Genomic DNA, 111,946 nt, shown 5'->3' on the forward strand with positions numbered 1-111,946 from the left:
GTTTTAAATGCTATTGATATTTTCTCAAAAGGAAATAGAAATATCAGTAAATCCATCACGGCAACACCTGTCCATCCAAAATATGTATATTTAGAGCATTATTATTGAACGTCCCAATTTTTTACCTTTAACGGGTGATAATAGTCGTAACGGATTCGGTATTCAAAATTTCGCTAGTTTCTTCGCAATACTGGCGGGGATATTTGTTAGAGATAGCGCTTCAGGTGTCTGAACCCTGTAAGCATTGTTAGTGTTATGTAAGACGTCCTCACTGACCCAAAGGTCTCACGACTTTATTTTGCGCTACGGACCACATCAAAATATTATTATTAAAAGGTGGAATCGCTGAACACCAAGCGTGCAGTGCAAAATAAAACCACTAAATGAATGACTTCATATTTCTCGGTGAACATTGAGTCTCTTTGTCTTTGTCTTGGCGTCGGGGTCGAACCAGCTAGGTACAAACATCCTGAATGACTGGTTACTTCAAGGGTTTCCAGGAAGTACATGGGACACTACACAGCGAGGCAGTGAACATTACAAAACGAGGCTAACACAGGGATATGAGACTGCCAATCACAGTGCCGTGAGCTGAACATTACATAGTAATGAGACCTAAGACAAATGGCCCAGTCAATGAGTGGGTTGTAAGCGGATCTCTTACGACCAAACACGCCAATCACTCTGACCGGTACATATGTCTCGCACTTTTCTTATGAAACAGGACGACTTAAAAACTCTTGTCTCATTTCCTCCCAAACAGATATAAAGGAGTGGCAGCCGCCAATTTCATCATAACTTCCCTGATGGTTACTTTTGCCTGTTCGGAAAACTACACTATATCTGGTTCACATGGATGGCTACCGAGTCCGAAAAACTCTCATGGATACCAACGGGATGCAGTCTGGAATATTGAAGTCCCCATGGGATCACGAGTTGCCTTGGACTTTGTGGAATTCGACCTAGAAGCGTCGGTCTTTCTTCACCATAATTTTGGCTCATCAGTGAAAGTAAGGAGAAGGGAATCGCTAAGCAATTAGTGACATTTATTTCATCGGTTTGAAATTGCTACAATATAATTAATGCCCGTTGCATAATATCCCCGCATACAGCAAGGTTTTCAATGACAATTGCATTTCATCGCATACATAAATCTCATATGAGCAACTGTTCATTCCCAAGTAAAAAATCCATCCACAACGAACTCAAGGATAAATTTGATGCCTTCTTCTCTTAGAGTATAGGCGTTGACTTTTGAACTTGACAAAATATGGTATAAAAAAACTAATTTCAAAATCTGTTTTATCCTAGATATATGAAGATGGCATAGAACTTGGTACTTTCTATGGAAGACGTGAATCACGCAATGGTCCAAAGAACATAATTAGGTCTTCAAGCAACCACTTGAAAGTACATTTCATACCGAACAATAAACGACAGAATGTTGACTTCAAGGCTTACTACTATGCAGAAGGTAACAAACTCAAAATTACTCGACTATTTGAAGATTACGAAAAAATATTAAGTTAGACTGAGTCTCTATAATGTCACATTTTCACCAACCTTATGAAATGTAAATCATTTGCATATTCATGGTTTGTGAAAAATAACTGTATAGCATACGAGCCAGAATGCTGACGAGCTCAAGGGAATAATCTATTTCAGCAATAAAACCACACAGCATCCGGGTCGACACCAACTTTGGTACAATTAGTATGGCATGAATCCCTAGGCAGGTGCTATATGAAGCAAATTGTACCCAAATTAAGTGTATACCCAGCTGCGAAGGGGGTTATTGCTGTTATATTTAACATTTTCTCTAGGGCGTTAAAGGTAACGTCGGTTTCTCCGTAGTGCAGGCACCAACAACAAGGGAAAGCACACGAAAATCTTGAGCGACCGTCGCGCAACGAAATTAAGTACCCAAAGCGATGCAGACGACCAAAATGACATTATATAGCTGATTTGGCGAAACGCAAGCCAAATTTCTCAAAGGCAATTTTGAAAGTTTTTTTTTTACGTTATACTACTTTTGCAATATACTCCGCAGTTACTTATTAATTAGTTGTAAGAGCGATTTTCAGCTATCTAACGCTCTTTCTCTCCTCAATAAACTTCTATGTTAATTGAGGGGCTCATTTTGGTTCTTCTAAAAAGGATTTCTTTTAACCCGTGTCAGTTATCATCTAATCAGAACGTTGTATTGGCGTGACTGACATGCTGATATTGTATGATAGAACTTTTAAATGTTATCATATTTGTACTTCTGGGGACAGAAATGAACGACACTTCCCGGCCAAATATTTAATTAATATAACATATTCACAGATGCTTTATTGGTGTAGGTTTAACAGACTGATTCAAATTTTAATATATTCTGACCTTCAGATATTGATGAATGTCTAGACCAAAATGGTGGTTGTGAACATCTATGTCACAATGTTTATGGTGGTTTTTACTGTCATGTTTTCCTGGGTACAGACTGGATTCAGATGGTCATACTTGTACAGGTTTGTATCGTAAGGTACTTCATTTTGCAGAATGTCCATCACTCAAACACTCACACTTCCATGTAATACATAACTTGTGTAAGAGCGAAGAGGACAGGAAAAAAACCCGCACTTCACTTTCTATAGCTCATTAAACGGAAGCGTTTTTGTTCGATAAGACTAATCTGTTACCACCATATCGTGCAATTCCTTACTATTGTCGTACTAACTTTCTGTGTAACTTAAGCTATTCGTACTGGGATTGCGGGATGCCCATGCCCGACCGACTCCCTATCCCGACTGTCCACATGCAGCGAGCAATACAGTAAGCGAATCAATCCGTTGCGTTGACTGGTGAAAGAGCCGTCATTATTTACGGCCTTGGGGGGGGGGTCGGAGAAATGTGAGGTGGTCACTCAAAAAATGAAAGCTACAAGCGGATTGCTCAAAATGAGGACAGAAAGAGGGAGCTACTCAATTTTAGATGCAAAACGAATTGGAACACCTCTCAGATTGCACCATTTCACACATCAGTTTCTCAAAATTTTCGATGCGAGAGGGGGAATACCCCCTCGGGCTCCCCTCTGGGTGTTCTTACAGTTGTACTTAGCAAAGATACAAATTAAAAAACCCTCTCACATTGCACCAGACTGCATCATTGCACACATCAATTTCTCATTTTCCTACACGCGTTGATAGATCATTTTACTCATGGAAAAAGAATGTAAACAGGGAAATAAAACACAGGTCGAGATTTGGTTGTTTGACGTCATCGGATACGACTGTTATTCGAGGAGCCGTAGCACTGTAAGCTGAATTTCAAAGGAGCACATGTCGTTATTACACCTGACAATAAAATCATCACGCAAATTTCTTTAAGCTACTAGGTTCAGTTCAGTGTTAACTGCAGCTTAATGGTATCATTTTGTCTGTGAGTAACATTGAGTCTGGACAACTGATATTGATGGTGGGCGAAGAGCGACTTAGAACGCTCGGTCGATTTTTTTCAATTTATCAACATTGATTACAATTTGTTGACCAATGGAAATGTTATTCGATTCGTTTGAGTAGCCGGTTGCTCATCACACAACTTTAGACACAAAGTAAGATACATCCAATACTGACACTTTTCTTAAGATTAACAACATACCTTATTAAGGTAATATGCACCTCGAAAGTGAAAGACTTAAACTTTTGCTCAAACTTTCCTCAGTGAAACTTTCAACCATTCTCTTACCGAAACAAGAATAAAAATCAGGGGTCACCGTGCAAACTTTGGTACTAGAGAGACAAATAACTTGCGATTTCTCGATATTTGAAATTCAAAATGGCCGCCATCCCTGTGTTAACTCTATTGGAAAAAATAAAATTTTCGATTTTCGAAAAACTAAGACAGTGAAAACTTTTCTTTCGCCAAGAGCTTCAAAATGAGTACCCACAAGTGGTAGGTCAGAAGAAAATTGATAAAATTTGAAGGCCCGAATATCTGTCCCGAGGTGCGTTCTACCTTAAAAAGATTGTGAATAATAAGCACATAATGTCTTGATAATGTTAACTGAACTACAATTGTATAGGATCTATCAATGTTTATTCACGTTGCATCTTTAGATTTTGAAATGAACCTCCCGCCACCACAAGTGTTCGTTGTTGTGTCCCGACGCTCATGTTCTCTTTCCAAGTTCTCAGTAATGTTTTGCTTTATGAATCATTAATATGCAGTATCTTGTTTTTGTCTCCAGTCAAACCAAGGACTACTTTGCTGACTGAAAGTTCAGGTGAACTAGATACAAAGGCCCTTCGTAGCAACCGATATCACCATCACGATTGGACCATTGTTGCTGAATCAGGGCATGTTATTGCCCTAAATTTCAATGCCTTCCACATCATTGATTGGTCTGCCTGTTACCTTTTATTTGTGAAGGTAAGAACAAAAACACCTTGCTTAAAATTCTATTCAGAATATTAAAATATCCTTTGACGTAACAGTTTACACTACAGATGAATGTAGTGTTTAATATGAAAGAGCTAAACGAATGCTACTTGTTTAAATTTCACGTATTATTAAAAAAAACAACATCCAGAGTATGACAACTTCTTCTTTTGACATGTCTACATCCTCTTCTCAAATACATAAACACGTAAATTAATCTCTAAAATTAACTCAGCATGTTCACTAACGTACTTTACTCGGGGAAATATGTCATATATAGCTCATTGAAACCTCATTCTAGGAACGTGACATAAAAATAAACAAAACCAGTATTGAGTATGTAGCAGATAACAGTATCCTTTCTGGAGATTATTAAAACCCTGACGATCATCAAAGGAAGGGTCGTCATGAACTAATGATATGAGGGTATTTATCATCAGGAAGACATTTGACACATGCTAATATGTTTTTCGTGTCAATGTATTTATTTTGGACAGAAACTATGATTTTTACTGCATGTTACGATTATATCATTTCTAAATCATATTGTTCAATGATATGTTGCAAAAGTATCAATGAATCATTATGTTGAAACATGCGATATGATGGTTTATCGTTATGATAACATTTGAATTTATATGGTTTTTACTTTACCGTTATCCTCAATCATCAGATTTACACTGGTAATGAAGAATTTGGACCTTTCTGCGGAGATGGAGATGGAAACTTATCAAACCTTCCAGCAATGATTCACTCAACAAGTAACATCATGACCGTTCGATATGTCGACAATAGTTATTCCACAGAAGGGCTTGTACAGGCAAGATACAGTTCCACAGGTAAATGAACGTTATAGATTTGATATCTTGTCAGCTATCCGCAATCTTTCAGTCAATAATACAATAACTCATTCATCTTTTTCAAGATTACGTAAATGTAAAAGTATCACATTGAATTTTGATACATTGTCTTTCTCAGACGCCTTTATCTTTCACATTCAGATGGGGTTTTTTTCCAATAAGCTCAAACGAGAGAATGCTTTATTTTCCTTTTCCAAATATGATCTATTTTACAATCTCACAAGCACTTATAAAAATGATTGCAACAATAGATAAATGTTTTAATCGCTATATGCCTTTCTTCTCATTTAAAAAATGAAGTTAAAACAAGTTTAACATTATGATGGGTACTGAAGACATGAATACGATAGTATGATCATTACTATATACTTGTGTAACGCCTATATTAACACAAATATGAGCGAAGTGGTTGGGTAAATCTTAGGGCACTTGGGAGAGTCAAGTCTTAGCAAGTATGAACTGTGATGACATTCTCCTGAACAGGTATCAAGCCAAAGTTACAACTACATTAATATCATAAAAGGGGCAAGTAAGAGGAAAAACAAAAATATAGGACAATTTTTCAAGACACAAAAAGGTTTTATACAGTAGTCATGTATTTTCAGACCCTTCTTCAGCACCGAGATGCAGATCTCTGCAGGCACCTGTGAACGGTCGTATTATCGGACGTAATTCTACTTACGATCGATCAGTTTGTTTGGTTCAAGTGTGATAATGGATATTACATGGATGGGTCGATGACTAGACTGTGCAACGAAGACGGGACATGGACTGGCGTACAACCGCACTGCTATCGTAAGTAGACGTTTACAGTTTAAATACGACCCATATCCATTTTCTTAATTCATGTAAGATAATTGTTCTGAGTTATACCTTATTGTTGATGAAAAATGATATGCGTAGTATGTTTTAGGAATACAACATAAAACCTCATTCACTTCCGACCAATAAACACCAAGCAGACTTGCAAAATCTAAAATCATGAGAGGATGGTTACCTTCATTTCAACAAATGTGTTCGTGCTAAAGTGAGTTGCATGAAACCATTTTCCGTTGAGAGTTCAATGCTTCTACAAGGGGTTCACACTTTAAACAAAACTGAAGACTAACAAACATTATTATACCGTCCTAATTTTCTGGAATGTTTAAAACAATTTTCATCTAGTTAAAGATAGTTGGTCGGTCGGTCGGTCGGTCGGTCCAACTCGGCCTACTAGGTGGTTTGTTCCTATTGATTTAGTTCAAATTCAAACTCTTCAAATCTATTTGCCCCAGTTACTGGTCATGCGTGTTTAAAGTGAAATACTCTTCAGCATTCAATTTTCTACAAGTTATGTTGCTAGTGTCCTTATCGCTGATGCAATTAATTTTGCGTACTATCAGACAGTTTAACTATATTGTGTGTACGTAAGAAACGTCACAAATATTTTTATCTTCATGAAATTCACTAAAATTCACTTATCATCATGTCTAAAGGTACATATCATAGACATTGACGTCTTTGATGCACTGACCAACTGCAGTAGCATAGTTTACGTGTAAAGTAAGTTGGTTACATTAACACAGATAAAATATATGCTTCTCCATTACGTCGCAAAGAAACTTGCTTAACAACCATCCCTACTGCAGTTCACTTCAAAACATATATCTAGCCATCCTCAAGAAATCGTTGACCTTCAACAGATTTAGTATTTCTCGATAGTAAAATATTCCTCATTTACGACAATGCGCTACATTGTTCTAGCTAGCCTGGTGTGTATTGATGGAGGCCGGCAGAGTAGTGTCAAAACCAAGAATATTGCTTTCACTTTTTGCACTTTAAAGTGAAAAAAGGATACCTTGAATAACTATAGCTTTCTTTTTCTTCCACAAAGGGTCATAAATAATGGTCACCGTTACAAAAGATTCCGAAACAAAAAAAAACTGAATCTTTGAAATACATAGTCATTATACTTGAATAACCTTTTATCTTCTGATAAACTAAAATGTTCTTTGAGTTTTAGACTGACAAATATCTGCCACGGAAATATCCGTTGTGTAACCGGATATATATGATTTTCTGTTTCCAGCTCCACATAGAGTGATGAATGAACGCAAGGGAGTTATCCATCTTCCACCATATGTAGACAGTTTAGCATTGGGTGACGATATGGAATGGGCAATCTTGGCAGAGATTGGGTCCGTCATCCGCCTTGAATTTGATCGCTTTGCAGTCGGTAAATTACGGACCAATCAGAACTGTACTACGAGCTTGCAGGTATGGACGACAATGATCAAAAAATAGTGTCTGTGTTCACATTACACTCATAACATATAAATGTCCGATGACAATACTCTGATTGTCAGAATCGATGGGTCACGGCATTATTACCACGTACATATGCGAAGATTTTCATTCTATTAAACATTTAGAAATCATAAAAAAATTATCTTCAGTATTGAACCCACATTGACAAGCTTTGATTGTTGTAACTCAAGTGTATAAATTCGTCAAAACGTAAATTATCACAAGTCGTATTTCAATAAATGCCATTAATACAGACTTCCGGTCAATCCAAATCACGGCCAAACGAACGCTATATTCGAAACAAAGGTCCCTGAAAAAACTGTTCTTAGGAGGGGGGCATAGGCTATAGTCAAAGCCATCTCCCGAAGCCATGCAATCTAATTTTAAAGGACCTTCAGGCCAGAAAATAATGGGGTTCTTTCCCATCCTAAGTTTTATTTTTGTTTTATGTCTTACATATGTTATATTTTGTGTTACACTTCTTAATTGTTATCATAGTATTTTCAAGAGAACACTCACACCAGTTTACCGAGGAAAGCTTTATGGCGAGCATTCGAAACACAATATTTTTGCTTGTGGCTAAAGAATTGTCGTGGATTTTCTTTCAATAATATTTGTACCGTTTTCGGCTGGACTTCTGACACCGAGATCTAAGGTTGACCTCGTTTATTATTGTAATCAAGGAAACAAAATGCCAGTTTTGTGTATTTTCATCTCTCTCTCTCTCTCTCTCTCTCTCTCTCTCTCTCTCTCTCTCTCTCTCTCTCTCTCTCTCGGTATTTCAAACTTAAAGTCCTATCTCACATTTTGGTTCATCTGTCACATTAAAATTTGTTTCTCCTTGCTCTACTTGGCAGATTGCGGCAGGAACGCGTGTTGTCGATTATTTGTGTGGAAACGATAGCATCAACAACTTACCAGCAGCAATTCAGTCCTCTGGTAACGTCATGAAGTTAAAGTACGCGACACAATGGCCACGACCAAGACCAAATAACTTCATCGTAAGGTATTACGTTCAGGGTATGCTTAAACGGGAATATCTTCATTACCAATACATCTTTTCGTATGAAAATATTTAATCTTCGCTTCCCATTATATTGCATATTAATGTTAGACAGGTGTAAACCTGTGATATTCTTTGATCTCAAGACCAGAGGCAAGAGTGGATAAATTGCACGGTCATTGGTTATTTTGCAAGGCAATAAAAACTGTTCTTACCCATCCGTGAATTAATTTCATTGCTATATCTTCTAGATATACGTTTAACACCATCAAAAGCAGTAAGCATAGTATGTATGCTTAGTACTTTCTGTTATACAGTAAACTGCTTTATTTACATATTTTATTTCTTTATACACTGATCAATACATTGGTTTGTGTTGGCAATACGGAAAATAGACATACAGTCAAAATTGCGGAGTTTCCAACACTGTCAGTCGTAGTTATTATCTAGGCGTAAAAGCAGTCAATAACGAAGAAATCAACTCGCAACTCGGCCAAGAGTTTTAACATATTCGGGGGAGAATTCACGATTAGTCACAACACCGCCACACATCAAGCTGGCTGTTCAAAACCCATATTTTGCTAGCCTCGTTTGTGCAGATCTGGTGTTGTTGTGTTTACTTCGTCTACTCCTTCTGAACAATGTTTCAACTCTCGCAGAGTTGAACTTGTTGTGATCGACTGATATTACCGCCAAACGATAATTACACCTGACGGAGTTGGCAACTTCTCAATTAAGACAGTTTGTCGAGTTCAAGTATTGCTAACGGTGCAACGCAAACTTTATATCGAATGGAGTTTATTGATCTGTATCTGATTCAAATATTTCAGACGTACGTTGCTATCGTTTATAAAGTTATCCTAAAAAGACCGATTAATGTATACATGTGCACTATTGTTTGATACTTTCTACAATTTAAGCCTTCGTTCATGATTGGCAATATTCAGTTATGGAAACCATTTTACCGTCAATCACATAGTATGTCACTCGTAAAAATAATTGTCAATAATTCGGTAAGCTCTACCTTATATGATCTTACAGTCCAACTATCCTACTTCATATAGTCTAGGGAGTTATTTGTATTCTGTCAATCTGCCAACGCTTTATTATTTTCGGTTCATTTTGTCAGTATGTCAGTACTTTATTATTTTCATTTATTCCAAGAAGGAATAATCAAAACAAACATATCAAAACACGACCGTGATAATACCATGGGAAACTTACATAACTAAAGCTAATTAGTCTTTGGTATGAAAAGTGAACGCTTCTGTAATCATTATATACCGTTGGAAGTATTGATAGATACGAAGTATCTTCACTCTGGATATTTCTTCATTTTTCTGCTATGGCACTGCATTTCTTGTCCGCTATTTGATGACAAATGAAATAGCTGTCACGGACACAAACATTGTGTTGAAAAGATGTGTTCTCGCTATTGTATCAGGCTTTATGGAAGGAACGTGAACCTTATTAAAACACTGATAAAACTATTGTTAGATATGCCAACAATTTTACCTTGTGGTAAAACACGGTGACCTCATTTGAGTTTAGCTCAAATTGGCTACTAACTTTCCAGGTCATAATATTTGTTTTTCTTTACTCGACACGAATATGAAGACAGTGGAATAACCCCAACAATGTGAATCGACTTTCTTTGAATTTTGCAAAATTGGTTAAAATGTAGTAGATGAGATTCACTGTTAACCACGACAGTTCCCCCAACAGAACAACATTGTTTTTGTTGAAACCACGAAATTCATATTACATCATATCTGTGAGATAATTTGCAATCAATATTTTCGTACACTCTGACAATAATCCGAAGAATGAAAACACAAGAGTGTAACGCCTGCGTATTCCTTTGGAATCCAGTGAATAATTTGCGGAAACGAACACGAAGCTGGTTTCATCACTGTCGATTCCGAAAGTAATTAGGGTCGGTCGCGACGTTACAGTGTTTGCGCCGTTGAGATTCAATCGAATTTTGTCCTCGAAAAGTAACGTAACTTCTTCTGAGGTAAATTTCTAGGTCCATTCTATCTCTGACATCGTGTATAACTTTACGGAAGGTACGTGTAACCGAGAGATTATTAGCATCTTGCGTCGGCTGCTGCGTACTCGTGACGCGACAGACAACTAGAAATGATAGAGAAGTTGCCCACGGCGTATTGATATCATTTAAAAGTAGTTTGACATTTTAATTGCATTTCTAGTGGAGCAAACTTGACTAGCGAAAAGCTATTTTTGGACCCCAGAATTGCCATTTCAGTGTTGTGCTGTGTAGTTCGGATAATTATAAGTAATTTATGTATTTTATTTTGCTTCAATGGCAATAAATATGAATGAATGAATGAATAAATGAAAAAAATGAATCGTTATGGAAAACTTCTCGCATTGATTCCTCCAAATTGTAACGAATACTTGATTTTTAAATGTGATAAATGGATAGGAGGGAAATGGCAAAGAGGTTTGCTAAAAAGTCAGTGTTTTAGCAAATCTTGAAAAGCACGTGTTATAACATTTGACAACTTCTTTCAGTCTGTGGTACACCTATCGTAACACCAAGATCGATATCTCCTTATCGCATATTCGGTGGACGACGCGTCGTACGAGGTTCGTGGCCATGGATGGCTCTCTTGTCAGTTCACTCTGTAGGCCACGGCGTCGAGAATGCAATCTGTGGCGGATCTCTACTGAACGAAGAATGGGTTGTTACAGCAGCACACTGTGTCGTAAATCCGGAGACAAAATCAAAGACATTTGGACACATTCTACCTCTTGCGTCATTTAATGTTACTCTGGGTCTTCACAGACGTTCACGTCAGCGTGATTATTTACAATACGTAAGTTAACCATAGTGATACCATTCTTCTGCAATTTTAAGGACTGCATGACATAAATTGAGTGTGAAATAACTCATCCATCTTTTCTTGTAATTATTTACAAATTTATATCGTGCAAATTCGATTGTAAGAAAAGCATGGACTTTCTTTGCATAAAAGGTAATGTGACGCTTTTGCAGCTTCTGTTAAATTATTTCCCGCCATCATGCATTTTGAAATTCACAAGTTGCTTCAACCACCTGCACACTCGATTTCATTCACTCTGTGTAAAAGAATTCTCTCCGAAAACTATTGCATGCCTCTGTAACACTGCTCAAATACATCGGAGAAGGTCACCGTATCAGCATATCCTTTCGACATATTCCGTCTTTATCATGCGATTACTTCATCCAAGCCATGTAATATTATTTGTCTTTGACAGAGGAATGTTGTAGAAATTGTCCCTTCGCCAAATAATGACCCCAAGACTTTGGAAGCAGATTTAGCACTCTTGAGGTTGGATACCCCAGTAGAATTTACCAAGTTCATACGACCAATCTGTCTGCCACTGAAAGATACGGACATTGGTGTAGAGAACGAGAGGGGTTAACCGTGGTCCTAGGCTGGGGAATCAGGCAAAACCAAAAGTCATCTGACGTCCTAAGGGAGACTTATGTACCAATAGTGAGTCAGCAAACATGTGTGGACGCATATGACCCGTTTTTTGTGGTGACTGATAACATGTTTGTGCCGGATACCACAGAGGTAAACAATGTTGGTGTTACAACTTCAGTCTGAAAAATCAATACAATTACAGTGACAGTGATAGCCGGTTAGTGAATGATGAAATTAGCTACATGTTATCTAACTTTTGTATTTGTTGTAAAGCTGCCAGTACTTGGACTTACTTGAATAATTCCAATTCTCCGGGTTAGAATGACCTCTGGGGTGCTTTTTCATAACCTTCGACTAATAGTCCGTGGGCTGGAGGGGCCCACCGTGCACCCCCCCCCCACATCCCTACTTCTTGGGTATTTTTTTGTTCTTTAGGACCTGCTGAACAAGAAAAAAGATGTTAACATTGGATATTTTGGGATGCACTACCTATCTGGGCTGGTTTTTGATTTGCATGTACCGCAAAAAATGGCGAAAAATGGGTAGGGGTAAGGGGTACTATATCCTCCCCTACATTGAGTAAACTAGCATGAAATAGCACAAACTATACATTTTTGGAAAGCTGAGATTCTGCCCTTTATGAGAAACACCAACTTTAGCAAAATTAATTTGTGTACATAGAATAGGACGACTTTAAAATGAATTTTTTTGACAATTTTGAAATTTTTTACCCAAAATACCATGTAACAATTGTGATTTACTTGTTATTAAGCAAAATTTTGACAGCTTTTTGTGTTTGAATTATTTATTCCCACATATTAAACAAGAAAAAAAGTGTTAACATTAGATATTTAACTATACACTACTTCTCTTGAGTCAATTTTGAATTGCGTGTATCTGTATGGGGTGTGCAAAAGCTAGGGGTAGGGGTACAACATTCTTTCCTTGATGAAGTAAACTGGCTTGAAATGCCATATACCTTATAGTTTAGAAAGCTTACATACTGTTCTTTCTAAAATGCATAAAGTTTTAGTGAAAAAATATGACGTCATAGAATTGGATAACTTTAAATCGATTTTTTCTGGTAATTCAGTATTTTTAACGGGAAGAAAATACGATAACTATTGTTTCCTCCTTATGAAGCAAATCAAACACATTTATGGATGTTATTTACTAATTGCAATGTGCTGAAGAAGAAAAATGTCAAAATTGGGTATTTACCATGCATTATTGTCTCTACTCACTAAAATAGCAAGTTTTGCTACATTGGTATATTGTGAATGGGCATTTTATTGTTATGCAATGAACTAATGCACAGCCTTAAAAAGAAGACTCGAAAACGTGCACACATAGTCACATTGCCATTTTCTCCTTCAAGTAAATAGATTATGACGACTGTCTATTGTTATAATTTAATTTTTAAATATTTTCCATAAAATAATTTTGTTTAAGGCGTATTTGGAAAATTGTCTATGCCTCCTTGTCTTACTTTATATACAGCAAGCATTACTAACAATCTATTAGGCCGAGGCTAGAGGGGCGTCTACGTGCACCTCCCCCTCACCCCACAGGATAACAAACCTGTAATTTTCAGAAGCCTTGGGATCCCTAGAATAAGAAATGGGATTTTAACAGACAAAGTATAGGGACTCAATAGCTGTTACGGTCATGTTTTGAAGGGTACCACAAAATCACGATTTTGTGACCCACGTGGATTTTTGTCGAACCTGTCTTCTTGTACGTGATCTGCTGAGCTTTCTGTTTAACATGACCTAGGTTATGGGGTATCATTAGAAAGATGATTTATTCTTCTTGAAAATGGTATATAGCAATATGCAATATCTTCTATAGTTTTCATGAAATAGGGCCATAATTTACCCCATACCCCAAAGTTTTATGTCACAAATTACTGTCAAAACTAATCTAAATTCCACCAATTATTTACTATACATAATACAAAAGGCAATACTGTGTATAAACTTTGTGTTATTTGCTACAGGTACATGTTAGAAACTTGGAATAAACTTTAACAGAAAAAATATTGGGATCCTGTAGCTGTAACAGTCATATTTTGAAGGGTACCGAAAAATCACAGTATTACTGACTCGCATTCGTTTTTGTTAAACCTGTCTTCTTGTAAGTCTTCTGCTGAGCTTATTTTGAACATAACGAGACCAATGGGGTACCATTAGAAAGTTAATTTACTCTTCTTTAAAATGATATGTTGCAATATGCAATATCTTCTATAGTTTTCATGAAATAAGATCAAAACTTACCCCATACTCCAACGTTTTATGTCGCAAATTACCATCAAAACTAATCTCAAATTCTACCAATTATTTTCCTAGACACATTACAAAATGCAGTTCTTTGTATAAAATATATTTTATTTGGTACAGGGACATGTCAAAAATATGAGTTAGACTTTTAAGAGACAAAATATTGGTATTGAATGACTGTTACTGGCATGTTTTGAAGGGTACCGTGAAGTCAGAGTATTACCGACTCGCATATGTTTTTGTTAAATGTGTCGTCTTGTAAGTTTTCTGCTGAGCTTACTTTTTACCATAGTCTAGATTATGGGCTGCCATTGGAAAGACAATTTATTTGGCTTTAAAATGACATATTGTAATATGCAATATCTTCTATAGTTTTTATGAAATAGGACCAAACCTTACCCCATACCCCAAAGTTTTATGTCACAAATTACTGTCAAAACTAATCTTAAATTCTACCAATTGTTTACCTAGACATTATTCAAAGGGCAATGCTTTGTATCAAATTTGTTTTATTTGATACAGGTAAATGTTAGTAACTTTAAATAAACTTTTAACAGAATAATATCCAGATGCTCTAGCTGTAACAGTCAATATTTTGAATGGTACTGCAAAATCACAGTACTGCCAACTCGCATACATTTTTGTTAAACCTGTCTTCTTGTAAGTCTTCTACTGAGCTTACTTTTTAACATAATATAATAAGTTGGGCATCATTAGAAAGGTAATTTACTCTTCTTTAAAATAATATATTGCAATATGCAATATCTTTTATAGTTATCATGAAATAGGACCACAACTTACCCCATACCCCAAAGTTTTATATTCCAAATTACCGTCAAAACTAATCTCAAATTCTGACAAAAATTGACCGGGACATAATATAAAGGGCAATGATTTGTATTAAATTTAGTATATTTGCTTTAGGTTCATGTTAGAAACTTGAAACGAACTTTTAACAGAAAAAATATTGTGATGCTGTAGCTGTAACAGTCATATTTTGAAGGCTACCACAAACTCACAGTATTGCCAACTCGCATACGTTTGGTTAAAGCTGTCTTATTATAAGTCATCTGCTGAGCCTATTTTTCAACATAACCCGGCCATTGAGGTATCGTTAGAAAGGTAATTTTTTCTTCTTTGATATGACATATTGTAATATATAATATCTTCTTAAGTATTCAGGAAATAAGACCAAAACTTACCCAACACCCCTAAGTTTATATTGCAAATTACTATCACTACTAATCTCAAATTCTACCAAACTTTTACCTAGACATACTACAAAAGGCAATGATTTGTATGAAATCTGTTTTATTTGCTACAGAGACATGTTACAAATATTAGATAGACTTTTAACAGACAAAATATTGGGAATGAATGGTTGTTGCTGTCATGTTTTGAAGGGTACTGTAAAGTCTCAGTCTTGCCCACTCGTATGTGTTTTTGTTAAATGTGTCATCTTGTAAGTCATCTGCTGAGCTTACTTTTTACTCTAACCTATCTTATAGGCTATTGTTGGAAAGAAAATTTATTTTGCCTTAAAGTGACATATTGTAATATGAAATATCTTTAATAGTTTCCATGAAATAGGACCAGACTTACCCCATATCCCAAATTCGCAAACTTCAAAGTTTTCGAACAGATGTAGTTTGCAAATAAAACCAAGGGCTGGGGTAAGTTTTTTGCCATTTCATTACAACTTCAGATGATAATGCACTTTATCATATGCTAAAATAAAGAGTGATAAAAGCTTTGTAATAATACCGTATAATCTGCGTTACGGTTAAAATAAAGGTTGGCAGATAAATTTCATGGAAACTTGTTTAATAAAATTTCACGGGTTTCAGCAACATATATCCTGCTATCCTTCAAACTATGATGCTAACAGCTATTAAATCACAATAATTATCCTGTTAATGGTATCTTTCATTGTTGGAAATGTCTCTGTAACAAATAAAATAGGTTTCATACAAAATTTGTCTTTTTTTATAAAATTTATCGAAATTAAATGCTAGTTTTGACAGTAATATACAACATAAAACTTTGGGGTATGGGTAAGGTTTGGTCCTATTTCATAAAAACTATAGAAGATATTGCATATTACAATATGTCATTTTAAAGCCAAATAAATTGTCTTTCCAATGGCAGCCCATAATCTAGACTATGGTAAAAAGTAAGCTCAGCAGAAAACTTACAAGACGACACATTTAACAAAAACATATGCGAGTCGGTAATACTCTGACTTCACGGTACCCTTCAAAACATGCCAGTAACAGTCATTCAATACCAATATTTTGTCTCTTAAAAGTCTAACTCATATTTTTGACATGTCCCTGTACCAAATAAATATATTTTATACAAAGAACTGCATTTTGTAATGTGTCTAGGAAAATAATTGGTAGAATTTGAGATTAGTTTTGATGGTATTTGCGACATAAAACGTTGGAGTATGGGGTAAGTTTTGATCTTATTTCATGAAAACTATAGAAGATATTGCATATTGCAACATATCATTTTAAAGAAGAGTAAATTAACTTTCTAATGGTACCCCATTGGTCTCGTTATGTTCAAAATAAGCTCAGCAGAAGACTTACAAGAAGACAGGTTTAACAAAAACGAATGCGAGTCAGTAATACTGTGATTTTTCGGTACCCTTCAAAATATGACTGTTACAGCTACAGGATCCCAATATTTTTTCTGTTAAAAGTTTATTCCAAGTTTCTAACATGTACCTGTAGCAAATAACACAAAGTTTATACACAGTATTGCCTTTTGTATTATGTATAGGTAAATAATTGGTGGAATTTAGATTAGTTTTGACAGTAATTTGTGACATAAAACTTTGGGGTATGGGGTAAATTATGGCCCTATTTCATGAAAACTATAGAAGATATTGCATATTGCTATATACCATTTTCAAGAAGAATAAATCATCTTTCTAATGATACCCCATAACCTAGGTCATGTTAAACAGAAAGCTCAGCAGATCACGTACAAGAAGACAGGTTCGACAAAAATCCACGTGGGTCACAAAATCGTGATTTTGTGGTACCCTTCAAAACATGACCGTAACAGCTATTGAGTCCCTATATTTTGTCTGTTAAAATCCCATTTCTTATTCTAGGGATCCCAAGGCTTCTGAAAATTACAGTTTGTTATCCTGTGGGGTGAGTGGGAGGTGCACGTAGACGCCCCCTCTAGCCTCGGCCTAACAGATTGTTAGTAATGCTTGCTGTATATAAAGTAAGACAAGGAGGCATAGACAATTTTCCAAATCGCCTTAAACAAAATTATTTTATAGAAAAATATTTAAAAATTAAATTATAACAATAGACAGTCGTCAATAATCTATTTACTTGAAGGAGAAAATGGCAATGTGACTATGTGTGCACGTTTTCGAGTCTTCTTTTTAAGGCTGTGCATTAGTTCATTGCATAACAATAAAATGCCCATTCACAATATACCAATGTAGCAAAACTTGCTATTTTAGTGAGTAGAGACAATAATGCATGGTAAATACCCAATTTTGACATTTTTCTTCTTCAGCACATTGCAATTAGTAAATAACATCCATAAATGTGTTTGATTTGCTTCATAAGGAGGAAACAATAGTTATCGTATTTTCTTCCCGTTAAAAATACTGAATTACCAGAAAAAATCGATTTAAAGTTATCCAATTCTATGACGTCATATTTTTTCACTAAAACTTTATGCATTTTAGAAAGACCAGTATGTAAGATTTCTAAAACTATAAGGTATATGGCATTTCAAGCCAGTTTACTTCATCAAGGAAAGAATGTTGTACCCCTACCCCTAGCTTTTGCACACCCCATACAGATACACGCAATTCAAAATTGACTCAAGAGAAGTAGTGTATAGTTAAATATCTAATGTTAACACTTTTTTTCTTGTTTAATATGTGGGAATAAATAATTCAAACACAAAAAGCTGTCAAAATTTTGCTTAATAACAAGTAAATCACAATTGTTACATGGTATTTTGGGTAAAAAATTTCAAAATTGTCAAAAAAATTCATTTTAAAGTCGTCCTATTCTATGTACACAAATTAATTTTGCTAAAGTTGGTGTTTCTCATAAACGGCAGAATCTCAGCTTTCCAAAATGTATAGTTTTGTGCTATTTCATGCTAGTTTACTCAATGTAGGGGAGGATATAGTACCCCTTACCCCTACCCATTTTTCGCCATTTTTTGCGGTACATGCAAATCAAAAACAGCCCAGATAGGTAGTGCATCCCAAAATATCCAATGTTAACATCTTTTTTCTTGTTCAGCAGGTCCTAAAGAACAAAAAAATACCCAAGAAGTAGGGATGTGGGGGGGTGCACGGTGGCCCCTCCAGCCCACGGACTATAAGACCCAGATTTTGACACAGATCTCACTTCTTTTGGTGTGATCAAACTTCTTACTTCTACTTGTGTGTGCAAACTTTAGGGATCTTTAAGGATCAACAAAATGAAGAGAATGATTGGCTTTCAAATGAGAGACATGATGACCCTTTGACCACCAAGAATAAGCCGTCTATTCATCAGATACAATAGTGGAACCTGGAAGAACAAATATATAATTAAACAGAGAGTAGGAATAGATATAACGATGATTCCGAACATCCAAAGTCTTTCACGATCAGACGATGTCGACTGCGGCTGTATTTGGACTTTCTGAACTTTGATTCACATAGATATTTTTACTGGTACATTCATTGATTCATAAATTTCCACAATACAGCCGGTCGACCAATCTGTTCTGGGGCATGGTCGCAAAGATAAGGGATACATGTCTCGACAAATACTGAAGAAATCAATAACAGAGTTTGTTCTAATATACAGGTGTGATTTTTAGTGTCTAAAAAGTGGTATAGCCACAAAATGATGACGTTAAATCACCGTACACAATAAACAGTGCTATAATTACAAGGCGTATGTGTTTGTGTACGGCGATTTGACGTCATCAGTTTGTGGCTATACCACTTGTAAAATGGTGCCAGGTTTATATCTGATTGGTCCAACCAATATTCCGAGATGTTGCACATTAGCCCTGACAAAATGTGCTTGCACAATCATTTCGAGTATGTGACATAGTGATGTGACATAAATGTACAGCATTAGCTACTGGTATTGCTACTGTTGATATAACCATATAGCTGCAACCTCCCATCTGTATCTCGATTTACGAACATCAAGACTAATTACAGGCACATTTCTGCGAATAGATATTGTTATCTCCGTAGCTCACATACGTTTGTTAAAAAGTGTAGGTGACATACATGTATGAGATCGACGCCCGAGGTAGAACATAATTTGATATCCAACATAGATTATTTACTTTTTTTCAAATCATATTCTTGCCTTACAATACCGTTGTACCGTTTTCAGCGTAGTCAATCACACGAGGGCAGCTCAAACGACACTTATGATTAATCATTTTTATCTCTTTTATGATTAAGTGACATCAGAGATTATCATATTCGTTATTCATAATTTTCCAGGTGGTTTCGATTCCTGCGATGGTGACAGTGGTGGCCCACTGATGCTTCAGGATAAACAAAGTCAAAGATATTACTTGTACGGAATCATCTCTTGGGGGCGTCCTGGACAGTGTGCAGCTCGTGATTCTTATGGCGTGTACGTTAATGTTAGTAACTTCACGCCATGGATTAAACAAATCACAAACATACAGCCATGAGAAAAAATATCCAGCGACAAAATATAATCATGGCTTCAGGATAGAGTCTTAGAAATCATTTGCTAATAGGCTATTTTACACACACTCTGTACTTCATACTGACTCCCGTATAAGAAGACGATATATCTTTTCAATTAGTGATTATGCAAGCTCAGCCAGTATTCCTATATGTTCTTTCGATACAATGTACCAATATACTGCTTTCCGTAAAGTTGTAATCAGTGTGAGTTTATTGCAGGTGTTTCACGTCACTGTATTTTCCCGTCTGCTCTGCTCCGTTTCCTTTCAGATTTCATAAATTATTAATGCCAAAAATCATATTTTCGATGATTTGTTATCATTTTTAAAGCAAATTCTTTTATTGCTGTAATTGTTTTCTTTTAAGAATGTAGGATAATGTGTGTTATTTACTCATATGCAACAATTCGTAAGTTAACAATGTTCCATAGTTGATATTATGCCTACCTTATCCGTAGCGAAGCACTTTTTAAAATAAATATTACTTGGTCGAACATTTCTGTCACCTTGACGTTGAATTTCATTCACTCCGTCTACACTATCTCTGTTTCTTCGAGAAAATGTCATACTTTCGGATCATCTGTGGATATTGCAATACACGAAACATTTCAATGGGTTCTTTATGTTCATTTCCTGTTTTCCAGCACGTCGGGATAGAATTTCACATACTGTAGTTCGAGAACGTTCTCCGCACTATATCACATAATTACCATAATATTACTCATTTACATCAGAGGAGGTCAGAGCTTATCTTTTTGACATCTTCCTTACATACAATGAATTCATCTTGAAAATTTCATTTTATTTGACTTCATCAGAGGAATGTTGTGGAGATCATCCGTTCCCGAAATAAAGTTCTCGAGACATTTGAAGTAGATATAGCACTCTTGAGGTTGAACACCCCCGTAGCATATAAAAGTACATACGGCCAGTCTGCCTTCCGCTGAACGAAATAGACGTTGGTGCAACAGGCAAAACAGATTTGGCAGTGGTCGTAGGATGGGGGAAGATCTCAAATGGAAGGCCGTCGGATGTGTTAACGAAGACTTACGTACCGATAGTAAGTCAGCAAAAATGTGTTGAAGCACAAGAACGTTCTTCCATGGTAACCGATAAAATATGTTCTACGCCGGGTACCAAACAGGTAAACTACATTTTTCACACAAATTGTCCATGACATATTATATTACAATGTACTTTGCTTTTTTAGAAAAAAGAACGCTGAGGTCATCGAATCGTTTTTATTGACTGGTATGGTAGTATCAGTTGCAACTATTTATGAACCTGGGAATTCGGAAACGGCCATTGTCTAAGTTCAGAGTCTGAAAAATTGACGAATTGATATGCGATGCAAAAAAAAACCGCCAGGAAAATATCTTACCTAAATGTGAAATAGATCTATGATAATTATGTGATATGTTGAAGGTTACAAATTACCTATCTTTACCTTGGCCGTGTTTTATCATGTTTCATAATCACTTCTGAGCAACATGCGTATGTCTTTGCTCTTAGAGATGTAATTAATATGGCATCACATTATACCTTATCATAAACCCATACATGATTTCAATCAAAAACTGATATCTATGATAAACGATGAAGAGTCCACACTAATGATATTCAGATTCCTGCCGTACCCAAAATACTAGCAGTTTTCAACATATTTACAAAGTATAGCTACATTTCTTTGCAAGAGAACTTTTGAGAGGAATTGTGGTAATGTAAAGGTAAGGATGCGATCAAGGAATAGTTACACCTTTATCATGTAATATTAGTACTATTGTTTTGAAAATTGTCCATTCTTAGCTGTGAATGATTTTGTCCTATTTAAACAAGTGACGATACCGCATCCCAACGTCTGAAGACAAAATACTTACAAGCACTTGACACACTGGTGTGACATGGCATTTGCTATTCTCATTGCTATTTTCATTAACTGCATAGTTGCAACCTCTCTTCTGCTCCTCAAATACAAGTACTTTTAAGCGAGTAGATACGTTTCCTCCTCTTGCCCTACAAATATTTGTCAAAGCAGTGTCAGTGACCTATAATGTCCCTAATACTTGTCAACACGCAAGGCACAAGAAATTGTGCATTCAAAATTGACGTTTTCCTTTCGTTTATTTCAAATCTTGGCCATCGGTTTGCGATAAATGCAACTTCATCCCTTACCGTACTATGAGTTGTAATTTTGGATTTCGGCAAACACGAGACGAACTCAAACAATATCATGCTTAAAGAGACAGGGCAGGTTATCTTTAATAGTGATTGCCTAACAAACGTCGTACAATGCTAGAGTATTGGCTCAAATTTCTCAAAGATAACACCGTCTATTTCTTATAAATGGATGTTACATACTGGCGGCTGTTGTCTCTTCTTCCCCAATTTTCAACAAACATACTTCAATATACATGGTTCTTTGCAAACAATTAAATAAAAAGCTCATCATATAATCCCCTATTCATGTGTACACCATGCGTGATGAGACACTTTCAGATAGCGTCAATATCAATATCATTTTTGCTCACGTGTTCACACTTGGGCTAATGTCATAATGATGCCTGTCTGTCTGTCCGTGTGTGTGTGCGCGCGTGTGTGTGTGTATGTGTGTGTGTGTCTGTCTGTCTGTCTGTCTGTCTGTCTGTCTGTCTGTCTGTCTGTTTACACGATAACTCAAAAACGCCTGAACAGATTCAAGTCAGATTTGGTACACAGGTACCATATACTACTTGCAAGAACTGATTAGATTTTGGTTAGTGTGGCTTGCATATTAATGAAGTTATGCAATATAATTTTTCCCGTACAATGGTTTCCCTATGGAGACGGTAATGACAGTGTAGACATATATCAAGAAATACTGCACAAAATTTCATGGAAGTTTTTACAGATGAAAATCTCAGAACATTATGATGATACTGTGTGTGTCATGTCACTTATCTGCTCATTTCCATATTCAATGAATTTCTGTTATAAGTGACATAACTCTGAAATTCCTGCACCAAAATTGATGATACGTGCAACAAATATTGATCTGATATATATCTAATTATACTGAGAAGAATTTGGCAGTGCCAAGTTAATAAAGAGCTCATTCGCACATCTTATGAAGTTTTATAATTAATCATATAACTTCCATATAACTGCACCAAATTTAATGAATTCTGCTGCAGATACTGATCTGACTGATATCTAACTGTGGTGTAAAGCACTTAGCAGTGTCAAGTTAATTAAGGGTTCATTTGCATATTCAATGAACTTTGTAATTAGGTATAAAACTCTAAACTTACGCACCAAGTAAGTGAATCTGGAACAGATATTGATTTGATAATATATAATTGTCCAAAAGCATTTGGCAGTGTCAAGTTAACAAGTAGCTCATTTGCATATTTTATGAAGTTTTGTGATTAATCATATAACTCCAAAATAACTGCACCAAATGTGATTCTGACGCACATACTTATCTGACAGATATCTAATTGTGCTCTAAAGAATTTAGTTATATGGAGTTAATTAAAGATTCATTTGCATATTTAATGAACTTTGCAATTAGTGATATTACTCCAAAATTACAGCATTACATTTGATGAAACTTGATGCAGATATTGATCTTATAAATATTTTATTGTACTGAGAAGCATTGGGCGTTTTTAAATTAATAATTAGCTCATTCGCATATGAAATAAAATTTTGTAATTAGAGACTAACTCTGAGAGTACTGTGCGAAAGTTGATGAAACCTGCTACATATAATGATATAACAGATATCTGATTGTTCTTATTACACGCCTCTCACGGATGTCGATTATATTGGTATGAATTGGGTTTATTGACAGGAATATTGAAAAGCATAATACAATAATCCTCGTTAGAGATAGTTACTCTGGCAGTAGACCGTATACACGTCTAGTCTTATCAGAAGTATGTCTTCCACTCCGCGTCGTGTGCTCAATTGAACTACTGTCAGAATATATAATGTCTGTTTTTGTTCTTCTGTTTTGGTCAGTGATTATCCTGAGATCTGCAAATGTTGCGTAACATCTCCTTGCTCGTTGTTTTGTTACATTGTAAACCTTCTAGCAATTGACGAAGTGAATAATAACAAGCAGTTCACAAAATCAGCTGTCAGTGTCTTCTGTAGGGTTCTTATACTTCCACTACCACTTACAACCCATGTTTTCGTCTGGTTTGTGCATTCCAGTGTCACACATCGGCGGCAGCGGCATCCAGAGTATTAAACTTTGGCGTGTTTTTAGTATTTAGACATTAAAAATTGGGCACAATATGCGGTTTTGTGCAGTGTTGGGTCGATGAAAAGGGCTGTTAACTGAATAGATATAGAATTGAAATATGTTGAGAAGTGACATCTACGCCTCGGCTTTATCATCTAGACGCGTGCGCCACTTGAGCTAATTGAGATAGCTTGCAAATACCTCTGTAGATGTGGCCCCAACCTTCGCTTGCCACGTATCCACATGCATTCCATGGTGTGAGTGGGGCCGAAGGTTTGAGAATAAACAAAATAAAGAGAATGATTGATAGTCAAATGAGAGGACTGGTGAGAATTGGGCCACAAAGAATAAGTCGTCAATTAATCAGCAATAACAGTGTAACCTGGACGATAAAGCCATAAATAAAGATAATTAAAGTTTTTCGCATCACGCAGGTGAAAAAAATTGCATGTTTCCAAAATAATCTAGCCGTGCTATTTCCTTCAATTTTACCAAACGATGGAAATGGCCAAAAGTAACAGACCCTGTACTTAATTTTGTCAGAAACCATGCAAGGTGGGGAACAGCTGAATAACGCCCATCAGTAACCAAATATCAGTAACATGGAATTGTCTCAACCTTTGATACGAGCAACAAAGTTATAAATAGAGATTGGTTTTGGTAATCAGCTCGACGGAATTACAATCATGTTGACAGACCAGTGTGCTGACAACGGGAAGTTTACTGAAGGGCGATAAATCAGGGAGCCATTGACGTTTCGTTCAAAGTCCATTCTTTGTGTGTCGTATCACAGACAAATAGAAAAACAGACAAGCAACGCGGCATGGCTTTTGTTCCATGGTCGTCTCGGTAGACTGTGGCCTTTTCATATTAAAATGAGCTTTACAGGTGTTAGATTTTTTTGAGACCTTTGTTCATGGTTGATAATTGCACGAGATTATGCAAAAAGTACGACGAGATGGCATCGTGCTGCCAGCGTGTAGCAACCATACTTACTTTGTAAGCTCTCAGGGCAGAAACACTGCTTCACGCCATCAAAACATAACACGCCCGCAGTTTCATAGACACATCCTTCAATGACCAACTTTTAATAGACGATATGAATGACCGTAAACCATTGAGTAAAACCAGACAGTATCGATAGAATATTTTCAAAGTTGGTTGAAAACACACTCATTGTATATTCATAAAAATGTGAGAGGAATTTTTAAATGGTAAAACTCACTTTTCCGAAGCTCAAAAATTTCCCGTTTTCGCCAGCATGCCGATTCCACTCAGCACCACATGACAACAATAACACAAACTTTGCAGAACATACTTTCGCTTAAAAATTGGCGAAAATCCGGAGACTACCGAAAGGTGCATGGTCGGCAGTCTGCGGAAAAGCGAGACGAGACCTATCTGAGGCAAGGCGAACATGGATGACTTACGTAACCGCTTCACGCCTTGAACAATACACGTTGCCAGTCTGTTTCAATTTGTCTGTGGTCGTGTGCCTGTTCTTTCTACGACTTGTTCCGTCTACATTCTCACGCAAATTCAACAGAATTTTCTCGGCCTGAACTATACATATAGTTTGCATCGCCATATTAGCCGAGCATTCGATTTGCAAGTTTTTTTATGAGCTTGTCTTGCACGGATCTCATAAGGCGATGAAAAGCTGCTGTCGACAACAATGGCGTTTACCTGTATAAGGTAAGTGCTCGGATACTTCTGCAAATACCCGCATAGACACCAAGTGAATAAACTACAGCAGTGCACAAAATCGGCTATCAATGTCTTATGTTGGGTCCATATACTGCCACTAGCACTTGCAACTCCTGTCTTCGTCTGGTTTGTGCATTCCCAGTGACCCCACTGAACAATACACCGACCAACTCCAGAAAAATCAAACGCTGGAAGAGAAAGGGCTGGAATTCTAACAAGACAGCTGCACAACTCCTACCTCCTGTACCAAAACCCGGTCATTTCTACGGACTTCCCAATGTGCACAAGAAAGACATCCCACTTTGTCCCATAAACCCAGAATGTTAAGCTCTTACTAACAACTCGCAACATTCGTCGACTACGACCTCCAGCCTATATTGTCAAATCCCTACCGTCATATGTACAGGACACTAACCACTGTCTTCAAGAGATCGATCAAGTCCCCGACTATGCTCTTCCCGTCACCATGGATGTCAAATCGCCATATACCAACATACCATATGAATTAGGTCTCAACGCTGTTGTGGTTTTGTCACAACATCTAATATAGACAATCCGGAACTTCTCATAGAGATGTTAGATTTCATTCTCAACCACAGCTGCTTTGTTTTCCATGATACCTTTACTTACAGAAACATGGTACAGCCATGGGATGAAAGGTCGCACCGTCCTACGCAAACCTTGCCATGGGTAAGATCGAAAAATCTATTTTACATGGTCATGATTTTAAACCCCAGAGGTGGAAAAGATTCATAGATGATGTTCGTTTCATCTGGATACATGGACTGACCAAACTACACTATTTCCTCCAATTCTGTCATCAAATCCACCACAATCAAATTCACTATGGAATATAGTTCACCCAGCCAGCCCTTTTTAGACACTCTCATGACAATTCAAGACAACCAAATTTCCACCTCCATCTACAGCAAACCCACTGATCGCCACACCTACCTGTGTTCACCTCTTGTCACCCAAAACATACGTTTAGATTTTTCTCATGGAGCCAAACCCTTCTCTATCGCCGAAAATACGCTCCAACGAAACCCACTTTGACCATGCCACTAAACAAATGAAAGAACGTTTTGTCAACCGTGGTTACAATGCTAATGAGATTGATAAACAAATTAATATAGTGAAAGCAATTGACAGAAAAGAATAACTCTTAAATCCACCAACGCCGATAAACGTAAAAAGAGAATACCTGTTGTTGTTACTTTCAATCCCAGTCTACCCAAAATCTCCAAATTTCCTACCAAACACTGGAGAATAATTGCACATGATAAAGAAATCGCCAAAGCCATAACCGATGTTCCATTCACTGCCTATAAACAACCACCAAATATCAGGAAATCTCTCGTATGGGCTAGACTCAAAAGACCCTCAAACTCCGTTAATCCTGGTTCAACAAAATGCTGTTGTGAATGCAACCAATGTAAATTTGTCGCCGAAACCAACACAATTACCAGCACAAATAATTGAGAAAGTTCACAATATTATCGGTAACATCACTCGTAACACACGCAACCTAATATATGTTATCACCTGCCGAAAATGTCTTCAACAATATGTTGCATTTATGAGCATGTTTACACTATTTTCAATAGAAAATTCACTCCGATCTCCGAACACTTCAACAAACTCGGCCACAACCTTAATTATTTTCAAGTAAGTGGCATTTGTGAAATGCATTCTGTTAGCACCCAACTTAGAAGAAAACATGAACTTTCCTACATTACTCTAAATTACTACACTTGAAACGCTATCACCCATTGGAATCAACCGAAAAGAAGGGTGATTTCTCTTCTACTTTTCTTTAAGCCCCCCCCTGTTCTCCAGTTAGGGGGTCTTGTTGCTTCGTCTCTTTAACATGTACCTAAGAGTTCCCCTGACAATGACATTTCATTCTCCATCCAGAGCTCACACGATCTAGGTTGCAGAGTCCCTTCTCCATTTTACCTAGTTAGACTTTCACATTCTCATTTTTATTCCCATATTTTACATCATTCCGGTTATTTTACTCTGAGTATTGTAGTTTTTAATCGCCCTGTGAAGTTTTTGTTAGGTTTTGTCATGATTTTACTTTTCTATAGTCGTTCCACTTTCCTTTGACACGTTCTATTTTATGCGCTTTTATCTATTAGTTTTTACCCTTAGGAAGGCAATCTGTGCATTGCCGAAACGTCGGTTTTATAAATAAAGATCGTTTGAAGATTGAAGAAATTGGTCGAGTACGCCTTTCATTTTTCCACACCATTCCCAGTGTTACACGTCAGTGACGGCTGCCTCCTGAGTAGCAAACTTGGACATGTCGTCAGAAATTAGACCGTTCCAAAATTGGGCACAATATGCTGTTATGTACGGTGTTGGGTCGATGAAGACGGCTGTTAACTCAATGGACAAAGATATGTTGAAAAGTGACATTCACGCCTCGGCTTTATCGCCCAAACGTGTCCGCCAGATAAACTACTGAAGATAACTTGCAAATAGCTCTGAAGATGTGGCCCCTACTCTTCGCTTGCCACGTATCCACATGCATTGCATGGTGCTGGTGGGGGCGATGGTTTGAGAATAAACAAAATGAAGAGAATGATTAATAGTTAAAAGAGAGAACTTATGAGAATAGGAAAACAAAAAATAAGCCGTCCTTTAATTAGAAATTACAGTGACCTTGACAATAAATCCATAAATCAGGGTAATTAACCCTTTGAGCGCCAAAGTCATTTTTGTTGCCCTTACAAAATATACCTTAGTCAATTTTTGTCAGAGTTTTGCCAAAATTTTGATAAAAATGTAATGAAATGTTATGTTAGTTTGGCCAAAATTATCTAAAAAATTACAAAAAAATTCATAAAAATGATTGCATTAAAATTTGGGTGGGAAAAATACAGCACTCAAAGGGTTAAAGGTTTCGCATTATGCAGGTGAAGAAAATGCATGTTTCCAATATAATATAATCGAGTGCTATTTCCTTCATGATGTCATCAAACAATGGAAATGACCAAAAGTAACAGACCCTGTACTAAAATTTGTCAGAAACGTTGCAAGTTATGGAACAGCTGAATAATGCGCGTCAGTAACACCGCAACAGTTTCAACCTTTGGTACAAGCAACAAGTCATAAATAGAGGTTGGTTTCGGTAATCAACTCGACGGAATTACAATCATGTTTACAAACCATTGTGCTGACAACGGGGAGTTTACTAAAGGGCGATAAGTCAAGGAGCCATAGACGTTTCGTTCAAAGTCCGTTTTCTGTGTGTCGTATGCCTTTCTTTCTACGATTTGTTCCGTCTACATTCTCAGGCAAAAATTCAACAGAATTTTTTTCCTGAACTACAAATACAGTTTGCATCGTCATATAAGCCGAGCATTAGGGCTTATCTTGCACGGATCTCCAAAGGCAACGAAAAGCTGCTTCCGACAACAATGGCGCTTTCCACTGTAAGGTAAGTGTTCGGGTACTTTATCAAAAACCTAGTACATAGACAGGAAATCATTTTTTTATGAAAGCACGATGGAAAGGCGAAGAAATTGACTTAGATCTTCACTGCGCTTCCGTAAATTACGAAGAAAAATGAAAAATTTCAGAAAGTAATAAATGTACGATCAGAATTTGACGAACCGTTTTGTTCATTTTAAACCATGGTTTTCGGTTAGGATTATGAGTTCTTGGGAAATACTCTGCCATAGGCATATTTCATCATTTAAAACTACCCTGGCACTGTCGTCCGCCAATGATTCACGGCGAAGTTCAAGTGGTTTTCATGTGACAGCGTTGGACTTTTTGGTTAGGATTATGAGTTCCGGGTACATACTCTGTAATATCTGGTCATTTAAAACTACCCTGGCCCTATCGTCCGCCGATGATCGACGGCGAAGATCTTTGGCATGCAATTTGTTGTCATGTGACAGCGTTAGAATTTGACCAAAGCTAGAATGAGCATGCGCGAAAAGGTTTCAAGATCCCTGGGTCGTATGCTCTGACACTAGCACGCTTGTGTTGGGGTAGTTTTGATACACCAAAAAAAACATTGTTGCGTACTATTCCGTATCTCTGAGCCACACGTACCATGATGGAGACGTCTCGTATATTGATAGAACGTAATTACGTGTAACTAAACTCTCTAATACGTATTGTTTAGCGGCAAATGTAACGCTGTGAACGGGCAATGTCGTACACATTGTGTGATCTACTAAAACAGTGCAAATTTGGCAGACTTTCTAAAAGTCGCTGTTGAATTTTATGTAAGTACACTGTGAATACTGATTGTGCGCTTGAAATGAAGTAAGCGAATTCATCGAAGAAGACTTAAATTTTCCATGACACAGTAAATATTGGTCGTTTCGTTTCCTGTATAATGACCGTCTTTTAATGCTAGGGATCGATGGATATTAAGCCCAGGACATTCGTCTTTTCTTTTACCTATAAAACAAAGTGGCAAAATGTTAACCAGTCAAATATACGTATCGCATGATGTACATGTACATGTACGCAATTATTTATTTTCGATTAATTTTCATGAACAATACATATTAGAGAGAAGAGATAAAAGAAATCCTGATACTTCTCTGACTGATTTTTCGCTAGAGTACCCCAATAAATGTAAGAAATAAGCTTACTATTTTAAGGCTGTGTCACACCTTGACGATTTAGCCAGCGCATGCCGACGTATCAAAATTTCTCTGAAACGATGGTATACGTTTACGATGCACTTTCAATTTTGGGAGTATAGCGTATTCATAACCATTTTGACGCATACATAATATATTAGTAATGTATATAATAGATTTAAGTAACATAAAGATAACTTATAGCAACGAATGATTAGCGTGTTACCGGCGTTCACAACTTATACCCAAAGACAGTCTAACGTGTGCATAGTGCGCGGCAAGGTGACGCACAGTCAAGTCCAGCTCCATACCAGGCTCAAGCGGATCCCGAGAGAATGTCATGAATGTGTACTGTTCTGTTAGGCCATTTAAAGAAAATTCTTTTTTGCCGTCCTTGGATGTTTGAAAACCTACCAGCCAGCCAGCAAAAAACAAAAACAGAAAGCAAAACAAAACAAAACACATAGCAATCGCACAAACCTTAACGTTCCCATCGGTCTATTTGGCACAAGAATGAGAAAGTGGTCATAGGCACCAGCAAAATTATGATTTTGTCAAATGCAAAAGATACAAATTACGTATTACGAGGATGTTCACGAAGTTTTGATGAAAAACAAGAATATATTCGAATTATATTGAGAATGATGAGGTAGTAAACTCTTAATGAAGGAACGGGAGAATTTCACGTAACGGTTCAATTTTTCAGCGTGTCTGAGTGACAAGTGTATCTTAATTATGACATGTAAATTTAAGATCAAGACCTGTATTGATGTTTACGATTGGATTCAACATGTAATTTTATCTATAATTAATATCTATCGTATGACCAAAGCAAAGCCTTTAAGATACCGTTTGAAATCCCATTCTAAAATAATATGGGAAAGGGAATATAAATGGCAAGAGAAAAAATACGACAGACAGGGCAGGAGGACAGAAAGACCAAAGAGTCAAAAGGCATTTCCACAATTGGAGAAACATATCTTTTGCGATGGCACCTGTCAAGCTTGTTGACCTTGAAAACAATAATAATTATAATAATTATTATCATTATTATTATTATTATTATATTATTATTATTTATTTTTTATTTATTTCTAATTTATTTATTTATTTATTTATTTATTTATTTATTTTAAGAGGGTAATGTGAGGTACAAATCAAATTGTAATTTACATCAGAGCCCTCTGAGAGCTCGAAAAAATACAAGCGTATTAATAGCAGATATAATGTCCATGTACATACAGCAAGTGTTCAAAATAAGGATGCGTCATTACAACAAAAGAAAATAAATTAATCTAAATCAGAACCCTCATTGTAAACTTTATCACATTACAATATCGCAAACTAACTTTAAAATATGGGCAAGTTTGAGCTATTTCTAATCGAATGGGAAATTGTATTCCAAGTACTCGCAAGGCGGAAATAGGAAGACTTTTGACATGTGGCGGTCTTATTTTTTGGAAGATACAAATTTCCATGACTGGTGTTACGGGTGTTTGATTAAATTCTATGAAAAATGTCAGTCAGATAAGGGGGGAGGGCATTCAATGATTTGAATGTCAATAACGCAGTGAAAAAGACAATACGTAGGTTAATCGGCAACCAGTGCAAAGTTAAAAATACAGTTCGTGAGAAAACACATTGTCAACCCCTAAAATTAATCTTCCAGCCCTTTTCTGGAGTTTGTAAATACGGTAAAGATTTAACTTCGAAGTATTGCCGAAACAGTGCAACAATAATCAATCAAAGAATGGACGTAGAAAAGAAATGGACGTAGTTTGCGAAGGATAACAATTCTCATAGAAAGTTTCTTACACAGGTTATCGACGTGAACACCCCAACTTAAAATTGAATCAATAGAAACACCTAAGGGGATAAGATATATTTGTTTGGTTTATTTTGACACGAATAGATTCGTCAGTGTTAGTATTAACATGTCTAATTTGGGGGCAAGAGGTAATGGCCATACTTTTGCTTTGTTGACTGCCATAGCATCATTAGAAACCCACGATGAGATTGGAACAACATTATCATTCATACGAGAAACAATTTTATCGACGCTATTACCTGCAACACAAAAAGTTGTATATTTTCTGTTTATTCTGTTGGTAATTTTGATACAACGTTTCGTCCTAAAAGTAGGACTTCATCAGGTTGAAGATGTCTACAAGGGAGAATACAGACAAATACAGAACAGTGTAAGGATAATGTTGATCCTAATTAAATGCTAAATGGTCTTTATAGGCTGAGTAAATTAGAAGTTAAAATGGATATAGAATATCACAATTCTTACCGTTTATGTGTGGCGCAGATGGAAAGTGGCAATTTAAAATCGGCGGTAATGGTTATTTATAGTGCCTGTCCGAGGGCGCTGTGAGCAATTGTTATTTAAATTACTTTTAGTTAAGAATGTTGAGGCCGTTTGGTGACAATGTACCCAGTTTTGAAATCCAGATGGATTCTCTTTTCTTGCGAAGCGTGTCATCTTGTTTATTTAATTTGATAATACCTATTATTGAAACGTCGTGAATGGTGTGTTGATTCTCGTTGAAATGAATCGCGACGGGAGTGTTAGTTTTGAGTTTATGGTTGATAGATGGTTATCGAACCTGAGGCGAAATTCTGTTTTAGTTTCTCCAGCATACTGTTTATTGCATCTGTTACATGTGATTAGATAAACCAGGTTTTGGATTTGCAAGTAATGCTATCTTTGATGGTGTAAACGGAGTTTGTTACGTGACTTTGAAATTGCATGGCACTTGCATAACTTGGGGCCATCTTTTGACCCATCGCTGTGCCGAATATTTGTAAATAATGTTGACCATTGAAGCTGAAATTATTGTTATGCAAAATGAGGGTGAGGAATTTGATTATGGTTTTTGTTGGCGGGTTCTTTTCTTTGCGGTTTTCCAGGGCAATTTCACATGCTTTGATTCCTTCATCGATAGGAATGTTAGAGTAGAGGGATGGGTCAAAAGATGGCCCCAAGTTATGCAAATATTTTCATGGGCCAACTGGAATCAAAAATCTCAGCACAAACACATCACAAACCACTTGACTGGGCGAGATTTATTGATGATGTCAATTCCATCTGGTCATGAGACCGATCAATAATTACCGCGTTCTTTACATTTATCAACGACATTCACCCTACAATCAAAGTCACTATGACCGTCTCTAACACTTCTGTCCCCTTTCTTGATGTTACACAGTGGACCAAGATGGAAACATAGAAACAGACCTTTACAAAAAGCCGACCGACACCAATCAATATTTGCTATTCACTTCTTCTCATCCTAGGCATACAAAAACAGGCATTCCATACGGCCTGGCGTTGCGTATCTGCCGCATCTGCTCCAAAAATGACTGGCGGGATGTTCGTTTAAATGAACTGAAAGCATCACTCGTTCAACGTGGCTATCCCGAAAATCTCGTAGATGATCAAATACATCGCGCCAAACAAATATCCCGAGACACCCTACTACAGTATAAATCAAAACAAGACCAGTCACGCATACCATTAGTAACAACGTTTAACCCACACCACCCCAACATCAAACAAATTGTCAATTCCCACTTCGATATCTTACACAAATCAACTCGCTGCAAAACTGCCTTTCCAAATCCACCAATAATAGCTCATAGACGAAGTCATAATCTACGAGACCTCTTAGACTATAGCGACATACAACAGTCAAAACTTTCAGCAGGTTTCTACAAATGCGGTTCAAACAGAGGTTGCAACATCTGCAAGTACTTCACTAATGCCACGCAATTTCAAAGTCACGTAACAAACTCCGTTTACACCATCAAACATAACCTTACTTGCAAATCCAAAAACCTGGTTTATCTAATCACATGTAACAGATGCAATAAACAGTATGTTGGAGAAACTAAAACAGAATTTCGCCTCAGGTTCAATAACCATCTATCAACCATAAGACTCAAAACTAACACTCCCGTCGCGATTCATTCCAACGAAAATCAACACACCATTCACGACGTTTCAATAATAGGGATTATCAAAATAAATAAACAAGATGACACGCTTCGCAAGAAAATAGAATCCATCTGGATTTCAAAACTGGGTACATTGTCACCAAACAGCCTCAACCTTCTTAACATTCTTAGCGAAAAGTAATTTAAATAACAATTGCTCACAGCGCCCTCGGACAGGCACTATAAATAACCATTACCGCCAATTTTGAATTGCCACTTTCCATCTGCGCCACACATAAACGGTAAGAATTTTCATATTCTATATCCTTTGTAACTTTCTAATTTACTCAGCCTATAAAGTCCGTTTAGCATTTAATTAGGATCAACATTATCCTTACACTGTTCTGTATTTGTCTGTATTCTCCCTTGTAGACATCTTCAACCTGATGAAGTCCTACTTTTAGGACGAAACGTTGTATCAAAATTACCAACAGAATAAACAGAAAATATACAAGCAGATCAGTAGACGTGTGCAATTTTATTTATCCGCTATATATATATATATATATATATATATATATATATATATATATATATATATATATATATATATATATATATATATATATATATATATATATATATATATATATATATATATATATATATATATATATATATATATATATATATATATATATATATATATATATATATATATATATATATAATTATATATATATATTATACATATACGCACATTGGCCATACATATGTACGCATACATATACATACACATAATCAGCATATGCCATACGCGCACGCACATAGTGTATTCATTCATACATGTACAATACATACATACATACATACATACATACATACATACATACATACATACATACATACATGCATGCATGCATGCATGCATGCATGCATGCATGCATGCATACATACATACATACATACATACATACATACAATACATACATACATACATACATACATACATACATACATACATACATACATACATACATACATACATACATACATACATACATACATACATACATACATACATACATACATACATACATACATACATACATACATACATACCAGGCGCCAAATGTAAAAAAATTAAGTTACACAATTAAGCTTTTTTAGAGATAGAAAAGATGGAAATGCATATATAGAGAGGAATTTTATATATATATATATATATATATATATATATTATATATATATATATATATATATATATATATATATATATATATATATATATATATGTGTGTGTGTGTGTGTGTGTTGTGTATATATATATAATATATATATATGTGTGTGTGTGTGTGTGTGTGTGTGTGTGTGTATATATATATATATGTGTGTGTGTGTGTGTATATATAATATATATTATATATATATATATATATATATATATATATATATATATATATATATATATATATATATATATATATATAAGTATATAATATATACATGCATAAGTATAAATAAAGAAATCCTTGACAGAATAAATAATACCATTAGATCAATCACAGCTGTAAACCAATGGAGAAAGTCAAGATCGGTCGTCCGCTGGTTTGAAAACATAGAAGACAAGGTGCAATTCAAATTCGTGACATTCGACATTGTGAATTTCTACTCATCTACCTCAGAATCCCTGCTTCAAAAATCGCTGGAATTTACAATGCAACACACCACCATATCAGAAAGAGATGTTGATATTATTATGCATTCAAGGAAATCACCCCTATTCGACGACTCTTTATCATGGATGAACCGTGATAGCACTAGTTTGTATTGCGTGAAAATGGGTTGCTACGATGGAGCTAAGGTATGTAGACTGCCTTACATTTTCAACGTACTTGCTTCATCCTTCGATGAAACAATATAAGTCAATGTACAGATGACAGCCTGGGTACAATAAAGAACGCCACTGGCAGAAAAGCAGACAGAATGAAAAAGGACTTATCAAAGTCGTTCAATGACCTCGGCCTGAAAGTAACCATCGATGTAAACAGAAGTATCGTGAACTTCCTTGACATAACTCTAAACTTGAGCAACGGCCAATACTATCCATACAGAAAACCTAACGACAACACGATATATGTCAATAAGAAATCCAACCACCCTCCCTCCATAATTAAACACATCCCCGATACAGTTGGAAAGCGCATCTATTCTTATCCAGCCATGAGAGTCTGTTCAACAAGGCATGCAGTGATATTTACAGTGAAGCACTTAAGGCCAGTGGGTACGATGACCAGCTAAATTACACACGTGTTGACAAGCCGGTAAAGAAAACAAGGAGCAGACAGCGTAGAATTACATGGTTCAACCCACCCTACAGTAAGAGTGTGAAAACCAACGTCGGAAAGGAATTCTTTCGTCTCCTTAAGAAACATTTCCCAAAGGATTGTAAATTGCATAAACTTCTTAACAGAAATACAGTCAAATTAAGCTATAGCTGCATGCAGAACGTGGATAGTATTATAAAATCACACAACAAACCACAGGCGACCCAATAAGTTCTGAGTTTTTCACACTGTTTTCTCTATCATTTTCTCTTCTTTCTTCATGCTCTGAATGATCGGAATAAATAAAATAAATGGTTTATATAACCTAACCTAGCCTCTGTGACTCTTTATTTATTTTACACTCCATACACACATGCTGTAATTAATTAGTCAACACAACTAATTATGCTAATCCGTGGACTTATCAGAGGTTGGTCAACATCGGAAAGATAGTGATGTTAATGAAAAAGTACCATTCCTATCTTTCGCGATGTTGACCAACCCGTAAAATCCCTGATAAGTCCACGGATTAGCATAATTAGTTGTGTTGACTAATTAATTACAGCATGTGTGTATGAGAGATATATATCCTTGTAATGGAGTGTAAAATAAATAAAGAGTCACAGAGGCTAGGTTAGGTTATATAAACCATTTATTTTATTTATTCCGATCATTCAGAGCATGAAGAAAGAAGAGAAAATGATAGAGAAAACAGTGTGAAAAACTCAGAACTTATTGGGTCGCCTGTGGACAAACGGGTCACCGAGCGCAATGATAGAAAACTCACTGACGTATGTAACTGCCGCATCAAGACCATTTGCCCACTCCAGGGGGCTTGCCAGTCTAAATCCATAATCTATAAAGCTACTGTTGCAAGCGATGCCAATGAGGCGAAACATTACATCGGTCTAACTGACAACACATTTAAAACACGCTATGCAAATCATGTCCAATCTTTCCGAAGTAAGGCATTTGCCAACAGCACAGAATTGTCAAAATATGTCTGTCACTTGAAATCTCAGGACAAACCATATAATATATAATGGTCCATACTATCAAAAGCAAACAGTTACTCAAATGTGTCAAAGAAATGCAACCTTTGCCTTACAGAGAAGCTATTCATAGTCAATGCAGATAAATCCAGCCTTTTAAACAAGCGTTCCTAGTTGGTCTCCGAGTGCCGACACGAAAACAAATTTTACTTGTCGAATTTCAATCCAACCCACAACACCAAATGGTTTGACCCAACCTGATACTTATATGTAAGCACCTGAAGCAAATTTCACACAATAAAATCTACCTATCTGACGATCGCAGGTATGCGAGAAACTCGAGTAATAGGTACCAAACATACTTGATGTGTTCTCATATTTATTGTTATATTGCTCTGCATCCCTGCATCGAGCACTTTACCCCTCTGAGAAGATACAAACAAGTTTTTGTATATATATATATATATATTTTTATATATATATATATAGATATATGTGTGCGTGTATAAACACACAGAGATACATTGCCCCACGCATATGTTTGCGTAAGCATACATATACATATATATAGAAAAAAATACGCGCACGCATATAGCGTATTCATTCATACATGTAGAATACATACATACATACATACATACACACACACACACACACATACATACATACATACATACATACATACATACATACATACATACATACATACATACATACATACGTACGTACGTATGAACGTAGATCGGACTTTGATACAGCTCGAAGATTTTACATTAAGCCTCGTTTTCGAGGCAGCTGCTGACGTTTACAGTATCCGACAGCGCTGTAATCTTCTGATGAAGTATCGCTGTATCAGAACGACGTTCTATATGTAAGAAACTTACTCAGCTCAGCACAGCTGCAAAAAGTTTATATATATCGGCCTCGTTCTGATGATACAACTACACACAGCAAAATTTTACATACAGCCTCGTTCTGAGGGCACAGCTATAGCTGGAGGTTTTGTACACAGACTCACAGACTCGGTGGGTAAATTTTACATACAGACTCGTTCTGAAGAGAGCTATAGCTGAGAAGTTTTATACACAGACTCGATGGGAAAGTTTTACATACAAATCCGTTCTGAAGAGAGCTATAGCTGAAAAGACAAAGACTCGATGCTGAAGAGAGCTATAGCTGAAAAGTTTATACAAAGACTCGAAGGGAAAATTTACATACAAACTCGTTCTGAAGACACAGCATGCTAGGAAGTTTTATACAAAGACTCGATGGGAAAATTTTACATACAGCTAGCTGGGAAGTTTTATACACAGACTCGATTGGAAACTTTTACATACAGACTCGTCTTGGATTAAGTGTAATACCTAGTGATGCTTGTGCTCAGAAAGCGTGATTGAACTCTGACCCTGGCAAGACAAAAGCTGATACACTTATAGTGCTGGCGCTTGTGCGTTTCAAGGGCATTTGAACTTTCCAGTTTATTTTCATCTAGTAAGCTAGCCACAACAATGATCGTTGCATTGCTATCAGGAGAGATCACCACTGATCTGGGCTGCTCGTAGCCTAACCCTGTGTACATGTCTGTGTGTTCTTAGCGTTAGAAGGAGTCTGTATGTGTAAAATTTTCCCACGAGTCTGTGTATAAAACTTCCCAGCGTGCTGTGTCTTCAGAACGGGTCTGTATGTAAAACTTTCCCACCGAGTCTGTGTATAAAACTTCTCAGCTATAGCTCTCTTCAGAACGAGTCTGTATGTAAATTTACCCACCGAGTCTGTGAGTCTGTGAGTTTGTATGTAAAATTTTCCCTTCGAGTCTTTGTATAAAACTTTTCATCGAGTCTTTGTATAAACTTTTCAGCTATAGCTCTCTTCAGAACGGGTTTGTATGTAAAACTTTCCCATCGAGTCTGTGTATAAAACTTCTCAGCTATAGCTGTGCCCTCAGAACGAGGCTGTATGTAAAATTTTGCTGTGTGTAGTTAATAGTTGTATCATCAGAACGAGGCCAATATATATAAACTTTTTGCAGCTGTGCTGAGCTAGGTTTCTTACATATAGAACCTCGTTCTGATACAGCGATACTTCATCAGAACGGGGCTGTATATATAAGATTTTGCAGCGCTGTCAGATACTGTAAACGTCAGCAGCTGCCTGTATGTATGTATGTATGTATGTATGTATGTATGTATGTATGTATGTATGTGTGTATGTGTGTATGTATGTATTCTACATGTATGAATGAATACGCTTTATGCGTGCGCGTATTTTTTTCAATATGTATATGTATGCATAAGCAAACATATGTGTGGGGCAATGTATCTGTATGTGTGTGTATACACGCACAAACACACACACACACACACACACACACACACACACATATATATATATATATATATATATATATATATATATATATATATATATATATATATATATATATAACAAAATCTTAGAATTTGGATGGTCTCAACAAAACACAACTATGGTTCTTACAGTGACAAGCTTTCGCCTTGTTCACAAGGCATCGTCAGGTCCAACTGATGAACAGAATCCAGGGGTAAAGTACAGCCAACGGGAAAGTACAGGTGTGAAAAAAAAGGACAATAGGGTGTTAACGGAGTTCAATGTTATGAGCAGATGACAGGAACAATAATAAAATGAGATTGAACTGGGATAGTTGGAACTCGAACGTGTCAATTACACTGTTAGAGGTGTTTCTGTGTTTAGTCCATCGGGGAACAAAGTACGTAGTTTCTTGATCCAAAACGTTTCTCTGGCATCTAAGTTGACCGGGTCTTTGTTGGTTATTTGTTCGATCGCTACAACTGTGAAGTTATCTTCTGAGTGTCCAGGACTATTATAATGAGGTGCAACTAGTGGACTTGTACTGTATTGCTGTCTTCTGATACAGCTACGATGACCACTGATACGCTGTTTGAGGATATTAGTTGTCTGTCCGATGTACATTTGTTTACATTTGCTACAAATTATGCAATAAACTACCCATGATGACTTGCAGGTGAGATCGCCTCTGATGTTGAAGTGTTCTCCTGTAGAAGTGCTGGTGATGGTGTCCGTGGTCAACATGAATTTGCAATTGACACATCGCGTAGCGTTGCATGGATGGGACGTGTTTAATCGATGACTTACTTTCTGTTTGTTGTGTACAAGGATATCACGTAGGTTTCTACATCGTCTGTACGAAATCAATGGAATTGTAGGCATGGCGTCCTTCATAGTATCTGACTGCATGAGTATATGATGATGAGCGGAGACTATCTTTTTAACATCGGGACCTAATGGATTGTAATTGGTGACATATGTCAGTCTTGTTTCTGGTGATCTGGTTTTATACTGCAGTAGTCTCTGCGATTAAGTTTGCGAACTTTGTTAATTATAGGGGCGATGTGCTTACTCTTGTATCCAGATTTAACGAGATTACTGGCAATGTGTCAAGTCGATTTTCCATCCAATTATCTAACGAACATATCCGGCGGATACGGATAGCTCCACTATACGGTACTAAGCGGAATATGTGGGGTGGGTGACATGAGGTCGGGGAGATGTAGGATCCAGATAGATATATATATATATATATATATATATATATATATATATATATATATATATATATAATATATATATATATATATATATATATATATACATAATTGCTCTCTATATATACATTTTCCATCTTTTCTATCTCTAAAAAGCTTGATTGTGTAAGTTAATTTTTTTTACATTTGGCGCCTGGTACATACATACATACATACATACATACATACATACATACATACATACATACATACATACATACATACATACATACATACATACATACATACATACATACATACATACATACATACATACATACATACATACATACATACATACATACATACATACATACATACACACATACATACACTCATACATACATACATACATACATACATACATACATACATACATACATACATACATACATACATACATACATACATACATACATACATACATACATACATACATACATACATACATACATACATACATACATACATACGTACGTACGTACGCACGTACGCACGTACACACATACATTCGCACAAACATCCATAAACACACACACTACACATAAATTCTCAAACTGAACAGCTCTACCGAATTTGTGATGTGATTGTTTCTTATTATTTATGTAATGATGTCGCGCCTCTCAGCAGTTTCACTCCAGTATCATCTTTACCTTTCATGGAATAAAATACGCGTAATAAGAAATAAGAAATAGCTCGTCGCTTAATTGACTGCTTTATCCTAATGTTACAACGGACATATTTGCAAGGTCATGAACATTACATGATCACAGTGACTGTAAGGCAGCATCGCCATAGAAACGGTCGTGTATAATTATGATGATTAATGATGAGTATCGTCAATATCGCATTGAGCACGAGGTTCTCCTAAAAATCAACTTGCGGATATTGTTATAACGAAATTATGTCACACAGAGTGTCCATAGCTTTGCTTACGCACGCAATCACATCGCGTATATCCCTACCTTCCAAGGATGACCTTCAAATAACAATGTAACAGTCAAAGCACGTTAGCGGCGGGGATAACAACCGAATAGTGGTACAACATCACAACATCCTGAAATACTTTGCTAGCTCAGGTTTGTTTACTCGCCGGACAGGGGACCTCAACGCCGACCCGGTGAAACCAAGCCGTATGGAGCGAAGGACGCGCCATCACGAAGGTAGTGCTGTGAATCGTGATTGCATAAGCACTGGCCAAGTAATAAACATTGTGAGCTATTGTTAACGGAATTGTTAATATCGCACGACACTGGAAAATCGTGTGACGTCGTGACAATGAATATCCTGTTCCATCACCATGAGAATCACTACCTAAAGGGCGCGGATTAATTAAAACACTCCCAGAGTAAACGCAATTTCTGTTTTTACCGGAAGAGGCTTTGGCTGTATTTAGATTACCGTGCGTAAAATTCGCATTAAATGATTTTATATCGCAATATCTCGCTACACGTTTCATGTATGCAAAATATCGCGCTTTATTACATGCCTCGTATATCGTACGTCGCGCGCTCCATAGGATTCAATGGTAATTCGTCGATAACGTCGCGGGCCGCATAGTCATCATTGGACTGAAAGTGAACCGGAACTATTTTCAACTTAACAACTTTTTTATGTGAAAATGTCGAAATTTCATGTTTTGCACAGGAAATCCGGTTTTGGAAAATTTTGCAGAAAAAAAATTGATAAACCTCATATCAGTTGTTTAAATATATCATTGCGCTATTCCATGATGAAAATCGTTCCATTTTAACGGATTTTCGTCTGAGATGGAAATAAAGCATTGGATTATCATTTGCCAATAAATCTAAATATTTTGAGTGAAAACTGTGTATGAGAGGCATGTAATAAAAACATTATATCCTAAACATGGGACTATGTACCCTTGGGGCAGGAGACCATTTGCCCTCCTTTAAGTCGGGCAAATGGTCACCTGCCCTCAGGCACATAGGCCCATGTTTGGCTATATATATAATCTTCTTTGGCTTGTACCAGGCCAGTGCAGTGCACCAGCCCTGCATACATGTGGTTCAATGCTCGTGTAAATAACGAAAAATCATTTTGGATACAATGTTTCGGTTCATATCATTCTGATGGTTGCGTCATTGTGAAGTTGGCAGAAACTGTCAAACCAGATATGAACTGAAAATGCCCAAGTGTTTCAGTATATATTGCTTCAGTATATATTGCAGTTGTCTGGGAATATACATTTTTACCATGCTTCGCCAACTTTGGTCAAGTTGATCCAGGTATATCCCGAATTAGGAAAGTTATTAAATATTCAAATTAGGAATTGGCTAAAGTAAAAGTGCTTAATGTCACTCAAAAATACTGTATCATAGTGCCTTCAATGTACATAGCAAGTTTCGTCAACTTTAGTCAAATCAATCAAGATGTATAACCCTAATTAGGAAAGTTCATTAAATTTGCAAATTAAGAATTATCTGCATTTAAAATACAAAAATACTTTCAATACTGGTGTATCTTAGTATCTTCTATGTCAATAGCAAGTTTCGTCAAGTTTGGTCTAGGCAATCAAGATACATATCCCTTATTAGGAAAGTTCATTAAATAATCAATTGGTAATTGGCTGAAGTAAAAATGACTTTCAATATCGTTGCATCATAGTATCCTCAAGGTACAGAGCAAGTTTTGTCACGTTTGGTCAAGGCAATCAAGATATATAACCCTGATTAGGAAAGTTTATTGAATATGCAAATGAGGAATTGGCTGAAGTTAAAATGCTTAGCGACTTTCAGTAATGTTTAATCATAATACCTTCAATATACATACCTAGTTTCTTAAACTTTGATTCAGTCAATTCAGTTACATTCATAATTAGGAAAGTTCATCAAATGTGCAATTAGAAATTAACTTTCATGTCACACTCTTATATTTTTTAATGCCGATAAATCCTTGTGTGATTAATATTGTAGCAAGTCTCATCAAATTCAGTGCAGCCGGTCTCAATGTATGTCTGTTTTTTTTTCTAAAATCATTAATTATGCATATGAGCATGAAATCTGCAAGCCACACCCACCAAAACTTATCATGTCTTGCCACTTTCAAACTAAATCTTTGTACCAAATTTGATCCTGATCCGATAAGTCTTTCTTTAGATATCTCGCCAAAAGACAGACATACAGATAGACAGACGCCGCTGCCACATTAGCCCACGTGTGTGAACATGTGAGCTAAAACGAAAGAGTTGCAGGTGATTCATCAGATTACAAAGATTCAGTGTGTTACCCATCTATTGCAATGTGTTGCAATGCCATAGCTACGTAGTTACCTATTGTTGGTATGCCTATACCGAGTAGGCTTGGTTGGACTTTCGCACTTCCAAATATTCGTGAGGTGGACGGGTTGGGGGTTTGAGGCCAAACACAATTGATTGCGTTTACCGTACGCGTGCTTTAATAACCCACGGCCAATAAGGCGCAAAAAGCTACAAATGTTAATTTCCCACTTATTGTTGTTGCTGTTTGGAAAATACCCTTTATAGTAAACCATATAAAATGTCCGGTGCCAACCTGTACCTGTTCAAATGTCCTATTTTATTGTTGACTACTATATTTGAGTCCGGACTAAAATTCATATAACATCAATAAGATTATAATATATAAATTAATTGCTTGTTTGCATTTACATAATGGATTTTTGAATGAATGTCCAAAGTAATGCATCAAACTTTGTGAAATATGGTACCGGTGAAAATCTGTCAGAGTTGGGATAGGATGCAAAAATTTTTGGTAGCATCCTGTCGATTAAGTACTAATTGATTCATTTTAATGACCTTTTGTAATTAGTATGGTGGCTTACATTGGTTTTATGTTTTCACCACCATGGAACTCATTTTTGGCCATTAAGCCCCATCTGTATCGCAGTATTTTTAATCACAGACCTAATTAATGAAGAGGACTCTTTCCTCTCAGAGGACTTGTAATTAAAGTACCCATTAACAAGTGGGGACTGTGTCATTGTCAATGACTTGTTTTACTACGTTTTTCGTAATAAGCAATACCCTGCCTGGACTCGAACCCAGCACCTTTAGCATGTGACGCACTACCTATACCTTATAATCCAAGAGAACAAGTTGCAAGGAGGAGGTCATTTTCCATAGAGAAATTAGAATGATTGCAGGAATGATTAGAATGATTGCAGGATCCTGTGATTGATAATGGTAACTTGCAATGGTTTTAAATAGTGGCCCCACTCTTCGCTTGGTATGTATCCACATGACTTCAATGATGTTGACGAGACGAAGGTTTGAGGGTCAACAAATAAGGAGAATGATTGACGATGAAATGAGACACCTGATGAGAATCGGGCAATAAAGAATAGGCCGTACATTCATCAGAAATAACAGTGGAACCTGGACGAACCAATCTATAAATCAAAGTAATTAAAGTATCTGTGTCATGCCGGTAAAGAAAATTGCACGTTTCTAATATCTTCTAATCGTGCATTTTCTTCATGGTGTCACCAAAAAGTGCAATGACCCGAAGCAGAAGACTCTGTACTATATTTTGTCGCAACGTCGCCAGGTAGGGTACAGCTGAATAACGCCCTCCATATGCACTGAAACTCTTTACGAGCAGCAAGTCATAAATAGAGATTAGCTTATCTACTCGACGAAATTACATGCACGTTTACAAAGCATTTAGCTCACAACGGAAAGTTGGCTAAAGGCGATAAATCAGGGAGCCATTGACGTTTCGTTCAAAGTCCATTGTCTGTGTGTCCTACGCCTGTTCTTCCAACGACTTGTTCAGTCGACATTCTTATGAAAATTTAACAGAATTTTCACAGCCTGCACTAAATATATGGTTTGCAGTGTCATATGAACCAAGCATTCTGTTTGAAATTTCTTGTTATAAGCTTGTCTTGCACGGATATAAAGGCAACGAAAAGCTACTGCTGACAACAATGGCGTTTTCCTCTGTAAGGTAAGTGTTGGGGTACTTCTGCAAATACCCATATGGACAGGAAATGAAAAGTTTGTTTTTATGAAAACACGATGGAATTAACTTAGGTTTTCACTGCGCTCTCGTAAATTACGAAGAAAAATGAAAAATTACGAAAAGTAATAAATGTACGATCGGAGATTGACGAACGGTTTTGTTAATTTTAAACCATGTTTTTCGGGTAGGATTTGCGCTCCGAGGAAATACTCTGTGATAGCCTTATCTCGTCATTTAAAACTACCCTGGCCCTCCGCCAATGATCGACGGCGAAATTCTTGGGCGTGCAATGGTTTCCATGTGACAATGTTGGACTTTAATCAAAGCTAAAATGAGCATGCGCGAAAAGGTTACACGTTCCCAGGGGATGTATGCTGTGACACTAGAACGCTTTATGTTAGAGTATTTTCGAGACACGCACAAGCTTGTCACGTACTATCAACTTTCTGAATGTTTGGTATAGAGGATCGAAGGAAGCAGGCAGCAACATAAACTGAATAGTCCCATCGCTGGGAAAAAAACTAGATGTAAAATGTCAAGTGATATGAAAAAAACATGAAATAAAAAACCGCGGAGAGAAGAGCAAAGACAGTCGAATCATGGTCCGGACCGTGGTGGGACGAAGTACCACAAAGTTTTGTCTCTGCGTGGAGGTAGAAGCGAGACTCTCTGGTACAAGCAGAAGGATAGCTCAGTAGCATAGACGGTCGATCTTAGATTTGTCTTGTTACCAAGTTGCTGATAGAATTTTTCAGTGGGTTTGCCAATGTTCGTAAGTTTTCTAGAAATTAGTTCGCAAGAAACTCCATCGGCAAATATATGTATGAACCCGCAGGGAAGAATCTAGGTCGTTGTTGGTTGTTCAATGTTCTGATCAGTGATTGGAGTTGCAGATCAGGACAGGCATGAAGGCTTCAGCTTCAGAGACACCACTTTTTTAAGGACATGCATACTTTAAGATTTCACACAATTTTCACAATACGTAGTAACAGTAAACTGTCAGATTTCTATATCGAAAGGTCGTGCAAACACTGATAATATTAATGACCGCCTGATATATACACTGATCAATCATTGACAACACGTAGAGAGTAATGATTTTTGTGACAATTTACTTTTTGAGGTTTTATCCATTCGATGGTGTTCTATTCCGAACGTCTGAGCAACAAGTACCATGATAGAGACGTCACGTGTACTGATGGAACGTAATCACGTGTAACTCAACCTCTCTAATACGTATTGTTTACATGCGGTAAATGTAACACTGTTAACGCTCATAGTCGTACACATTGTGTGAAATACTGAAACAGCATGAAGTTGGCATATTTTCTGAAAGTGCCTTCAGATTCCAGTGCCGTTAGGAAGTAAGTATACTGTGATGACTGCAATGCGCTTGAAATGAAGTGAGCGAATTCGTCGAAAACTGTGTAAAATTCCCATTACTTAGTAAATATGGGTAATTTGGTTTCCTATATAATGACCATCTTTTAATGCCAGGGATCGATTAATATTAAGCCCAGGCCATTCGTCATTTCTTTTATCTTAAAAGCAAGAAGTAAAATGTTAGCCAGTCAAATATACGTCACTATCGCATGATGTACTTTTACATGTATGTAATTATTTATTTCCGATTACTTTTCATGTACGAAACATATTACAGAGAAAAATTAAAGGAAAATCATACTACTTCTTTTTAGCTAATTATTCGCCTATTATATGCCAAACAAGTCATCGTTGATGACACAGTCCCCACTTGTTAATGGGTTCTTTGATTACAAGTCCTTAGAGAGAATAGAGCCCTGTTCATTAATTTGGTCTATGATTAGGGTGAGATCCATGGTGGTGAAAACGTAAAACCAATGCGGGCTGCCATCCTTAACACGAAAGGTCATTAATAAGTCAATAAGTAATTAATCGATAGAATGTTTCCATACATTTTTGCATACTACTATAGCACTGACAGATTATCACCTGTACCACATTTAATAAACGATACCGCGATGATTGTATTACAGCACTGTGAGATCAACATCTGTACCAAGTTACATAAAATGTGATGAAGTATTTGTGGACATATCACTCTAATTAGGAAAGTTCATTGAATATGTAAATTAAAAATTAGTTGACTGCTGAGTGTCTTGGTTCAACATCTGGACCAAGTTCCATGGAATTTTATGAACAATTTCCTAACACATCAGCCTAATTACAAAAAATTGCTAAATATGCAAATCAGCAGTTAAGGAGGTACGCTACCATTCCAAAAAATGTTGGGACATTCTTGAAGTTGACTTTTCTGAAATAATCTTTATGTGTACATTGCAAAGATATGAAAAAAATATGGGGTACCCATGCAAAAGTTTTGAAAAAACACATGCCAAAATTGACAGAAAACCACTAAATCTCCCATTTTGCGAAATTTGCACGTAGCAGCAGAATCTTTATTTTATCGCAAACGATTAACAGCTCCAGTGTGCATACCACATTTTTGCATTGCCAGAACAGTCTTAAAAATTAAATATTAGACCCTAAATTTATCATTTAACTGTAAAATTAGTCTTTTTTAAAAGTATAAACTTCATATAAATGCACAATATAATTTTCAAAAATGTTAAAAAGTACAGCAATATCTATCAAACAGACAGTGTTCTTTGATTAGAAGCAAAAAAGGTTGGGGTCACCACCAAATTTTCTTACAAATAGCAAGAAGTGACGAAAAAAGATGAATTTTGTTAGACCTGAGATTTGACCCTCTAGCTTACTGATATTATTTCAGAGCTAAAATTGTTAATTATTCTCTACTGATCTTTCAAATAAAAATAACAAAAATATAATTTCGGTTCTTTTGATTCATAGAAACTTCTGAAAGAAATATTATAAGGTCACTGGCATGATTTTTTGCCATTTTGTCCTGTTATTCACGCTCACCAGGTTAGGTAGTCTAAAAGGAACAGTACACCTTCTGGACAAAAGAGGGCGCGCTCCTATATAGAATGGTAGTGTACTACCTTAATTGACATAATACCATTACATATCTTTGCATGCCATAACACTACTGGAAGATTAACATCTGTACCATGTTTCATCAAATTTGATGCAGCATTTCTAGATATCACACTAATTATGAAAGTTCATCAAATATGCAAATTAGCAATCAATTGACATGATACTGCTTAATGTCTTCGCACAGTATTACAATACTGAAAGATCAACATCTGTACCAAGTTTCATCAAATTTGATGCAGTATTTCTGGACATAGGCCACTAATTAGGAAAGTTCATTAAATATGCAAATTAGCAATTAATTTGAATGACACTGATAAATGTCTTCATTCAAATGTTAAAGCAATGTGAGCTCATCAACATCTGTACAACATTTAATGAAATTTGATGAACCATTTCTTGACATATCAGCCTAATTACAAAAAGTCATTAAATATGCAAATCAGCTGTTAATTGACATAATACTATTACGTATTTATGTACGCCATTATATCATGGAAAGATAAACATCTGTGCCACGTTTTATATCAAATTTGATGAGGCATTTCTAGACATATCACACTAATTATGAAAGTTCATCAAATATGCAAATGAGCAATTACTTCATAGATACTGCTTATTGTCTTCACACAGTATTACAGTACTGAGTGAATGACATCTATGTTTCATCAAATTTGATGCAGCTTTTCTGGAGATTGCCCACTAATAAGGAAAGTTCATTAAATATGCCATATTAGTAACTAATTCACATGACACTGCTAAGTGTCTTTTTACACTATTGTTAGACTGTCTGCTAAAAATCTGTACCAAGTTTCATAAAATTTGCTGCCGTATTTCTAGACATAGCACCCTAATTACAAAAATTCATCAAATTTGCAAATTAGCGAGTAATATGCAATACTGACATATCTCATTGTGTCGGAGCTCTGTGCGACGAACACCTCTACAAAGTTGCATTAAATTTAGTGATGTCGATCTAGAAAAAGATCTCTTTTTCAAAACCATTTGTCAATGATATAGTACCTGCTTTTCAATAAAATGGCCGTCACACGATCCTATTGAATTGGATCACTAACAAATCGGCGTGCATGTGTATGACATAAGAGTAATCCTTGTACCAAGGTTGAATGAAATCGCTCCAGGCATCTCTGAAATATCTGCGTGAACGGATGGACGCACGCACACAGACTCACGCACGGACGTACGGACTAAAAAGCTTACTCCTTATAAAGTCTTCTTTGAGTGTTTAGCTAGACCATCATACTAAGGGAGCGTTCAGTTATTGTGGCCGGGTGTTGGACGGCAAATTCTTCCTGCGCATCAGTCAAAATGAGTGAACCCCCCCACCCATTGTACCAAAAAATTGATGATCCCCCTTTTCAGATGACAAAAATTTCATGACCCCCACCACATTGCTTGAGTAAAGCTGCACACGCAAACACCTCGCGGTAGGGGGGTATGGGACAATAGAATTAAAAATAAAAAGATTCTTTGATTTATTCAAATGACCCTCCTTACAAACTCACGATGTGTTATATTTAAATTTCCCCTTCTGACTTACTATAATTTTGAAATTACCCCTCAAAGGGATTGGACAGAAATTACAAGGTGGATCGCAATATTTTTGCACAAGCGTGTGTGTACAAAAAATTGATATTTTCATTTAATTGATAATCAGCTGTTGATAATGTTGATTCCTATACATGGTATTGTATGGAAAAATAGTTAATAATTTTTCAACACAAAACTATATAAATGCATTCATAGATATTTGATAATTGATATAAATGTACCTAATTGGAATAGGGTTGTTACAACTGGTACGTGGGCAAAAATTTGACTTTAGAATTTCACCAAAATGCTCATCCACTATACATGGAGGTCTGTGATAAAATTGTGAATATTTTTTTATCCAATGAAAAACTTGCTATACTTGCGCATATACAGACATAGAATAATTAACATAATTGTACTTGATTAGAATATGATGGTTAAAGGTACATATTATGTGTACAAGAAATCTGATTTCGGAATTTCACTGAAAATGTTCATCCACTATACATGGGAGTCTATAAAGAAACTATGAATAATATTTTCAATACAAAAATAGGCAAAACTCTGTATTTTTGTACTCTCAATTATTAACATTAATGTACTTGATTAGACTAGGGTGGTAGCAAATGAATGTGTTTGCCAGAAATTTTTGGATTTTTGAATTTCACTGAAATGTAGATTAACTGTACATGAGTGTCTATAAGAAACTATGACTATTTTTTCCAATACAAAACTACCTAAATCTGTATATTTATAGACGTTTGAAATTCATTTTAAAGTACTTACTTAGACTAGGATAGGATGGTTAAAGGTTGATATGTGTGCAAGAAATTTGATTTTGGAATTTCACCCAAATGTTGATTCCTATACATTGGAGTCTATGAGAAAAATTGTGAATATTTTTTTCAATGCTAAACTAAATTAATGTGTGCTTTTATAGGTGTTTGATAGCTGATACAAATGTACTTGATTCAAATATGGTGTTTGAAAGTTCAGATGTTGATAACGAGTATGATATTGGAATTTCACCTAAAAGTATTATTTAACTTTTTATGGTACTAGTAGTCTACTTGTAACTGTTAAATAATTTCCCGGACAAAACTTGCTGTATCTCTAATATGTAAGTAATAGGAATTATTCATTGCCCTCAGTAAGCTCGATTTACAATAAGACAAGCCTCAGAGTTGCCAAGTTAAAATGTTCATGTGACAGATAATTATACCTTTGTTCAGATTTACAGTAAATGACTTCAGAGAATGAAATTTTGCAACGAATCATTTTTATCTCCCAGAATATTTCTGAACACTGAAACTGCTTTTTGACGGGACGGATACTTATGAAAATTAAGTGACCCCCCTCTGAGCTGTATGGAAAATACATGACCCCCCGCCCTTTACAGTTTTCAATTTGAGGTGACCCTCCCCTTTGGATTTTGCCGGCCCACCCCGGCCATAATAACTGAAGCTCCCTAAGACATCCGAAACTTACTCTTTCCAAATAGGCATAGAGGAATACCAGCCACCCATATCGTCATTAGTTCACTGCTGGTCACTTTCGTCTGTTGTAAAAGCTACACGTTATCTGGTTTAAATGGATGGCTGCCGAGTCCGGAAGATCCTAATGGATACAAACGGGACTTAATCTGGAACATTGAAGTACCCATGGGATTACGTGTTGCCTTGGACTTTGTGGGAATTCGACATCCAAAAGGTTTCCTCTTCTGAATATTATTGTTGGTCATCAGTGAAAGTAAGAGCGGAATCATTAATGCTAATTAATTAATTAATTAATAATCAATAGTTAATGATATATAATTCATCTGTTGGAAATCGATACATTATATTCAATTCATGTGAACATAATCTCCTCTCTATACAGCAAAGTTTTTGATGACATTGAAATACATCACACATAATTTAGCGAATACGAGCAACTGTCCATGCCCGAGCAAAAAAACGATCCACAACAATATATCTAGCTGGAATGTTGTCGACGCCTTCTTCTCTTAGCGTATGGGGCATTGGACCTTTTATCCATGACAAAATGTAGGACACGTACGACTTTGGAATTATGTTTTATCCTAGGTGAATGCAGATGACATAGAACTGGGTACTTTCTGTGGAAGACATGAATCACATTATGGTCCAAAGGGCATAATTAGGTCTCCAAGCAACAACTTGAAAGTACATTTCATGCCGGACGATCTTACTATAAATGTTGAGTTGAAGGCTTACTACTATGCAGAAGGTAAAACCCTAGAGTTTACTCAACCAATTGAAGATGAAGAAAGAAATAAAAGTTAGACCGACTCTTGATAGTGCCACACTGTCACCCACTTTATGCGATGTAAATCAGTTGCATCTTCACGATTTGTGGAAAATCACTATATGACATATAAGCGGTGAATGCTGAAAAGCTCAAGGGAATAATTTATTTAAGCAATAATCCCCCATCGCATTCTTGGTCTACACGAACTCTGGTAGAAATGCCATGAATCACTATGAGAGCTATATAAAGGGAATTGTAACCAAATCAAGTGTATACACAGCCGGGGAAGGGGTTATTCCTGTTATATTGTATCAACGTTTGTGTCTATGGCATTTAAAGTTTTTTTCTGTAGTATAGGCACAAAACAAGACAAAGTAAGTTAAATATTGAACAATCGGCGTCCAACGAAATTCAGTGCCCGGGACCGGGTATTATTGACTGCAAAATATATAGCTCCCTGCATTGCAGTGGAAGCTATGCAAACGACAAAAATGCCAGTACAATAGTAGTTGATTCGGCTAAACTCAAGCCAAATGTTCTCATAAGGCGATGCTTAAATCAGCATTCTTTTCATTTACACTACTCTTGCAATTTACTCAACAGATTACTCATTAATAAGTTTTAAGGCCGATTTTTCAGCTACCTTATAGCTCTTTGTACTTCTAAATTAGTCGAGGGGCCCTTTTTAGCATTGCTAAAATACTTTTTTAATCGCGGCTGGCGTCAGGGATCTTCCAAATAGAATCGCCCATTGGCGTGACTGAAACGCTGATACAATGTGATGTAATAATGTTATCATTTTTTGTGTTTTTGACGATCAAATAATAGGACAAATGAACGATATTTCTCGGCCAAAGTTTTAATTAGTATACTGTATGTACAGATATTTTTATTGCTTTAGGTTTATGAGTGATTTAATTTTTTATATTTCTGATCTTCAGATATTAATGAATGTCTAGCCCAGAATGGTGGTTGTGAACATCAATGTCACAATGTTATGGTGGCTTTTACTGTTCATGTTCTCCTGAGTACAGGCTGGACTCAGATGGTCTGACTTGCACAGGTTGGTGTTGAAAGGTACTTCTCATTTTGCAGAATTTCTATCACTGACACATACGAGACGCCAAAGCAAAAAAAACAATTTACACAATCAAGCTTATTTCCAAAGACAGAATAGATGGAAAATATGTATAGAGAGGAATTAAAAAAAATACACATAATCATACGCGCACGCATATAGTGTATTCATTCATACATGTAGAATACATACATAAAGACACACATACATCATACGTACGCACGTACATACATACATTCGCACAAACATGCATAAACACATACACACTACAAATACACACATACATACATACATACATACATACATACATACATACATACATACATACATACATACATACATACATACATACATACATACATACATACATACATACATACATACATACATACATACATACAAACACACTACATACATACATACATACATACATACATACATACATACATACATACATACATACATACATACATACATACATACATACATACATACATACATACATAGAGCCTCGACTTGGATAAAGGTCGAAAATTTACATTGAGCCTCGCTTTCGAGACATACAGCTGAAAACATTTACATTCAGCCTCGATTTCATGCAGCTGCAAAATTTTATATATATATATATATATATATATATATATATATATATATATATATATATAATATATATATATATAATATATATTTTTGAAACAGATGGGACTAGAAAATTGATATATATATATATATATATATATGTGTGTGTGTGTGTGTGTGTGTGTGTGTGTGTGTGTGTGTGTGTGTGTCCTCCTTTTTGAAACAAGATAGTGACTTCCAAATATTCATATAATGTTGGTCGCAACTGGATTTAAATACAAAAACTGCATTCACAATGCTGCACACAGCAGGGCTTGTGTGTTTGACAAAACCATAGAAGGACCCTGGCAAGACTAACGCTAATACACGCATAGTGCTGGTGCTTGTGCTTTATAAGTGCATTTGAACTTTCCATTAGCTGAGAATCTCTCAAAGCCTCTAACTGGCTACTACTTTTATGGTCTGGCTCAGCAAGAGCCAGCTGAGTTGGTGAAGCCTCGTACTTCCGAAGCCAGCACAGCAGGCTGCACCGGCTAACAGAGAACAGGGCTTAACACCGATCACAATGCGTAGCAGCTGAGGGCCAGGCTTATAGCTGTGGTGTTTCGGGCGGGATTTCTGCCTTTTACATGCTGGATTTGACCAAGAGGGACCGTGTTTTGACTTTTACGTTTTTAACCCCGCCAAAACGTATAAGTCAAAATCAGCACGTAAAAGGCAGAAATCCCGTCTGAAAACGCACAGCTATGGATCAACAGCTCCTCCAGGCTGTGAGGGAGTCCAGACACTAGCTGAGTGTGACACATTAACTCTGCTTGGCGCACTGAGGTGTGTTGATTAACTGGCGACGCCTCAAGTAGAGTCATTGCCGGTGCAGTGCAGTTTGTATCCCCTGCCGATCTTATCCCCACCTGTGCTTCGCCCGAATTAGATTGGCAGCCATTTTTGGCGAGATTGAGTTCAGTTGCAGATTACGACCCCCGTGACAAAATCAAAGTTATCCTTAGGCTGCGTCCACAAAATATGGTGAGGAAGGGCGAGTGGTAGGGGACTTGAACGTTTGCCTCTGTTATAAGGGGAGGGGGCCGACTATATTTTTGTTCCTTTCACTTTTTACATTTTCCTCACCAAAGGCTTGTCGCTCGGTAATCCAATGAAAAATAAATAACATTTTTCTGTCATTCAATGGTTCTAAGTAATAACAGAAGAAAATCTAGAACCGTTTTGTCGCGATTAAAGACTTTTGTGTCGAAAAAATCTAAAAATGCATGAATGCCATAGATTGACGGAAATAAAATCAAGTAGGCTTCGTAATGGGGCAGAAGCTGCAACTGTCGGTATTTTTTAGCTCCCATAGCCATATGTATATATGGCAATGGAAGCTATTCTTATAGGCTAGGGAAATGTCTGTATGTATGTATGTCTGTGTGTGTGTCTGTATGTCTGTATGTCTGTATGTCTGTCCGTCAACATCAAAAACTCCAAAACCGCTGCACATTTCATCTTGATATTTGGTGTGTACATGGATGATGGGCTGTAATGAGATTTTCTTCAAATGAAGTTGTCATTGCCAAAAATATGCAAATTAAGTGAAAAAATGTAAAACAGTCAAAATTGAAAAAACTCAATAACCACTGAGCAGATTACATGAAAAATTAGCATGTAAGTACTTTAGGCTGACCTGAAATGATTGTGCACATCTTGGGTCAGTATCTTGGACTTGCTATTTTTCATGAATTTTTTTGTAATTTTCTCCCATTTTTGGTCAAAAAATCTTCTTCTCTGAAACCACAAGTCCGATTGATTTGAAACTTGGTATGGAAGTGCATAGGAGTTACCTTTCCCAAATTTGGGCAAATCGTGGTGAAATTTGCATATTTTTAGTTTACACGTCCATAGACTCCCATGTATAAGGCAGATCTCCATAGACTCCCATGTATAAGGCCACGAAAAATAAAAATTTAGTTTCTCATCGTATTCATATTGCAAAAAGGATGCAGTGACACAATTTTTTGTCCCCACGGATGAAGTCCAGTGGGCTTATAGATTGGGTCATGTCTGTCTGTTCGTCCATCCGTGAGTCCATCCGTTCACGCAGATATCTCGGATATTTTGATAAAAATGTCATGTGACCTCGATGACCTTTGACCTCAAATATACATATTTGTCCATAACTCAGTAACCACAAGTGCTACTACCCTTCATATATGGTATGATGGGACACCTTATGATGCCACATATTGTACCTCATTAATTATGCACATTTTGAGCAAGCCAATAGAGCTAGAGGTCTGATTTTTGGTATATAGGGATAACTTAGCAATACAATTTTTTTGACAAAATTTCACGTGACCTCGGTGACCTTCGACCTCAAATATACATATTTGTCCATAACTCAGTAACCACAAGTGCTACACCCTTCATGTATGGTATGATGGGACACCTCATGATGCAACATATTGTACCTAATTAATTATGCACATATCTAATTTTGAGCGAGCCAATAGAGCTAGAGGTCTGATTTTTGGTGTATAGGGATAACTTAGCAATACATTTTTTTTTGACAAAATGTCACGTGACCTTGGTGACCTTTGACCTCAAATATACATATTTGTCCATAACTCAGTAACCACAAGTGCTACACCCTTCATGTATGGTATGATGGGACACCTTATGACGCCACATATTGTACCTCATTAATTATGCACATTTTGAGCAAGCCAATAGAGCTAGAGGTCTGATTTTTGGTATATAGGGATAACTTAGCAATACAATTTTTTTGACAAAATTTCACGTGACCTCGGTGACCTTCGACCTCAAATATACATATTTGTCCATAACTCAGTAACCACAAGTGCTACCCCCTTCATGTATGGTATGATGGGACACCTTATGATGCCACATATTGTACCTCATTAATTATGCACATATCTAATTTTGAGCGAGCCAATAGAGCTAGAGGTCTGATTTTTGGTATATAGGGATAACTTAGCAATACAATTTTTTTTGACAAAATGTCACATGACCCCGGTGACCTTTGACCTCAAATATACATATTTGTCCATAACTCAGTAACCACAAGTGCTACACCCTTCATGTATGGTATGATGGGACACCTTATGACGCCACATATTGTACCTCATTAATTATGCACATATCTAATTTTGAGCGAGCCAATAGAGCTACAGGTCTGATTTTTTGGTGTATAGGGATAACCTAGCAATACAATTTTTTTGACGAATTTCACGTGCCTCTGTGACCTTTGACCTCAAATATACATATTTGTCCATAACTCAGTAACCACAAGTGCTACTACCCTTCATATATGGTATGATGGGACACCTTATGATGCCACATATTGTACCTCATTAATTATGCACATTTTGAGCAAGCCAATAGAGCTAGAGGTCTGATTTTTGGTATATAGGGATAACTTAGCAATACAATTTTTTTGACAAAATGTCACATGACCTCGGTGACCTTTGACCTCAAATATACATATTTGTCCATAACTCAGTAACCACAAGTGCTACACCCTTCATGTATGGTATGAGGGGACACATTAATTATGCACATATCTAATTTTGAGCGAGCCAATAGAGCTAGAGGTCTGATTTTTGGCATATAGGGATAACTTAGCAATACAATTTTTTGTGACAAAATGTCACATGACCCCGGTGACCTTTGACCTCAAATATACATATTTGTCCATAACTCAGTAACCACAAGTGCTACACCCTTCATATTTGGTATGATGGGACACCTTATGACGCCACATATTGTACCTCATTAATTATGCACATTTTGAGCAAGCCAATAGAGCTAGAGGTCTGATTTTTGGTATATAGGGATAACTTAGCAATACAATTTTTTTGACAAAATGTCACGTGACCTCGGTGACCTTCGACCTCAAATATACATATTTGTCCATAACTCAGTAACCACAAGTGCTACACCCTTCATGTATGGTATGATGGGACACCTCATGATGCAACATATTGTACCTCATTAATTATGCACATATCTAATTTTGAGCGAGCCAATAGAGCTACAGGTCTGATTTTTGGTGTATAGGGATAACTTAGCAATACAAATTTTTTGACAAAATGTCACATGACCCCGGTGACCTTTGACCTCAAATATACATATTTGTCCATAACTCAGTAACCACAAGTGCTACACCCTTCATATATGGTATGATGGGACACACCTTATGACGCCACATATTGTACCTCATTAATTATGCACATATCTAATTTAGAGCGAGCCAATAGAGCTACAGGTCTGATTTTTGGTGTATAGGGATAACCTAGCAATACAATTTTTTTGACGAATTTCACGTGCCTCTGTGACCTTTGACCTCAAATATACATATTTGTCCATAACTCAGTAACCACAAGTGCTACACCCTTCATATTTGGTATGATTGGACACCTTATGACGCCACATACTGTTCCTCTTTAATTATGCTATATCTCATTCTGAGCAAGCCAATAGAGCTAGAGGTCTGATTTTTGGTATATAGGGATAACTATAGAAGAGAAATTTTTGACCAAATATCATGTGACCTTGATGACCTTTTACTTAAAGTATATGTTTATATCAATTAATAAGTAACCACAAGTGCTATGTCCTTTGTATGTAGTAGGATGGGAGACCTTATAACAACACACACTTTACCTCATTAATTGTGCACACATCTAATTCTTGGCAAGCGAATAGAGCTAGAGGTCTGATTTTTTGGCATATAGGGATTAATTAGCAATATAATTGTTTTAAATGTCATGTGACCTCGATGACCTTTGACCTTGATTATACATATATGTGCATATCTCAGTAGCCACAAGTTCTATACCCTCCAATTTTGATAGGATAGTAGACCTTAAGATGTCCCATCTTGTATCTCATTTACTATGCGCATATGTATTTCTTGGCTGGCCAGTACTGCTAGAGGTCTGATCTTTTTTCCCGATTTAGAACCATAACTTAGACATGCCTCATGTGTTTCCAATTGGGAACAACGACATAAACCTATGTGCCCATAGATCTCAACATATACACTCCAGTGATACTTCTTAATGACCACTTTCCCTGCCCCATCAAGACTAATACTCCTATTACAAGTGGGGACTATGTCATTGTCAATGACTTGTTGAGTTAATGGTTGTATCACAGTGTTCGATATTTCTAATTCTGTATATTTTCCATTTTATATTCTGAATAAATACATAAACATATTTCACTGTCTCCAGTACATTACATTTAAGTATTTTCACTTCATGCACTTCACCCCTTTCACACATGTTCAAATATCTGACCAGAGAACAAACACTAAATAGTCCAGGATGGAGCTACAGTGTCATTAACGCTATTTTTGAAATATTTGTGTACAATGTATCAAATGCCGTTTCTTATTGTCTCTCTACAACATGCCGGAACACACAATATTTAGTTTGGCGACAAAGCCTGCATACATGAATACTTTTGATGATTGAATTAAAGTCCAGACTGAAAGTAATTTGTCAATGATACAAATGCTCGGTACACATACACATGCTGTGTGCAAGATGTATACTGGACAGTTCAACATGATGTATGGAGAAGAACAACATCACAGTCCTATAAACTGAACAAAATATTGTCACAATTATCAAAGTTAATACAACTACTGCCCTGCTACTGCCTACTTGCAGTGTCACTGTCACTACATACCGGTAGAGATGGTGATAGCTCTGACTCTGATGTAGTTGAAGAAGAGTTTCGGTCAAATGACGCTCCTGAAAGTGATACTTGTACACAAGATCAGGCCAGAGAGCAACACATGGAAGACCGGGAGACTTGACACTGAGTATATCCCTGATTTTTGAATTCTGGCATATTAAAATAAAATATTATAGAAAAAAGATGGGCTCACAATGCTTCATTTACTACAAATCAAACAATGATCAGTATGTGAAACCATTCGTTTTAAGTCCATGGAGTGAATGCAATTTTCTCATTCTCATCGTACAATAACACAAGAGTTAAACTGTCGACAGTAAAGACTTAAATTTAAAAGAAACAAGCCTGACATACTGGAATTATTCATTTTTTACACCTAAAAGTTCAGAGATAAAAATGTTCATTTGGTGGAATATTTAACTTTCCGGTAAGCTTATTGTCGACTCTTTTGAACAACCCGAGCGATTGGAACTTATTCTTGATAATTGGATCATTTTTTTCAAACTTCTCAAAAGTGTTAGGTGCTCTTCAGCTGAATGTTGCAATATTACAAATTACTCACAAAAACAAGTGTGCGACTTAAAAAGAAAAGCAGATGAGGTAACATTTGCAGATTAAACCGACATTACTTCACCATCCAATTGTCCCAAATTAGTTCCAATCGTGTTTAAAGTTTTTTTATAGCATCTAAGTCATATATGTCTTGTACTTAAGAACAATACTTTTTGTTCGGTAGGTCACCATGTGGAGTTTTTTTACTATTTGGCACTTCAGGAATTCAGAATTTGCATACTGTCACACGATCGTCATTTAGTGTGCTCTTCAGCAGGTGCCGTGCGGATCTGGACAGAGTCGGATTAACTCAAGCCTGACTATCGATTCTTAAGGTTCAAAGACAAGAAATTGACCTCTTTAATCTAACAATTCTCTGGTGGTTAATAAGCTCAGAACCCCCGTAAATTATACATTTTCTGAAGGCCAAGATATAGGGTAAGATTTTGGTAACCACAGTGTCACCATTGTTTACATAACTATCACGTGGCAGGTAATTTGCATAACCTTTCAAAAATCGGTTTTCCCTATGTTTTGTCTCAATACTTCAAAATATCTCACTCAAACTTGCTGGAATGCAAGCTGTCACAACGCTCTTCCAAAGTGTGTCTCAGATTTTTTATATCTTACTAGTTTTTAGTTGAGCACAATTTTAAAGAAATCAACCAGGGTTAAATTCACCGCTCTGGAAGTTTTCCTGGCGTAAAAATTGTTAAAAAAGGTTTAAAAAAATTCTGAGACACACTTTGGAAGATCCTTAAGACAGCTTGCTCTCACACAAATTTCAGCCACATAATTCAAAGCATTGAAACAAAACATAGGGACAACCGATTTTTTGAAAGATTATGCAAATTACCTGTCACATGATAGCTATGTAAATAACGGTGACACTATGGTAACCAAAATGTTCCCCAATATTTAGGCTTTCAGAAATGTTATAATTTATGGGGTCTTTCAACTTATTAACCACTAGAGAATTGTTAGCTTAAAAAGGTCAATTTCTTGTCTTGGAACCTTAAATGACTTTAATGACTTTTACATTTTCAGTCATTGGAGGTACTTGTGCAGGGCATTTGTTGACAGTGCGACTGGCCATATTTATTTTTCCCGAAATATCAGCATTTTTCTGACTTAGAGGAAAATGCAAGAAATGACACAATTTTTTTGACTTGTTAGTCTGAACTTGACAGAAAAAACGTCCACACGACAGACAGTATAAAAGCGTAACTTTCCAAAATGTACATTCCGATAACTGTGCCAGAAATATGATACTTTTTACATCAAATACGAACGACTTATATATGAACAGCCTACAGGACACCCACAACCATGATGAGAAGCGACTTAAAAATCATACAGTACGCAAGAAAATAAATACTGTACAGCGGTTTAGTAGCTGTCTTCAGCAGGTTCACGTTCATACCTATCTGGGCTGTTTATATGATTAGGTACTAAATCTGATCGTCTGCCTATGCGCACGGATAAGATCGGCAAGGGACAAAAAACGGCACAATATCGCATTGTATAACCACCACTCAGCTATTTACTATCTACGATGACCATTTTCTATTCAATAAATATTTTTACAAAAATTTTACATATTTCATAATTTTCTCTTGTTGCACGCCTCTCAGAGCGTTGACTTTTGAAGTTCGATATCGCGATCCTCTTTTGTTTGCAAGGTTTGTTTTCGCCTGAGTGCTCAAGGATGGAATGAGATTAGTATGGCGGTGGATACAAACGCTTCCCTCGCATATAGAGAGAAAAGTGGGGTCTACGTAAGTTTACAAGCGCAGCTAAGCACATCGTATACCTAGGGGAGGTGGATGTGCTCGAAACGAAGATCAATGCAAGTTTTAGATTCAAAATCGGCTGTTTTCGGCAGAGAAACTGCGCGTCGTAAATCAGAGGCGCTACCAACGGTTTTGTCGATGGCAGTCAGCAGGGCAGTGGTGGAAGGTTGTATAAAGCCGCACTACACGTGTATTAGCGTTAGTCACGCCAGGGTCTAGCTACAATAAATGCAGCTTACGGGCTGTGCACCGCCTTTTTCTGACGTGTTGGCTGTGCAGCGCCGGCCGCAACGGGCCGGCGCTGCACAGCCAACACGTCAGAAAAGCCGGTGCACGGCCCGTGGGCTACAATTATTGCAGCTAGCCAGGGTCCTTCTTAGCCCTGCCATGGTACTTTTTAGCGCCATGGGCCTGCATACGATACTGAGTGTTCCCAGCGCAGCGCTATAGGCCTACCGCTTTCCGTCCACCATCGTATGACTCTGGGAAAACACAGCATCGTACGCTGGGCTACTGCGTAGTTGTGAGTCCATAGCCGTGGGTTTTCGGACAGGTCTTCTGCCTTTTAGAGGCTAGTTTGACTAATACGTTTTTAACCCCGCCAGGTTAAAAGGTAAAATCAAAACCAGCCTGTAACAGGCAGAAATCCCGTCCGAAAACACCACACCTATGGACTCACAGCTAGGCTAATACGGTTCTTCTATAGTCTTGTGAAACACACAAGCCCTGCTGTGTGCAGCATTGTGAACGCAACGTTTTTGTATGTAAATCCGGCTGCGACCAACATTATTGAACATTGTAAAGTCATTATCTTGCATACGAGGATGTGTGTATATATATATATATATATATATATATATATATATATATATATATATATATATATATATATATATATATATATATATATATATATATATATATATATATATGGGAAATTACAGTGCTCGATGCTAAACCAGAACGTTATAAATAACAATACAAATTACTCCAAGTACAAGTAATTAAATTATATCTGTTACTTAAGTTTCATACATCTTGCAATCATCAGACAGAAGAATTGAAAGGATTCTTAGCTCGATAGTCTTATATATATTATCAGGGCGTACCATTCTATTTGTAGGTGGTGTTAAAATTTGATAAATAATATTTGTTTTGGTAGCGACATTTTGAAATTAACTCAGAGCGTTTGTTTAACAGCGTGATTTATCAGCGTTGATAATGTGTAGCTTTTTTGATATACAAAAATTACATCGCTTGTTTATGTTAGAGTAAGTTAATGATTTGTCAATGATTGAGCAAGAAATATCAGAGACCTGGCTCTTTTGTCTTAAGGACCAAATGTACTTGGACAACTCCTAGCACTGACGATATCTTTCGTTACGGAACGATTGCATGTGATTAGCGTAGCGCGTCTTGAAGGTTTTATCAGTGAGTCCAATGTAGACCTCCGTGTTGTCCCCCGTTAATACCTGAAGCTTGGCCTTGTCAACCACACCTTTGACATGACAGTTCCCCTTCAAGGGGCATGTAGACTTGTCCCGGCAATTACAATCAGCTGGTCGATCTTGACGCTGGTCTCCTATGATTATTTCTTATTATGTGATTTGATTATACTTATATCCTTCATACAACTGTAACTCACTTTAATTGTGTTTCTATTGAAGATCTTATGAAGCTTAGACCCCTTTGGAAAGTGTTTGTCAACAAGTTGAAGGAATTTCTTGCCGATATTAGTTTCCACGTTCTTGCTGAAAGGGGGGTTGAACCACGTGATGTTACGTTTCCTTTTATTGTTTCTCCTCGCTGATTGGTTGGTCTTGACATATTCAATTTGGTCTGTGTACCCGCTTGACTTTAACGCTGCGTCGTAGTGACCTTTGTGTTTGTCAAAGATGCCTTTATCACTGGATATCATTGAGATGCGTTTGCTTATTGCGTCAGGTATGTGTTTAATTAAAGTTGGTGGGTGATTAGACACATACATTGTTTGGTCGTTTGGTTTACAGTACGGATAGAAGTTGCCGTCATTTAGATTAAATGTCACGCCCAAGAAATTTATTATTTTCTTGTTTGTCTCGATTGTGATCTTCAGCCCCTTTCATGAAATACCTTTGTGATGAAAAAGCAGATCACAAAGGTATTTCATGAAATTGGGCAAAACATTACCGTACACACTAATCCAAACTTCCCTACAAATATCCGAGGCGAAACAAACTTTTTTATTAACACAACAATCGGATAAGAATGTAGGAACACATATTCGAAACGAATCAAACACAAACTCGACACAAACACATTTGGATAGTTAGGTGGGGAGCCTCTTTCACATTTTTTACATTTGATTCGTTGGAGTACCGGTTGGTCATCGCACAAATACTTTATTACTGTTCTGAACATGAAAAACACACTTATATAACGCTTTTGTTCTGATAAATTTATCACTAAAGTTTTGTTCAATAAAGATCAGCATAAAGTGTGTTCAGTGAACTTAGCTACACACACTCTTACAATGTTGTTTCATGTTGCATGAAGCGTTTGGTGTGGTTAGGGGGATTTTGTACGAAACTCATGTTCTCTTTCCCAGTTCTCAGTGTTGCTTTGGCTTTATAAAACATTATCATACAGTATCTTTTTCGTCTCCAGTAAAACCAAGGACTACTTTGCTGACTGCAAATTCAGGTGAATTTGACATCAGGACCCTTATTTACAGCGGACGTTACTATCACGATTGGACCATTGTTGCTGAAACAGAGCATGTCATTGCCCTACATTTCAATGCCTTTCAAATGATTGATTTTATGTCCTGTTTAGCTGTATTTGTAAAGGTAAGAATAAAACCACTGGGCTTAAATCCTATTAATAATATTAAAATATCATTTGACGTAACATTTTTACACTACGGATGAACGTAGCGCAAACTAAGAAAACGCCACACGAATGCCACTTGTTTGAAATTCAAATCAACAACATCCAGCCAAGGCGAATGTATGAGAACTTCTGCTTTTGACATGTTTGTCTTCTTTTCTCAAATGCATGAACACGTAAATTAATCTCTCAAATTAACTTATAAATGTTCACTAACACACTTCATTTTGGTGAAATGGAGTTCATTATTATATGGTGCATTGAAACCCCATTCTATGAAATTATGAAATTAACATAGAAAAGTAAACAAAACCAGATTAAGCATGTAGCGGATGAAAGTATACTTTCTGAAGAAGACTTTGAAACCTGAAGGTCAACAAGGGAAGGGTCATCATGGCAAATGATAACTAGTGTAGGGGGTATCTATCAGAACGAAGATGCTGATATGTTTATCGTGTCTATGTGTTTATTTTTGGCAGACACAGTGATGTCATCTGCACGTAACGATTACATCATTTCTGAATCATTGTTCGATGATATGTCGCAAAGTATCAATGAATCATTTTGTTGAATAATATATCTAGTTCATCGTTATGTTAACATTTGACTTTATATGGATTTTTCTTTGATCATGATGCCCTCATCCATCAGATTTACACTGGTAATGAAGAATTCGGACCTTTCTGTGGAGATGAAAACGTATCAAATCTTCCAACAATCATTTACTCAACAAGTAACGTCATGACAATACGATATGTAGGTGATAGTTATTCAAACGGCGTGCAAGTGCAGGCAAGATACGACATTACAGGTAGATGAACCTTATAGACTTTTATATCTTGTTACTTAAACAGCAATCCTAATCTCATTTCAGCCAATCTAAACCCATTCAATCTTTTTTTCAAGAATACAATGTCAAATTATCACATAGAATTTTGATACATTGTCTTTATCGGATGCCTGTATATACCACTTCCAGCTGTTTGTGACAACGTCATACAGAGAATGCTCATTTTCATTTTTTCGCGAAATATAATCCATTTTATAACATTTTCCCACGCACGTAGATATAAATATTGCACAATACACAAATGATTAATGTGTAGGCTTTTCTTCTAATTTTAAAAACGAGGTTAAAATAAGTTTTATATTAGATGATTACCGAACTCTTTCATACGATAGTGTTACTATTTATTTGTATAACGTCTGTATAAACACAAATGTGAGCAAAGTCGTTGAGTAAATCTTAGAACATTTCAGAGAGTCAAGTCGTAGCAAGTATGAAACGCGGTGATATTCTCCAGAAAAAGTATCAAAACCAAAGTTACAACTATTATAAAAGGGGCATTTAAAAGCAAACACGAAAATAAAGGACAGTTTTTTAAAACGAAAAAAATGTTTTATGCAGTAATAATATATATATTCAGATCCTTCTTCATCACCGAGATGCAAATCTCTACAGGCACCTGTGAACGGTCGGATTATTGGCCGTAATTCTACGTACGATCAGTTTGTTTGGTTCAAGTGTGATGATGGATACTACATGGATGGGTCAATGACTAGACTGTGCACCGAAGACGGGAAATGGACAGGTGTTCAACCGCATTGCTATCGTAAGTAGACGTTGGAAATATAAATACGACTCATATTCATTTTCTTAATTCATGTAAGAAATGGTTCTAACTATAAAATACCTTTACTTTTCACAAAAAAATATATATGTAGTGTGCTTTAGGAGTAAACATTTGACCCTCATAGAGCTCCGACCCCGATATACTCCAAGCAGACTTGCAAAATCCAAAATCATTAGAGACTGGTTACCTTCACCTCAAAAAATGTGTTCGTGCTAAAGTGAATTGCATGAAACCATTTTCCATGGAAAGTTTCAATGCTTGTACAAGAGGCGCACACGTACTTGACTTAAGAAAACAACTAAAGACTGAAGAGAATTATTATACCGTCCTTATTTTATGGAAGGAAAGTTCAAAGCAATGTTCATCAGAGTGTGTGTGTATGTGTGTGTGCGCTAGTAAGTTAGTGAGAGAGTGAGTGAGTGAGTGAGTGAGTGAGTGAGTGAGTGAGTGCGTGAGTTAGCTAGCTAGCACGCCGGCTAGCAAGCTAGCTAGCCAGCCAGCCAGCCAACCATCCAGCCAGCTGGCATCCGGCCGGGTCGCCGGCCGTCTGTTGGTGAAGTAGAAGGTTGGTTGCTAGGTTTAATAGTAAGTAATTGTGTTATTTAGTCAGCTAGCTAGTTAAATGATTGGTTGGTTGGTTTGGTTGGTTGATAGTTAACAAACTATCTAATTCGTTCTTATGTTTGCTCGATCGTCAGTCAGCCAGCCAATCTGTCTGTCAGATACTCCAGCAGAATTGATAAATTAAAATTAAAAATAAAATTTGCTTTGAGTTGCAGACTGGTAAATATCTGCCAAGGAGATATCCGTTCTATAACCGGATGTTTATGTGTTTTCTGTTCCAAGCTCCTTATAGAGTGATGAATACAGGTACCGGTGTTATCCGTCTTCCACCACACATATCCTTCGGTTACGAGATGGAATGGGAAATCGTGGTAGAAATTGGGTACGACTCATCCATCTGGAATTCAACCACTTTGCAGTCGGTAAATTACGTACTGAGAAACCGGACTGTTATAGGAGCTTGGAGGTAAGGACGACAATAATCGAAATATAGTTGTACGTTCACATTACACTCACAAAAAAAGAAATGTCTGATGATTGATTACCAGGTGCATAAGCGTAGACTTCCAGTCTATAAGAAACATTAAGCAATGATAAGAGATTTACCCTCCGTGTTGAACCCACAATGACATGCTTTCATTGTTGTAACTCAAGTGAATTAATACGTCTTAAATTAAATTATCAGAAGTCATCGTATAAATTTCAAATAATACCATTAATAAAGAATTCTGGTCAGTCCAAGTCACAAGCGCCAAACGAGCGCTATATTCGAAAGAAAGGTACCGAAAAACATTTGTTTTCTTGGGTCATAGGCTATAGTCAAAGCCATCTTCCGAAGCCGAGCAATCTAATTTTTAAGTATTCTCTAGGCCAGAAAATATTGGTTTTCCTTTCCATATTAAATCTATTTTGAACATGATACGGCGACGTATTTCTTTGTTTTATGTTTGTTTACTTTTTAAGATCATAAAATCGGCCATTGAACAACTATGCAAAAAACCAGAAATATTTGAGTATGTATCTATTTCTAATATTAGCCAATCTCCTAGCAAGACTGAGGGGACACATTAACATTTTAGGACTGTACAGTACATACATATATGTGTGACCCTTTGAATGTTAACATTTCAAATTGTGATTATACCCAGCAAGGATTTATTGCGAGTATTAGAAACACAACATTTTGGTTTGTGGAGGATTTGATTTCAATCAACACGATTGGAACTAATTTGGAATAATTGGATGGTGAAGTAATGCCGAATGAATCTACAAATGTAATCTCATCTGCTTTTCTTTTTACATTACACTTTTGTTTTTATGAGTAACTTGTAATATTGGAACATTCAGCTACACGGCACCTAACACGTTTGAGAAATTTGAAAAATATGAACATCCAATTATCCCGAATTAAATCCAATCGTGTTAATCATATTTTTACAGTTTTCGACTGAACTTCTGACACCGACGCCTGAGGATATTCTTGTTTCTGATTTTAATCAAGGAGAACGTGTCACTTTTGTGTATTATCATCTCTCTCTCTCTCTCTCTCTCTCTCTCCTCTCTCTCTCTCTCTCTCTCTCTCTCTCTCTCTCTCTCTCTCTCTCTCATACAGCCTAAAAACCGTCAGATCATGCAATCGTTATTACTTTTGCAGCAGGTCAGCTTTTCTTGAATGCTGCAGCGTCATCTGATGTCATCCGTAATCTTGTTTATAATTCATGATAGAATCTAATTGTACATATAGCATGACATGTACATGTCTACGTATGCGTTACTCTAATTAAAGAAAAAATGCATGTGCATTTCGGTTTTTCAAATTTAAGGTCCCATATCAAATTTTGGTTCATCTGTCACATTAAAAGTCATTTATCCTTGCTTGACTTGCCAGATTTCGGAAGGAATGCGTGTTCTCGATGATTTGTGTGGAGAAATAGCATCAATAACTTACCAGCAGCAATTCAGTCCTCTGCCAACGTCATGAAGTTAAAGTACGATTCAGGATGGAGGGCAGCTCAGATAATTTTATCGCAAGGTATTACGTTCAAGGTATGTCTAAAACGAGCATAGTTTCGTCACTAATAAATCTTTCGTGTGAAACTATTAAACTTTTGCCTCGCATTATATTGCCTTATAACGTTTAAGCGCGTTTAAACCTGTGATATCCTTCCATCTCAAAACCACAGGCAAAAGTGAATAAATAGCAAAGGCATTTGATGGTTTGCAACAAGGCAAAAAACTCTGCTCTTTTCAGAACATAAATCAACTTCATTGTTATATCTTCTAGATGTACGATTTGTCATGGAATCAACGACTTGTCGTTTATGCATACAATACGAGTGCGTGTCTAATCAATAAAATATAGAATGTGAGACAAGAAAACGGTACTACTTCAATAACGTATCAAGAGCCATAAATCTTAGCGATATTACAAAGACAAGTTAACCCCATTAAAAGCAGTAAACATAATGTGCAAAGTAAGCTAGTATTTTTTGTCATACAGTACAATGATTTATTTACATATTATGTTTATGTATACATTGACCAATACATTGGTTTGCGTTGGCAATACGGGAACAAGACATAGAGTGTTTCCAACACTGTCGGGCGTAATTATTATCTACGCGGTAAAATAAGTCAATAACAAAGAAATTAACTCAGACAAAAGTATAAATATTGTCGATTAGAAATTCACGATTAGTCACGACACCACCACACATCCAGCTTGCTGTTCAGAACACATCATTTGCAAGCCTCGTTTGTGCTGATCTGGTGTTGTTGGTTGACTTCGCCTGACCTCCTTCTCTGTACAATGTTCTTTTTTAGAAAATTTTTTTTGTGATCGACTAATATTACCGCCTAAATGATAATTACTCCTGACAGTGTTGGCAACTTCTCAATTTAGAGATTATGACGAGTTCCAGTATTGCCAACGGTTCAACGCAACCAGTGTAAATTTGTATCAAAATAGCGTTTTATCGATCTGTATCTGATTCAAATATATACGTTATAACGTTATAAAGTGATCTTAAAAAGGGCGATACATGTATACATGTGCACTGTTGTTTGATACTCTCTACAAATTAAGCCTTCGTTCATTATTGGCAATGTTTAGTTATGGAAACTATTTTACCGCCAATTACATCGTGCGTCACTTGTAAGAATTGTCAATAGATATGTGAGCCCTACCTTATATGAACCTTACAGACCCATCTGGTCAATGCTTTCTTAAGTACTACGGAACGGGTTACCATTTTATTCGAAGACGGAATAATCAAACCACAAATACTAAAACATGAACGTGAATATACCATGAAAACATTACATAAGCCGATTAGTCTTTTGTATGAAAACTGAAAACGTTTGTAATCTTTATATCCAACGGAAGTATAGATAGATACGAAATATCTTCACTCTGGATATTTTCCTCATTTTTTCAGCTACGGCACTGCAAATATTGTCTACATTTTGTTGACAAATGAAATAGCTGTCACACAAATAAGCATTGTGTTGAAACCTTTACTCCAGCCATTTCACTACGCTTTATGGAAGGAACATGAACCTTACTGAAATACTGATAAAAATATTGTTAGACATACCGAACACCTTATAGCTTGTGGTAAAACACTGTAACCTTATTTGGCTTTACTCAAATTTGCCACTGACCTTATGTTGATAATATTTTTGTTTTTTCTTCACTCGACATCAATATGAAGATAGTGGCATAACTCCAACGATATGAATCTACGGTCTTTGAATTTTGCAAAATCGGAAAAATGTAATAGATGAGATCAAATGTTTACCACAACAGTTACTCAAACAGTATAAGCTTACAAGGCTGTTTTTGGTTGAAACCACGTAATTCCTATCGCAGCACACATCTATGAGATGATTTATTAATCTGTAACTGTCTTAGTCTCAAGATGATCAAGTGTTTTAGAAACAGATATCGCAAGATATAACACCATTTTCCACGAGTGTGATCTTTGCGTTACGTTACATAAAATGAATGAAGGTGATTATCAAAACGAGACTACATGCTCGCAAGAGATAGTCTACATTATCACATGCACAAGCCAAATCTGTCGTATCTGAACAAAAAATACCGTACCGGGATTTATACTCTGGTCGTATTTCATCACGACAACCTCGTCTATTTCATCAATTTTGCTGCGTCGGACCTTTTACGACGATCTTTGAGGTGCTCATCAATGTAAATAAATAACATGACGGCCGGTATTTATTCCACAATTAAAATGTCTGTGATGTGACAATGTTGTAACAATTAGTAATAATGATTAAAGTCACACAAAATATATCCACTTGGCAAATTTTGAATCCCTGCGCTTTGTTTTTGGGTTCGTATTCGTATAGACCCCACCGCAGTCTGAAAATTTGACGTAGAGGGTACTTTCATGTGGTAGACTTGGCTTCCATTCCAATGTGGGGCTAAATATGGTGTCCAATGCCTCCAAAGCCATTCAATGACATGAATATTTCCGTACACTATAACAATAATAATCCGAAGAATGAAAACACAAGTCTTGTGTAACGCCTCTAGTGGAAATTAAATGGATTATTTGTAGAAACAATGAACACGAAGCTGGTTTCATCACTGTCGATTCCGAAAGTAATTAGGGTCGGTCGCGACGTTACAGTGTTTGCGCCGTTGAGATTCAATCGAATTTTGTCCTCGAAAAGTAACGTAACTTCTTCTGAGGTAAATTTCTAGGCCCATTCTATCTCTGAAATCGTGTATAACTTTGCGGAAGGTACGTGTAGACCGAAAGATCATTGGCTTTCTACGTCAGCTGCTGCGTACACGAAAGTGAGCGCGTATTTCCTCGCACAAGCGACGGACAACTAGAAATGATTGACAAGTCGCCAACGGCGTATTGATATGATTTCTAAAGTAGTTTAAAATTTTAAACGCGGAATCGTTATGGAAAACTTCTCGTATTCTGCAAATTATAACGAATACTTGGCTTGTGCATGTGATAGATGTATTATTCGCCTGATATTTTTTACATTAAGCTTGGAAAATAGTCGCGAAGTAATAACCGTGGCACCAATTGTCTCCTCCTGGTGACACGGTCATTATGTCACTCGCATTTTCTTTCGCTTAACGAAGAAAACTATCGGGGAATAATTTCTAATTTTCGTACTTGATAAAATACAATGTTTTATTGCACGTCATCAAACAATGAAGTGTGTCCCCGCAAAACCAAAACAAATTAATAGGATGAAAAGATCAAGTTAAGGATGAGAGTTGTACATAAAATGATTAAGATGTAAGTATTGCTAGCAGCATCAGCGTTAAAACTCAATCGAGTACCACCAAACTGTTTGGTGTATAACGTCAAATGACATTTTACTGCGCTTTAGTTATTTAATTCTAAGATTCAATCTCATTATAAATCAATTTTTTGTTAGTGATGTCATTCTCAGTTGCGATAGGTAGAGCTTCAAAACCTCTGTAGCAATTACGGTCAGTTCAGTATTCGAAAAAGATCAAACAACGTTTATCTTAGAGCTGTGTTTCACGGAAGCGACAAATCTTCAACAATCATCGGGCATTAAATAACTTAGGATAAAACGTAATAAGTTAATTTGATGACCACACACTGGTGTGCGAACTTAATACATAGGAACAAAATATTAAACAAACTGTCACTATCTTTATTGATCAATGTTGTGACATCGAAGGAACAAGCCTTTATCGCTATGTAATTTTCAAGTTCATATAATTGTATTAATTGTTCTAATGCACTTCACCAGAATATCTATTGCTACGAGAACGGCGAGAAATAATTTAAGGCAACACATGTTAGTTACCACAAGAACGCAGCAATTGAGCAGTACAAGGACTATAGTATTTATTTCTCGACTTGATAGTTTATGAAATTTACCTTTCATGATTATGCTAGCAACAAAAAACGAAAAGCATTCATTTCGAGATACACTTCAAGTTGAACTATAGACAATATTTTTTTCCAATTTAATCAGCCTCATGAGAAACAGAGCCAACTCACTGTGAGAAGTTAGTATCGTACTTGCATTTAAGTTACTATCTGTAAAATACTACTCTCTATTTAGCGAGGAAAAAAAACTTTGTTTACTGTAACATTAACCCTAGCCTCATTAGTTTATGCAGACGTGTTCAACATTTGGTATTTCAACATCTAGATCTTCAAATTCCATCAACTATTTTATTGTTATCTCATGTACAGGTGTTGACTGCGGTCGACCAGAAGAAATCGATAATGGTAACTTTACAAATGATAACTTCACATACCCAAATACAATACTTTATTCCTGCAACGCCTTCTACAAGCTGCTCGGACAAAATGTGCGCATGTGCCAGGCTAATGCCACCTGGTCCGGAACAAAACCACTTTGTGAACCAGGTGAGTAAAGCAGGATTCAGAATATGGCTCTTATATATACGTGTGAGGTACGTTTGTCACAGGTATCATGATCTTGAAAAAAAAAATGAAAACAAATAACATTAATATCGTTTATGGTAGCTCATATACGATCTTTTAATTCACGTGTCTCTTTTCCAAAAATCTGAAAGTAGCCAATAAATACTTAAACTCTAATTTAAAAATAATGTGTCCCTACCACATTACTTTAGATTGAACATTGTTAGTTCGTTTGCATGGTTCAAACTAAGGAGAAGCGACTAGCGTTTTCCGAGTGCAAGTTATTTCATAACGTTTGATACTCTCTTGAAATATTGCATTCAGCCTTAGCTTTGCGACAGAAAATGCTGTGTTCTTTTGGTCGAGAAATTCAAAGTCAGGCGAAAACATATATTTGTTTCTGGTCATCACCCGCACTACTTAAGAATCTGCGTGTCTTGTTTCTTCGTCTCTTTGTCCATTGGTAGTGCTGCTTTTGTGCGCTTTAGAAGGTGGGTGTATTGAATAGAATCCTAATCATGGTGTTCCCATAAAAGCAGACAGCACATTAGCTAAATTATCCACAATACCGCATTAATAAGATAAATAGACGTAATACTATGTTGAACTACCTTCCTTCACACCCCTACAATATTTCAAAAAAAATCTTTCGATTCCTTTTGCCTGAAAGCGAACCCACCTTGGGGGCTGGCAAAGAGATTTGCTTGTTAGTCGATTTACAACAAATCTTGAAAAGAAAGTTTTATAACATTTGACAACTTTTTTTCAGTCTGTGGTACACCTATCGTAACACCAAGATCGATATCTCCTTATCGCATATTCGGTGGACGTAGCGTCGTACGAGGTTCGTGGCCATGGATGGCTTTCCTGTCAATTCACTCTGTAGGCCTAGGCAATCGAAATGCAATCTGCGGTGGAACTCTACTGAACAAGGAATGGGTTGTAACAGCAGCACACTGTGTCGTCAATCTTGAGATAAATTCCAGGACTTTTGGACACACTCTATCTCTTGCGTCATTTAATGTGACACTGGGTCTTCACAGACGTTCACGTCAGCGTGATTATGTACAATACGTAAGACAACTTTGATGTTATAATGTTACCATTTTTCTGCAATTTGTACGACTGCACGACTTACTGTTATGTATAATATAACAAAGTTCCTGTGTTAAAATCATATTATAAAAAAAAAACGGAAATATTCTTTGTCAAACAGTCGCATCTTCAGTAAAGATGATTCCTTCCGTCGTGCATTTGAAATTTCTTATCTTGCTTTCAAACATCTGCTCTTAATTCATTACACTCAAGTTATGAGAATGTCAGCCGTACTGTATGAAATGCCCACTATAATATTACTCATTTACAGTGGATAAGGTTACCTAAGTAGCATATCCTATTGACGTCTTCATAATTTATTTTTTCTGGATAATTCATTCCACTTGTCTCCAACAGAGGAATGTAGTGGAGATCATCATTTCCCCACTTAACGATCTCAAGACATTTGACGCAGATATAGCACTCTTGAAGTTGGATATACCTGTAGCATTCACTAAATACATACGACCAGTCTGTCTACCACTGAACGATACAGACAATGGTATAGCAGACCAAGGAGATTCGGCAGTGGTTGTAGGATGGGGGAGGACTTCAATGGAAGGCCGTCGGATGTGTTAAGAGAGACTTACGTACCGATAGTGAGTCAGCAAACATGTGTTAAAGCTTATAATCGTTCTTACGTGGTAACCGATAACATGTTTTGCGCCGGGTATCAAACAGGTAAAGTATGTTTAAGATGCATATTATCTCGGATAATATGCATATTATCTTTCTTTTCTAAAGGATCCTGACGTCATCTATTAATTTGTTTTACCCTCTGCCATTGTTGATTTAAAACTGTTTATGAACCCCGAGGAATTAGGGGTTTACATCGCCGCATGATGTCGTTGTTTGGCAGGGATCAGAGTTCGAAGAATTAGTAAGTTTAATAATGTACGATCAACCTATGTGCAAAGCAAAAAGTGATTGAAAAGCTTTCTTCGTCGAATAAAATACTTAAGAATTGAGAAATATCTGAAGCTGACCTTTCGTTATGTCGTCTTCAGCACGTCTCAGTGGTCCTGTTTCAGTCTTTCTGTTTCATAAGATCCGAGACATAGGTGTTTGTGGTTCTGTAAGGTCCACTTACGGACACTAATTGGCTGGACATTTTCTCTTAGGGTTCATTACTATGTAATGTCCACCTAAAGGTCGCGTTGAAGCTGCACGTTGCCGATACAGTTATTTTCAAAGGAATATTTCTCATCTAAGATGACAAGGACACCCCCCCCCCATACTATATATTTTCAAAAAGCAGAGAATCTAAAGTTTAGTATGGTAGCAATAGTTTTCTCGAAGGATGATGGGGGTTTATATTTAGGTTAAAAAAACTCAAATTTGGTATTATTGATAAACTTAATTTAAGTCATAAACTTAATACTATTTTCTTAAATGTAAACTTTAACTTGAAACAAGAGTATGTGTAGAGAAAGAACGACTATTTTACTTTGCATTAGCTATCATTATTTTAAAATGGCATGGGTTGAAAGCCTGACACTAAAAAAGTGATTTAAAAAATAATTAGCAAATTAAAATGCCTGTTACTCAAAATGTAAGAGCCTTATTGCCATACAATATTGTCCTTTTGTTGTGTGCCATTTAAAGACCGTATTGTGAGAAATTCAAAATATTTGACCTAGCCAGAGAGGACTTAGCTTTTTTTTAAATCTTGACATTGGGAGAACAGAGAAACCAAGAAATCGGATGATTTACAATTTTGTGTTCCCGACATAAAAAGCAGCGAACGTAAAAAAACTCGCCGGTCGCCTGACATCCAGTAACGGGTCCAAGGCTAAAAACGAGTCAACAGTAAAGCGCCAAGCGTGGTACATCGTGAATATGCCAAATGTCTCTCTGGTTTCACACCAATATCAGGGCGTTTGTATTTGCAATCGCGAGCTGGTAAAGTATAATACAAGGTATGCTATTGGCTTAGATCGAATAGCTGGGAAATTAAAAACGATCTGTCATATTGCATTAGAAATGTTACATAATATTTAAACAGATTTCTTCACCATGTTTAAACTTTGGAAATGTCGGTAGCGCTGACCCAAATTCTTGCTTCCCAAAAAAGGTCTATCGAAGCCCTGACTCGCGTTAATCGTCTAGATTACTTAAAATAGTTCCCCTCATGATGAACACCCAATGCTCCCACACTTGGTTGCTGCCATTTTCAGTCACTTAGATCAGAATAAGTTGAGTGAACAATAAACACATGATCGTCGGTTTATTGAAGTCGCCTTTCGTCGAATGTAGTACAAATCACACAAATTCTACCGAGAGTTGTTCTACTACTACAGCGCCCGACCAGTTCTGTCTGTTTCGGTTACCATTAAGTGGTTTTGGGGGTTGGGGTTTTTTTTCTGGGGGGGGGGAACACGTGATCAATATTAGCCAATGAGTGTCTTGCCTGGTTTTATTGTGCAGACTTCAATATATTCCTGTCTTAGGCCAGTAACATACGTCTTTGTCTGTAGGGATTGCCATGACAATATGTTCACAAACTTTACTGATAAATATTGAGATGTTATGACTGGTCACAGCAAATGTGCACTCTTTAGAATATTTAAGCTAAGAACAAATTTATATCACTTAAGGTTGATTCGGTACGAGTGTACAGACTTAATAAATATGCACAATCTGAACAAGTGAATGTACTGAGGTGACCTCAGCTTTCTGTACTTGTCTTTGTCCGTTGTGATCGAAGGAGCTACCTGTTGCATACATAAGGAATGATTGATTGCTACAATGTTTTCCAGCAAACAAATAAAACACTCTATTAAAAGGCAGCGCAAACACTACAGATTAAGGTTGACACAAAGTCTCATGGCAACCAATCACCGTACCTTGAGGTGAATATTATATACTAATGAGACCTGAGAGAAAGTGTCAAACCACTCATCGTACTGTAAGTGGAGTAGGACCACAAGCACCGATCACTGTAACCGGCACATATTTTTAGGAAATCGTAGATCATTTTGAAACAGGACTAATATGACCTACGATTTATGTCTGGAACGAATCACTTCGACCCGTACGTATGTCTCGGAATTTTATGAAAGAGGACGAATAAACCCACCTGAGCGTAAATATGTCTTACGTCTTGAGAGGATATGCATATGACATCACATCTCATCATATCTTATTATACACAATAAGATATGATGTATGAAATTATAAACACTACGCTCATAATAAAAATAGCGAGCAATGCACGCAAATACTTATCAGTTTTACGTTGTGGACGCTGAAATTCGGACGAGATTTAGCTTTTCATGATTTAAATATTGTTGAAAATTGTTTGAAACTTGTTTTTAACTAACAGTGGCAGTATCGCTTAACTTTTACCTATATCTAAAGGTGACGATACTGCAAGGCAAAGTGTGTTTGCGGAATCACATCAACCATTTATCATGATATGTACATTGATACAACTAGCGTAAGTAACTGGCATTAGTATTGTTGATGTAACAAAATGACCACAATTTCTCTGCTGCGCCTCGATTTACGGACATCGAAACGGAAAGGACTATGAATTACAGACACAATAACCAAACATATAGTGTTGCTCGTTTTTCCTTCCCTTCCCTTACAGTTTTCGCTGTAAAGTAACACATCGTCTCCATAATGGTTGTTACTGCGCGAGTCAAGTAAATGTTGACGCCTAGTATTAACAATGCCCGCCCCTTCTTTTGTTTTAATTTTGGCCATGGATGTTTGATTATTTCAGTCGCGTATTATAACAACATTTTAAGCTTCCTTAGACACGAGACGAGTTTCATTCTTTACATGACATAGAGGATTTGATATTCAGTGATAAACGTATAAAAATATATTATAACGTCCTTTAGACTAATTTTTCTAAGCTTCTTACGTATAATTTCGTTACATAACATTTATCCTGTATGTAATCAAGCAATTTCTTTCGGAGCACATAAAATATTCAGTTTCAAATTTCAGATGATTCGGCTTTCGTAACTCTTGTCTTCTCTGTCATGATCACCTTTTCTTTACACACATATTGCTACGTTTGGACACCGTTACCAGACGGTTTGTCTAAAATGAAAAGGAGTAAAAGTCAAACCTTTTTGTTTAACAAAGGTGTGTGACTATTTTGAAGATTAAGGTATTTTAATCAATTTTAATTATACAATATCGGAGTCTTTAATTGTCGAAAACATTATCCATTATTTCCAGGACGCTTTGATTCCTGCGATGGTGACAGCGGCGGCCCACTGATGCTTCAGGATGAACGAAGTCAAAGATATTACCTGTACGGAATCGTCTCTTGGGGGCGTCCTGGGCAGTGTGCAGTTCGTGATTCTTATGGCGTGTACGTTAATGTCAGTAACTTCACGCCATGGATTCAGGAAATCACGAATATACAGCCATGAGATGAAAGAGCCATGATCGAAAAGCCCTGATCACTTCAAGATTTCATTTTAGAAATCGTTTTAGTATCGTATTTTAGAATATTATTTAGAATATTGTTTTACAGATGTATCTTTATCTTGCACTAAAAATGTATTTGTGATAACACTTCGAGATGGTGTTCAAGGTCGCGGAAACTTTTAGACGCAATACAATAATCTCCTCTGTAAGAAAGTGAATCACACGTCAGTCAACTGGTTGTGTTTATTGATTTACAAGCTCAAGTAGTTTAGTGATTCTTTCATTCACTGCAGTAGAATGTATCCATATATCGTTTCAGTCATGGTAGTAATAATACAGAGTTTGAAACTACAACAGACGTTATTTTACTCTTTAAATTTGTCTCTCCTCGGTTTTACTATAACATGTGACAAGATCAAGTAGTTTAGTGATTATTTCATTCATTGCAGTAGAATGTATCCATATATCGTTTCAGTTATCGTTACCGTAAATAACAAGAGTTTAAAACTACAACAGACGTTATTTCACTCTTTTTGTCTCGCCTCGGTTTTGCCTTAATATGTTTTAAACAATTCAATTCATTGTAGTGCATTTGTATTTTTTTCAATTGGTTGGAGACATTTATTTGGATGGCATAAAGTAGCATTTCTAGCCGGCTTACTTCATAAAGTAAATAACTGTTACGTAGTTGAGCATTTCTCTCACCTTTGACCCTCTTAGTTTCTTTCAATCCATCTGTGACAAATTCTGGCAATACCCCTGACAAGACGGCCACTACATGGCCACTACAATGGATATCTGCGCTATATAAGAATCCATTAATTCAGGTGACAGTAATACCACCTACTGTCCATCAAGCCTGTCCAACAGGAAATATTTGATAATCATTCATCGGTTTTGAATGCATTTGGCATCAAGCTATCAAATGATGACAATGTTCTACCTCGACTATATTGGACTCCCAAAATCCATAAGAATCCATATAAGCAACGTTTTATAGCAGGTTGCAGCAGATGTACAACCAAACGCTTGTCACAACTCTTGACCACAATTTTGTCAACCATCAAATCTGGTCTGGTACGATATTGTGACAAGGTTTATGAAACGAGTGGGATTAATCAGATGTGGATATTGAAAAATTCTAAAGAATTATTACATACTCTAGATACCAACAAAAGCAAGTATGGTTCAATCCGCACATTTGATTTTTCTACACTTTACACCACCATCCCACACAACAAGCTTAAAACTAGGTTGTCATCATTGGTTAAGCAGGCCTTCTTTTACAAGAATGGCAGTCGTAGGTATGATTACATTGTCATCAAACACAATTCAGGTTATTTTAGTAACAACAGTGATGCCAAATGCAAATACACTGATACGGAAGTAATTAAGATGCTACACTTCCTAATTGACAACATATATGTCTCATTTGCCGGTATGACATTCAGGCAAACTATAGGCATTCCTATGGGTACAAACTGTGCACCACTTCTTGCTGATTTATTTTTGTATTCATATGAAGCTGAGTTCATGCAGACTCTTCATAGTTCAGGATCTAAAGAGTTGCAAAGTCCTTTAATAATACCTATAGATATATTGATGATCTCATCAGTTTGAACAATCCTGGAATTTCTAATTACCTCCATCACATATATCCAGATGAATTAGAAATTAAAGAAACAACGGAGAGCATGAACTCAGCATCGTATCTTGATCTATTTATTGAAATTAGACACAATGCAATACACACCAAGTTGTATGATAAAGGGATGATTTTAATTTTGAAATCATTAACTTTCCCTACTTGACCAGTAATATTCCGTCGAGTCCAGCTTATGGTGTGTACATTTCACAACTACTGAGATACTGTAGAGCTTGTGATTCATATGGAGATTTTCAAGAGAGACAGAGCTTATTAGTCTTAAAGCTGGTGAGACAAGGATTTTCACAAAGTAGGTTGGTTAGATCTTTTAAGAAGTTCTATGGTAGATATGGAGATCTTATATCTAAATATGGCAAATCTGTCACTCAGATGATGAAAGACAGTATTCCCGACTTTGACTCAGAACAGTAATTTAGCAGATAGCTGAATTACCGTACAATAACTTTGTCACACTAGTTCAATCTTGACGGGTGTAGCATGCTAGCAGGGTACGCTTACCCATTCCGGACACCTGGTACCACCACTTATATAGTGGTTCAAGATTGTACTACCGATTTTGTCAGTGATCTTATGTTTCTTTGTGTGTTTGTTTTTACTGTTTATTGGACCTGGTAATTTATTTGCCTTGAATGATAATGATTGCTGGAATCGATTTGATGTCATATTATTAAGAACCCATTATTATTATTACATGATTAATTTGTGGAACATTATGCGATATTACGGTCAATGTTTCAAAGAATGTTTTTGTTCAAATTTAATTATAAATTTAATTATATACATCGCTAAACCGGCGGACATTTAATGGCCTATTGTTTAGACCATTCGTGAAATGACGTGGGTTGCCCGATAACTTTCTGAAGATAATATTAAAGCTGCACATTAATTAACATCTGGGTCAATCTGAAAAATCATTCATTAATGAAGGATATCTTACATTAGAGTTGAATTTACCATTACTATGCATCACGGATCAATTATTTAGAGATGAAATTATTTTATGTATGTATGAAAGTTACCATTGTTAGTTTCTTAAGGAATTGTATCCATACTTTTATCAATAAAACCATTCAGGATGAATGAGTAATGCTATCCGTTCGCCCGAACTCATCTGTTATATATAACAATATACAACCTCACCCAGCTGCACTTCTGTTTTAACATTGTAGGTATTTTAATTGTGCAACGACTTTTGATCAGGCCCAAAAAAGAAAGAAATGTTTCTGGTCAGCGCGCGCGTCACTTGAACAACAGCACGTCACCCTTTTTTTCCTGGTTTGTGGCCGGCGGCTGTGGCAAACTAAGCTTACCTACCGATTACTATAACCACCGTCCCTCCACGGACGGTGCTATAACACCTAACCAAAACGGCTGAAGAGAAAGAGAAAATTATTTGGGCACATGATCAGTGACTGCATGAACAGTTTAAATGTTACTATATTGATAAAACTATAAAACTCAGTGTTCTCCCCAGGCCATAACGGTCCCGCTACGCTTTGATTCTCCCCGCTACGCTTTATGTAAAATATTCCCGCCATCCTTTAGTTCACAGGCTCTGCGTAGCTACCAGCTGTTGCATGCATTTCCTTATACACACTTAACGTAGCGCTCACTGCAACTTTAAACCTGGTGAAAGAGTGGAAGGTGTGAAGTATGGTATGCATCAGATAAGTTGTCCGGAAGTGTTGAGGGGAACGTTAAAACAATAGAAGAATCGGCTGGGTTGTTCACAAATTTTCATTCCAGAACGACTATTACGACCAACAAAGACCTTTAATACTCACACGGTCCCTCGGACCGTGATACTCAGTATACATCGCGGACAAGTGTTCACAGGGGTAGGCGGTGTAGCACTTATTAAGCGGGGCCTTTGATCACATTCCCATGCTTTGATCAACGAAATGGACCGCAAAAGAAACAAGAGTTGACTGGTGAGGTTGATTATGATTTTACAACGATGAGTTTTGTCCGAGTACGATCACGATCGCGATCGAGTTCACATTGCATAAATTTCAATATGGCGGCGGCCATGTTGGCCGACGTGTTTATAACGTGTTGACATCGATCCTGGCGTCGCGTGTGGTTCCACTCTGACACGTTCTCTGAAAGATTTTACACCTGATTTTCGAGTGATTCTAGTCGTACTTAGTTCATGTCTTGTGATCATCTTGGTGGTATTTTTAAAATCAAGAATCGAACGACGATGTTCAGTGGCAGTAGTAGTTATGCAGGGGGGGGGGGAGAGGGGCGCTTGTTGAAATCTATCCCCGTGATGAAAAATTATTCGCTGTGTTTGTCGTTCAAAAATGATATAAAACTCAATTACATTTGATTTGTGTAAAGCTTAAACTTGTGAATTTTCCTCTTTGTTGGCAAGTTTTGACAATTTTATTAGCAATATATGTATTAATGAAACTCCAATCAGATGAACCATTTCGTGCTCTCAAAGTTTCAATCTGAATCTTCTGTTTTAATTGCAATTGTAATTACAATACTGTGATGATTTATTTAAGTGTAATAAAGAGTTTCCATGATGTTCAAACTGCATACTTGTGTGTTACCATTGCATTTTGTTGTGAGTGTACATGTATGTGTGGGTACATGTGCAAGCTTACATCCATATGCAAATATAAATTAATGATATGCAAATGATTATGCAAATTAGCCGCTACACTATGGCGCTTTAACTGACCCTCCTCCCCTTGAGGAGGAGGAAAAAAAATCCGCGTCTCCGCACCATTTTTTAAAGAAAGGCCTGACCAGAAACATTTCTCTTTTTTGGCCTGACGTGACGGATTGGTTTAATAATTTGTATTCATCAATATTGGTCACGCAGAAGATAATGGGTGAAAGGTTGACATAATATATAAGCCATGAAAAGTAGCAATGTCAGATAATGTCACTACAATAGAGGCAACTTCAAATGTCTCAAATACAAAATCCCAAGATGTACTCACCACGTCAAAAAGAACTACTAAGCAGGTGATATTCCACACGAACCTTGTGCAGAGATATTTGGTCTTGAGATGGTTGAAAAGACTGTGTGGAAACATTCTAATGCATTCAAGTTTTGGACTTTGTGAAACATTTCAGCGTACCGATTTAAAAGTGATAGGTACACTGTATATAATTTTAGACAAAAAATTGTGAGTTCCAAGCTGCAGAATCGGTAATGGAAGGTTTGAAATGATGAAAACATTCAGACAGCGAAACAGTCTGCAAAATGATTCAATGTTGCCTTTTGTCTTCTGAAAAGTATGTTATTTATAAAACACCAGTCATCCACAATGGTAGTTAGAATAGTTGTAAAATATCACGGTGGCAGATGTACTCATGTAACATGTTCCAGTATCAAACGAAACGTTGTAAATTGACAAACGTCCAGCGTCTTGCACATGTTATTTGTTGATATTCAAAACCAGTGTCAATTTTGGGTATTTGACCTCAAACACGATTGGAACTAATTTGGGATAATTGGATGGTGAAGTAATGTTGATTTAATTTGCAAAATGTAATCTCATCTGCTTATCTTTGTAAGTTATAAATTTATTTTTATAAGTGATTTGTAACGTTGCAACACTCAGCTGTAGAGCACCTAACACTTTTGAGAAATTTGAAACATATAAAGATCTAATTACCCTAAATTAGTTCCAATCGGTTCTCAGCGAAATACACTGCATTCAATCGTCAATTCCATTTCATTCAACATGTTTGAGACCAGGACACACACACACACTCTCTCTCACTCTCTCCTCTCTCTCCTCTCTCTCTCTCTTCTCTCTCTCTCTCTCTCTCTCTCTCTCTCTCTCTCTCTCTCTCTCTTTCTCAGAGGTTGCACCGGGTAAAAACCGATTCCTTCACTTGGTCGATAAGTTTACAAATAAGAGGGTGATGACAGCAACATTTGTTAACTTTTTCGTTTTTAGAACTAAACCTAACATGTGACATCAGGTCTTCATTTGTTTGGTTTTGGGGCTTTTGCTTCTACAGTCACTCGGTCCTCTTACTTTTACACGAGACCGGACTTCACATCTTCTCCATGAACTGGCTGTCACACTATTACGAATACAAAAGTATAAATTTATCATGAATGTAGACTGGTGGCAATGAAAACGGGACGGGTTCGCAAGTTTTTCGCGAATATTAAGCGTATAACAGATTTTCGCGTTAATGTTGAGGCTCATGAGCTAAATGCGTTTGACATCGCGTCGTTCACCCTTCAGTCTAGCTGACATTTCTGAATGAAGAGCATTCTGTAAACAAAACCAGGCCATCATGCCGATCTCACAATTCGATAGCTCAAACTCAAGTGCAATTTGCAACGAAATCAATGAGTGCATTGTCCGTATTGTCACTGTGACATACCTAGGTAACAATCTACCAACATGGTTCATATCCTAGTTAATTTTTCTCCCGAAAATGAGAGTTAAAGGGGAAGTTCACCAAGGATGATTTTTACATATGTGCTAGCTTTGTGGTCCCTTACCCCAGAAAAGCTATTTTTTCTATTTATAACTCGCGCGATTTTTTACAAAAACCGATAAAAATAGTACAGGAAGTTGCATTTTGGGGCTTCATCAACTCCATGTAATTTGAATCATGGGGAAAAGCTCCAGGCTTGAAGCTTGCATCACGTGATATGGAATGGATCATCTTCCGATGGGTATGGCATTGTCCACTCACCCATGCTCAAACCAGGCTGTGCGTATTTACATAACTATTGTTTATACTGAGTATCCTTGCCTGCCTGGTTTGAGCATTTTTTTCTTTCTTTCTATCTGTGTATTGCAGGAAAATATAAACATTGATTTCTGAGAAGTGACCTCAAACTGTCACAGTGTGTTATGACGATACACATTCTTACCAGGAAGCCTGGGTAGACTACTTATCTTGCTATGGCAAAACTGCACACGATGACTTCTAAGTCACGTAGAAACCAAACCAAAATCATTTCATAGCACACATGAAGTGGACCAGTAAAAACTCGGCAATGTTTATCGTTATTTGGCTTTCGACCTCATCGTTTCCCTTCATACTTCCTGCATATTTTTAGGCGACTTGGCTTGGTCCTTGATTTTTCTTTTTTCAATTTCGTATGGAAAATTGTTTTAAAGAGTATATACGACAAAAATGTGTAGATCGTTAAGGCGCAGCCAACTTGAACTAGAGGGCAGTTGGGATTTGCTGTTGTGGGAAATGGGCTGGTGGGAAGGTTTCCTGGTCGGGTAATGGAGAGAGGGGAAACATGTCGGGCGTGCAGTGGGGGATTTTGATCACAGGTGGAGGGGATTTTGCGAAACGCTTTGTTGATTCCCATGTAAAATTATCTGCTGCTACAATTTCTGGAAATTGTCTTCTCCCCTCCACAAGATACTGCCGTCCACATCGGTACCGTGACCCCCTAGGGAAAAATTCGCTCCGATAATACTCCCACTTGGCATTCTTTAATGTTACGACTGTCCAAAAGAATGTGCGGCTACATGCTTATTTTCGCTGGTGTCATCATTTTATGACAGTGGGCTACAGGTACAATTAAGCCATTCCGCGTACCAGGGAATGTGAGAATGTCTGCTTGGCACATCTTACCGTGCTTGTCATTCAGTTTCCCCATTAGCCGCTATTTACATCTCATTTGTGTCAAGGTACTCTGCTGACAATTTCATCCATATAATACCTGATTTAAACAACAATCTCTAGTAACCGGTTGTTTTATGTATTTAAGTGTAAATTCGGTCCTAACGATTACTCGTTCAGCAGAGTGGGCATTATTTTTCTCTATAAAGCTATATGATGTTGGTGAATATATCGATTTACAAGTCTTGAACTTTCCTTACCGGCCGAATTTTGAAATAGAGCTCTATGGCGGATATGACATATATGGACAGCTCTACTCTTGGAAGACGTTTGAATCTTTGACACACCGACGAAGGTCTTGGATATGATGCCACACCGTAGGGATTAATTATGTCACATCCCGAATATTTACAATGCATTGTAAATGGCATGGTACCCGATTGGTTTAAATGTGGAAACCATTGACGGAAATCATGAAATGAAATGAAATTGGTCAAAACATATCCAGACAATGCTTGAGAAAGTGTTGCCACCTGGCAGTGTTATTTGATCATATCAAAAAATGACCTTTGACTAAATGAATATAACTGCACAGCAGTGTAGCTTTGACGGTCATCACATCATGCAACTGTGAAATAAATTTGCATACATGAAGTCAACAAGATTTACGCCTTGTGACATTTTCATGTGAACACGGATAGGAACTAATTTGGGATAGGCCCTAATTGGATCTTCATATTTTTCAAACTTCTTAAGGCGATACCGAAGGACTCAAAAGCGCACGTCGGTTACTATCGCTGGCAACATTCCAAACGCGCACTTTTGCACGTGCAAAATCTTACCGTTCCGTTGTTTTCTATGGATTTTCGACTCCTGGTATTTTGAAAATGCTCAAAATCTTTCAACTCTCTCAATTGTTAACCAATTTAGCTGACTTTTGGTAGGGTTATTGAACATGAAAATATAGATAAGCATGCGTTTCTAAAAATTCCGGACCGTTTATGAGATATCGCCGTAAAACCCTTCAAAATTTCACAAAATGACACAGTAGATATTTTCCTGTTCAAAAATCGTTTGTACTTAAACAGATAACCTAATCCATGCTAGGGGCTCTAAACAGGTATCTCATGTGTTACATTCTGAAATTTTGGAAAATTTGGTGCAAATTTGTAGGAGCTGAAACGTTTTAAAGTAGAGCTGTGAAAATTTGTATATGTGTGACGTCACTGACCAATCGCGCGACAAACCTGCGTCTTTTGGAATCGTATGGTTCTGTAAATCTTTATTATGCAAAGAAAACCATGAAATATTTGCATTTTGATTGATTTTGAAATTACCCTTAGCAACCGTTGCTTAGCAATTTGAATCTTTCGGTATCGCCTTAACGTGTTAGGTGCCCTGTTAGTTGAATGTTGCAATATTACAAATTACTCATAAAAACAAGTGTGTAACTTAAAAAGAAAAGTAGATGAGCTTACATTTGCAGATTAAGCCGACATTACTTCACCATTCAAGTATCCCAAATTAGTTCCAATCGTGTTTATTTAAGAAATAGACGTCCGTGTGAATATTATGGGTTAGTTTTTGGAGTCATGAAGTGAAAAAACAACATGAAATGCTACATTGCACTTTCGACATTTGTCAGTCTAAATGAGTCATATTTATTTCTTCTATCTTAATTTCAATTACAATTTTTGGCAGTCACACGGGTCAGCGTTGGTCCATTTTCTCGATTTCTGATTCGACACATGTATTAACGTTATCAAGTACAGTTACGTAGTTTGGAATATCTCCAACGATGGCTTACGGGGAAGACAGACAGGTTCGAGAATGTATGCTCATTTTCAAACTAATAATACTCTCATATATTCCCATAGAAGAACTAAGAATCACTGGAATGTGCTTGAAGCATAAATGCATTTATCCAATAAGTGCTTGAGATCCGATTATTTCATTTAGGCCATACTATATTATATTGTTATGTTTAATTCTGAGACTAAATATTTTTTCCTTGAACCATCTAGAAGAATATAAATTGATTAGTATATTCTGTCCAATTGCTTAATGATCTAGGCAGTTTTATCGAGGCAGTTTGATGTTTTCCTTGATCCATGAAGCGTAGTTCCCAACCTTGGCGTAAACGCCATATGACTCTGCTGCTGCACATTCGCCAGGGCGCCCCCATGAGACGGCTCCGTACACAAAGTAGCGGAAGTTGCTCTCGTCTAGGAACATAAGTGGGCCTCCACTGTCGCCGCGACAAGCGTCTCTCCCACCTGCACGAAGGACAAGAATTTCGATGAGAATGGTTACAACATGAACAAAGGCAATCTAAACATGCTCCCGTGTTTCAGCATATCAAGTTTGCGCACTTATCTGTAAATCAACACATTCCTTTGCTCGGACTATAGTAGGTTTCAAAAAGTCTTGTAAGTCTCAACGTCGCCGGTAAAATTCTTCATATTTAGTTCAAACCATTCAAAAGATACCACTTTAACAAAGAGTGTGAATATTTGAAATATGCAAATTACCAAGAATTTGACTTAAAACTCACAGGTGAACATGTAAGGTAAAACGAAAGAAGTGTCCTCTTGATCCATATTCTATGAACGTCGGACAAAATGTGTCTTTAAAACTTATGAAAGTATCGTCGACAATTTGGTTTAGTTGCGACAAACACGGATACCTTGGATAGCTATAATACTAGAGTACGGTTTCATCAAAAATTTATTGTGGGCATATAGGAAAGACAAACCTGTTTGATATCCAGCACAAAACATGTTGTCCGTTACTGTCCAACCGTTCGGCTGGTAAGCCTCTCTACACGCTGTCTGATTGGCAATAGGTACGTAGGCTTCGAGCAGGACGTCAGAGCGAGTACCGCCACGATTGGATGTAATACCCCATCCAGTTATAACTGCCGGCTCACGCGGTGGTGGAACCGCTCGCTCGACGTGTTCGTCGAAACCGAAGTCGTTGATCAGAACGGTTTCCGATTGGGGAAGGCAGATGGGACGGACGTAGTCGGTGAAACTGATGGGCGTTGCCAGTCTCAAGAGGGCGATGTCGGCATCAAAGTCGAGAACGTTGTAGTCAGGGTGGCGTAGTATCTCCGAGACACCTCTCTAAGAAAGCAACAACAAACAAACAAACAAGCATCAATAAAAGCCATGGACCCAGTCATACGACTGAACAGTCCCTCCACTCTTCAAACATTTAAACATCACTCTCAAAAAGGCATTGGTCATTTATAACGCTGGTGACAAAACAACCTGTTTCACTTTTTCAGTTTTTCGATAATTGTGACCAGTGAGGACGAAACAGGAAAAACTGCATGCTCTTTTTCTTCGTTGTTGAGTCTAATAGTCTACCCTAATGTTCCAACAGTATCACAGGTACCAACAAAGTGAAATGAAAGCACATATAGGTGACAAAGGATATTAATCAGGGCTATCACTTAGTCAAGACATTTCTCATGCCTCTCTGTATTTCATATCTTTCTTTCGTCATCCGATTTTCGCATCATTAAACTGTAGGGTTAGGGTGAAAACACTTTAGTTTCGTTTGTCATGCAACAGGAAATTTACCTGCAATGACCATAGTGGCGTATAGTAAGTGAGATGGTAGTACTATATGTTCTGTGACATTCAACCTTCATCTATAATTGATGAGATTAAAGGAATACTGTCACCTGTTCCAATTTTGCCACAGTTACCATTGAAAAAAGAGAAACTCTAACCAATCACAGATTTTAAGCGGGTGGCCGCTTTTTTAAAACAGCGCCCTCACGTGAGCATTTTGAATACCAAGGAACGTCCTTTTGACCATATATGGGCATATTTAGATTATAGGTGACTGTATGAGAGAACGTTTACACCATATGCTCCTGTCATATCACAGTTCTAGCTCTACATGCGGATGCAGATTGTACGTGAGCCCACCTGTTGAACGTGTTCCGTAGGTTCAGACCGCCTATGCACTCCAAAAGTAACGTTGATTGACCTCAGCGGAATGGCCTGCCCGAAGGTTTCAGAGTATCGCAGAGGGTTGGTCACACAGTGAGCGGCTGTTATCAGCCATTTTTCGTTCAGCAGAGACCCGCCGCAGATCGAATTGTGGATATCGTGGCTCGGGGCGTGGATATCCAAATATGTCATCCACGGCCAAGAACCTTCCGCGACCGTTCTCCCTCCTAGAATGCGGCTACGGGGTCTTGTATTGGGAGGAAAGGTGGATTCGCCACATACTGCCGAATGAACACACAGGAAAGTGTGAGAGAGGAGAATTGCCAGGGTAGCAAACACTATCAGAAATAGAACTGGTCAACGAACTTATCTATGTCAGATCATGTATAGCATTTAGCATAGGAATGTTCAAATCTTTCATGATTGTGAAATGTGAAATTACCAAAGCTCTTTTTTGCCGACACTATGGTTACCATATTGCGCCATCATTCACTTCATTGCAAAGGTTTGTCTTTGATCACTCATTTACCTATGTTTGCCTTAAAACTACCAGACATATTGGATTGCTATTTCGCATCTAGCGGCAATGGCTTACAGTTTGCTCACTGAATGGCGACAGTATATCTGTCGACCTTGTCTGATTTTTCTATTGCTGCACCAATGGTAAGTCATCACCGAAAGTTCTCCCCACCCCCCGCAAGCTTCAAGTTGACTGACAAGCCATGGGCCTGCCGTATTACGCTACGAATGAAATCATCATCACTCCTGGCCAGGATGATGGGAATGACAGTGAGCATGAAAGTTACTCCATTTCGACAGACCTTACAGCTCAACGGCATTGTTGACATCATTTTTATGATACTTTGTGTGTTTCTTTCACTAAGTTCTATTGATGAGCTCACAGGGATGTTTCAAATCCATCATGCTTCATCAACGGAGTTAAACATTGACACCATTATGTTTAAACACCTGCCAACGCTACGTGATTTAAGCGCATTGCCTACAATGCCGCTCTAAATGCAGATGATATTGTACTCACTTGGTTCGCAGTGGGGTCTTGTATCAGACCAGAGTGCATTGGTTTCGCAGAATCTCACGCTTGATCCGACTATCTCGTAATAATCATCGCACGAGTAGACGACAGCATTGGTGTACGTGAAGTTGTCGTTGGTGGTTGTAAAGTGACCATTGTCAATCTCCTCGGGACGGCCACAGTCCACAACTGTAAAGCAATATGGGTTAGGTGTTGATTAGTCAACCTTGTTGATCTGACGAAATTTTATATGAAATCAACTCTTAAAGGGACACAGTCGTCGGAACTGCGCTCAAAGGTCGTATGGGACCCATACGACCAATGTAAACACTGTATCCAAGGTACGATGGTGAGTGACGAAAGTTAAAACATGTCTGTCATAATCTACATCGTATAATTTAAATGTTGCAGCTATGATGATGAGGTGCATCTAGATATCGTGCACGAAATACATTGTCTGTAAACAAGAAACTCACACAGGCGCAGTTCCGATGTCCGTTTCCCTTTAAGTTTAAATGTATCGCAACTGCATGCAGAGACAGTGCGCAACCTTAATGAAATCAAACTTGGAGATGGCAGAGGCGACCAACAGCAAAGGAGAGCAACAAACAACAGGTACAGATGGGAACTCTGCCATCTCTGATTTAATCGGATTGGGAATGTAAAAGAAAATCAAAGATTATGCTGTGCTTACTTTGGCAGTACGGCTGAACGCCTGTCCACGTTCCATCTTGGGTGCACAATCTGGACTCGGATCCCACCAGGTAGTATCCAGGATTACAAGTGAATCGAACATACTGCTTAAATGTGAAGTTCCGTCCCATCATCTCACCGTAGACGGGCGCCTCAAGCGGTGGGCATGGCTGAGCTGGAGAAGAGAATGATTTGGCATATCGTAAAAACTAATATGTTTTCGTTTTTTCAAGCAAATAAATTTATTTTACACTATCAAATATTTTTGCTGCTTTAATCGGCTGTCTTTCTTTATCATCTCCCTCATAATATTGAATATTTGAATTGTCGATACAACCCTTGTACATCCACTGCTTGACACTCTTTCACATAGCCCCTCTTAATGGTATAGGCAATGGGGTTACATCAGGTCTTAAACGAACAGGTCGACGTGCAGTCCAGCCTAGCTGAACTACCTTCAGGTTTCCACGCTCAGAACCTAATCCAGTCAGACCGTTGAGGGCTCATCATCCCCATGAAAGATGGGATTCCGAGCTACAGCTGTGAGCTGCTGCGTAGCGAGGTTTTGACATCGGCCACTGCCGCTCTGGGTCACAGGTGGTCGTAAGGGTTCGTTCAAGTACAAAGGATTATTAGCGTGAAAGTACACTTTCAATGGTGGACTGGCAAAGTGAGTGCGGAGAATTACCTGACAGTGAATTTTCGTCGCGATTTGGCACATATCAATCAAGGGCATTGCCGGAGCAAAGATTTGAAGGTATTTCGACCGTTGAGGGCTCATGTCATGTTGCTATAGAGAGCTTCGGCCTTCAGTCTATCCAAGCAACGCTGCGAGCATTTGTGCCCTGGGTGACGTATATTCGTGACTACAGCGATTCAGTTGTGCCTTGTTTTCACTACAATTAATTAAACATTAGGTGCAGTGCATACGTGCATTGTTGGCTCAAACAAAAGTCCTTGCCAAACGAAATTTTGAAATATCACTAGCAGTAGTTGTCGTTATTTCTTTCATGCCTAATATCGAGCTTTACCACAGAGATGCCTATAATCGCAGCTGTAGTGCCGTGTATATCTAATCAAGCAAATCTACCCGTAAATGCATGTTTGAACCAGTGTGGGAGGGAACGCAGCTGTTCTGAAAGAAATGTGATCGGTTGAAGTTTTGAAAAGGAAAATGCAGGCAAATTAACATCGTTTATGGCACAAGGACGTTTAACTATCTTTTACCTGTTACGTAATACCTTGCGCGGAATCCTCCGAATTCACCGGAAGTGTCAGAATGGAACATAACTTTCATCGTGTTACCCGGCGACTGGATGACAGCCGGCAGGTTATTGACCCCAGATTCTCCACAGTATGGACCATACACTTGGTTGCCACTGAGAACCTATCAGAAATGAAAACAATGCAAGGACAGTCAAAGGATGTCGGCTTGAGAATGATGTCATGTGTTCATGGTATGTACTATTTCACCATCTGTAATTTAGAGTTTTAACCCTTTGAGCGCCAAAGTCAAATTTTGTTGCCCTATAAAATATACCCCAGTCTTTTTTTACAGATTTTTACCAAAATTTTGATAAAAAACTGTAGTTGATGAAATGGGCTGTCTGTTTGGTACAAAATTATCAAAATAACTAGAAAGCATTTGCAAGCAAAAGCGAAGTTCCAGAGACCAGAGCAGCGGAAGAAACAAGAGAATGTGTGACAAAGATAGGTGCAGAATGAAAGAGTGCTTTGGATTTTAATGTTCAAGCACGTACCTATAGTTAGGGCTGCTAGCAGTAAAACACCATAATACAACTAAAAGCAAGGCAGTCCACAGATTACAAATGCCTACATGTACGGTAAAAACGCAACAGATACATACGGGGGCGACAACGCACGGAAATGTATATCTGACGACATTGTCGCGAGCTAGAGCAATAATTTTCGCTCCGCTGACCTACGCAAACAAATCAATCGCTTGACGGGTAGCGCTGAGTTGTTGCCGTAAAGAGGCACGTGGTTTACGACGATGATCAGACGAGAGGAAACATCGGACCATGGATCTATTTTTTACATCCACGATCGGACCTAGGCCGTTAAAATTGAAAACCGAGGCCACATGCATTGTCATTTTATTAAAAGCACAGACTAAAACAATTTTCATTGCAATGTCGCTGTTTTCACAAGATACTGACCGTTTGATCTTGGAAAGTTGAGCTGCTTTAAATGTGCAGCCAACGCATGCCCTTGCGGTGACAGAGCTGTGTGTTACCGGCGTTTTAAACGGCCTCGTAGACTGATATAGGAAAAACCGGCAGATCGTCCATGTAGCCGACACGAACACGAAGTGTCTGTTACCGGCTACCAAAAAGTATGAAAAATAGTAAAGAACGAGCTACAAAATCACTATCAGTTTTAAGTTGAAGGTAGAATAAGTCTGTGCCTTTGTATAAAATACTATAAAAATAGTAGAAAGTGAGCAACCAGCTGAAAGTTAGTCGAGGTGACCTTTACCGCATATCATTTGCATCTCATTGTCGGCTACATGGACTGTGTGCCGAAAAACCGCTGGTGGCTCCTCAGAAATACGGCGGGCAGTTTCTCCGCCAAAACAGCCGATTTTGAATCCAAATTTTGCATTGATCTTCGTTTTCGAGCACACCCACCTCGCCTAGGTACACGATGTGCCCAGCCGCGCTTGTAAACCTACAAAAAGCCTATTAATTTCTCTCTATGCGAGCGAAATCCGCCATTGTTATCTCATGAGCATTCGGGCGAAACAGTATAGCGCCTCGTACGGCGAGTATTTAGAGAAAAATAAAATCAAAAAGCAACAAAAAACAAAGCGAAAGAAAGCTAGAATTATTAATAGCTGAACGCAATATGATAGTCGAGCAATGGAGAATAACAAATAAATAAATAAACACGCAAGAAATGCCCGTAAAACCCGTCCGAGCTGAGCGATGACGTCATAAGCGTGTCGCAATGCATTCTGGGTAATTAAGGTAAAATTTGTGTATAGCATGTTCTATGATAGTAATACCGGAAATAGAGAAAGAAAGAAAGAAAGAAAGAAAGAAAGAAAGAAAGAAAGAAAGAAAGAAAGAAAGAAAGAAAGAAAGAAAGAAGAAAGAAGAAGGAAAGTGAGCAAAAACTAACAGTTCCAGAGCTGGTCTCTGGAACTAATTACAGAAGAAATTTAAACAAGCGACCTAGCGGCCGATATAGCTCCGCTGTGTTTATGTACAGAATAACTATTTTTGACACATGTTGATGAAGAAGGTGGAAATCTTTGATAACTCAATGCAGTGGCCAGAAAAAAGTGGCTAAAATAAGCTGCAAAAATACAAAATTGAAGATTTCATCATACTTTGAATATATCATATCCGATCATCCCTAAGAACATGTCAACCAAAGCTATCTGATGAGTAGTTTTTTGAGAATAAAATATTCTGACCAAAAATGGCAACAATTGCCCCCCAAAATAAAAATTGCAGATTTCATCATAATTTCAAAATATCACACGTAGTTCATAAATAGAAACCTGCATACCAATTTCAAAGCTGTTAGACCAGTACTTTTTGAGAAACGCATTTTTTTGCCAAAAATGGGAAAAATTGACCCAAAAATTCAAAATTGCAGATGTCATCATTATTTCAATAAATATCATTTAGTTTATCTATATCTATGGGAACCTGTATACCAAATTTCAAAGCTATCAGATACGTAGTTTTGGAAATACACATTTTTTGAACAAAAATGGCAAAAATTGCCAAAAAAATACAAAATTACAGATTTCATCAGAAATTCGATATATATTACTAAGCTTATCTGTAGAAACCTGTATACCAAATTTCAAAGCTATCAGACCAGTACTTTATGAGAAAAACATTTTTTGACCAAAAATGGCAAAAATTGCCCCAAAATTACAAAATTGCAGATTTCATCATTATTTCCATAAATATCATTTAGTTCATCTGTAGAAACCTCTATACCAAATTTCAAAGCTATCAGATGAGTAGTTTTGGAAATACACATTTTTTGACCAAAAATGGCAAAAATTGCCCCAAAATACAAAATTACAGATTTCATCAGAAATTCAATATATATTACTAAGTTCACCTAAAGAAACCTGTATACCAAATTTCAAAACTATCAGACCAGTACTTTTTGAGAAATATATTTTTTGACCAAAAATGGCAAAAATTGCCTTAAAAATGCAAATTTGCATATTTCTGCAGAATTTGAACAAATCTGATATAGATCATCCCTAGGGACATATGTACCAAATATAAAAGCTATCTGACCAGTAGCTTTGAAGAAGAAGATTTTTAAAGATTTTTTTACCAAAAATGACAAAAATTGCCTTAAAAATACAAATATGCAAATTTCACCACCATTTGAATAAATCTGATTTAAGTCACCCTAAGCAAACTGCATATCAAATTTCAAAGCAATCGGACGAGCGATTTCAGAGAAGAAGATTTTTTTACCAAAAACACCAAAAAATGCCCCAAAAATACAAATATGCAAATTTCACCATGATTTGAACAAACTGAAGTGAGGTCACCCCAAGTGAACTGCATATAAAATTTCAAAGCAATTGGACTTGTGGTTTCAGAGGAGAAGGCAATTGTTGACGGACGACGACGGACGACGACGGACGACGGACGACGGACGAAGACGGATAATCAACCTATTTGATAAGCTCCGCGTCGCTGACAGCGGAGCTAAAATGGTAAAATGTTGCACTAAAATTTTGGTGGGAAAAATTGCAGAACTCAAACGCTTAATGGCGCAAATTCCATTTGAAAATTCAAAATAAGACTTTCATGTCATATGGCTATAATGATGCACAGTATACGATATGCAATCGAAAAATCTTTTTCTTGAACTGAACCGGCCCATAGCATCTCAAAAATCAAGTGGGAAAATAACTGAAACAGGTATATCTTCACATTTTTCTCGAACGATTTCACCATCCTTTGTACAAAACAAAACAAAAAGCACAGATTCATAGGAACCTGTGAACTAAATTTAAAAAGTGTTGGACAGGCATAGTACGAAAAGTAAGTTCTGATAAAAGAAAGAGAAACCTGGCCTAGAATTGATTTGCATGTGCAAATGTCATAATAATTTTCACAAGTCCAAGCCAAACCACACCTAGGAATCTATCAATACCTTTGAAAGCAATAACACCAGAAATTCTGAAAAAATACGTCTCGACAAAACATGGCAAAAGTAGGGCCAATGTTTATATATTCAAAGTTTGTCGTCATTTCGATATACTAATATATACTCTAATCAGGCCATCCTAAACTGACCTAATTCCAAAGACAAACCTGCTGGACAAGTCGTTCGTGAAGAGAAATTATTTACAAAGAAATAACCAAAATAACATTTAATATTCAGTGCATTGTCCCTACCAACATATGTACCAATAATCATAGAAATAAGTGTAATCAATGGATTCTGTTAAATTTCGGAAAATATTTATTCATAATTCTGAAAGCCTCATCTATGAGATTAATCTCAGATCTAGATAATCATCCAAACATTAAGCTTGTCACATTTGGTACACTGGTAGACTGACAGAGTGATAAAATTGGCCTCTCAGTGTGCTGCTGGCACACGGGGGGCCAACTGGCCTGTAAAAAATTGGTTGTAAAAATATGAAGTTTCTGTCAATACGATTCTTACATCAGGTAGTATAGGTACAAATAATGGTACTTCTTTATGAACGTGTTAAATGTTGATTTTAAAAACTGATGCTCTGTTTTTATGTCGCGATACTTAATGGGTTCAAGTTCAAGACAAAAGTATTTAGGATTTCAGCTCAAGAGTACTAATAGACGACCTTTTCAAGACACGGCAAGACTTGCAAAGCCGAAAATTAATGTTTTATGAATTTGTGATGGTATACTGTTGATACACTATATGCGAGCAGCCAATTCAAAAAATGATACCTTTTTCATAACAAATGACCAACAAATTGCCTTTCTTTGATATGCGACTGAAATTCCAAGCAGCACTGAATACCGTGTGAGCCATTGACGATTATCTTCACATAGCTTTCTGGAATCAAAATGTATGTTGGCGATCGCGCTTCGTCTGTTATACAGTACAGTATCTTTCAGATATAACAAGAAATTGACATCGCAGAACTTGCTTGATTAATAAATAGTGCTCTGTTCTGTTATACAATATTTTACTTATTTAAGCAATAACGCTCAAACGCGTATTGGAGACAATACGCGACAAGGTTAACATTCTATCTCTGTATTATAATCAAGATGTGTGCTTCTGGTTTTTACAGTGATTTTTTTCTATTGCTAGAACACCCAAAATGTGAAAGACGATTTTGCATCAGAGAAGTGAAGTAGGCGACGAGTTTCAGCACGAACTCAACCTTATATGCTAGTTCAGAGGCCAGTTTTACCACCCTAACATGATCAGTTCGACAATAGCCAACATGAGCTGTCGGCCTATTTAAAAAACTATGCATTAGCATTCTTAACACATTTATTATAATATAATTAAACTTATACCTTGACGAAGTCATAAGGGCAGAGCACATCAGGGTGTATTTCAACGTCAAAATCGTCGAAAACCAAGTTGATGACAAAACCCTTTTCAACGTCAATCGTCCAGTCGCACTCGGAATTCTTCGGATATCGGCCGGGATGGTCTGGAGTTTCGAGCACGCCACTGAGATCGTTGCGCACAAGATTGGCACATTCAACTGCGGACAAAACGGATGGGAACATGGGAAGAATATGGCAATTTAAAATTCCAATAGATGAATCACAAGTTTAGAATTCAATTTGACTAAACTTCTGTCTGCCTGAATTCTTATGCTCTCTCTCTCTCTCTCTCTCTCTCTCTCTCTCTCTCTCTCTCTCTCCAACAGGCCTGACTCTCAATCTCTTCCACTCAACTTTAATCACCTTGTTGATCAATTTCAACCGTTTTGCAACAATCGTGGTATATGGTACCTTCACTGCTTACAGAATGGGCTCTGTGCCACTCTCCATAGTGCCCTATTCTGTAACTATATGCATATCAACCACAGAATTCCAAGTATCGTATAACAAACCTGTGCAGATCTTTCTGTCTGTATCCAGGACATACTCAGGACGACAGGAACAATAAAACCCACCGAAGATATTGTGACAATAATGATCGCACCCACCCTTGTTGTTAAGACATTCATCAATATCTGAAAGACATAAATAATGAAAATTTAAGAATTCGACGCAATGAACAACTCTTGGGAGCACAGGTCCTCATCTCCATTGGGGTGGTAATCAATGCCTGTCTGGTCTAAGGGTGCCTTGGAGGGTGAATTGTACATAGTACCCGCCAAAGATAATGTTGAATTGACCTCCAGCTTTGCAGTCTTCAGTCTTGCCATGAAATGTGAACGATTGCAGATCCCGCAGCGAAAGTACATGCTCTCAAAATATTAGGGCCTGACAAGTTCCTATGTAACGTCACAGTTCAACAGGTTATCGGTACATTGTCTGAAGTGTCCCTGGACTTTACTCTTCAAACGCTGACTTGAACGGCTTGCTAATTGATCACTTATTCGCACCTGGTATTATCATGTTTGTTGTTATGGCAATCATAAATATGATGCAACGCGGGCCATATAAATTGAGTAGGCAAAGCCTAAAATCGAAAATGCAATATTGTATCGCTTTGCTTTATAGTGCATTTTTTCATTGTATTGTTCTGCACTGTACTATATTTTGCTCCATTTCATTGGCATCGCATTGTATTGTTTTGCATTGTGCTGTGCTGTGCTGAATCGTATTACATCATATAACATTTTATTTTGTTAATATTTAACGACCAACAATTTTAACGTTTGCTCTTCTTTTTGGTAATTGTGACGATATCATGTCATATCACATCATATCATATCATATCATATCATATCATATCATATCATATCATATCATATCATATCACATCATATCACATCATATCATATCATATCATATCATATCATATCACATGACATCACGCCACATCACGCCACATCACATCACATCACATCACATCACAGTGTATCAAATCATCATATCAAATGTAGACTAAGGTCACCTTCAGCGAGGTAGTGAGCATTGAATCCAATATTTCGTTCCAGATTGGAAAAGTCTGAGCGGAAGGTCACTCTCAATTGATTGTTCGGGGATCGAATCAAGGTACTCCCTGGAAAGTACGAAAACTCTTTCCCGCCACAAAATCGATACAGTTCTTCGTCATTGGCCGATATCTGCAACAAAAATTATTTTTTAGTAAATCTAGCATGAATTATCTCTAAAAACTCAACTGACACGACTCAAGTTCTATGGTGATAGTTCATTTTCATATGATGCCGCTGCGTTATGGAATGGGCTGCCTAGACAAAGTCGTACGGCATCAAGTACTGAAGTTAGTCATCTTTCATAATGTATTACTCTGTTAAATTATGGAAGGTGGAGATGATGCTAGGCCCGTTTTAGCAATTTCAGAAAACGACATATTAATAAATCCTACTTTTATTAACCACCGGAAAGATCCCTTCAGAAAACATGATTGTGATCGAAAGGACGACCGGGATCAGTGTTCCTCGCGCGCACTGATGGAAGTTATGAAACTCAAACACTTCATTGAATTGCAAACTTTGTCCATTTTTCATGTCAGTGGTACATAACGGTGACAATTTGTCATGGCTGCTTGAAGGACCAGTAGCTGGAACTTTTGATTATTTTTTTCACTATTTTTGGGTAGTATGCCGACTGCAAGGTCTTGTTCTAGTCCCCTGAGCATCGTTAAACATCCACAATTCAGCTGTAACAGCGTATTTATACTTCTACATGCTGGGTTGACATACGGCGCGCCAAATGTTTCAAAAATATTTATCGATTCAGTGCAAAAATAAACTGTTTTTCTCGATTGAAATAAAAATTAGGTGTCAATACGGAAGGAAATAAGTAAGAAAAGTAATAATTAAAAACCAAAAGATGGAAATGTCATTTAATTCTTCATTTTAACTTGAGAATATTCTTTAAAGCGTAATAAGGAAATAAACAATTTTTCAACGATTTGAAAAAGTCATACATCCATACCTATCGACATACATACACATATAATAGTTCGCGTAAAAGGTGCCATTAGTGCTGATTTTACGAAAAAAAGTATAAGATGTTTACAGTGGTACGTACACAAAAATCACAGGAAAATCACTAAAAAACCACTACTACCACTCGGAAAAAAAATATTACAAAAAATTAAAATGTGAACCACATACAGAAAATCATTATAAAAGAATCAGACAAAAAAGCCATGCATACATAAAATTATTTATGTACTTAAGAAAATTAAAAAGCAGTACGTCTCATAAAAAACGTATTGTAGATAATCAAAAATATAATATGAACCACCAGCCGCTTTAACAGTAAAGAGAGAAAATCACAGAAAAATTTCGGCAGTGATGGCTCTAGACAAAAGTGGACATCATCTACTAAAAAAATAAATAAATAAATAAATAAAATAAAATAAAAATAAAAAAATAAAAAATGCCATGGACACAGCAAATACAAAAAAACGCGTGGGCCTGTGGAAAGAAAAAACAAATGAGCACTCGCCACAGCAAAAAAAAAAAAAAAAAAGAAAAAACGGAAAAAAAGAGAAAAAAACGGAAAAAAACGAGCACTCGCCACACACAAAAAAAACCAAACGCGCGAAATTACAATTAATTTATTCAAAAAACTCATGGTTCACGTTTCCTTCGATCGATGAATCCCCAACAGCCGGGAATTCGATCACCAGTGTCCACATACTCAAATGTTTGACGAAATATTAATTGAGCATTTCAGTGATAACTTTGACATCTTGAACCCTAGCTCTGTTTGGCAGGCCCTGCCAAGAAGAGCTACTTGAAACCGTACTTGATGAAGTGAAGTGCAATATCACCTAAAGAACGTCCAGGTTAACAGTGAATAGTTCCAGAGAGTCAAGTTAACTGAGCCAATTTGAGACAGTCCACAGTTCAGATCACGAGCGAGACGTACAACCCATGTCCCTTCATAGCAACACTGCGAACATATGGATGCCTTAGGTGCGATACGGCAGGGGGCTCACATGCAGGCCTTGCACCGAGCCGCTCTGTCATCGCCATTATATGATTTCTACACGGTTACGTGTGGTTCGATACATAGCGGCCGGCGTGTTGAGAGAACGTCCATCGTTTACCATGTTCGACAAGACGAGCGACGCAACTATAACACGCACTATAATGCAACTGCGATCCCTCAGGACCGGCACAAGCCTAACGAGTATGGCGAGAGTGTCCGGCCTTCGCAACGCCAGACACTCTCATTATACTCGCAGGGCTAGACCGGCACATACACGGCATGTCGATCCCTATTTCAGAAAGCTTTATTTCCACACAGTCCAATATATGGACCTACGATATTTGTGTAGTAGCTTATACATAGCTCTGGGTGCCAGGGCGGTGAGTTACCGGCGTTATACGGTCTGGCCGTGTAACGCCGGTAACTCACAGCCCTGCCACCCAGAGCTACATTAATCAGTATACAGAGAAATAGCGGCTGCTTGATCAGTGTTTGTCAAGTCGGGCGCGTTCGCGTTCTACATGTACTACTGAAAACGTTGCCTCGAATCTAAACGGAGTGTTTTAGCCTGAGTATTTTTTCCTTTGCCACACTCCGTTTAGAGGCTAAACCCGCGGTTACATGAACGTGTGGTTCGATACATAGCGGCCGCCGCGTGGTATGCAATTTTACTATGCAACTATATGCATACCCACACAGCGGCCGCTATGTATTGAATCACACACATAACCGTGGGCTAGCGGCTAGCCATCGTTTGGGCTAGGACTCCATGGCTTTGGCACAGACTGTCTATGGTTTGGGAGAGGCGGCCCTACACTGTACAGCGAGGGGATCGCTGGTCGCCGGCGCGGCGTGTACTGTACTAGCGACGGGACCGACGGCCGCTAGCCTACCATCTCAAAGGGGTACATTGAGGCACGCCATGAGCGAGGGGACCGCTGGCAGCCGACGAACCACCACGAATGTTTTGTCCACTTGTAACTGTTTAATATAGAATGAGACGTGTCAGTAACTTGGACGTCCATGAGATGATATTGAAGACTAGAAGCTGAGAGTTATCGCTGAAATACCCAAAATATCTTGTCCAACATCCAAGTGTGATGATCCAAAACCCTCTGGCACTAAACTCTAACAATCAGATTGAGAACTATTCAATTTACATGTTGGGCTTTTTCTGCGGGGTGTCCCACTCTAAATTCTTTTCTCGAACGGGCCTCTTTTTTTTCTACTTTTTTTTTTTTTTTTTGGGGGGGGGGGGGGGTAACCTCGTTTTCGTTGTTTTTTTTTTTTGTTTTTTTTGTAACCTCGTTTTGGGTTTTTTTTTCAAGCTGACCTCGTTTTGGTTTCTTTTCAGCCTCAACGCCAGCGCGATCTCGGTCGACTTTTCAGTTGTGATTTTCTTTCTTTTTTTAGTCAGACCTGATGGTGGTTTGCTTTGTTTTTTGTAGTAGTGAAGTACTATTTTTGGTTTTGTTTTTAAGCATTTCAATATTTTTTGTGTGTGTGTGCTTGATTTTTTTTTTGCTTTTTCCCTTTCTTATAATCAGCATTCATTGCACCTTTATATCAAATAAGCTTACACGTGTATGTACGTCAATAAGTATGGGATTGTGGTATTTTCAAATTTTTGCAAACAGTTTATCTTCTCATTACGGTTTAAAGGGTATTTTACAATTAAGTATTACATAACATTCTCCCCTTTTTTGCAATAATACTTTTCTCGTTTATTTTCTTCCGTAATTCCATCGAATTTTTATTTCAATCGAGAACGACAGTTTCCCGTCATCTGTATCTGTACAGACACATTCAAATATTTAATGACACATATTTTCAAATGAATGTTATTTTTGTGAAAAAGTACATTAATAAAATAAAATGATATGGACGAAAGAATTTTTTTCTTTGTTATTCATACACGTTTAAGACTTTATTTAGAAAGAAAAATTGACAGTTTATTTTTACTCTATGACGATAAATATTTTTGAAACATTTGGCGCGCCGTAGTTGACAAGCTGAATACTAGTATCACGACATGTTTGAGGAGCAGAAAACAAAACTGCAGTTGAGGATAAAAACAAAAATTATGAAAACAAATTTTCATCTACTGCGTAGCCCTTTAAAGAGAGAGAGACCACTTAATATTTTTCTATGACATTAAAATGTGGACAACATCCGGTTGATAGCATTCATTGCGTTAATAAGCTAACCTGCACCGAGTCATATTCACAGTCCTCTGAAATTTCCAGATCGAACGCTGAGAAGTACAAGGCGGCACGATATCCATCGGGCACCTCGATGTTCCAGACAGCTTCCTCGTTGTGCGGGTATTCCTGTGGGTAGTTCGGGGAGGAGAAGGATCCGCCGAGACCAGTCAAAGTTTCCTCGGAAATGACAAGGGTGACGAATGTTGCAATCAATAGCAAAGAAATGGTCAAGGAGACAGGTCTTGTGGATCTGCGTTAGAAAAACAATAACCAATATCAATGCAAGAAATCAAAATAAGACTTTCATGGAACCGTGTTGTATGGCTGTTATGACGAAAATAGAGTACAATGTATTCAACGAGATTTGTTTCGAATTTCAAAAGTCCATGCACAAATAAAATCAAATATGGACAACACTGAAACGGGCATGTTTTTACTTTTTATTCAAAATCAGAAAGTACAGTGTACAAATTTCATCATGGTGACATTTGGTGCGATAAAATTTTAGTTATGAGCTGTACAAACTTGGTCTAAAGGCGGACGGATGGACAGACAGACTGAATGACTGACTGGCACACACAGACCGACAAAGTGATGACACTGACCCGTACAGTTCCTTGTCGTCTTCTTTTATATGAAACTATCACATTCTTCCACCTATCATGTGTTGCATACAAAGTACAAACCTTGCAAACACCATGTGTTAGGTACATACATGCTGACAGTCAACTGAATTCTAGTCAAGCCGTCAACAATGGCATTGGACATCAGACACATACTGGGCTATGTTGACAGGTTTATATTTCGGTATGATTTTGTGAGTAGAAATAAGAGTGTACTTTACGTATAGAACAAGAACGCTGGAAAACACGTCAACAGCTGTAGATAATGGATCTTTCAGGGACTAGGACGGCCATATTTGAAACCAGGCAAAACCACTGAATAAAAAGGCACAAAATAAAATAAAAAAATTGTGTCGATGATACTGGGCGCACATTTGATTCGATGTGGCAGGCCAGAGTGGGTATATTTAACTATGTTTACCCCTGGGAACATGCGTACCAAGTTTCAAAAGCAATTGGGTGAGCTATTTCAGAGAAAATTATTTTTAGACCAAAAATGGGAAAAATTGCCCCAAAGCTACATTTTTTTTTATTTTTGTTCAGTGTCATTACAGTTTGTTGTTTTACTGTCCATGTTGACATACAATGAAATTACAGCCATTACATGTATACAATGCATTGTTGTTGTGAATTTTAGTCTGGATATAAATCCATTTGTACACAATATTAATACAATTTTTCATGTGTGCTCGTTATGTTTACAAGCTGAATACTTGGTAAGTCAATAAACTCTGGAAAGTAGAACAAGAAACAATAGTTGATAAACTGAACAAATTAATACTGAAAAAAATCAACAATAGCTACAGCTACTGTAACTTTGACAACATTGTAGTTAAATTGTGTTTTTTTAGGTTTTTTCTTGAGAAAAGTGCTTTTACTGTGAACTACTGGACAAAAGTTTCAACTTAACTTTTGGGGAAAATGTGTTGCCAGAATGAGTGAACAAATTCGTCCAATACCTAGTTCCTCCAGCTTCCCCTCCCCGGGCGAAAACAAATGTTCCTACCCTAAACAGAGCGAAAATTAAAGGGCAACGTACCAAAAGTAATATCTAACGGAGCTGTAAGCTCGAATCGAGGAAGGCATCAACAGACAATAACCGGCGTTACACCATCATGACTATGAAACTGCTGTAATCCGAAACAGCGGCACACCACCACTGTGAATTTAACCGGATAGAAAGTAACGATGGCGGAAGAGTATCAGCTATCATGCATGCGAAGATGTTTAGAGGCTGATATGGAGGTCAACACTAGAACACAGGGCCTTCCTTTTGAAGAAAACGAAGTCCTTCCCAGGATTGGGTGTCATACATAAAAATATTATATATGTTGATTTATGCGTGGGCAGGCTGTATACGCAGAGTAATCTCACTGCATATCAATGCGGTGAAGGTATATCCCGGAGGTACATCCTGCTGTGTGTTTGATCTTTGATCTTAATCCCCCTGTGAATGTCCATGATCATGTCTTTCTCTCTGACTCTTTCTGCTCGGCACCTTTCGTTCCTGTCCAAGCCGTTCATCTGCCTGGCCGAAATGTTGTCTCCATGTTACGCTTGGAATTCTACAGCACTGTTCTCGGCGAAGCTGACCCGAAACACGCATTGTTGGCCAAGGATCGTGACATTTCCTTCCCGTTCAATCATGCAAACACTCTCCGGTTTCATGAAACCTAATATCTACAAATCCTGTACGCCAAATAGACTCTGTGTCAGTGTGTTATCATCCCTCGCTTTTACTTCCTGTTATTTTTTTTCCGCTTACAGTTTTTAGGCTGTCGTTATTTTTCTATTACGCCTCCTCAAATTCTTTTACTTTTTGAAGTTGTAATCGGCTTTGGTGAGAGATGACTAGCTTCGCTCAGATTTACCGTCAACAAGTCACTGTGTTTAAAACTCCGTTCTCTCTGCTGGTCTAGTTATAATACAGGCAATCTCCATGCCCTACCAGTAGCATCGATTCCTGCATTTCAGTTCCCTGTATTTTCACTGGGAATGACCTTGTATCGAAAAAATCAACTAATCCTTTCGCCTTTCCTTACCTGTCTAAACAGAACGCCATGGCTGAGAGTACATAGACAGTCAGGCCTGCTGCTGTCAGTAGATGCTTGACTCTTGAACGCACCGAGGAAATTCCCTGGATATGGTGCTTCACTGAGCCAATCAATTGACGTCACATCCCGTGTACTCAAATATCGCAGAGAAACGGCCTGATTTCTTAGAAGCGACCTCAAACGTAGAAGAGCCTAATGCCATGACGATATACGACCTACGCGAGCCGTAATTGTTTACGGCCTGGGGATCGGAGGAATTGCATCGCAAAGTCCTAAATTTCGAGTACCACCCCCCCTCCCCGCAAACCATGATGGATTTGAGTAACACCCCTCTCTAACTCAGAAATTTTGACGCCCCGCCCACTTAGAAAACTTAAATATCAATACATGTATTTGTAAGATTTACAGAAATACAGCATCACTAAAGACCTTTCAAATCCTGATGTACCCTGCTAGATTATCATCGATTATCTCATGACGGTTGAAAAAGGTGAAACCAACAAAATTAAATTTAAAGTGACAACAAAACACAGATATAAAAGCTCAAGCTTTAAGTACAATCCAACCATATATTATTGTTTAATTTAGATGGATATCATGACAGGGTTTTCACTAGGATATCTGACTGGGCAGAATTTGAAAGTACATGGGGAGAACACGCGAGGGGCTGAGAAGGAAGTGTCAGAGGGGGTGTCCCCTTGCCTGTGTGGAAAATTTTGAGAAATTTATGTGTACAATGGAGCAGTCTTGTGCAATCTGAGAGGTGTTTATAATTTGCTTTTTTACTAAGGAAAACTGTTAGAACACCCACAGGAGGAGAGCACGAGAGGAGGGTGTGACCCCTCTCGCATCAAAAACTTTGAGAAATTGATTGTGTAATGGTCCAATCTGAAAGATGTTTCAATTTATTTTTCACTTGAAAATGACATTGAACACTGATATTTTTATTACATTTTTTGCATGATCAGTGTTTGAAAAATATTCAACAACCAGATAATGACAGTACATTTGTAAAAAGCAGTTCTCAGTTTGCCAGAAATTGACGACCACAGAATATGCAGAAATGGAAAATCTGTGACCTTCTGTGACCTTCTTGTATCATTTCTCCAGCTCCCAGCTTCTAATGAAAAGCCTCGACACGGTATAATTAAATGCCAAAATGGTCAAAATTGCACTGAAGTTAATTAAAATATATGTTTTTGTAATAATAAAGGATGAAATCACGACAGTTTAGTTTTGTCCTAGATACTTTGAAGAAATTGAGAAATTGATGTGTACAATGGTGCAGTCTGGTGCAATCTGAGAGGTGTTTTAAATTTGATTTTTACTAGTAAAGAACATCCCCAGGAGAGGGAGGGCGGCCCGGGTATCCCAGTTCTCGTATCGAAAATTTTAAGAAGTTGATGTGTGCAAAAAATGGTGCAATCTGAGAGGCATTTCAATTTATTTAGCACGAAAAATTGAGTACCCCCCCCCCTTCTTCCTCTTTACATTTTAAGCAACCCCCTTGAAGTTTTCAGTTTTTTAAGTAACCCTCTCACATTCCTCCGACCCCCCAGGCCGTAAATAATGACGGCTCCCTAAACAGTTCGCCTGGGTAACCGACGAGTCAAGCCGTTATCAAACGGTAACTACGATAACTGATTGGCACAACAAGCAAATCATAATATTTTGTGTCAAAGAGAAAATGGACCGTGCCAAAGTAACAATCTCAGCGATTTTTTTGAGTGGGTGTTATTTTTTGCCTTTTTACTTACGGCTTCCTTGTTTCGATTGATACGTCCTACATATTTTGCAGGCGACTTGACTTGATCCTCGTATGTAAATGTTTGAACGCACCGGGGCAGTTCCCTGGATAATTAAAAATCAGATGTAGAGTACGGCGACGTCTACTTACGCGGTGTTCTCATGCTGTCGCCTCCATAGTAGTGAGCGGCGACAGCAAGAGAATACGGCGTACGCATAAGAAGACGTCGCCGTACTCTACATCTGATTTTAATCAGATTGCTTGATGCGGTGCTTCGCTGAACCAATCAAATTACGTCACATCCCGTGCATTCAAATATTATAGAGGTTCGTATCGATTTCCTAGACGAAGCCTGAAACGTGTAAGGGACTGGTCAGTTTCTTCAGCCTGGGGGTCAGGGGATTGACGGAGGTCACTTGTTTTTTACTTTGGTGATTGGGTTCGCCATGTTTTTGAAATGCTCGATAGGGGTTTGTGGGTTTTTGAATTAAGACATACATTTGCAAAAAATGCATCGTACCAACCACAAATTGCATCATTCAGATGCAGTTTTCGGAACTCTCTTCAGGCGCAAAACTTAAATATATCGGAGATATATATCAGACGTATTTGCATGTTTACAAAACTGAAAGTCTGTTTTGAAAAGCATTATACCAGCCATAAATTGCATCATTAAGTTACAGTTTTCGGCGCGCCCTTCGGGTGCATAACTTTGACATATCAGAGATACATATATCTGACATATCTGGATGTTTGTAAATCGAGAGTCTGTTTTGAAATGTGTCCTAATCATTATAAACTCAGCAATTCATATACAAAGCATGGCAAAAACCTGATTTTTTACTGTTTTCTCTATGATAACTCAGTATGAGAAAGCAACATGGGAAAATATTTCACAGTAAATTGATGCAGTGACATAATTTAGAAATTGACAAGATGTTTTTCATTCCCAAATAAAAGGCGATTTTTCAAGAGTAAAATGATCTTTAAGAAAAGCAGTTTTTTGTCATCATTAGCTGTGCTATTACGGTTTCAACGGTAAAAGTAAAGGTCCTTTCAGACTCTGTGCACGTCAGATTTGGCTGCAACGAGTTAAAAACGTAGCTCTCCAGGGCTTCTCAGGTTGCGTAATTGGAATAAAGCAAAAATCCCATTTTCCTTTCCCCTGTCCATTCTTTTGGTAAGGCGTGTGTAAAGACCCTAAGGTGTCCCTGACCTCGAAGATTTCCCCGTGCTAAATGTGCAGTAAGATAGGGGGTTAAACTAAAGGCTGAAAATACCCATCGCATATTGAGACGCTTTTGTAGTCAAGTGGACATTTTTGAAGTAATACTAGCTGCTACTTAGAAAATTAGAACTGAGGACAAAATTAACGATGGGGAGGACTAAAGTCTGTAAAAAATATACCTACTCTATAAAATGACGCACCACATTGTACTTGTGCCAAGTTTGAATGACATGCATAATGGCTGGGGCCATAAAAATTGAAACAAAACGGCCGCCACGCGGCCATATTGGATTATGTGACAAAACCAATCGATTTGGAAATGTGCGTCATGGTGTATTATACTCGAAACTGGTTTCAAAGAAATCGGCCTCATAATGTTTGAGGTATCTCCTTGGATGCAAGGACACACGCATGCGCGCCACCCAACCTATAGGTCCCAGGACCTCGTCCGAGGGATTTCACAGAAGCATAAACACTGCAGACACTGATTTTTTGGCAGTTAATCCAATCATTTCAAAGCGTGCGGTGATGTCGCACATGCTAACCGGGTCGCCTGGGTGAATTACTTGGCCAACTGCGGTCAAAGGGTAAACAATGGTTTCGTATAAATCAAATTACAACAATATATATGGGATACAGGAAGTGAAAGCGAAATATTTTCACAATTATATATTTGGCCTTCGGCTTTATCGTTTCTCTTCATACTTCCCCGATTTATCTGGTTTTTGCTGTTTTCCTTGTCAGCTGTCAAATTGTTTGCAAAGAGCAAAAGACTTGTATATCACTGTGTACAAGGTTTAGAGTTTCGAGCTTGATTATAGACAACACCACATGTTATACGAAAAGGCCTCACGTGAAGATTTTCCGGCTGAGGAATTGAGCGATCGAGGAGAAATATGGGCGTAATGGGAAATTTCGATAATTGATGGGCGGGAGATGCGGGAGATAACATGTTAAATCATCTAATCTTACAATTTCTTGAAATCCCCCCTCTCCTCCCACACAAAGCATTGTTGCTCCCATTGGCAACATCCCCGTCCCACCTGTTTACATAACTACTTCATTAAGGGGTAAGATATGACAAAACCGGTTGAGATGGAGGCAAATCATCGTGTATTCCTCTTCACCGGTTTATGGTTTCCTTGAAGTCAAA

At 37.3% G+C, this 111,946-nt stretch overlaps 2 protein-coding genes across 3 annotated transcripts; one reads left to right on the plus strand and one right to left on the minus strand.

The window, feature by feature from the left end:
- Positions 1–7,353: 7,353 nt before the first annotated feature.
- LOC139136179 (mannan-binding lectin serine protease 1-like) lies at positions 7,354–82,666 on the plus strand. Of its 2 annotated transcripts, XM_070703929.1 has the most exons (12): positions 46,152–46,362; positions 52,433–52,680; positions 53,016–53,178; positions 54,141–54,262; positions 65,569–65,750; positions 66,442–66,601; positions 67,218–68,454; positions 69,877–70,034; positions 74,216–74,392; positions 75,180–75,484; positions 75,863–76,186; positions 79,703–80,424. In XM_070703929.1, the coding sequence occupies exons 8-11, from the start codon at positions 69,989–69,991 to the stop codon at positions 76,082–76,084; spliced, it is 750 nt and encodes a 249-aa protein (XP_070560030.1). In that variant the 5' UTR covers positions 46,152–46,362; positions 52,433–52,680; positions 53,016–53,178; positions 54,141–54,262; positions 65,569–65,750; positions 66,442–66,601; positions 67,218–68,454; positions 69,877–69,988; the 3' UTR covers positions 76,085–76,186; positions 79,703–80,424. The 2 variants fall into 2 exon arrangements, with proteins under 2 accessions (XP_070560029.1, XP_070560030.1); XM_070703928.1 differs by lacking the exons at positions 46,152–46,362; positions 52,433–52,680; positions 53,016–53,178; ... (3 more) ...; positions 67,218–68,454; positions 69,877–70,034 and adding exons at positions 7,354–7,535; positions 8,423–8,585; positions 82,236–82,666 and having other exon boundaries at positions 79,703–80,724.
- Positions 82,667–88,760: 6,094 nt separating this feature from the next.
- On the minus strand, positions 88,761–108,028 carry LOC139137091 (mannan-binding lectin serine protease 1-like). Its single transcript, XM_070705055.1, has 11 exons — positions 107,807–108,028; positions 105,145–105,391; positions 100,923–101,094; positions 99,910–100,032; positions 99,362–99,555; positions 94,056–94,215; positions 92,830–93,003; positions 92,142–92,324; positions 91,079–91,383; positions 89,893–90,262; positions 88,761–89,413 (listed from the first exon to the last, which is right to left on the minus strand). Exons 1-11 carry the CDS (start codon positions 107,824–107,826, stop codon positions 89,217–89,219), a joined length of 2,145 nt encoding a protein of 714 aa, XP_070561156.1. The 5' UTR covers positions 107,827–108,028; the 3' UTR covers positions 88,761–89,216.
- Between the last annotated feature and the right edge of the window lie 3,918 nt (positions 108,029–111,946).

Source organism: Ptychodera flava, chromosome 7, assembly GCF_041260155.1.
Source record: "Ptychodera flava strain L36383 chromosome 7, AS_Pfla_20210202, whole genome shotgun sequence".
Taxonomy (NCBI): domain Eukaryota; kingdom Metazoa; phylum Hemichordata; class Enteropneusta; family Ptychoderidae; genus Ptychodera; species Ptychodera flava.

Excerpts from the sequence above, each read along its gene's own strand:
- LOC139136179 (XM_070703928.1), top strand. The coding sequence starts at position 7,362 with ATGAATGAACGCAAGGGAGTTATCCATCTTCCACCATATGTAGACAGT. Across the intron at positions 7,536-8,422 it reads ACTGTACTACGAGCTTGCAG|ATTGCGGCAGGAACGCGTGT; the intron begins GTATGGACGACA and ends TCTACTTGGCAG. Across the intron at positions 74,393-75,179 it reads AAAACCACTTTGTGAACCAG|TCTGTGGTACACCTATCGTA; the intron begins GTGAGTAAAGCA and ends ACTTTTTTTCAG.
- LOC139137091 (XM_070705055.1), bottom strand. The coding sequence starts at position 107,826 with ATGGCGTTCTGTTTAGACAG. Across the intron at positions 94,216-99,361 it reads GCCCTTATGACTTCGTCAAG|GTTCTCAGTGGCAACCAAGT; the intron begins GTATAAGTTTAA and ends CATTTCTGATAG. Across the intron at positions 92,325-92,829 it reads CGTTCAGCCGTACTGCCAAA|TTGTGGACTGTGGCCGTCCC; the intron begins GTAAGCACAGCA and ends ATTGCTTTACAG.